Source organism: Gymnoscopelus braueri (assembly GCF_963280865.1).
Source record: "Gymnoscopelus braueri genome assembly, chromosome: 9".
In the NCBI taxonomy this organism is placed as follows: domain Eukaryota; kingdom Metazoa; phylum Chordata; class Actinopteri; order Myctophiformes; family Myctophidae; genus Gymnoscopelus; species Gymnoscopelus braueri.
Window position 1 is genome coordinate 23,936,060 of NC_137610.1, and position 144,179 is coordinate 24,080,238.

At 40.9% G+C, this 144,179-nt stretch overlaps 7 protein-coding genes and 1 pseudogene across 9 annotated transcripts; 2 read left to right on the forward strand and 6 right to left on the reverse strand.

Annotated features, from left to right (window-relative positions):
* Positions 1–1,394: 1,394 nt before the first annotated feature.
* On the reverse strand, positions 1,395–8,053 carry ribc2 (RIB43A domain with coiled-coils 2; the record flags this gene model as incomplete). The annotated part of the gene is made up of 7 exons (XM_080438084.1): positions 1,395–1,473; positions 2,107–2,273; positions 3,091–3,321; positions 4,572–4,690; positions 5,686–5,997; positions 7,285–7,366; positions 7,937–8,053. 7 exons carry the CDS (start codon positions 8,051–8,053, stop codon positions 1,395–1,397), a joined length of 1,107 nt encoding a protein of 368 aa, XP_080294210.1.
* Positions 8,054–33,169: 25,116 nt separating this feature from the next.
* LOC308092239 (uncharacterized protein) lies at positions 33,170–35,028 on the forward strand (the record flags this gene model as incomplete). The annotated part of the gene is made up of 4 exons (XM_080438085.1): positions 33,170–33,240; positions 34,045–34,107; positions 34,394–34,516; positions 34,921–35,028. The coding sequence occupies exons 1-4, from the start codon at positions 33,175–33,177 to the stop codon at positions 35,026–35,028; spliced, it is 360 nt and encodes a 119-aa protein (XP_080294211.1). The 5' UTR covers positions 33,170–33,174.
* A 4,279-nt stretch (positions 35,029–39,307) lies between these two features.
* On the reverse strand, positions 39,308–40,837 carry LOC308092240 (aarF domain-containing protein kinase 1-like; the record flags this gene model as incomplete). Its single annotated transcript, XM_080438086.1, has 1 exon — positions 39,308–40,837. The coding sequence occupies one exon, from the start codon at positions 40,835–40,837 to the stop codon at positions 39,308–39,310; it is 1,530 nt and encodes a 509-aa protein (XP_080294212.1).
* A 2,506-nt stretch (positions 40,838–43,343) lies between these two features.
* Positions 43,344–45,677, forward strand: LOC308092241 (importin subunit beta-1-like; the record flags this gene model as incomplete). The annotated part of the gene is made up of 1 exon (XM_080438087.1): positions 43,344–45,677. One exon carries the CDS (start codon positions 43,344–43,346, stop codon positions 45,675–45,677), a length of 2,334 nt encoding a protein of 777 aa, XP_080294213.1.
* Positions 45,678–48,560: 2,883 nt separating this feature from the next.
* LOC308092242 (dnaJ homolog subfamily B member 8-like) lies at positions 48,561–49,428 on the reverse strand (annotated as a pseudogene). The gene has a single exon. The product of its transcript is annotated as a dnaJ homolog subfamily B member 8-like (transcript).
* A 3,865-nt stretch (positions 49,429–53,293) lies between these two features.
* LOC308091494 (putative polypeptide N-acetylgalactosaminyltransferase 8) lies at positions 53,294–69,746 on the reverse strand. 2 transcript variants are annotated; one of them, XM_080437147.1, is made up of 11 exons: positions 69,279–69,746; positions 67,497–67,761; positions 66,618–66,784; positions 62,892–63,075; positions 62,444–62,641; positions 56,788–56,902; positions 55,961–56,116; positions 55,184–55,321; positions 54,617–54,712; positions 53,671–53,838; positions 53,294–53,507 (listed from the first exon to the last, which is right to left on the reverse strand). In XM_080437147.1, the coding sequence occupies exons 1-11, from the start codon at positions 69,457–69,459 to the stop codon at positions 53,373–53,375; spliced, it is 1,803 nt and encodes a 600-aa protein (XP_080293273.1). In that variant the 5' UTR covers positions 69,460–69,746; the 3' UTR covers positions 53,294–53,372. The 2 variants fall into 2 exon arrangements, with proteins under 2 accessions (XP_080293273.1, XP_080293272.1); XM_080437146.1 differs by having other exon boundaries at positions 55,931–56,116.
* A 408-nt stretch (positions 69,747–70,154) lies between these two features.
* ndufa9a (NADH:ubiquinone oxidoreductase subunit A9a) lies at positions 70,155–82,134 on the reverse strand. Its single transcript, XM_080437062.1, has 11 exons — positions 82,073–82,134; positions 79,743–79,916; positions 79,353–79,450; positions 78,724–78,815; positions 77,949–78,090; positions 77,059–77,161; positions 76,494–76,564; positions 75,698–75,774; positions 74,764–74,859; positions 73,826–73,892; positions 70,155–70,418 (listed from the first exon to the last, which is right to left on the reverse strand). Exons 1-11 carry the CDS (start codon positions 82,125–82,127, stop codon positions 70,248–70,250), a joined length of 1,146 nt encoding a protein of 381 aa, XP_080293188.1. The 5' UTR covers positions 82,128–82,134; the 3' UTR covers positions 70,155–70,247.
* Positions 82,135–86,602: 4,468 nt separating this feature from the next.
* dyrk4 (dual-specificity tyrosine-(Y)-phosphorylation regulated kinase 4) lies at positions 86,603–111,948 on the reverse strand. The gene is made up of 14 exons (XM_080437582.1): positions 111,582–111,948; positions 106,545–106,628; positions 100,520–100,681; positions 99,470–99,623; positions 98,198–98,361; positions 97,537–97,673; positions 94,463–94,603; positions 90,601–90,739; positions 89,185–89,269; positions 88,787–88,959; positions 88,600–88,660; positions 88,192–88,321; positions 87,787–87,968; positions 86,603–87,532 (listed from the first exon to the last, which is right to left on the reverse strand). The coding sequence occupies exons 1-14, from the start codon at positions 111,603–111,605 to the stop codon at positions 87,279–87,281; spliced, it is 1,890 nt and encodes a 629-aa protein (XP_080293708.1). The 5' UTR covers positions 111,606–111,948; the 3' UTR covers positions 86,603–87,278.
* Positions 111,949–144,179: the final 32,231 nt, after the last annotated feature.

Sequence of the window (144,179 nt, forward strand, 5' to 3'; positions counted from 1 at the left end):
TTTCACAATGACTCATGTGATATGTCATTGTCACTCTGTTAACACTACAGTTCATGTTGTTGTTAGATGTTTGATAATATATTACAGATTTTTTTTTATATTATAAAAAATGTCTGACTAGTAGCCTGCCAAAGTTTGTACTTTTTTCCCATTAAATGTCCATTGCCATTGACAATGCATTGGGCGCTTAAAGTTAAATATTTCAAAAACTACACATTATTTCAAAGAAAAAATCTCAAGCATTCATGTCCACAGTAAGGTGGAATTTTTAAATTGTGAATGGAATTTCTAGGTGAAAGTGTTCTTTTTTAGGTGCCAAAATCTGCCAAAATCTTCCATAGACCTCCATTATAAATTTCTGAACCTTTAAAGGAGTATATTTCTAAAACTATGAAACATTTCAAATATTCATTTTCAGGCAAACATGTTCACGATAAGATGAACATTTTAAAGTTTGAATGGGGTTTCTAGATGTAAGTATTTAGGACTAGTAGCCTGCCAAAGTTTGTACTTTTTCCCCATTAAATGTCCATTGCCATTGACAATGCATTGGGTGCTTAAAGTTAAATATTTCAAAAACTACACATATTATATTATTCCTCATTTTGCTGGTTTCCCCTGAAACCCCTTTACTGATACAGAGTAGAACTGCCTTAGAATCTCTGCTGATGATGTGGCCATAGCTGAATGGTCACCATCACCTGTAGCCTACTCACCTGGCATAAAAGGGGCTCTGAGATGCAGAGCCCCTTTAGCCACACAAAAAAAGGGTTAAAGTGCAGAAAATAGTACTGGTTTATTTACAAAATTATAAAGTAGTAATAACAAAATAGTTACATAAGCTGGGGTCATAAGGGTGTATAAATAACTGAGGAAACTAGAGTAACAAATCAAAATAACTAACTGGAAAGTAATATCTCTTACCTATCAAAAGAACCAATAATACAATAGCTTACCTTCCTATCATAAACAATAACAAAAAAGAAACAATCAGCTCAGGATCAACTTATATAAACTCAAAGTAACTTAGGTCAAATCAAATAACTCATAAGTAACAAAACAAACAGAAAGTGTGGTGGCCAGTTGAAATCTATTCTAATATACTTATACTTGTGCGGACATTACCTTACCTATCTACAGTATGAATGATCTGGAGATGTTTCATGTTATCAACTGAAGAACTGAGCTCTAGTACATTCAGGTTCCTGTGCTGCATCATATTTTACACAGGGTTATGTCACAGGGATGTCAGGCCCATTCCACCCAACATTTCAGGTCAACATACAGGTCAACAGGACAATAGGTGAATAAAGCAGCAGGGCACCGCAGGGACTTGATAAAGTGAGTCATAATGATGATCCAGTCATTGGCGCAAAAAGCTTCTCTGTGTTCCATCATCGACTGCTAGTGTTGAACTTGGAGAAGAAACTTTCTTCGTACCTGTTGATGTTCATCTCATTGAGGGCCTTATTCCTAGAGAGAGAGAGAGATCATGAGAAGGTGTTTCTCGAGGGCTTGGAGCACAAAGAGCGTATGTGACGTTTTTGACAAAACTGCCTTTTATATAATTTTAAATGCTCTATCAGATGGTAAAACATTATGGTCATTGTAATTGTAACTTCTTAAAATAAAGGCAAAGTCAGTATCATGTCAGTATCGTGGTCAGAACCATGGTCAGTATCATGTCAGTATGACCACATTTTGAAGTCTAATATGTATAAAAGTATAGATTTCTTACATAATTTATGATGTTTATGATTAAATAATTACAATCAATGAAAAGGTTTTTTTTTTGCTCCCCCACTTCCTAGATTAGGATTTGGGTTTTGGTCAAAACCACTTGAACCCCAGCATCCATATTCTGGAGGAAACCCAAAATAGCCGCTCTACAAGCTCACAACGTGCAGTGCTGCGATGCGTTGTGAGCTTGTAGATTGGCTATTTTTGGCAAAGAGATTTGGTATAGAGGGAAACAAGCGGTATAGATGCGCTCCCCCACTTCTAAAAGTAGCACTACACCCCTGCCTATATTGACCTACGTATGTATGTTGATCTGTTGCCTCTGACTTTCAGTTAAAGGTCAATTAAGTGTATTGAAAAACTGACTGTATTCTCTGGGTTTGGGCCAGTGTAGCGTTGATGTGGTCCAGCTCTTGTCTGCGCTGCTTGTCCAGTCTGGCCTGCTGTCTCTCCATCAGTAGAGCTGAACGGGCCGACGACACACGAAAACGGTCCTGCTGCTCCTCTAGCACCTGCTTCTCCATCTCCATCCTCTGTGCACGCACGCAAACACACACACACACACACACACACACACACACACACACACACACACACACACACACGTGACGTTGGTATTACTGTACTGACAACATCTGGATGACTGATGATTTTAGCCCTAACCCTGAAGCCGAGAATAGCAGACCTACAAGCTCACAACGCGTCACATTGCAGAGAGAGCTTGTAGATCTGCTATTTTCAAATAGCTTATGTATAGTATATAGGGTTAAAGAATCTACACCATGAGTTTAAAAAAAAATCTAATATTTAATATCATATTGTTTATGTCCCTCCCTGTTTTTCAAAAGGTTTGAGCCTAAATCAAGCCTCACATATACTTATTCCAACTAACTTCTCTCTGGCTTATAAAGCACTTTTACCTGCAATACCACATTGTCCTGATTTGGCACGTGGCACTATTGAGCCAGTTTGTATGCATGTTATCTCCTGGTTCTGTGTGGAAAAAGTTGGGGAAAAAAAAAAATATATTTTTTTTTATGTTGGAACTGAAAAACGGGAGGGATTGTACCGCTAGTGACGTCACTTTCGGGGGCAAATCAGTTTGGCCTGTTTTGAGACCAATTTACATAAAACCCCAGATATGCTGTGAAAGCCTGAGTGCTCAAACTGGGGTATTTTTTGGGATAGAAGAGAGGTAGGGCAGTCCAAAAACACAAAAAAGAAGAAAAGGTTAAAATTCATGGTGTAGTCCCTTTAAAGTGGTAAAACCAATTTTGATGCAATACAAACACATTTTGCTTTTTGGCAACCGGGCCCGCTTTGAGAACCACTGGTGTATACTTTGTTTACCTTCCTCTCTTCAGTTTGATACTTCTGGAACTGAACGGTCTCCAGCAGGCTCTGAGGAGAGACCCTCTTGGGTTGGCTGGGTTGCAGCCGGGGGGCTCCCAGTACGCCCAGGGTGGGCTGCGTGATGTCGTCTCCGATCAGCTCGCCCTGCAGCTGGTTCAGTTGGTCCGTGCGGCCGATGTCCTCGTTCCACTCCTGCTCCCTGCGACGCCTCTCCTGAGACTCTGCCGCCTGGAGAAGGATCAGTGTTGATTTTGACAGCACGTTTTGATTTAGTTTTAGTCATAGTTTTTTTTAATACAATTCCATTTAGTTTTAGTAATTTTTTTGTCATCTGATTTTTTTTAGTTTTTGTCTAGTTTTAGTTGACTAAATATCATAAGATTATAGTCGACTAAATCTACAGTTGATTTTGTCGACTATAATGTATTTTTGCGGTGCTTTGATGGCGTCGTAATGGCGGATTTTACACTTGGTTGCATGCTGAAAATAGCAGATCTACAAGCTCATTGTGAGCTTGTAGATCTGCTATTTTCAGAGCACAACACCCGAGGGCAACCAAACATGAAATGACTTTCTGTCTTTTAGCTCTACTGGATCTCTTCTCCACTAGTACCTCACTAACATTTTAGTCTAGTTTTTATTTGTTGACAAAATTGTCAATGTATTTAGTCTTAGTTTTAGTCATCGTAGCTTAGTTTCTATTTAGTTTTTGTCAGTGAAAAAAGGTAGTCGACGAACATCAACACTGTCAATCTCAAGTGAACACTTCTTTTTGGAAAGTAAATCAAAAATAAAAGAATGGAGCATTTTTGAAAATGTTCACCTATGATGATATGCAGTGGTGTGAGTAACTAAGTGCATTTGCTCAAGTACTGTACTTAAGTACAGTTTTGAGGTATTTTTACTTCTACTCCACTACATCTCAGAGGCAAATATTGTGCTTTTACTCCACTACAATTATATGAAAACTCGAGTTACTAGTTACTTTGTAGATTTTGATTATTATTACAAAACATACACTAACCACTACAGTCCTATATCTACCTAGAAAACTTGTGAAATGGGACGTTCTGCATAATGAGTACTTTTACTTTTGATACTTTAAGTACATTTTTATGCCAATACTTTTGGAATTTTACTTGTAATGGAGTATTTCTACATTTCTGCAGTATTGATACTTTTACTTAAGTATGAATTTCTTTTACTTTTTCCACCACTGATGATATGCCTAAAAAAGGGACAACAAGGTTGAAAGTGGTGCATGAATGTATGATTGCAGGCAAGAAAAGACATGTCTATGTAGATGGTTGGGTGTGGATTGAGATGCATTCAGCACAGACAATTTTCATAAAATAATTGAATGTGAGATTAAATGTCAACACAAGGGGGTGGCAATCGCCAAAATAATAACTACCTGGGCCCGGTTGTAGTCTTCGGTATTGTGTAGTTTGATGTGTGCGTGTGGACATGGGTCCTACCTGGGCCAGGTTGTAGTCTTTGGTAGCGAGAACTGCTGCTTTCTTCTTCTCCTCCTCAAGCTTCTGAAGCTGCAGAGCTTTGTTGTTCAGGCTCACTCTGCTCCAGTCATACTGCTGATCTGACGGACAGGAAGCACATGGTGTGTATGTATAGGCCTCTCAGTCACAGAGCATAGCTGTGAGTGAGTGTGAGCAAGTGCAATATAATAGCTTGGGCTATTATATATTGTATATAGATGTTTAAACTGCCTCATACCATTGCCATTTCTTCCTACAAAGCACTCCATGTATGCGTATCTCAAATAATGAATGTAATATGTAATAAAGCTCTATGTTAGAAAAACTTGGACCGCTAATGGCTTAGTGGTTAAGACACACACTGTGCCACATACGGTATAGGCTCTAATTGCAGGTTGCAGGTTCGATTCCCGAGCCCAACAACCTTTGCTGTGTGTCACTCCCTGTATCTCTCTCCCTGTTCCTGTCTATCTCAACTGTACTATCCAAATAAAGGCAGAAAAGCCCCAAAAATATCAACAACAAAAAATAAATAGGCCTACTCAAATGTTACAGTTTACCTCAACATCCGGATTGATCCAGAATTAGGCTGTATGCACAGCAGCCATATTGGAAAGAAATTGGGCCTCTTCTTACTTCCTTCACATCATGTGTTACCATTAAGGCTCTGTTCCATTCTGGTCAAACAGTGTCAGGGTGCTGATGTTGTGCATGTTGGATCACTGTCACTGGAAACACCAGTGGTGTCTCAAAGTGTGATCCAGTGACCCTCATGGTTCGTTCCTTGAGGGGGTTCCAAATGGCCCCTTATGGGTGTGTAACTCTGAGAGTGTACAAATGGAACCAAAGGGTCCATTGGGTTCCGTTTGCACACTCTCAGGGGGTCCTTGGAATTAAAAAGTTTGAGAACCACTGTGCTACACGAAATGGAACAGAGCCTTCATTAGTATTATTGGTAACACCTGTGAAGGAAGTAAGAAGAGGCCCAATTTCTCTCCAAAATGGCTGCTGTGCATAGAGCCTAATGTGGAGAGGGGATGTGCGTGCACATGAGGGCCTAGACATTTGAAGGAGACAGGATCAAAGTCAAACCTACCCTCCAACCTCTGCCGGTCCCGTGCTGCCAGCTGCTCACACTGCTGCTGGTGAAGCCACGCTCGGCGCTGCTCCTTCTGTCGCCTCAGCCTGGCCTCGCTGCTGAGGTCTTCGCCCACCAGACCGGGCAGCATCATCTGTGCATCTTCAGTTTTCCAGAGCTCTGGGTCGTTCATGTCATACTCCCGTCGACTCTGGGGATGCTGGAAGTGCTGGCGGTACCCGACCACGGCCGCCTCCATCGTGCGCTGCGCCTTGACCCGACGGCCGTCGAGGAGAAGCGCCACTCTGTCGCTGCGCACCATGTCTGCAGCTGTGATGGGAACACAACAACACACGCTAGGCTAGTGCCAGACCGATATATCGGCCATTATTTGACTTATTGGATGACATCAATATCTGCAAATTATGCAACTGATGTGTCCCGATTTCTAACCACTTTTAAGACACTAGACTAGAGGTTTGAGCCGCTATGCGGCCTTCACGCCTATGTTGCACCACCAACCCGACCGATATGCCCATATATAGAGATCTCTGTATCTATCAGTCCTTTCCTTTAATGCCCATAGATGGAGATCCCTGATGTCGGGCAGAAACAAGCTAACTCAATTTTTCCATAAATCAGTGCTATTGAACACCCTTTACGTCTGTGTGTTGGTAAAAAAAATATTGAACCAATGAAAAGTATTAAAAATCGCTTCTGACAAAACCAGCTAACTCCATTGGATCCTCAAACTTTCTGCTAAACCAGCTAACTCCACCAAAGAGGGGTGGAGTTAGCTGGTTTTACTGACTCCAGGCTCCACCCCCTTTTGACCTCCAACCTCATTGTGAGCTTGGAGGTCCATTTAGCAGTTCTTATCAATGATGGACAAAACCTCCTAACTTGTTTTTTTCATTTCCTGAAAAATGAACATTTTGGAGTTGCTGGTTTCTGCCCGACAGCAGAGATATGCTCATATCCGCCCACCTGCCTGCCGCCACCTCGGGGCTAGTCCTTTGTGCTATGGGGGTTGGTTTTGATTAGAACTACAAATGTAGTCACCTGCAGTCATGTAGTCCAGAAAGAAAGAGAGACCATGTTCTAAAACACACATCTGACACAAAAAAGATGCCAGGATCATGTTTCTTGTGTCCTCAAGTTGATAAAAATAGGGTTGTGGTGCAAAATCGGCGAAGTGGCCCTTTAAGCCAATTTTAATATAGGATTACAAACATTACTTTACATATTTTTGGGCAGTTTTGGTTATATTGAGCGGGACATAATGCTGAGAAAAGCTGTTTTCTAAAGAAACTTTGACAAATTATGTAAAAATGGTGAAAAAAACAACAACATTTTATTACACTGCAATAGAGAATTATGCGCTATTCATTCCACCTTTCATTATTCCACAGTTTTCCTGTATAATAGCCTATAGCCGAGTGAGTGCGTGAGTGAGTGAGTGAGTGAGTGTGCACGTGCGTGCGTGAAAGGGAGAGAGTAGGCTACTCTATCACTGTTTTGAATAGATAGCCTACCTACGTAAGCAAACTCGTCAGACTCGATCAAATACATCTATGATATAATGATGATATCTAATATAATGTGAACTTTTCTCACCATGTGCATCATGTGTCTGTTTTTCTGCCTCCTCTTTCGTCTTCTTTTCTCTCACTTGGATGTCAAGCGCTTCCGTGTCAATCTACAACACAAATTAAATGTCACCATGATGTATAAGGATGGACAGAAAATCAGCAGGCTTAATAAAACTTACCAGTGGTGGAAAGTAACTAAGTACATTTACTCAAGTAGCCTACTGTACTTAAGTACAATTTTTAGTATTTCTAATTTCAAATACTTTTACTTCTACTCCACTACATGTCAGAGCGGCAAATATTATACTTTTACTCCAGTGCAATTATTTGATAATTTTAGTTAGTTACTCTGTAGATTATTATTACAAAACAAACATTACTCACTTCAGCCCTATATACATTTTGGCCATTTGAAAATAGCCGATCTACAAGCTCACAATGCGTTGCAATGCGATGTATAGAGAGCTTGTAAAAGGGGACATTTTGCATAATGAGTACTTTCTACTTTTAGTACTTTAAGTACATTTTGATATACCAATACTTTTGTACTTTTACTCAAGTAAATATTTTATTCCGGACTTTTACTTGTAACAGAGTATTCCTACATTGCAGTATTGATATTTTTACTTAAGTACAAAATATGAGTACTTTTTCCACCACTGCTTAATAGAACTTACCCCTATCGTTCTAACTGTGTCGTTAAAGATCCTCTGTCCCCTTTGTGTCTCTATGTTGTGACGCCTGTCCAGACATTTGGCAGCAACGCGGTCGGACAGAAGTTCAACATTGAACATTTTAACTAAGTGGATCTTTCTTTTAATCTATTAACAGAGTGTCTTTACTTCTTCTGACTGAGGAAAATGTCCAAACACAGTGGTTGCTCAGATACCGTCCAAACACAGTGGTTGCTAGGATACCGTCCAAACACAGTGGTTGCTAGGATACCAAGGCAGGTCGCTTTTTTCCCCTCCATGATGAACGTGGACAATTAGTTTGAAATTGTTTAAAGCACAATGTGGTGTCCCCAGTGGTGTAAAGTAAGTACATTTACTCATGTGCTTTGCTTAAGTACAATTTTGAGGTATTTTTTATTGGAGTATTTCCAATTTTCAGTACTTTTACTTCTACTCCACTACATCTCAGAGGCAAATATTGTACTTTTACTGCACAACAATTATTTTAAAACTTTAGTTACTAGTTACTTTGTAGATTTTGATTATTATTAGAAAACATAGGCCTACATTACCCACATTAGCCCTACTGTATATACATTTCGGCCATTTGAAAATAGCTGATTTACAAGCTCACAATGCCTCACATCGCGATGCATTGTGAGCTTGTAGATCTGCTATTTTCAAATGATTTCTTTTTACATTTTATACATTTGAGAAATGGGACATTCTGCAGAATGAGTACTTTCTATTTTTGGTACATTAAGTACATTTTGATACCAATACATTTGTACTTTTATTCAAGTAAATTTTTGATTCCAGGCTTTTACTTGTAAGAGTATTTCTACATTGCAGTATTGATACTTTTACTTAAGTAAAAAATGTGATAACTTTTTCCACCACATCCATTAACTGTGGACAGTGTAAATGGAATGGAAATACTAGACATACCATCAAAACTATACTGACACTGACTAGCAGGTGTCGCACTGCACTGTCTTGAACTCTTAATTAGTAGATAGGCTGCATAGCAGGGCTGTTAGACTCTAGCTGCAAGTCCTCAAAAAAGGCCTTAGTTTTCGAGATATACCCAGTGGTGGAAAAAGTACTCACATGTTTTACTTTAGTAAAAGTATCAATACCGCAACGTAGAAATGCTCTGTTACAAGTGAAAGTCCGGAATTAAAAATGTACTTGAGTAAAAGTACAATAGTAGAAAGTACTCATTATGGAGAATGTCCCGTTTCACAAGTTTTCAAATGTATAAAACTAGAGGGTCGGGGCGCTGCGCGCCCCTCCCCCCTATCCGCTGCGCGGTGCTTTGTGTTTGTTGGTCTCTATAATATATAAAGCCATAATAGGAGATGTTCCCAATGGAGCTATGCCCAAATATGGAGTGTGTTGTCTGACCTCAGCACTTCCTGTCCAGGGGGGTTTGTATATATAGATAGGGGTGGCTTCAGCCGGGGACAGGAAGTGCTGACTTTTCTCAATTGTATATATAGATGTACCTATAAAAATCTTTTGAAAATAGCAGATCTACTAGCTCACAATGCGTTGCATCGCGACGCATTGTGAGCTTGTAGATCTGCTATTTCCAAATGGCCGGAATGTATACAGGGCTGAAGCGGTTAATGTATGTTTTGTAATAATAATCCAAATCTACTAAGTAACTAAAGTTTTCAAATAATTGTAGTGGAGTAAAAAGTACAATATTTGCCTCTGAGATGTAGTGGAGTAGAAGTAAAAGTACTGAAAATTGGAAATACCCCAGTAAAGTAAAAAATACAGTACTTGAGTAAATGTACTTAGTTTCTTTACACCACTGGATATACCCTGAGTTAGAACAATCCCATATGTCTCCCTTTAATGAAATGGAACGTTGCAAACTTTTACTTTGCGGCACAATTCTTTTTTTGGCTATCTTAATACCCAATCTCTGAAAAAGAGCCAAAGGTACAAAATACTCATAATTTGGGAACGCTCAATCTTATGTTAATCAGATATATTGAGGTGTGAGCCATGGTGTCTGACTTACAAGTCTCAGAATGTAATTTACCTAATAAAGAAATACCGAAATATAGTCCTTTAAACATACCTACCCCATAAACAAAATAACATAAATTCCTGCTAAATATGCTTACTGAATTGCCTTGATGCTATTATAGAATAACCTGGTTGCATGGAGATATCTCCTACAGTTTTATTGCAAATTAGATTACTTTAGTCATAAGACTTGCTTGCTACCATCCACAGTCATCAGTATCATAGTCAGTATCATATCAGTATCATGGTCAGTATCATGGTCAGTATCAGTATCATGTGTTTAATATATTTTAAAAGTACAAGACAAATAGAATTAGCTCTTCATTGCCTGTTCTGTTCTTTGTGTATTTGACAAATAAACTTGATCAGTGATGGAAGAATCCTTCCACAAGTCAAGTAGGGTACTTTTTGGCTTTTTTTCCTTTTCTTTCTCTCTATTTTTTTATTTGAAAATAGCTGTTGAAGATCGGCTATTTGCGAATAGCTGAACTATAGAATAGGGGATTGTATTCATAATAGAAATCTGCAAAGAAACTGGTAACTAAAGGTTTCAAATAATCTAATTGTAGTGGAGTAAAAAGTACAACATTTGCCTCTTAAATGTAATGGAGCAGAAGTATAAAGTGTAATATTCAAGAAAATACTAAATACTAATACTAAATACTAAACAAAAAGTTCCTCAAAGTTGTCTACTTAAAGTACATTACTTGAGTAAATGTACTTAGTCTGTAAATGTACTTTCCACCACTGTCCTTGATTTGACTTGACATGAGCTGCAACTGTGGCTGTCTCATATCAAACAGCAGTTATTTCTTATCTGTTAAGTCAAACAGGGACAGTTTGTAACAGAGAGTGACAGCCGGCCTTCATTTCCATTTCACAAGTCCATTGTGTCACAATGATCTGAATGAATGAAGCTAGATAATTCCTTGTTTTATAACTGTAGATCTATACTGTACGTGACCAGCAGCACAATGTTGGCTGTGAAGAGAACAACATTTAAGATTGTATGCTTTTAAAAGCCCCTTTTTAGTTTGACATTCATCATGATAAATTAGCCCTTTCACTTAAGTCTGTTAAACCAACTATTATATTTATTTATATAAGTACATTCTTGATATTGTTACTTTAACCGTATATAGGCTACTTACAGTAGTTGATTAGAGTCCCCCATGGCTCTATACTACTGCATGTCTGCTTCTTTTTTTCCTCTACACCAAATCTCTTTGCCAAAAATAGCCAAACTACAAGCTCCCAACATATCACTTTGCAACGCATTGGGAGCTTCTAGATAGGCTATTTTTCAAGTACCTTGGGGTGCACACCCCCTCATCAAGGACGGAGTATGTACACAGAGGCTGTAGCAAAGAAAGCAAGGCAAGGCCTGTACCACCTGGCACAGGCAGTTGGAAAAAAGAAGAAGAAAAAGAAGGTCTATATTATGGTATGGATGGATACAAGAAGAGTGGGCACTAAGGAAGAGTGGGCACCTTGATGTAAAATTGGCAGTTTTTTCGAAAAGTTAAAAAATAACACTTGAACACCAGCATCCCAATTCTTGGGGGAACATTTGCCAGAAATATCAGAGCTACAAGCTAACAACGTGTCAAGGTGGGTCACAAGTTCACAACGCCTCACAGCGAGTCACTGCGGGTCACAACACGGCACGTTGCGACGCAATGTGAGCTTGTAGATCGGAATTATTTAGCTGATTTGGTGTAGATGGAAAAAAGCAGTCCGTTTTACTTAGGGTTTAAGTGGTTAGGTTAAACAAAGCTAACCCAGTCCTGTTCAAGTGGACCAAGAAGTGGGCCAACAGAAAGTTATTTTTGCAATCACATTGTCAGTTCATTTGAAAAAAGGACAGAGAAGGCCTACAGAGGAAAGAGAACTCGGAAGAACCAAGTCCTCTTTCCTCTGTCCTTTTTTTGTTCTCACAACTGTATAGTTCATTTTAGGTTGGCACAGCAGGCGAGCCGACGGCAAGCCGAGAGGGCTACGCCAGCACTTTGTGTTCGCAGTGCACAGGTTAAGTGAACCATGGTCTGATGGTTCACTCTCAAAGGTTCTGAATTCTTTTGGAGAGTTCACATTATGCACGAAAAATAGCTGAGTCATGGTCTGAGTCCACTTCAGGGGCTGAAAGGGTCCATTTGTAGGATACAGGTCGAGTGGGAACCTAAACATTGTTGACCTAGCAGGCACCTCAATGTTAAATTGGCTATTTTTCCCAAAATATGAAAGAATACAGAATAAATGTATGCTGTGGAAAATGGTCGGAAGTAATGTAAAGTATACATGATTTGAACATGCATGGTACATCATTATCAGACATAAATGTATCCTTCAACTTCTTGTTTATGCCCATAATGATTGGATATAGCAATTTAGAATTTTGAAGCAATTTGTAGCAATTGTAGAAATATTAGACCTTAGTGGTCGAATGTCCAAGCATGTTCTAATAATTATTAAAACATCTAACCTAATGCGTTTTAAAAACATGAGCGGGACATGCAGTAGAAAGCAGACACCTGTAAGTCATTGAACAGCCAAGGTACCGTGCAATGCTACAATTTACATTGAGTGAATGTACAACACGGTCTCACTCCCAAGAAGGCTGTTAATTATAACTGCTCTGTGAAAATAAAAACATAGCATTTATGTACACAGGCAGCTTACCTAGAATAGTCTTATAAAACAGTTTGTGATAATGTGATATGGGAAGCGCCATAGATATCTCACAGCCCATACAGGGCTCAAGGCTTAGAACGTTTTTTTCCCCTCGGCTGTCAGATCCCCAAATGAGACAAAAAAAACCCCAAAAATAACGAAATATGATAGAACAACTGAAGCATCATGAGCACCTGCTCAATGTTATTGATCCACCTGCAAAAACAAAGCATACTTCTTTAGGACAAGACGCTAAGCTTAATTTCTAACGCATCCAGAATGACTACCTTTATTTTTATCTTACTTTTTACCACTATTTTCCTAGTCGTTGTTATATTATTATGTTAGCACAGTTCTGTGGAAGTCCCACCAACATTTTGCTGCTTGTAGGCTACTTGTCTATAAGTAAGTGAAAAATAAACCCCTAGTTGATTCTTTTCATTGCCTGTTCTGTTCTCGTGTATTTGACTAATAAACCTTGATTTGACTTGACCTAAGCAGCAACTGTACTCTTTCTTGTGCAGAAACCTCATATCAAACAGCAGTTATTCCTTATCTGTTAAGTCAAACAGGAACCGTTTGTGAAAGAGAGTGACAGCCGGCCTTCATTTCCATTTCAAATTAAGTCCATTGTGTAACAATGATCTGAATGAATGAAGCTAGATAATTGCAGGTCAGTAGTGTCCTTAATGCTGCATTTCATTACACCCTAATGGCCGCTGGGGGAATAGTTGGCGCTGTTGCGCACATTTCTATTTATATTAATCTATATATATATATCTATTAATATATACATAAAAATAGCCTTTCTATTAATAACATCATTATAAATAGATTTAATCCGAATAGGTATATTTAGAATTTAATATTAATAGGTCATGTGGTGTTAGTGTTTTTAAAATAACTTATGATAGCCAAGGTGTTTGGGGGTGTGTTCTATTATGTATATGCATTGTGGGTAGGGGGTTACTATAAGGTATATATAGGGAAGGGTATGGGTGTTCAGTATCTGCTCTTACTCTCTCATTTTGTATGACAATATGGCGTCTAAGAATGTTGAAGGTACGTCTGATACTGATCTTCATGCTAATGTTAATGATGTAATGCTCGATGGAAATATTTTTCATGCTCCTAAAAAGAAGAACGGTGGAATCCGTAGATGTACTAGGAGTAATGATCATGTATTACATATAGTGTACGACGGTGAAGATAGGTGCGTATAGGATTGCTATTATAGATATATGATTATAGACTGTATTCTAATGTCTGAGGGGGGGGTGGGCCAGAGAGGACTCTAGAGCATACGCATCCTGATATGTATAAAAAAATAGAATCCTATTTGCTATACAGCGGTATGATATGGACTACCTGTAAGGAGTGTTCGATCAGATTGATGAACCAATCCCCGGAGGATGTTTCAGTTACGAATACAAATACATCAGGAGAAAGATTCTTTACGACAATAATACGTATAGTTACTATGATACTCTGTATACCGATCCTTTGCTGTGTGAATCGAGGGTCAACAGAAGACTCGATTTCTGATGAATCTCAATAAAAATGGTAAATAGTGGGGGGGTATTTTTTTTTTTTTTTTTTTTTTTTTAAATTATTTTATATGTATATTTGATTATACATATCACCGGATATTAATTATAAATATAATGTACATGTTTTATCCAGAACAATGTACTCATAACATGTGTGTCTCTACAGATAATGAGACTGATTATACGGCGTCTCATTTAGAGGATGATACCGTCACCGCATGGATAAAGGAGTATGGACAGACCAATGGACAGCAAAATCGGTCATCACCGCTCACTCCAGAGCATTGTGACACATCGCTATATACAGATAAGGATCAGCGTTTGGGTCCTGAGGAAATTTCAGTGTTGAGAGGAGTGTTAGGATGGCTTACTGAGACGGTGATTCTGAAGAAACTACAAGCAGACTGTTATGGTTGTAAAGTCAACCATCCTAGTCAATTGCATCATCCATGTATGAACGAACAAGATTCTTTTTATTTCGAGAGACATTATGAGGACATATACGCTAAGGTGTTTAAACCTTCATTGAGTAATGCTTTAGAGTATGTATTGTATACATTATGTGGAAAAGAGGTGTCAGCGTATAGAATTCTAGGAGCAGCCGATGTTATTATGTGTGAGTGGATCTCTGAACCATATATTATAGAGAAGCTGCGAGATATTAGAGATACCCTCGTAACATATAAGATTCAACCGGTCGTGGTGGAATGTGAACATAGATGGGCCGAAGCTCCTCAGAAATCACCATACCAATGGTGAATATAATGGGGGGACAGGTTAGTGTTGCGGAATGTGTTTACGATAGACTTATAACCCTTATTAATACTGTAATTGAACAGTATATAAACCCTGGTGTAATTATATCGTTGCCACAGGGGTATGATATTTTTAAAAGTCATATTCATTATGTAAAAACTAATAATACTACATATAAAGAGTTAATAACACAATATGTTAATCGTAAGGTTTGTGTTATTAATGATATAACCGTAAGGGGTGTAGTTGATAGTTTTTATGATAAAAAACAAGGAGATTCAAAAGGATTGGGGTATGTTGTGATTATGTGTGCGTATATAGTTGATATGAGTGTCTTAAAGTATCAACAAGGTACACATGATTGGTCTATGCGTAATGTTGTATATGTTGTACAGAGGATGATTGATATAGATGAGGTATCGTGTACATTGTATATGAACATGATTGATAACGGTATATGTTTTTAATAATCATGTAAATAAAAAGTATGTGTATCTATATAATGTATTCATTGATGTTCATGGTGTCATGATGGAAGGAGTTTTACAGAAGATCTATTATGATGCGGGTAACCCTGGAGGGTTAGGCGGGGTATCCAGGTTGATCACAGCTGTGAAAACAGAGGAAGGGGTTACCCCTAAAATAACAGAGGTTAAACATTGGTTAGAGAAACAGGATGTTTACACCCTACACGCTCCAGCTGGGAGGTTTTTTCAGAGAAACAGGGTGTTTGTCAGCGGAATAGATAGACAATTTCAAGTCGATCTAGTGGAAATGGGGGAATATTCTAAAGAAAATGATGGAGTACGTTATCTTTTAACATGTATAGATGTATTTTCAAAATATGCATGGGTTAGACCCTTACATAATAAGACAGGGGCATGTGTCACAGAAGCCTTTAAAGACATTTTGAGCGAGGGGCGGGTCCCTCAAAAATTACAAACGGACGCTGGAAAGGAATTCTATAATAAGACATTCCACCAATTGACGAGTGACTATGAGATTAAGCATTTCTCAACGGGTAATGAGACAAAAGCTAGCATAGTGGAGCGTTTTAACCGTAGTTTTAAATCAAAGATGTGGCGATACTTGACATCGGTCAATTCACGACGATATATAGATGTTCTACAACAGTTAGTTGAAGCGTATAACGGTTCATACCATAGATCCATCAAAATGACCCCCGCTACAGTTAATAAGGATAATGAGCATGTAGTGTTCAATAACCTATACAGGTCTAAGAATAAGGATACGATTAAATTTAAATATAGCATAGGAGACACTGTACGTATGTCTAAACATAGGGGTGTATTTAGGAAAGGGTATGAGCAGACATTTACAGATGAATTCTTTAAAATAAAAGAATGTGTCCATAGGATCCCTCCCGTATACAAGCTGCAAGATACAGCGGATGAGGACATACAGGGTACATTTTATGAAAAGGAGCTCCAGAAAGTTATTATAGATGAAAATAAAGATTTTAAAATAGAAAAGATATTAAAAAAGAAGAAGAGGGGAGGGCAGAAAATAGTATTAGTGAAATGGCTAGGATGGGGTGATAAGTTCAACTCTTGGATACCTGAAGCTCAAATTATTGATCTAGCATAGAAGATTGTTATCATATGAATCCTTTTAAAAGCAGTGTCCCCAGAATATATATGTTCATAACGGATCAGTAGGTTGAGTAGCATACAAAGGTGTATATACACGATGGATGGTCAAGGGTTCTATATAACCCTCCCCAGTAATGCTTCTATTGATGTATATCCAAATAATAAGATATGGCATTATAGAACCAAACTATCAAAACCTATTACCCTCAAAGAACCTTACGAAGTGGGTTTAATCGAGTTACAATACCCACGCAATTGGAATAGTTTCCCTGCGGAGGATGGTTGGATAACCATTATTGACAGTAAATCCAATGGAGCAGGCCCGGTGTTAATATTACCCCCGGGGGTATATGATAGTGTACATAAGATTATTAAGGAGATAAATATTTTGTTACATGGGGATAGTAGTACAAAGAGGTTAACCATACTGTATAATGTTATAAAAAACAGGGTATTTTTTAGTTCAACTGAAGGAGGATTGTGTATAGTGTTTAGAGGTAGTCTGGCAATAATTCTAGGATTTAAACCGGGGGTTCCTTTTGAAATACCTACATCAAAAGAGGCAAAACGTGTTGCTCCGCATCCTGCTGATATATACGGTGGCTGTTATAATATATACGTCTACACAGACATTGCAGATTATCAGTTAGTGGGTGACAGTTATGTTCGTCTTTTGAGAAGTATAAATATCACAGACGAAACCAAAGACATGCCACATAGTGTGTACGACAAGCCGCATTACACCGCTTTATCCAGATCTACGATAGGCGATATCGAGATATCCTTAAAGACCGATCAAAATCTATACGTTCCATTTACATACGGAAAGGTGATTGTTAAATTACACTTTAGACCTATTAGACATAGATCATAATGAGAGGGTCTCCTCATATTAGTAATGATGGGCGTTATATGGCCTATTATACAAATCAAGCAGGATCGGGGTTACCAGGGTTTACGGGTTCAGCGACTCAATATGGATCAGGGTTAGGGGGTATGTTTAGAAGTCTTTTCCGGTTTGCAATGCCCCTTCTAAAGACTGGATTCAGTATAGCTAAGCCTCATCTGAAAACAGCTGCTAAGAGTTTCGTAGGCGATGTGGTTACCCATGTTATGAACAGACCTTCAAAGCAGAAGCAGGAGGGGTCAGGTTTAATGTATCATAATAGGAGAGGAATTAAACGACCCCCAAGACCCCATTCTCATGGGCGTGTCCTGAAGCGTAAGAAATATAAAAGACCCAGGATAACACATAAAAAGAAGACGAGGGCTAAACGTTGTGTCAGAAGGATCACTAAACCATCAAGCAGAGACATCTTTTAACCCTGACCCTACATCCATCATGTCGCTGGTCCATAATATGTCTGAAGAATGCGTTAAAAGCGAGCTGGACCTTTTCACAGTACCGATGACCCAGACTTCTATAGATAGAAACACTTACCTTCAGATAAATCCGGTGTCTGCCATCACCGATACATCTCCAATAGAATTTTATATCACCGGCTCCTCTGAGGACTATATTGACCTGAATAATACATATATACATATTCAAGCTAAAATCACCAATGCAGATAGAACGAACCTGGCTGCTGATGCCCAAGTAGGATTTGTTAATTACCCCGGATGTTCATTATTCTCGCAGGTTGATATCATGCTTGGGGATACACTCATTACACATTCATCTAACACATATCCATACAGGGGCGTGATAGAGTGTCTATTAAATTACGGTGAGGACACGCTGACCAGCCAGTTCGGAAGTGGACTTTTTATTAAGGACACCTCGGGGCATATGAACGCCACTAATCCTGCAGGGGATAACAAGGGTTTGACCAAGAGAGCCTCATATACTGCAGAGAGCAGAACAGTGGACATAATAGCCCCGATTCATTCGGACATGTTTTTTCAGGAAAAACTGCTGATATCCGGCGTTGACATTAAAGTTAAATTCATCCGTGCTAAAGATGAATTCTGTCTGATGGCTACAAGTACAGTTCAGGCCCCTGTAGCCCCTACTATTAAAATCTTTTCGGCCAGTCTTTATATAAAGAAAGTAACGGTGGCCCCTGGTGTACGGTTGGCACATGCCAGAGCAATCACTCAAACAAATGTAAAATACCCTATTGATAGAGTGTGTTTAAAAACTGTTTCTGTACCTAATGGGTCTAGGGTTTTTAATCAGGAGAACTTATTTTTAGGCGTAGAACCTAAATTCATAGTAATCGGTTTCGTAGACCATGAAGGTTTTACAGGTGCTTACGACAAGAATCCGTTCAATTTCGCGAATCACAATGTGGAGTTCTTAAATCTACTTGTAAATGGTCAATCATTCCCCGGGAGACCATTTCAACCAAATTATAACGAGGGGTTGTATGGTCGTGAATATTATCAGATGATACAAGCTACGGGACGTCAGTTGAAAGATAGAGGATTGATTATTAACCGTAAGGATTTTGGTAGTGGTTATGCATTATACTGTTTCAACCTAGCCCCAGACGAAAGCTGTGGTCAGCATGTATCGTTAATCAGATCGGGTAATGTTCGCATGGAAGTTAGATTCAGGGCCCCTTTAATGCGCACGCTCAATATGATATGCTATGCGATTTATGATTCAGTTATTGAAATCTCAAACCGTAGACAGGTCTTAACAGATTATTATTGAGTATTATCCTATACCATAATGAATACGATAGAATTAACAAGCGTTCTTAAAAAGAAGGTTAGGAAAAACATACATTTCATGGGAGTGTTAGCATCGGACCAACTCCCAGATAATATCATCCATATCCCCAGTATGGCTATTGTTAATACTCAACCATCATCGATGCCTGGATCGCATTGGTTAGCCATTTATATCACAGTTGATAGATGTGGTTATTTTTTTGATTCGTATGGACACTCACCTGTGTACCCTGAATTCTCAAAAGATATAAATATCTTTCTACAGAAGAATTGTGTGAATGTGTTCTATGCTACAAGACAGGTTCAGGATGATATGGCCACCACCTGTGGTGAACATTGTGTATTTTTTCTATGTCATATACAGAAGGGGTACTCTTTTAAAAAAGTAATGAGTATGTATGGACATAATTTACATTGTAATGATGCCATGGTGTGTACGTTTGTTAGTAGAATTCGCCCCCGGATATGTAAATACCATGATTTTAGCTGTGTTCAATGTGTACAATATGTGAACCGGTGAATATGATGTATGAAATTTATGTATATATATATATATATATATTTTAGTTTATTTTTTCTTTTAAATAAATGTTGTAAAAGTGATGTAAAATGATTTATACATATGATCTGCAACAATGAAATAAATACACTGATATTAATTATTTCTAATGTGTCAACTTTATTTTTGTTGTTACACAGGAAAATACATATACAGACAATCAATATAAATACATTGAAATGAAATCATATCTTGTATACATTCATGGTGATTGATGTGCAAATCATGTTGTCATACAGTGAAAAATATATAACAATAAAACAATAAAACAATAAAACAATAAAATGGAAAAAAGATAAACAAGAACAAATCAATCATAGGCTACCCATTTTGGTGAAGGGGTATATTGGGGTTGACGTCTACCCTTGACTCTTTTCATCGGGGTGTGATCCTCGTTAATATCCAAAGATCTTTTAGTATGAGAGATATCATCACTAATATCAGAAGACCTTTTAGTATGAGAGATATCGCCTCTTTTTATATCATTAATAGATTGTCTGATCATGTTGTTAGGGACTCCGGACAGAGGTATATTCAGGACAGCCATTTTTTTCAGAAACACTGACCACCCGGGGGGTCTTCTATCAACAGACACATTATGATGTGAGGTTATGTGCCTTAGTAGATCAAAAAGATGAGTACCTTTTAAAATAACTCCATCAATGATTATTTCCCCGTGAGGTGTCCATGATATATCGTTTTTAAAATGAGATAGAGTGTCAAATATATGCATAGCGTTCTTTTTATTCTTAACAGGCATATGATTTGAAATTTCCTTTAAAACAGTGTCTTCCTGGGGTGTAATGATATTAGGGCTAGCAACATCCCCCAAAGGAGATTTGTCACCCTCTGGTAACATCAATGTCAAAGACCCCGTTTCAGCCTCCCCACGTCTAACCATAGCCAAATACCTCTGTAAAACTGTAGTATACATTTTTGCTTTTGTATAAAGATCTGTGTCAGGGGTGTTAAGTACACTGGTTATAGCCTTATCTAATTCATTCTCAACGCTTTGTCTAATAGACACAGGGGGTAATGATGATGATGATGATGCATGTTTTAAACTATCAAGCTGGTTCTGTGGAACCATATACATTTTTTGTACATGATCCATATCGATGATAAATAAAATTAATTAAAAAAAAAATAAAGAAATAATGATTATCTCCGTGAAAAAAGGTCGGATATAAAAGGTAATGAAGCAGCTAGTAACAGTGGAAGAAAACCACCTCGTTGATTAATAATTCTCTTCTTTTTAGCAATATTAATACGTTTATCCGCTATTAATCTAACCAGTCCTTTTTTCTTCTGTAGCATGGTATATTGTCTGGCTGATAAAGGGATATGTCCCCGGAGGACATTGAGTGCAATCTCACACAGAGCGTTCAGAAAATCAGGACTTGCATTATTCAAAATAACACGTCTGGTACTGAGTGACGATTTATATAACCTCTCCAGTAAGGATAAATTTCTACGAATGAGGGATGACATAGTTATGTCAAGGGTTTTCTAGGTATATACACGACTGATGTGTCTGATAACACATTTGATCTGAGACGAAACTGGTCATGCGTGGTTGTTTTAAAGTCTACAAGTAAATACCCGTATGGTTGACTGGTTGCATCATGATAGGCTTGTAAAAAATACTTCGTATTTCCAGGGTACATTTGTCTGGCTAATAACATTATCTGATTTTTGTCACGGGCTGTTTTGAATAAAACTAAGTAATTAGCGTTCAAACTTATGGTTCTACTAGCCTTGCCCTGTATGAATAAATTCTGTAGCATGTATATACAACTCAGGTTCCTATGATGGACGTACTTTGTGAAAACATTCTGGATTTCCTGGCTCTGACATGCAGAGTCCATAACATCGTCTATAATTAATAAATTATGTACATTGGGAGGCAGAAGATTGTCATCACATAAGGAATCGGGTATACCCTGTACAAAGTTTATAGGTCTGATCAACAGCAACTGGTCATACAGAGGTTGCCAGCATGAGTAAATATATACAATATTATCAACTTTAACGGAGATAATCTTCTCAGCATGTTCAATTATATCTTTTACAAAGAAAGTTTTTCCGCTGTTTGACGGACCGGCTATCATCATGCTAAAAGGATGTTGTAACTTGGTTTGAAAACCATCAGCATCTCTAAAACCTCCTCTACTGATATCCATAAGGGAGAGTGGTGAAATCAGAGAATACTCGTCGTTTATCATATACAACCCGTACCTTCTTAATAACTGTGGCGTTCTTCAATTGCAAGGTGTTCTTATTCTTAGTTATGGTATGTGTTTCTGCAAAAATGCATTGCTGATCATCCTGATTGGTTACAAATGCAGTGACGAGTTTTTTCAACGCATCGTGAGTTACGATGTTAGAGTTCTTGGCATTCAATGTAATACCTTTCCATTTAACAACAGTCTTGTTGTTACGAGTGATATACGCATAAGCCTTTGGGCCTCCTGACACATATTCAATAATATGGTCTGTGGGTTCACCGTTTCCTTCACTTAACTCGTCTGTTAAATCACCTAGATAGGGGCCAAGTGGAGGCTCCCATTCACCTAGTTTTGATGTGAAAAGTACAGAGTCTGTGTCACAGTAGACTGCCCTGGGTCCTAAGGCATCTAAAAGATCATACAGTTTCAGTCTCGCGTATGCGGTAGTCATCGCTCCAATAAAAACATTTACATTGGACATCCGTGAAGCAGTAGGATTGCTATGACTATACTGGACCAGAGCTACCGCAGGATTCAAATAGCAAAAATGTTTTACCACATATGCGTCGTTAAACATAAATTTATTAAAATCTTGGGGGTCGGTTATTATCTCGGTGATAGGCTTATCAGGATTCATGCAAAAACGCCCCCAGAGAGAGTTCAGTAACAGCTTGTTACAACTACGCATGGCCTTATTGACACATATCTTTTCTTTGTCTAGTTGAATACCTTCACGGATTAAATAATCGTGAATGTATTTCTCTTTTTCATCATCGGTGGTCACATTGACAGGATACCCAGAGGCTTCCTGCTTGCATTTTAGAAATGTCTTTACATATCCTTTGAATAAATCAGTGGACTGTTGGGTAAAATGCCATACCTCATCGATTGAGTTCAGTATATAGCCTTTTTCAAGAGCTTTCGTGAGTTCAAAAGTGGCCCATGTACCTGTCAATTGTCGTTCCTCAACAGTATGAGAACAATTAGTGGTTTGGTTCAACTCTTCAGCGCAGGTCCTACACAACGGAAACATAAGCTTCCCGTGACATTTTACAGGCAATACAGGATGATACAGACCCCCTGGAGGTGAAACTGTACATTTCACAAAACCAAAATAATCCTGAATAGGCCCGAAATCGGATAGGATGACCATCGGGTGTCCTATAGGGTAAGGCATTGTAGCCTGAACAAAAGGATATAATGATGTGAAATCTACGTACCGCAGATATAGGATATCATGCTCTACTCGTTGGTATAGCTTCATAGCATTAGTCCTGCCCCCAAACAATGCATCCCTTGGATCAAGTCTCTCTGGGTGTTTGTAGATGGCCATAAATGCCATTACGTCAGGGTCTGTCTTTTTCATGCGATGCCAATCACACTCCCACATCACCCTGGTAGTCATCTTGTAATCATGTCTAAGGGCCATACATTTACCCTCGAACTGATAGTGTAAGAGTCCGTACGTTGTCTTGGTAACAGGGTTGATGAGGCTACGATTAGTATAACACAATTTATTTATCATCGATATGGATCATGTACAAAAAATGTATATGGTTCCACAGAACCAGCTTGATAGTTTAAAACATGCATCATCATCATCATCATTACCCCCTGTGTCTATTAGACAAAGCGTTGAGAATGAATTAGATAAGGCTATAACCAGTGTACTTAACACCCCTGACACAGATCTTTATACAAAAGCAAAAATGTATACTACAGTTTTACAGAGGTATTTGGCTATGGTTAGACGTGGGGAGGCTGAAACGGGGTCTTTGACATTGATGTTACCAGAGGGTGACAAATCTCCTTTGGGGGATGTTGCTAGCCCTAATATCATTACACCCCAGGAAGACACTGTTTTAAAGGAAATTTCAAATCATATGCCTGTTAAGAATAAAAAGAACGCTATGCATATATTTGACACTCTATCTCATTTTAAAAACGATATATCATGGACACCTCACGGGGAAATAATCATTGATGGAGTTATTTTAAAAGGTACTCATCTTTTTGATCTACTAAGGCACATAACCTCACATCATAATGTGTCTGTTGATAGAAGACCCCCCGGGTGGTCAGTGTTTCTGAAAAAAATGGCTGTCCTGAATATACCTCTGTCCGGAGTCCCTAACAACATGATCAGACAATCTATTAATGATATAAAAAGAGGCGATATCTCTCATACTAAAAGGTCTTCTGATATTAGTGATGATATCTCTCATACTAAAAGATCTTTGGATATTAACGAGGATCACACCCCGATGAAAAGAGTCAAGGGTAGACGTCAACCCCAATATACCCCTTCACCAAAATGGGTAGCCTATGATTGATTTGTTCTTGTTTATCTTTTTTCCATTTTATTGTTTTATTGTTTTATTGTTTTATTGTTATATATTTTTCACTGTATGACAACATGATTTGCACATCAATCACCATGAATGTATACAAGATATGATTTCATTTCAATGTATTTATATTGATTGTCTGTATATGTATTTTCCTGTGTAACAACAAAAATAAAGTTGACACATTAGAAATAATTAATATCAGTGTATTTATTTCATTGTTGCAGATCATATGTATAAATCATTTTACATCACTTTTACAACATTTATTTAAAAGAAAAAATAAACTAAAATATATATATATATATATATACATAAATTTCATACATCATATTCACCGGTTCACATATTGTACACATTGAACACAGCTAAAATCATGGTATTTACATATCCGGGGGCGAATTCTACTAACAAACGTACACACCATGGCATCATTACAATGTAAATTATGTCCATACATACTCATTACTTTTTTAAAAGAGTACCCCTTCTGTATATGACATAGAAAAAATACACAATGTTCACCACAGGTGGTGGCCATATCATCCTGAACCTGTCTTGTAGCATAGAACACATTCACACAATTCTTCTGTAGAAAGATATTTATATCTTTTGAGAATTCAGGGTACACAGGTGAGTGTCCATACGAATCAAAAAAATAACCACATCTATCAACTGTGATATAAATGGCTAACCAATGCGATCCAGGCATCGATGATGGTTGAGTATTAACAATAGCCATACTGGGGATATGGATGATATTATCTGGGAGTTGGTCCGATGCTAACACTCCCATGAAATGTATGTTTTTCCTAACCTTCTTTTTAAGAACGCTTGTTAATTCTATCGTATTCATTATGGTATAGGATAATACTCAATAATAATCTGTTAAGACCTGTCTACGGTTTGAGATTTCAATAACTGAATCATAAATCGCATAGCATATCATATTGAGCGTGCGCATTAAAGGGGCCCTGAATCTAACTTCCATGCGAACATTACCCGATCTGATTAACGATACATGCTGACCACAGCTTTCGTCTGGGGCTAGGTTGAAACAGTATAATGCATAACCACTACCAAAATCCTTACGGTTAATAATCAATCCTCTATCTTTCAACTGACGTCCCGTAGCTTGTATCATCTGATAATATTCACGACCATACAACCCCTCGTTATAATTTGGTTGAAATGGTCTCCCGGGGAATGATTGACCATTTACAAGTAGATTTAAGAACTCCACATTGTGATTCGCGAAATTGAACGGATTCTTGTCGTAAGCACCTGTAAAACCTTCATGGTCTACGAAACCGATTACTATGAATTTAGGTTCTACGCCTAAAAATAAGTTCTCCTGATTAAAAACCCTAGACCCATTAGGTACAGAAACAGTTTTTAAACACACTCTATCAATAGGGTATTTTACATTTGTTTGAGTGATTGCTCTGGCATGTGCCAACCGTACACCAGGGGCCACCGTTACTTTCTTTATATAAAGACTGGCCGAAAAGATTTTAATAGTAGGGGCTACAGGGGCCTGAACTGTACTTGTAGCCATCAGACAGAATTCATCTTTAGCACGGATGAATTTAACTTTAATGTCAACGCCGGATATCAGCAGTTTTTCCTGAAAAAACATGTCCGAATGAATCGGGGCTATTATGTCCACTGTTCTGCTCTCTGCAGTATATGAGGCTCTCTTGGTCAAACCCTTGTTATCCCCTGCAGGATTAGTGGCGTTCATATGCCCCGAGGTGTCCTTAATAAAAAGTCCACTTCCGAACTGGCTGGTCAGCGTGTCCTCACCGTAATTTAATAGACACTCTATCACGCCCCTGTATGGATATGTGTTAGATGAATGTGTAATGAGTGTATCCCCAAGCATGATATCAACCTGCGAGAATAATGAACATCCGGGGTAATTAACAAATCCTACTTGGGCATCAGCAGCCAGGTTCGTTCTATCTGCATTGGTGATTTTAGCTTGAATATGTATATATGTATTATTCAGGTCAATATAGTCCTCAGAGGAGCCGGTGATATAAAATTCTATTGGAGATGTATCGGTGATGGCAGACACCGGATTTATCTGAAGGTAAGTGTTTCTATCTATAGAAGTCTGGGTCATCGGTACTGTGAAAAGGTCCAGCTCGCTTTTAACGCATTCTTCAGACATATTATGGACCAGCGACATGATGGATGTAGGGTCAGGGTTAAAAGATGTCTCTGCTTGATGGTTTAGTGATCCTTCTGACACAACGTTTAGCCCTCGTCTTCTTTTTATGTGTTATCCTGGGTCTTTTATATTTCTTACGCTTCAGGACACGCCCATGAGAATGGGGTCTTGGGGGTCGTTTAATTCCTCTCCTATTATGATACATTAAACCTGACCCCTCCTGCTTCTGCTTTGAAGGTCTGTTCATAACATGGGTAACCACATCGCCTACGAAACTCTTAGCAGCTGTTTTCAGATGAGGCTTAGCTATACTGAATCCAGTCTTTAGAAGGGGCATTGCAAACCGGAAAAGACTTCTAAACATACCCCCTAACCCTGATCCATATTGAGTCGCTGAACCCGTAAACCCTGGTAACCCCGATCCTGCTTGATTTGTATAATAGGCCATATAACGCCCATCATTACTAATATGAGGAGACCCTCTCATTATGATCTATGTCTAATAGGTCTAAAGTGTAATTTAACAATCACCTTTCCGTATGTAAATGGAACGTATAGATTTTGATCGGTCTTTAAGGATATCTCGATATCGCCTATCGTAGATCTGGATAAAGCGGTGTAATGCGGCTTGTCGTACACACTATGTGGCATGTCTTTGGTTTCGTCTGTGATATTTATACTTCTCAAAAGACGAACATAACTGTCACCCACTAACTGATAATCTGCAATGTCTGTGTAGACGTATATATTATAACAGCCACCGTATATATCAGCAGGATGCGGAGCAACACGTTTTGCCTCTTTTGATGTAGGTATTTCAAAAGGAACCCCCGGTTTAAATCCTAGAATTATTGCCAGACTACCTCTAAACACTATACACAATCCTCCTTCAGTTGAACTAAAAAATACCCTGTTTTTTATAACATTATACAGTATGGTTAACCTCTTTGTACTACTATCCCCATGTAACAAAATATTTATCTCCTTAATAATCTTATGTACACTATCATATACCCCCGGGGGTAATATTAACACCGGGCCTGCTCCATTGGATTTACTGTCAATAATGGTTATCCAACCATCCTCCGCAGGGAAACTATTCCAATTGCGTGGGTATTGTAACTCGATTAAACCCACTTCGTAAGGTTCTTTGAGGGTAATAGGTTTTGATAGTTTGGTTCTATAATGCCATATCTTATTATTTGGATATACATCAATAGAAGCATTACTGGGGAGGGTTATATAGAACCCTTGACCATCCATCGTGTATATACACCTTTGTATGCTACTCAACCTACTGATCCGTTATGAACATATATATTCTGGGGACACTGCTTTTAAAAGGATTCATATGATAACAATCTTCTATGCTAGATCAATAATTTGAGCTTCAGGTATCCAAGAGTTGAACTTATCACCCCATCCTAGCCATTTCACTAATACTATTTTCTGCCCTCCCCTCTTCTTCTTTTTTAATATCTTTTCTATTTTAAAATCTTTATTTTCATCTATAATAACTTTCTGGAGCTCCTTTTCATAAAATGTACCCTGTATGTCCTCATCCGCTGTATCTTGCAGCTTGTATACGGGAGGGATCCTATGGACACATTCTTTTATTTTAAAGAATTCATCTGTAAATGTCTGCTCATACCCTTTCCTAAATACACCCCTATGTTTAGACATACGTACAGTGTCTCCTATGCTATATTTAAATTTAATCGTATCCTTATTCTTAGACCTGTATAGGTTATTGAACACTACATGCTCATTATCCTTATTAACTGTAGCGGGGGTCATTTTGATGGATCTATGGTATGAACCGTTATACGCTTCAACTAACTGTTGTAGAACATCTATATATCGTCGTGAATTGACCGATGTCAAGTATCGCCACATCTTTGATTTAAAACTACGGTTAAAACGCTCCACTATGCTAGCTTTTGTCTCATTACCCGTTGAGAAATGCTTAATCTCATAGTCACTCGTCAATTGGTGGAATGTCTTATTATAGAATTCCTTTCCAGCGTCCGTTTGTAATTTTTGAGGGACCCGCCCCTCGCTCAAAATGTCTTTAAAGGCTTCTGTGACACATGCCCCTGTCTTATTATGTAAGGGTCTAACCCATGCATATTTTGAAAATACATCTATACATGTTAAAAGATAACGTACTCCATCATTTTCTTTAGAATATTCCCCCATTTCCACTAGATCGACTTGAAATTGTCTATCTATTCCGCTGACAAACACCCTGTTTCTCTGAAAAAACCTCCCAGCTGGAGCGTGTAGGGTGTAAACATCCTGTTTCTCTAACCAATGTTTAACCTCTGTTATTTTAGGGGTAACCCCTTCCTCTGTTTTCACAGCTGTGATCAACCTGGATACCCCGCCTAACCCTCCAGGGTTACCCGCATCATAATAGATCTTCTGTAAAACTCCTTCCATCATGACACCATGAACATCAATGAATACATTATATAGATACACATACTTTTTATTTACATGATTATTAAAAACATATACCGTTATCAATCATGTTCATATACAATGTACACGATACCTCATCTATATCAATCATCCTCTGTACAACATATACAACATTACGCATAGACCAATCATGTGTACCTTGTTGATACTTTAAGACACTCATATCAACTATATACGCACACATAATCACAACATACCCCAATCCTTTTGAATCTCCTTGTTTTTTATCATAAAAACTATCAACTACACCCCTTACGGTTATATCATTAATAACACAAACCTTACGATTAACATATTGTGTTATTAACTCTTTATATGTAGTATTATTAGTTTTTACATAATGAATATGACTTTTAAAAATATCATACCCCTGTGGCAACGATATAATTACACCAGGGTTTATATACTGTTCAATTACAGTATTAATAAGGGTTATAAGTCTATCGTAAACACATTCCGCAACACTAACCTGTCCCCCCATTATATTCACCATTGGTATGGTGATTTCTGAGGAGCTTCGGCCCATCTATGTTCACATTCCACCACGACCGGTTGAATCTTATATGTTACGAGGGTATCTCTAATATCTCGCAGCTTCTCTATAATATATGGTTCAGAGATCCACTCACACATAATAACATCGGCTGCTCCTAGAATTCTATACGCTGACACCTCTTTTCCACATAATGTATACAATACATACTCTAAAGCATTACTCAATGAAGGTTTAAACACCTTAGCGTATATGTCCTCATAATGTCTCTCGAAATAAAAAGAATCTTGTTCGTTCATACATGGATGATGCAATTGACTAGGATGGTTGACTTTACAACCATAACAGTCTGCTTGTAGTTTCTTCAGAATCACCGTCTCAGTAAGCCATCCTAACACTCCTCTCAACACTGAAATTTCCTCAGGACCCAAACGCTGATCCTTATCTGTATATAGCGATGTGTCACAATGCTCTGGAGTGAGCGGTGATGACCGATTTTGCTGTCCATTGGTCTGTCCATACTCCTTTATCCATGCGGTGACGGTATCATCCTCTAAATGAGACGCCGTATAATCAGTCTCATTATCTGTAGAGACACACATGTTATGAGTACATTGTTCTGGATAAAACATGTACATTATATTTATAATTAATATCCGGTGATATGTATAATCAAATATACATATAAAATAATTTAAAAAAAAAAAAAAAAAAAAAAAAAATACCCCCCCACTATTTACCATTTTTATTGAGATTCATCAGAAATCGAGTCTTCTGTTGACCCTCGATTCACACAGCAAAGGATCGGTATACAGAGTATCATAGTAACTATACGTATTATTGTCGTAAAGAATCTTTCTCCTGATGTATTTGTATTCGTAACTGAAACATCCTCCGGGGATTGGTTCATCAATCTGATCGAACACTCCTTACAGGTAGTCCATATCATACCGCTGTATAGCAAATAGGATTCTATTTTTTTATACATATCAGGATGCGTATGCTCTAGAGTCCTCTCTGGCCCACCCCCCCCTCAGACATTAGAATACAGTCTATAATCATATATCTATAATAGCAATCCTATACGCACCTATCTTCACCGTCGTACACTATATGTAATACATGATCATTACTCCTAGTACATCTACGGATTCCACCGTTCTTCTTTTTAGGAGCATGAAAAATATTTCCATCGAGCATTACATCATTAACATTAGCATGAAGATCAGTATCAGACGTACCTTCAACATTCTTAGACGCCATATTGTCATACAAAATGAGAGAGTAAGAGCAGATACTGAACACCCATACCCTTCCCTATATATACCTTATAGTAACCCCCTACCCACAATGCATATACATAATAGAACACACCCCCAAACACCTTGGCTATCATAAGTTATTTTAAAAACACTAACACCACATGACCTATTAATATTAAATTCTAAATATACCTATTCGGATTAAATCTATTTATAATGATGTTATTAATAGAAAGGCTATTTTTATGTATATATTAATAGATATATATATATAGATTAATATAAATAGAAATGTGCGCAACAGCGCCAACTATTCCCCCAGCGGCCATTAGGGTGTAATGAAATGCAGCATTAAGGACACTACTCAGGTCTACTACTGTTGATCTAATATGTGTCCAGCAGCCCGTTGATGGAGACATTTCACCTCCATATTTTAACTTTTCTGTTTTTTTGTAATTTAATGCCCTACTTTATCATACTATAGCGTCTCACAAAAGCATCAATAGTAGCAGATCTGCAGTTTTGAGCTTGTCGATCTACTATTTAACAATTTTTGAATTTGGATCCTGAAAAGTAAGAGTTTTGGAGATATGAGGTTTCCACCGACAGAGACGCTATAATAATTTTAACAACATTTAATTCTTAATTCCTACAATTGCTACAACAAAATGCTATGGATAGCCAGTCATTTTGGGCATAAATAAGCAGTTGAAGGATAACTTTAGACCTGATAATGATGTGCCATTCATGATCAAATCATGTATACTTTACATTACTTCGGACCATTTTCCACAGCATACATTTATTCTTTATTCTTCCATATTTTGGGAAAAATAGCCAATTTAGCATTGAGGTGCCTGCTAACAATGTTTCGGTTCCCACTCGACCTGTATCCTACAAATTGACCCTTTCAGCCCCTGAAGTGGACTCAGACCATGACTCTGCTATTTTTCATGCATATGTGAACTCTCCAAAATAATTCAGAACCTTTGAATGTGAACCATACTCAGACCACCTCAGGAGGTGGTCTAAGTATGGTTCACTTAACCTGTGCACTGCGAACACAAAGCGCTGGCGTAGCCCTCTCGGCTTGCCGTCGGCTCGCCTGCTGTGCCAACCCTAAAATGAACTACAGTATAGTGAGAACAAAAAAAGGACAGAGGAAAGAGGACTTGGTTCTTCCGAGTCCTCTTTCCCCTGTACTCTGTCTTTTTTTCCAAATGAACTGACAATGTGATTGCAAAAATAACTCAGTCCCTCTCTGTTGGCCCACTTCTTGGTCCACTTGAACAGGACTGAGTTAGCTTTGTTTAACCTAACCACTTAAACCCTAAGTAAAACAGACTGATGTAGCTTTTTTCCAGCTACATCAGTAAGCCAAAAGTTTCCAATCTACAAGCTCACATTGCGTTGCAACGTGCCGTGTTGAGACCCGCAGTGACTCGCTGTGACGCGTTGTGACCCACCTTGACACGTTGTGAGCTTGTAGATCTGATATTTTTGGCAAATGTTCCCCCAAGAATTGGGACGCTGGGGTTCAAGTGTTTAAAAAGGACTATATGGGGGAACACATGAATGTGTGGGGCTTCTTGTCCAGTTTCCATGAAATACAGGGGAGGGAAGTGAACAATGGACTTGTCTATGTGCAGACAATAAAAGAGTTCAGACAGTCAGAGTCGGTGCAGTTTGTTTTAGATAAACGTTTCTAACAGCAGCGAGATATTCAAAGGTACTGTGAATACATTTATGTTAAACGATGCTTGTCTGATGAAAGACAGTATAAGAGAGAAGACATTGAGGTGGTTTTCCAGAAGCACTGAGGAGCTACTCATCATCCCTGACTAACTGAGCACATTGGAAGACTCGCCCAGCAGCTTTCTAACAAGGTAAGGGTTTCAATTTGTCATTAGTTTCTTTTTGTCTATCAGTTTAGTTTTTATTAGGTGACCTTTATAGGGTTTGCTAGTTTAGTTCAGTTCTTTTTTAAAGGCTTAGTTTAAGTTTTTATTAGGTTATGTTTAGTTTTTTATTGGAATATGGGGTATTAGTCTGTGGTGAGATTCAAAAAGTTGTGAACATTTTTGTAAATATGATCTGATCTACAAGCTCACAACGCATCGTAAGCTTTTAGATAAGCTATTTTCTTTCTATTTTGTACTAAATATTAACAAAGACTAAAACTAAGGACAATTTCTCAAGGATTTCAGGTTTAATTTAATTCGTTTTTTAACCACACAACACAGATTGAGTTAGTTATATATTTTTTGGTAAAGCCTCGTTTTTATTTCAGTTAACTAAAATGTAGTTGTTTCCCCCCCCCAATTTTAGTTTGAGTTATTTGATTATAACCTTGCTTTCCACTGTACAGTAAATCAGCATGGAGAAGACAAGAGCTGTCACCCTTCTGCTCCTATGTGTGGCCCTAGTCACTGTGGTCTGCAAGGTAAGCGCTGCTTCTTCACCTCACTACACGTTGTGAGCTTGTAGATCAGCTATTTTTGGTGAATATCCCCCTCCCAGAATAGGGATGCTGGGGTTCAAGTGTGCTGTAATTGATACTTTTGGTTAAAACAAAACTTTTTCAAAAGTGTTTGGTAAAAAAGTTAAAGCTCTATATTCTGATATTAATCATAACTATAGAAGTGTCTCTCTTTAGTTAACAGAAAATACATTTTCAGGTGGGACGCCTATTTTCATCCAATCAGGGGAGAGAACCCAGCTTCAATTTTATAGTCTTTCAGTTCCAATTTTTGTTTTGTTTCATCACTTCTAATTTCAATTGTTTATATTTTATCCTGTTGGAGTTCTCTCTCCTGATTGGATAAAATTGGTATCCTAACCTGAAAATGTATTTTACTAAATAGCTGGAGAGACGGGGAAACCCCTGGTACTGCACACTGCTTAGCAATGATTAATATCGGAATATAGAGCAATTTTATTTATATATTTTTTATTTAAGCAAAAAATAAATCACTTACTGTACCAGTAACCATTTAAACCGTATATACTTAAATGACCGGTGTTCCCCAGGGGTCTATACTTGGTCCCCATCTTTTTCCCCTCTACACCAAATGTCTTTCGCTGAAAATAGCTGATGTACAAGCTCACAACGTGTTGCAACTCGACACGTTGTGAGCTTGTAGATCTGCCATTTTCGCAGAGTGTTTGTCTATTATGACATGCCCAAAATAGGGATGCTAGGGTACATGTGGTTAACTGGCTGATAACGTGCTATTCCTTTTGTTAGGCTGAAGAAGAGGTGGAAGGACAAGGCGTCATGGCATCTATTGAGAAGAGAGCTCTTCCAATAGTAAGTCCTTTCAAACTATAGCAGGACAAAGGTGTGTGTGTGCGTGTGCGTGTGCGTGTGTGTGTGTGTGTGTGTGTGTGTACATATGTGCCTGTGGGTTTTATAAATATCGAACCAATGAAAAGAGCTTGTGCCTAAATAATAACTACATTGAATTGGAACACAGGTTATTTTTTCATTTCCTGAAAAGTAACAAGGTTCCCACCTGACAGCGATGATATTTATGTTGGCTATTCTAATCATTATATATCAGAGCAACATGTGTGTGTCTTTGTTTCATCCTCAGTGTGAAGCCGCCCAGAACTGCAAGAAGCGTAAATGTAAATGCGGAGAAGAACTTCCTGAGTGTGGCAGAGACCCCAACAACACCATTGCCAAGGCATACATCTGCGTTAAAGAGCTTCCAATAGTAAGTCCTTTCAATCTATAGCGGGACAAAAGTGTGTGTGTATAAAAAATAATATAATATATATATATATATATATATATATATATATATATATATATATATATATATATATATAAACTGTACACGGACACACACACGCACGCACGCACACACATGCAAACACACACGCACACACACACACACACACCATATTTCAGGTTTTTGTGTGCCTGTGGGTTTTATAAATATCGAACCAATGAAAAGAGTTTGTGCCTAGATAATAACTACATTGAATTAGAACACAGGTTATTTTTTCATTTCCTGAAAAGTAACAAGGTTTCCACCTGACAGCGATGATATTCATGTTGGATATTCTAATCATTATATATCAGAGCAACATGTGTGTGTCTTTGTCTCATCCTCAGTGTGGCATCACCCAGAACTGCAAGAATCGTAAATGTAAATGCGGAGAAGACCGCCCTGACTGTGGCAGAGACCCCAACCCCAAGCTCAAGATATACATCTGCCAGTAATTCTACACTCTAAGGACCACCATGGAAAGAAGCTCTCCGGCTTTATTGTGTCTTATCCTTTTGACAGAGATGTACAAATAATATATGTTTATGCATAGTCATTTCTTGTCAATAAAGATGTTAATCAATCAATAAATCAAAATTAGAATAGTTTCCACTCAATCAATAAAACACTATAATCGATATTTTTTGTGGTTCTGCATTTCCTTTTACTCCACTGTTACTATTTGAAAACTCGGAAATCTGGGACTTTTGACAGAGGATTCATAATGATCTGTAAATGTGGCAACAATATTGGGTAATATTCTTCACCACAAGTAATGTAGCAAAATATTGTGAAGCAAAATGTATGATGAGATGTTGTACTCGCATAAAGGAGCATTTCACCCATTTTAAATCTTCAAATAATTGGTCCACACTAATGCACATTATAAGATGGAACAAAGTACGTCTACTCACTCACTGTCTCATTGGTGGACTATGGACAGTTCAGACACCTACCAGAATGACATCATCGATGGGGATTCCAAGCTAATAGAAACAACAGCCTTTCTGTTCCTGGAAAGTTAGCACGCTGAAAAATAAGCCATTATTAGAAAGAAGAAAGAAAAAAAAAAGAAATCTGTTTAACTATTTTAGCATGACACCCGTTGTGCAGCAATGTATAAAGTAATGCTTAAGTGGTTAATCAAATTGTTGATATTATAAAAAAAACGAATTAAAAAAATAAATAGTTGCAGCCCTACTGCAATCCATGACTTACAGAGCCCTGGCTAATGGCTTGGCAACCCAGCCTGACACGCTCCACAGAGTTCCCCTTCCTACTTTGGTTTTTCAGTTTGGTGTTTGATTAGTTGCGAGTGTGTTTGGTCTAGTTTTAGTTTTAGGACTGGTTTTACTTTAGTTTGGATCTAGTTTTAGTCTTGCACATGTGCGAGCTAATGCCAGTGGTGTAGGCCTATAATTTTGATGTAGACAGGAGAATTGGCTAGACCTGCTGGTTCTTGGAGGATGATCTTCCATCACTGCCTGTAATGGCACTGCTATTACTATGCAACTTGTTTGAGAACGCAACTGGTCAAGGCCAGGAATAAATTGCTAATGATAATAGTCATTTATTTTTCTATGAAGTTTCTGTTTGTTAAAATCTACATTTTGGGGGGCACAGTGGTGCAGTCGGTAGCGCTGTCGCCTCACAGCTAGAAGGTCCTAGGTTCGAGAATGCTGTGGGCGCTGGGGGCGTGTCCTCTCCTCCACGTCAATTTGACCCTAGGTCGGGTTGGCGAAAGGGCCTTTCTGTGTGGAGTTTGCATGTTCTCCCCGTGTCTCCTAGGGTAGTTAATACCCTCACAAAAACATGTAGTAATCCTGGTCGCTATACTACCTCCCCCATGACAGCCGGGGCGCCTGATGGAGGGGAAGGGAACTGGTTGGAATAACGTGTTCCTTCCACGCGCTACGTCCAACCGGGGAAACTCCCCCCTGTCAGGTGACAAGAAGGTCAGTTGGCTCTCATGCATTGAAGGAGGCATGAGCTCGGCCATGGGCTCCCTAGGCTGGTGGGGGGAGTGTAGCGCCCAGGATCACTTAGAAAATTGGCACAGAGTGAAAAAAAAAGGGTTACAAAATCGCGGGATAAAAATTTAGAAAAAAATAAAATAATGTACATTTTGTAGTCATGTTGGTTTCATGCCATTTGAAAAGGTATTCACACCAATATTACAATAAAAGTGACAGAATACGCATCAAAATGTCAAATGGTGTACATATAAATGAGAAATATTGAATATGCTATCCACTTGAAGTGAATGAAAGTGTTCTCATAAAATATATATTAAACAAAAAGCTGAGAAAACCTCTGTTTTCTAATAGAAGATTATGCAATAGAAGATGATGTTTTATTCCGCATTATTCCGCAATTTTCCTGTATATTATCATATTCTTATGAAAAATACTGGTTACACCAATTAACACAACCCAGTTATATCACTTGACAATGTTGCTTCTATAATCAAATTCTACTCTACTACAGAGTAAATTCTATTCTACTACAGAAAATTAAGTATGAGTGTCAATAAGCTCAAATTGGTCAAAGCTATATAAGTTTTATTTAATTTCACCTGACATTAATCAGTATAGAGACGTAGGATATTTATATGTGTGTGTGTGTATGTGTGTGTGTGTGTGTGTGTGTGTGTGTGTGTGTGTGTGTGTGTGTGTGTGTGTGTGTGTGTGTGTGTGTGTGTGTAAGGCCCCCCTGGCATGTGGCTCGGATCCTAGCTTCCTAGGCTTCAGGAAGAAACCTAGTGGAAAGCTAGACAGTTGCTCTCCCGGCTTCGGTGTGTGGTCAGACTGTCCGGACTTAAACGATCTGTGCTGTTGGGCTGATGTTACCTTGAAGTGGGTAGGGTCTAACTCTGAGGCGATGGCTGTCTCGGAGGACTTTATATCTGACTCCAAGATCTCTGTCAGAGCATCTACGACTGTGTGTGGAGCAGAACACCAACTCCCACTGACTAATGCCCGAGGCCGCCTCTTATGGACACAACAGCAAAGGCAGCGGCAGCATTCGACCGAGCTGAGGCTGCAAGGGAAGACTACATGTCTCCATGCTGCGGACCATTCTGTCTCTCACTCTGTGTTAAAAAATGTTGCTTTAGACGAATACATTGTTGTCTTTACTCTGAAAGCGAGGTTGCAGGTTTTACCATCTAAACTTAACTTCTCCATCTGGTTTCCAGGCAACCATGCTCCTCACTGTATACATCATGGTCATGAACAAATAGCTGAAACCATGTCCCACATCTTAAATGGGTGCCATGTATACAGGGGACTCTACATAAGTAGGCATGACAGAATAGTGGATTTGATATCAAAAGATATCACTTCTTTTTTCAGGTCCTCCATCATGCTGTATAAGCATTCTACTGTGAAGCCGAGGATGTTTAACCTGTGTAACGATGATTCTATGTTCTCTAACATTTCAGCTAACACCCCTGATGTCATTTTTGTTAATGAAAACCATAGGGAGGTGTTCATTCTCGAGGTCGGCTGTACTTTTGATTACAGCTTAGAGGAAGCCTTCCTAACCAAAGTGCTATAATATCATCAGCTAGAGCAGACCATCTCTCAGCTAGGCTACAGATGCAAACTTTTGGTTTTTATCTTTGGTAGTCTAGGACACGTGCACAAGTTGGTTGTAAGGGGCCTGCAAATGGCCGGCCTCTCCAAAAGGAGGGCTAAACAATTAGCAAGGTACTGCTCAATATCAGCTATTATAGGAAGCCGCTCAATTTTGAGGAGGCGTTGTTTCCTTTACCGATGATTGTTGTCCGCTGTGTTCGACAAGTATGTTTTGTATGTAACAATGCTCTGCTTTACATGCACTTTGTAACTGGCTGTTTTCCCTTTATCTGACTGCACTGGCAGTGTTTACGTCCTTTGTACATCTTGTACTTCTGTTTATGTGGACATAAATAAATATTTCAAGTGTGTGTGTGTGCGTGTGTGTGTGTGTGCGTGCGTGCGTGCGTGTGCGTGCGTGCAATGATGTAATGGGCTGTTTTCCAAGACCTCAGACAACTGTTGCTAGCTCCAAGTACTCTGACAACAGGCGGCTGTTGTCACAGTACTGACGTCATATATATACGTCATATAGACTAGCCTAGTACTTATATTGTAGCATTGCCCGGGTAAAGGGCAATGCTACAATATAAGTACTAGGCTAGAGCAGGTGAACCTATTTCACCTGCTCAATGACCTTATAGACTGGCCTGTACCCGCTGTCACAGTACCGCTGTGACTGCTGTCATAGCCTTATCTGGCCCCCGTGTACCCAGCTAGTTTAGAATGAACAGTGTTTTTGCCACGATGATGCCATGCTGTTTCCAGCTACTTTGGACTAAAATATTGTTTACCATGTGCTGTTATTAGGCTATTACTATGATCTGGTTCATTTGCTTGCTATTTTGTAATACAGGCATGAAAACAGAGTAATTTGCCTGGGTGTGCGTGTGTTTGTATTGTGATTACTGTTGTTGTGAGAGCCAGGCCAAATGTCCCCACATTGGGAGGACAAGAATTGTCCTGGTGTCCTCACAAGAGAATTTGTTTCATCGTATTTTTAGAGCTAAGCTTACAATTTCGAAAAGATTCGGGTTTGGGTTATAGTTAGGTATTTAGAGGTTAGGTTTAAGGTTGAACGATGCTGAGGTCGTTGGGGTCCTGTGTTGTAAATGTAAAAGCCAGAGTCAAATACTGTTGACCAAAGAGGTCACTTTCAGCAGCCGGGAAGCCATGAGAGGATAGTTACCCACCAAAGGTAGAGTTCATAGGCACTGATCCGCCACAGGTTCAGCGTCTCCGCTGCCGCAATCTGAAACCGCTGCATCCTGGACCGCGCCTTACTCTTCTTGTGACTGGCGAGGGCACGGACGCAGCAGCGTGACATGTTGATGAAGCTGGATGAGCTGGCTCTGGTTTCCAGCGTGGTCTCAATGCTGCGCAACAGGTCGTTGGTCTTCAACAGCAGCAGCATCGGACGGGGCATGCGGTTGAGAAGCTCGCTAATCTGGGGCAGGTAGAGCGCGGCATGGGTCCGGATTTTCACATCCTCAGAGCGTGTTAAGGGTGTGGAGCTGATGCCCGTGTTAACGGAGGACCAGGCTCTAGCAGTGAGGATGCAGGCGAACAGTTGGTACAGATCTCCGGCACCAAGCCTGCGACTATAACACTCCACCTCTGACATGTCCGCTCTGATCAGAGCCTGCCATAGATGACAGTAGTCCAACCTGAATTCTGGCTGCAACACCTGATAGAGTCCGTGATCGAGTAGGACAATCTCCGTCTTCTTGCTGATGGGACACTTGTGTACTAGCACATTGCCGGGGTGGGGGTCACAGTGTACAAAACCATGCACGAATATCATCTCGCTGTACATCTTCCCCAAGTTCTCGGAGATATCATTGACGTTGATACCATGTCTCTTCATGTAGTCACGGTCGCTGACCTCTCCACCGTCTGCGAAGTCCATGGTCAGAATTCTTTTGGTGGACAAGTCCCAGTGGATCTGAGGGATCTTGAGGAAGGTCAAATGCGATAGCATGAGCGACACCTTCTCTGAATTGCGCCCCTCGTTGAGGAAGTCCAGTTCGAGGGGGATGTTCTTCTTGACCTCGTCCACTAGCCACATGAAGGCAAAATCTGGGAAGAGCCAGTGGACCGCCTTGAACAGCAACTCCATGACCACTATGTCCTTGGAGCTCTGTTTGTGGACTTTGGGGTGCTGGACCTTGACGGCCACTGTCCTGCCATCATGGAGCACAGCTTTATGGACTTGGGCTAAAGAAGCTGCTCCATGAGGCTTCTCTTCAAAGGAACCAAATAGCTCAGACAGGTCTTTGCCCAGGTCCTCTCTGATGACCTGCCGGATCTCTTCCATGGTGCTCTGAGGAGCACGGCTGTGCAGAACCTTCAGGGTGGAGGTGTACTCCTCAGGCAGCAGGTAGTTCAGGGCCCCCAGGTGTTGGCCAACCTTGATGAAGATTCCACGGTTGGCACAGCACAAGTCCCTCAGACGCTCTGCTGAACGCCTGTGTACCTTGGATCTAAGGCTCCAGTACGCCTCTGTTCCATATTGCTCGTGTCTGAATGCAGTGAGGTAGTCGTAGCTGATGACAGCTGTCGCGGCAGCGGCATGTCCAAAGCGAACAATGCTGAGGTCGTTGGGGTCCTTGTTGTAAAGGTAAAGGCCAGAGGAGGCAAATACTGCTGTGGCCAAAGAGGACACTTTCAGCAGCCGGGCAGTCATGTCATGTGAAGGCAGTTTCCCACCACCTGTGATCCGCCTTCTGGGTACAGTTTGTACTCTTGTGCCCCCTCCATACCGTTTAAGTACCCAGTCTGTCCAAGGCAGTCACATGTGACGTCAGAACGTAATAACCATATATGGCTTAGGAGTTTGAGATAGACATATGGCCAGAGACTCTCCGACTACATCAGACTCCAACATTTATAAATTACTTGCTTACCTTTATGGGTGTCTTTATTATCTCCGCCGGACCAAAAGCAGGGTGCCTCTGTCTGTCTGTCTGTCTGTCAGCGACAACTGTTATTTCTGTGAAATGCAGGCCGTCTGTCATGTACAGTAGACTGCCTGCTCAATGGCACACCTCCAATTCACTGTTTCTCGACCCTTAGGTCTATACCCTTACAGGTCTGTAACTCTGAGATTGTCCAAATCAACACATGGAAACATTTCCTTTGGGACCTCAATCTACATTGTAAACATTTCCGTTTTAATTTAACAGAGAATATTGGAACCGGGTCTATTTGGTTCCAATTGTACTCTTTTGAAGGATCCCTGGCTAATAAGCCTCATATGCCTTTATACATATAACTACCCTCTATAACTAAAATTATAATTAAATATTGTATCTATTTTAGAAATAGTTCATCTTTTACTCAAGTGGGACAACGGCCATTGCAAGGTGATGATGTCATTTGTCCATGTGGTCCAGCAATAAACAATCGTACTTAACCTAAACATAACAAAAGAAAACGACTTAATACTTCCCAAGGTTAATATGAGCATCAAAACTATATTTTAAATATATTTTTATTAGCACATGCATTCCATAGGGCAGGACCACACCTGGACAAATGACATCATCAGCTTGCGACGGGCGTTGTCCCACTTAAAAGATTAACTATTTCTAAAACAAATAAAATATTTAAGGTGTTTTTAACTGTAATTTTTGTTATAGAGGGCAATTATAATGTATTAAGGCAAATATGTCTTATTAGCCAGGGATATAATGTATTACAACTATGCTAATTATAATACACTATAATAGATTATAACTGTGATTGTAATACAATATAAATTATTATAATGTATTAGAACTATGATAATGATAATACACTATAATAGATTATAACTGTGATTATAACACTATAAAGTATTATAATGTATTACAACTAGGATAATTATAATAAACTATAATACATTATAACAGTGATTATAATACAATATAATATATTATCATGTATTACAACTATATCCTGGTCTGAATAAAAAGTCAGTGAGTGATCAGTCATTATGAAGTGTTTGGCCCCGTTTGGCCTAACGTAGACCTACTCTGGAGTGGTGCCAAAATAGGCACCCAATTGAGACCCCTTTGACACCACTAAGCATCACCTTCTCCGGACAGGACCTTCCCCTCTCACCGGTTGTCACAAACCTGGGAGTAAAAATGGACCCTCACCTCAACTTTGAGACCCACATCAAACATCTATGCAAAACATCCTTCTTTCACCTCAAAAACATCTCAAAACTCCGTCCCACACTCACGCTAGCATATTCAGAAAAACTCGTCCACGCCTTCGTCTCCTCCAGGTTGGACTATTGCAACACAATTCTCATCGGGATCCCTAGCAAGAGCCTTCAAAGGCTCCAGTATATTCAGAACAGCGCTGCTAGGGTCTTGATGAGAGTGCGCAAACATGAGCACTTCACACCCATCCTCCGCTCCACTGGCTTCCCGTTACTTACCGGACCCAATACAAGATATCCCTGTTGACACATCAGTGCATCCACGGCAACGCTCCCTCCTACCTCAAGGAACTAGTCTCCCTACAACCCTCGACCCACAACCTCCGCTCTTCAAACACCAACCTCCTCAACACCCACAAGGCTTTTTGCTTAGTCGCCCCCGAACTGTGGAAAGCCCTCCCTGTCCACCTGAGAGCACCACAGTCGGTTGACTGCCTTAAGAGAGGACTAAAGACCTACCTTTTTAACAAAGCATTTTTTAGCCACACTGGTTTTACCTCTAGGCTTTATGCCCCATCTTTTAATTGTTTTGTTTCCGTTTCTCAGATGTTTTTAATGGTGTGAGGTTTCTTTTTATGCAACTGCCTATTGTAGCACTTTGAGATTTTTCAAATGTAAAGTGCATTATAAACAAAATCCATTATTATTATTATTATTATTATTGTAATGGAAATGGCGGCACAAATAGGCGGTATATATATATATATATATATATACCTGGCCTCCACAGCTGTGAATGTAGGCTCTGTGCATAACAGTAGTCCTTGTGCATAAGTGAATCCAAATTCAGGATTGGTGCGAACTGTGCGAATCGGCGTAGTTATGCATCGGCGTAGTTACGCATGCATTGCAATGGTTTGCTCTGGTCACCCTATATTAGGTGGTTTTCCATTTTTTCCAGCAGCAGCACCATCATCTGAACCACTGAACATTTTGAATCCACTTTTAGTTGCTGTTAAGCGAAGAGAGCTGGGGGAACGTGATGAAGCTTGTAACAATTCTTGAAAATACCGTCTCTACAGATCAAAATGAACTGGAGGTGGCCCAGAAGTTTCTGGAGCAGGCGGCGATTGAGAGTCTGCCGTCCTTTTTGGTTGAGTTGTCCAAAATCCTAGCCAATCGAAGGAACACCCAGGTGGCTCGCATGGCCGCCGGCCTGCAGGTGAAGAACTATCTGACCTCCAAAGACCCAGACATCAAGAAGCAGTACCAGCAGAGATGGCTGACCATTGATGCCAATGTGCGATGCAAGGTTAAAGCCTTTGTTCTTCAGTCACTGGGTACAGAGACAAACCGTCCCAGCTCTGCATCCCAGTGTGTGGCAGGGATTGCCTGTGCTGAGATCCCAGTCAGCCAGGGGCCTGAACTCATTCCTCAGCTGGTGACCAATGTAATTGACCCCTCCAACACTGAACGCATGAAGGTGTCAACATTGGAGGCCATTGGATACATTTGCCAAGACATAGACCCAGAACATCTACAGGACAATTCCAACCAGATTCTGAAAGCCATCATCCAGGGAATGAGGAAGGAGGAACCCAGCAACAGTATCAAACTGGCAGCAACCAATGCCCTGATCAACTCATTGGAGTTCACCAAAGCCAACCTTGATAAAAAGACAGAGAGACACCTCATTATGCAGGTGGTATGTGAAGCAACACAGTGTCCTGACATCAGAGTGCAAGTGACGGCCTTACAGACCTTGGCGAAGATCATGTCTGTGTATTACGAGTACATGGAGACCTACATGGGCGAGGATCTCTTCCCGATCACCACAGAAGCCATGAAGAGTGACATAGACGAGGTGGCCTTACAGGGCATTGAGTTCTGGTCTACCGTCTGTGACAAGGAGATAGAGCTAGCTGTTCAAGTTTATGAGGCTACGGAGCAGGGCAGTTTTCCGAAGCATACCAGTCAATTCTATGCCCAAGGGGCCTTGCAAGACCTGGTCCCCATCCTCATACAGACCCTCACCAAACAGGATGAGAATGACGATGATGATTATTGGAACCCACGCCACGCTGCCGGTGTATGTCTGATGTTGCTGGCCACCTGCTGTGAGGATGATGTCATTTCTCATGTCCAGCTCTTTCTCAAAAAGTATATCAAACACCCTGACTGGCGTTACCGTGATGCCTGCGTCATGGCCTTTGGTATCATCCTGGAAGGACCTGAACCCAACCTGCTGAAACCCCAAGTAATACAAGCTATGCCCACCCTGATAGAGCTAATGAAAGACCCCAGTGTGGTGGTGAGGGACACCACAGCCTGGATAGTAGGCAGGATCTGTGCGCTGCTGCCCGAAGTAGCCATTAACGAGATCCACCTGCTCCCCTTGCTGCAGTGTCTGATAGAAGGACTCGGGGATGAGCCCCTTGTGGCCTCAAAAGTCTGCTGGGCATTTTTCAGTCTGGCGGTAGCCAATAAGGCTATGGATTCAGCGGACCAGGAGAAACCCAACACATACTGTCTGTCTTCCTCCTTTGAAATCATCATACAGAAACTGCTGGAGACCACAGACAGGCCCGACGGCCACCAGAAAAACCTGAGCTCAGAAGCCTATGATGCTCTGATGATGATTGTCATGAACAGCCCAGAGGACTGTTACCCTGCCATCCAGAAGATCTCAGATAAGGTGATGGACTCCCTGCCGAGAATGTTCTTCCAAAACAGCACAGGTTCTGGAGGGGTCCAAGAAGATACTCTCATGGTCGTATCCACCCTATCCAACCTTTGCTGGACTCTGAAGACGAACATCCTGCCTTACTGTGACGAAATCGTGCAGCTACTGCTGGACAACTTGGAGAATGAGAACGTCCTCTGGTCAGTAAAGCCCCAGATTCTGTCAGCGTTTGGTGACATTGCTCTGAACATCAGAGGAGAGTTCAAGAAATACCTGAAGATTGTCCTTGACACTGTGCAGCAGGTCTCCCAAGCCCAGGTGGACAAGACGGACTATGACACAGTTGATAACCGAAATAAATGGAGGGGGGGTTGTCTGATGGCCTTCACAGGAATCATTCATGGCCTGCACCCTGATGAGATGCTGGTGCAGCCGTGGGTGGAGTTCATCCTGGCCTTCACCAACCAGATTGCGGAGGATGAGAACCACTCAGATGACATTTTGGCCAGTGCTGTTGGCCTCATTGGTGACATGAGCAGGGCGTTTGGTAAGGAATTGCGGAAGTTTGTAGGGAAATGTCCTCTCATCAACAACTTGCTGATAGAGGGACGACGCTCCAAGACCTCTAGCACTAAGAAACTGGCAATGTGGGCGACTGAGGAGTTCCGCAAGCACAAGAACAATAAGGCCTGATGTGGCTCTATATACTCTCTATAACAAATAGGAGGGCCGCTGTAATTCCCAGACATTTCTTTCCAGTCACTCTTCATCAGGTCTGAGAACCGATGATGCCTAACCCAGTTGCGGCCGAAACGTTGTCATTAATAAACTATTCTCCTGGGAGCTGACACAAAATGCTGACTTTTTCTTCTCTCCAGCTCTACAGAGTGCACCTTTCTAGTGGTATTATGTTATCAACAAAATGTAGTATAGTACATAATAATTATAATATAGAGTTGATTGTTTGGTAATACTTTCTATGAATCCCATGTCTATAAATAATGCATTATTTTATATATTCATTATATACATATAATGTATTATACTCCGCTTATGGGTGTATACTTATAGTTGTAAGCACTGATAAATATGCATAATGCTTTAAAACAGTAATAAAAATTATGATTATAAAGCATTTTATAATGACTTATAAGGTCAAGTATCATAATTGCTCACATTTATCTTTTTTTGTAAGGATAATATAATTGTCATAGTTGTAAGCCCAATAACAAATTAAGACCATCACGATACTCGATACGTACCGTTTGGTACAGTGTACCAAAATCAAAAGCAATATCACGATTTTCATGCTATTTCATTATGTCACTTCCGCACATGTGCCTGCCGAATTGCGTCCAAGGGAAGCCACGTGCGGTTGTTGTTTTTCTGCACATTCCGTGCATTCCTGCTTCCGATTGATTGATTGAATACTTTATTAGCAGTTTGCAAAAAAAGAACAGGAAAGTACAGTTCAATACAAGGTCAACGGTCTGCTCTTCCTCAGAGCGCAGATCACCGCCAATCTAGCGCCAGGCCGGGTTGTCAATGTCAAAATCCAACTTTTCAAAGAATGTTATCTAATCTGAAAATGTTCAATGAGTTGATAAAACCCAAAGTTTATATTATTAATATGTTGAACATATAAATAACTTTCATTTGAATAAGAATTATAAATAACAAATGAGAATATAGAGAAACAAGTGTTTTTCTTTACAAATTTAAATTAAATAAAAATCGAATATGAATCGAATCATGAGCTTAGAATTGAAAGTCAAATGGAATCGTGGATTAGGCATATTCACTTCCGAAGTATTAATAAGTGTAAAATTATTACAATGTATTGCAATTATGATAATTACAAAAAACTTTGATCCTAGTGAGAAGAAAAAGTCTGAGTGACCAGCAATTATGAAGTATTATGCTACTTGACCTTAGTCATTATAAATTATTTTGTCTTATTGTTTTTAAATTGAAATCTTACAGTGCTGTAAGCATATTATAATACATTTATTATGAAAAGTGTACTGATTATTTATGCATGCTTATTATACCTATAATTATACAGTGTTATGATGCGTTATGTATTAATGTATGTGTGTTAATGTATTAGAATGTATCATGGAAAGTCTCACCTCAATGATGACTAAATAAATAGTTCCAGGTTGTGGATAAAATGTGTATATGTGCATTATCACCATTTCCGCATCTTTCAATCCTCAACCAATTATAAGACACCTGGTTTATAACTACTCACAAATGTTTGGTGTGAAGTTCTCAAAATGGGGTACAGGGAACCGTGGGGGGTCTAATCTATCCCAGCACAAAATATTTTCAAATGGGGGTCAACTGACCAATTTGTGGGTCTTTGACAAGAAAATGAACCACTGAGTTACTGTAGATGCCATGCAACAGATGTCATGGGTGGGATTTGAAAACAAAAAATTGCCATATTATAATGCTGGCTTTTGCGCAGCTCAAAGTGAATATATGATATATTCACATTAGGATATATTATATATCCCAATGTTTCATCCTCAAAAAGAGTGTGATGTGTGGGTTAATAAATTCACAGACGTCTACTATTTGAGAGTCCGCTGTACTGAACATGATTTTGAGAAATGTTGCCATCTAGTGGTTGTTTGAAGATCAAGTACATATAATTATCACTAGTTTTGAGTTAAAAAGGTTGAGAATCACTTACTTTACTAGACTGTAAAAGACTGTGAAAGAAAATGTCAGTTTCAGCCATAGACCCCAAAAAAGACACGGTCTATTAAGTGCATAAACTCCATCAGGTTCTATATTTGGGCTACGTTTCAGCCCAATCCGACCCTCTTTGACTTCTAGTGGAAAATCAAAGTTCTAAAAAGTAAAAAAAAAAATATATTCACAATTATTATGTGAAAAAAATATTCATGGATTTAATTCATTGGCCTACTGGCAGCCTACACAAAAAGTTGGCGCTGATCAGTCCAGCGGTTTGAGAGATTAGCATGGACACACAGACGAGAGAAAGCCTTCATTCTAAGTTCAATAAATTGGCAATAAAATGGAAGAAAAAAAAGGAAAGAAAGAAAAAGAAAACAGCTAGCCAAGTGGGAAGGAGCGTGTGAATCGAAGGTGCACAAGGGACTATACATCCTCTCCAGCCCAACAAGTGGGGGATTGGCAAAAATAAAAATCTAAATAAATTAAATGCAGAGGAATTTGAACTATTACTTTTTTAGGAGATTCAAAATGCAAAGTGTCCTGTCTTTCTTTCCAGTATTCATCTCACATCAAGTTGACATTCATTTTAAGTTTCAAATAAAGCTCAATAGTAAGTGTCTTTCAGCTGGTAGAGAAGCCCAATGGACAGAGATTAGTGCATCATGGGAGTGTGACCTTTACGCTCAGGGCCTGTGGGGTGTGGTTACTTGGGGGTGGGTTCTAAATGGACCCCTTACAGATCGTCTGTAACTCTGAGTATACAAATGGAAACAAATGGACGGGTCAAGTTGGTTCCGTTTGTATTATGGGGGTCCTTTTTGAGAACCACTTTGATTAGCCTTAAAGGCCTGGAGTGTGAGAGTGAGATTAGATCAGTAGTTTTTTCTGGTGGGCCTTCATTTCCAACAGGCTGCATGCCAGCACCACTTGTAAGAGTTCTTCATCGTCTTCGATCCTTTGTGTGCTGTTAGAATGCGGATTTATGCAGGACCGGTCAGACTCAGTGGGGGGGTCTGGGGGGTTTGTGGGACTTTTGGGGCAAGCCGAGGGAGAGCCGTTGTTGCTCCCGTCGGCTCAGCTCCAGTGCCAGGGCCATCTCATCCTCCACTCCGTTGATAAGGACCTTTTTCAGCTCCCCATCCTCCTCAATCTCTGTTCTCTGTTGCCCATTCTCATTGATGTTTGTGGTGGTGGTGCGCTTGCCGTTGATGATGCGATGTGACACGGTCATGGATTTAAAGGTGCCTGCCACCCCTAGTCTTCTTACTGAGGGGAATATAGAAGAGACTCGACTGTAGCCAAAATGAGAAGAGAAGCCTGTCTGGTCTGGGAAACCTGCAAAGCTAGGGATACTGCTCGGGTTCGAACGTGGAAAATTGTCAATGTTCGAACGGAGGATTTCGAATGGATCCTGCCCACTGAAAAACTCTCTGAACACCTCGAATGGATTGCGGAACGTGGAGGGGAAATCTGGGAACTGTGACGAGACATCTGTACAAGGGAAGCCTCTGGGTCTCGTTCGGTCACTGCCATGGTGGTCGTATGCCTCCCGTTTACTCCTATCGGACAGAACTTCATAGGCCTCGGCCACTTCTTTAAACCTCTTCTCTGCTTCATCCTTGCTGTCGGGGTTCTTGTCTGGATGCCATTTCAGTGCCAACTTCCTGTAGGCTTTCTTGATGTCTTCCTGAGAGGCTACGTTGGGAACACCCAGGATGTCATAGTAATTCACCATGTCGCCCCTCCTCACTCCTCAGTTTGTACCTTTGAAATGGATCAGTAAGTAGGTCGGATTTTAACCTATGGTTTAGATTTTTATTGTAGCAGTGCCCCGCGTTTGTCCTGTCTTCGTGACAGTCTCTCACACTGCACACAATTCACAACTTCTTTCAATTCTGTAGTTTGAACGGAAATGAGACCAGTATACAGTTTAAGTACCGTCTAGCCAGTGAGGCATGACATAGGTCATGCCTCTCAACCAATCACGTGAGGTCGGAACGTAATCCTATATTAAAATTGTCTTAAGGGAGGACCGGCCGGCCAGCCGGTGGACCTCTGGCTCATGTGCCCCAATGCAGCTACGCCCAAATGTGTGATGTCTAACCTCAATGTGTCGTCATGGCATCAGGAGCAAACAAATCATATCTCCATATATGGGCATAAAAGGAGGCATAAAAGGGACAAGGGCTGTATTCAAAGATCCGGTTGTCCAGAGCCACAGATCCGACCACTATGCCCATATATGGTCATGCGCATATATGGCACCGACCCACTCGGCGTGCACAGCGGCAAGGACTCGAGGGAGTGCCCGCTGTCCAGTAGTTCGAATATCCAGTTGTCCAGAACCGCAAATCCAACCAATTTGCCCATATATGGACATTCCCATATATGGGCATATATGGATGACATCAGAGATCCCCATATATGGGCATAAAAGGGACACAGGTAGAGAGACAGATACAGAGATTTTTATATATGGGCACAAAAGGGACAGACTGATTCAACCGGTACTCTGACAAAGCTCACGACACTATGACTCAGACATATTGGTCGGATCGGCGGTGCGACGTAGGTGTGAGGACCACTTAGCGGCACAAACCTCTAGTTTTTATATATTTGGTCGGTCTACGTCATGGACTCCATATTTGGACTACAAACCTGTGTGTGTGCGTGCGTGCTTGTGGGTGTGTGTGGTTACCATCGTGTATGAGTTTGATGAGCAGCAGCAGGACCCCAGACAGCAGCAGAGTGGAGGAGAAGGGCAGGCGGCGCGGGGCGCACCGGATCACCAGCCACGCACAGCCGTACCTGATGAACTCACTGGCCCCGGCCACCAGACAGTTGATGTAAGGGTCGCCAGCCATGTTTGGCGTGTTTAAAGACATCCCATAATAACACATGGAAATCACAATCCTACAAGAAAGATAGATACATAGATAGATAGATAGATAGATATAGATATAATTGCAGCATTTTACATTTTGAAGTACTTTTACTTTTGGTACTTTAAGTACATTTAGATGCCAATCCTTATACTTTTCTCAGGCATTTCTGCAGTACGCCATCATGGTATAGCTGGGCCCTCAGTCAGGAAGCACCAAGTTTCAAGGACATTGACGGTGTATGCTAGGATATCAGTCTGTTATTGTCTGTTTTGGTCAGCACCTGGGGGTACCAGAAGCTCAAAACAAAAACTGACTACGAGTCAGTAGCAACACCAGAATAAGCTATTTGGCATTGGCAGAGAAGATTTGGAAAATTCAATTCATTCATGTTATCTGTGAGTCTGTTATTACATAATTTGTTTCTGTCTGTCTGTCTTTTGTCTGTTAAGCTGTCCAAACCGTTTAAACTACGTCGATAAGACACAAAATCAATGTATTTTATAATAAATATTCCAATTAAAGGTTACCAATGTATGCTTTATGTTTTATTCCAACTACAAAATCTTGGTTCCAAATCCGCAAATCTCACTGAACCAGTTTGTCCCGTCTGCTAAATGCCTAATTTGTAGGTATGGTATAGGTTTTGGAAGGTCCGGTGCATCACAGGAGCAGGACACAGGACAATGGCAACAGTAAGGAGGACGAACTGGAGATACATTGATACATTTACTGCCTTTTTATTCAGGTGCAAAGTACAGATAAGGGATCTGTACTTTGCACCTGAAAAGAACAAAAGAATCTCTATGAATTCAAGGCTTCATGGGGTGTGTAATTGATAGAATTATTCGGGTGAACTACTCCTTTAATAAAAAAGGTAGTAAATGTATCCGAGTTGCTCCAGTTCAATTTACAATTTAGGCATTTAGCAGAGTGGTTTACAGTAAGCAAGGAAAACACTCGGTAATACATCAAATGCATAGACATAGTCATCTAAGATCATAGGTAAACTAAGAACCTACAATATCATCAGTCTAAACAGTATAATATAACAAAAAATCTATAATATGTACATTGAAACTATACACTCGTTACCTCTCCAAATCGTAATTAGTAAAACCACAAGTTGCAACATTCCTTTCTACCTCCTTCATTGTTTCCCTGTCAGAGTCATAGACAGACAGACAGACAGACAGACAGACACCTTTATTGATCCCGTGGGGGAATTTCAGTCACCTAGATGCAGCACAGCAGTTAAGAGTTGGACATGGTCAAAAAACTAAAGAACAAAAAAGAACCCTAATCCTGAGCAGCTTTTAAAAACAGGTGATTTTGACAGTGTTGATTCACCCAACAGCCAAGCAGCTGAATTTGTATCTTAACACATAGTGAGCGTAAGGATACGGTCACACATGCAAACTATAACATAATGACATGTCCAACTGCATATGCTTCCCTCCCATTGTCCATCACAATATGCATAATTATGACAATTGTGAATGCTATAGAATCTATAGCATTCACATATAGATAGACAGAGGGGAGGGGGGTGATTTACAGTAAGTCCATGAATAGAGAGTATGATGTGGCATTGCCTACATGGCTGTCAGCATTTACCTTCCGTGATGGGCAAGGCGAGGCAATTTTATTTGTATAGCTCATTTCAAAAACAAGGCAATTCAATGTGCTTTACACAAAACATCAAGCAAAGGAAACCCAATAATACAATTATAAAATGTCATTAGGATACATAAAACAAAACCAGTAAAAATGAATAGACACAGTTACAGTGCAGAGGAGAAAAGAAAAGAGGGAGAAAAAAAGAAAAATAACTCAATCAAAGGCAGTGGCAAACAGAAAGGTCTTTAGTTGTGTTTTAAAAGAAATAAGAGTGGCAGCAGACCTGCAGTTTTCTGGGAGTTTGTTCCAGATATGTGGTGCATTAAAACTAAATGCTGCTTCCCCACGTTTATTTGTGGTTGTAGGAACAGAAAGTAGTCCTTTCCCAGATGACCGGAGAGGTCTGGATGGTTCATGCTATCGTACAAGATCAGACCAAATTCAAACCAATTGAGACCGGATGAACACAGTAGACAGACAGTTGGCAGCCTCTGAGAACAGAATGTGCACATTCTGCTGTGACTGAAATCCTACTATGCTTTTGTTTATCTGCACAGATGCTGTTATGAGGAAGCTGCCTTGAAGCCTAACTGTGTAGTGGGGTGTGGTGCCTGAAGAGCTGATTAAAATGGGGAGCATCTTGGGTGGATTGCTACTGCACTGGGGTTGGTTGATTCGATAGCCTTCCTCTGCCTAGTGGGAATGTGCGTTCAAAGTTTCACGGCAATCGGACGCTGCGTTTATTTTGTTCAAAACAAGCCACTCCTGCAAACTTTAGATGCCAATCTTAGCCAATCAGGATGGATTATGAGAAATCGGACAGATCCGTGTTGATCACATGACTACAGAGATAATGTGTACCGATTTGCGTGATGTTTGGACAAAATCTGTAGGAGTAATATCAAGAAATGTGTTTTGCAAAGATCGGCCTCCTGGTGGCGCAATAAAAGGCCCATGTGAAAAATGCAGGGCAGAGGTTTTTCCCTTGGCCTCTAGGGAGTGTGCGTGCAAAGTTTCACGCTGATTGGTCCAGTAAGTTAAAGGTAAAAACATGAATCGGCCTGTTATAGCGCCACCGTATGGCCGATTTGAAAAATGTAGGGTGGCATTTCTTCCTTGGCCTTGTGAGTCACTGAGAGTGACAGAACACAGACCACCATACTGTCCATGCTGCACGCTAAAAGTCTGTGATGACATGCTGAATCTGCCAGTGTTGTCTGCTGCACGGTTGAATGATAAGCTCATAGTAGGAGCTTTGTCCCTGGGCAATCTCCAGACATCTTTTAGTGGCCCTGTTCCTTATTTGGTGACTCTGCAACATCATGAATCAGAATCAGTTTTATTGTCATGGTTATTGAATCAGAATTTGGGGGAAATTAGCTAAGTTAGCAACTGTCATGGTCACCTATAACATGGTCATATTTCGTTTCCAGAAGAAAAAAAAACACATTTTAAACGCCCTCTGGGGGTCTTACTTGTTTAAAGTCCCAGTGCATGTGCAGTTCATTCTGCCTGGCTAGATCACAGCTCTCCAGGGTGGGATTGGTCCCACTGCCTGGATCTACAAGACAGCGGTTGTTGTTGTACTTGTGAGATCGAAGTCCTCCCACGATGATTTCACCCTCTGTCTTGTAGAAACAATGCTGAGTGACAAGGATGAGAAATTAGGCTATACATGAGGCGTAATACTGCTTAAAGCTGTAATCTGTAAGGGCTAGTACACACTGTAGGATATTTGGTCCGATTATGCTGCCGTGGACCTTTTTTGGCGTTTGCCGACAAAACCCCGACCTGGCGCAGATCGGGCGTTGCTCGCCGAGGTTTGCTTGCTGTGTGTGAAAGGCTCTGCGAGACGAACCGGCCGCGATAATGGTGCTCGGCGATGCCTTCCCGAGCGTTTCTAGATATCTAGCAGGTTTGATATTTGGCTCTGTCGCCGACTGGACATCATATAGTATAAACGGGGTTACGATCACTCCCCGAGGAGATTCGTGCTACAGCCAATGAGAGCAGTTATTACAGTATGCTTGAATCAGCAGCATGGACCAGGAAAGTCCCGACGCTACGCAACTGGTATAAAACATGTCGAACACGTGCGCTCCTCTGTTGCAGCCAGGTTTTTATTTTATTTAATAGGTTGCAGGTATGAGGGGATATAATTATTTTTGTCCTATAACCTATTTTTGTCACCAAAAATAGGTGATCTACAAGCTCACAACGGGTCGCATCGGGACAAAGTGTCACTCAGCGAATGACACTAAGTAGATATACACACTTTGACGCTTTATAAATCAGTTATTTGCGGTGAGCGACACTTTTCTCCCAGCACCGCCCACCCACCCACCCACCCACACACACCACACACCACACACCACACACACACACACACACACACACACACACACACACAGTGTTGATTACCTGTGTTGTTTCTGTATGGCAGCTATAGAGGATGGGAATGTTTCCAGGTGTGACTCCCTGGTCCACACAGAATGTCCTGAGGAGGCTGTTGTGCAGCTGTTGCAGGTCAGCACAACGCCAGGGTAAGAACAGTTAGCATTAATCCATTAAGAGCTGAGGCCATTTCTACAAATGCCTTCTAAATCAGTAGTTCTCACTCTTTCAAGATTTTTCAAACATATAAAAACATTGCAGATGTACAAGCTCACGCTGTGAGCTAGTATATCTGCTATTTTTGAATGGCCAACGCTAAAATCGAAAATGACACAAATGCTTTCCCGGTTATGACTTTGAATCAATATTACCATTATTAAAATGTCTTGCCTCAATTACAATTGATGAACAAAAAAAAAAGCGCAAATAGCAGATCTACAAACTCACAACACGTTGCGACTCAACCCGTTGTGAGCTTGTAGATTGGCTATTTTTGTCCACGATATCTAAACAGGAGGGGGCCTAGTACAGAGACCTGGCAGACTCCCCCCAGTCACATAATGTTTACTGTGGTTAATGAAGAATGAACCTTACCGTTCCATAAGCCAGGAGATTGTCCCATGGGTCTAGACTAGTGTACACGTTCTCCAGGTACCACTTGAATGGTTTACATTTCAGCTTCTCTCTGAGCTTCTTCCTCTCCGACACGTCTCCAATATCTATCTTATTATCCTGTATGATAACGACAGGTCAGGTTTTGAATACACTTTAGAATACAACCCAGGACTTATTGTAATGAATAAAACATGATTTAACCAATCTGTATGGGAGAGTACCGGTGTGTTAATATAATATAAGATGGTCTCCCTATGCTCTTCCATTGAGAAATGTAGACCTTGGAGTTGGGTACGGCACAGCGTGGTTGACAATGTCAATGAAGTTATTTGAAGCACAGCGCACCGGATTGGACACAAGACCACCATCTTTATTGTAGCACGGACATCGTTTAAATTACCTCTGTCCGCCAAGAGAGGGCAAAAAACATGGATTGCTCCAATACAAGTTGTCAAAGACCCAACCAAATCTTAATCTTAATAACATTTTAGAAATGTAGGAGAATTTTTCCTTTCTAAGCGTAGAAGATTTGGCTTGAATGGAAGGAAGCCTTGTGTGTAAGTTGTGAGTAGTATTTACCCTACCGTGTGCCAACAGCTATTGTACAGTAGCTACCAGCCAGACGTGAAGATTTGGTGTTACAATAAAGAAATAGCAATACCAGTATGGGATATTGGATGCATCAGTTGTCTAAGTTGAATCAGGCAGATATGGATTCACACCCACCTTCAAAGGAAGGTTCCAGGCAATCTTCACATTGTTTTTATACTCATCCATCCAGATCTCTGCAACTCTCAGGGCATTCCTCTTCATTGTGGGCCCCAGGTCTGGCAAATAGGGCTTGTGGGCCCTCTCAATGTGGGCCACCTTGGAGCAAGGAACAACCTCTATGCTCCCTCCACACGTCCACACCTGACCGGGAACACACATATCACTTAGGCCACAATATAGTACATTCATTTGTCAGAAGGCAGTATAATTTCATTAGTACTAGTAGTTACAAAATCCCCAACCTTAACCACATGAACCCCAGTATCCCTATTCTGGGGCAAATATTCAATCATATAAATGTTATCCATATACCCTTTAAAATATATTAATTTGACATACCATTTTGCAAGCATTCAGAACTTTAAAGGACATCTTCACCCATTTCAACCAGATCTCTTCTTATAATTGGTCCTCACTAATGCTCAGCCCCATCTGTGTCTCAGAGGAGGGCTGTGGACAGTTCAGAAACCTGCCTACCAGTGACATCATCGATGGGGAATCCAAGCTTATAGAAAACTGCAGGCTTTCTATTCCTGGAAAGTTAGCATAATGGAAGTCATTGTTCTCACCTTAATACAAATCCAAACAAAAAAATGTATTGAAAAAAGAAAATGGTAGGCAGGTTTCTTAAATGCCCACAGCCTTCTTATGAGACACAGACCGAGTAGATTTTTTTTTTTACCATTTTATCATGAGCTTTAGTGAGGACCAACTATACGAAGATAGGTTGAAAATGGGTAATCTCAGTCCTTTAAATGATCTAAGAATACACCATTGTATCACTGTATTACTGAACGGCTGAGCTTACTCACACGGATCCCCAGTTCTACATTCTCTCCTCCATACACCATCATTCCACCGTCCAGACCACCAATCTCTCCCAGGAAGACCCGATCCGCTGCAAAGATGCCCATGACAGAGGGGCTCCTGAACACAATCAATATGTAGAGACCCAAGAATCATACTGTGCATTTGCAGAGGGCACAGGCATGAATGTCAACACGCCAAACTAACACAATAACACTGGAAATGTCATGCTGGAAGATTCTACCTTTGAAGCAATATTTTACTTGATTTTCTTTTTTGTTAAGGTATGGGGACCATCTGAATCAACAGAATTCATCATTCATAACAAGCAAAATGAATTATTGAAATGTGCAATAACTATTTAAAACAAGTTACAAAGTGCTTTACAAAACAGATAATAAGTCTGTCCAAGATTATGATAAACAAGATAAAATCAAAGTTATAACAAGCCATCAATTAATATAAAACTGCAAGATATTCGTGTTTTAAGAAGAGATTTAAACAAAGTTATTTAGTTAGCCTGCCTGAGAATGTATGCTTTTATAATCCAGAAAGAATTGGATGGATCAAGCGTCCATATGCATTGTCTGATGTACAATTATTCTTGATCTAGCACCTTCTCACTTAAACCACATGAGCCCTAGCACCCCTATTGTGTGGCAAACACTCTGAGAAAATAGCCAATCTACAAGCTCACAATGCGTTGTGTTGTAAGCTTATAGATTGGCTATCTTCAGTGAAGAGATTTAGTGTAGAGAGGAAACAAGAAATGACAAAGTCATAATATACCCGCTTGCGGCAGGCTGTTTTTGCCCCAATCTGCAGCACAAAATGTAAAAGTTGTCATCAAAATAAAATCTCAGCCATTCAAATGCAACAAAAATAACTCCACAGAGGTTCATTGGTTGGCTACCAATATAAAGTGTGTGTGTGTGTGTGTGTGTGTGTGTGTGTGTGTGTGTGTGTGTGTGTGTGTGTGTGTGTGTGTGTGTGTGTGTGTGGTGTGGTGTGGTGTGGTGTGGTGTGGTGTACAATATCAATGATAGTGAAAATAATTGATCTACAATCTGACAGATCTGCTATTTTCACCAGCTGATATAGTTACTTCATAATGTAGCCTACCCTTACCCAAGTCAAAACTACAGTGTTTCACTTAGAAATGTATGAACAACAAAAATGACGAGACACACACACACACACACACACCCAGGAGGACTGGTTGATAGTGTTGTATGCATTGTTCCTGGACAAAAGACCGGTGGTGACCAGTTAGTATGAATTTATGTATGAAAGAAATAAACTATTTTCACAATAAACTAAGTGAGTCCATAGAATACAGGTAGCGTAAGGGCAGTCATGTTAAAAACATCAACAGTGGTGGAAAAAGTACTGTAATGTTTTACTTAAGTAAAAGTATCAATACTGCAATGTAACCCTAACCCTTTATAAAAGTGAAGCTCACAACGTGTCTTTTGATTTCACTGTTTGAAACAGCTAGGCTTGAGTTGTAATGCATAACTGCAAGTTTGCCCTTTGCACTACTGGCGTAAATGAAAGAAAAACCCAAATGGGTCCATTTGGTTTCATTAATGTCTTTTGTAAATGAAGTATTCAATAAAACGTCATAATAAAAAATAGCAGATGTACAAGCTCACAAGGCGGCGATGCGTTGTGAGCTTGTAGATCTGTTTTTTTTCTGATAAAATGCAGCTGATTTTAGCGTCATACCTTACATGAAAAATGTTGCTACAGTAACCTTGGTTGTAGTGTGTAGTCATTCATTTGTAAACAGGGCAGTCATGTTAAAAACAGCAACAGTGGTGGGAAAAGTACTCGTACTAGTGTTGCCATGTATACTAATTACCGCCGTCCGAGCTATGTACCGATAGGCACAGAATAGTAAATGATGTTGTGGGGACTGCGTTTGCCCCAACTCGCCGGTCTCTCCCCGCACCCGCCCCCCGCTACTGAGACCGGGGGTAAAAAGGCAGGTCGCGTGAAAGACAGTATTATGTTGAGAAAATATGAAGTCATTACAGCACCATAACATGGTGAATAAATTTTGTTTTGGGATGTACAATACATGAAAATTACGAGAGTAATAATGCGACTTGCGTCGATAACTAATGGGGAGCGGACAGTAGCGCGCTTGGCTAAAAACAGTTAGTTAGTAACATCATACAAGCTAACTATTAGCCAAAATCGGCTAGCGCTCGGAGGACTGCATAGTCCCATAGCTTGGGAGGACGAGGCCGCCCGTTCAGAGTATGGGAAAGTATCCCATTGGCTTAAACGACAGCCAATGACGCAAATCTGTCGAAAAAATCTGTCGAATGCAAATGAATCTGTCGAATGATGAGTCGTAGGTCTGCCTCTGCATAGACCCGCCAGCTTTCAGCAAGCGGGTAAAAAGGAGCAGACCAAATACAGAGCCCTGGGGGCCCCGGGTCAACTGAGTAGTATAGGCAGTGGTGAGCTGTGGATTTTTCAACTATGGGGGCTATATTTTATGACGTCACGTGCACGCGCGCACGTGCACGCGCGCGGGCATGTGCACATAGCCACTCAGCTCAGTGCTAGTTGAAATACTGTATTCAACATGTGATTATTAATGTATTTATATTTCTTATTATTTTGTTGCATTGTTAATTTGTTTTTTTTATTTTTGTTTCAATTAATTAATAATTTTATTTTCCTTTTAGTTTTATATAAAAGCCCTTTACATAGATTCACCCACACATAAGTACTTAAAATAATCAGTCAACTTGTCTTTACTTTAATTACTTTTTTTTTAAGACTTACATTGCTTTAAAAACAGTGGTTTTTAAAACAAGTAAAAAATATAAAAAATACCCTTTTGCTACTCACCAAAACAAAGACGGTTTTATGGAGTTGAAAGCCTACTTTACTAAATGGGAACACTGTGAGCCCCCACCTCATGTCTAATACACTTTTTGGCCAGAAAATAAAATATTTCACCGGAATTAAAACCTGTTTTTGGTTACTCCACAGTGCCCTCTCAATGGAATTTCCCTATTGACCAGATTCTTCCTTCCGGTGCAATATTTTATTTTCTGGCCAAAAAGTGTATTTTAGACGTGAGGTGGGGGCTCAGAGTGTTCCCACTTAGTAGAATAGGCTTTCAACTCCATTAAACCGTCTTTGTTTTGGTGAGTACCAAAAGTGTATTTTTTATTTTTACTACAGACGTACCATAACGTTAAGGAGAACTCCTTCTAACGCTATGGACCAGAGCTAGACAGGGATTACTTTGTAGCTCTTGTGTCCTCTGATAAGCGATTAACCCTTTCACACTCCATGGCTTTTCTAGAGTAGCCTAATGTTATGCAAAGCAGCCAGGTTGAGGCCATTGTTTAAGGTGTTAAAGACGGCTCGCCCCTGACGGTGCGTTGCTGTGTTAATGATTGACGGCTCGAGGGCGGTGTGTGCTCGCGCGTGCATGTGGAGCTGCTCGTGCATGTGGAGCACGTGCGAGCCCCCAGCCCCATAGTCTCAGAACTAAGGGGTCGCCGACCCCCCCTAGCACCCCCTTCAGCTCACCCCTGAGTATAGGGTTTAAGAGGTTTAAGATGCCATGCCTGAGCCTTCATAAAAGCAGTTCTAATGAGAATTCAGAGAGAGGTGAGTTCAGGTGAGCTCTTTGATTCTATCCAAGTTGTCTGAAACAGTAACTCCATAACTCACAACATCAAAGAGTATGAAAACCATATGGCTTTTAAATGAACCCTAAAGCTTTGGCCAAAGTCAACACAATTATGTCACCTCAAGGTGACATAATTAGTGCCACTGTATGTTTGTCATAGGTTGTCGGACATACAATATTAGCTTGTTCGACTTGTTTTAATAGAGTTTTAACTGGTAACCTATTCACAATTCAATATCGTTGCATTTTGTATCTATTTTTGCACTAGATTCTGTACTCTTTACAATTACAATTTAGGCATTTAGCAGACGCTCTTATCCAGAGTGACTTGAACCTAGTCAACAAACAACAGCAGAAATGGTCACATGAGTAGAGTTCCAAGGAAAAAAGAACATTTAGTGCTTCAAAGAAACTACCATGTCGTTGCCGTCGGGCAGAAACCAACTAACTCCATTTTTCCCCTTTTGCTTTTTTCCCCATAAATCAGTGCTATTGAACACCCTTTACGTCTGTGTGTTGATTAAACAAATATTTAACCAATGAAAAGTATTAAAAAGCGCTTCTGACAAAACCAGCTAACTCCATTGGATTCTCAAACTTTCTGCTAAACCAGCTAACTCCACCAAAGGGAGGTGGAGTTACCTGGTTTTGCTGACTCCAGGCTCCACCCATGACTGGCTCCACCAATGACTGCTCATTCAGAATTAAAATGCTCATGTAAACACCTCAATTGGAATAGAATATTCCATTCCGGTCTGATCGGAATGAATTTTCATTCGGGTTTGGAGGGGTATATACTGTACCAATCGGAATTTACCATAAAACACTTTATTCCAAACGCTCCTCTCTGTTTGGAATACATGCGTTCTTTTGCACATGTCCGCGCTTAGTAGTGCTGTCAGAATTGGCCAAAAATTATCAAATTTGTATTATTTTTTATATAAAATATTGTATGAAGTAAAACTTTAATTCAAAGACATAAGTCTATTTATGTCTCTGTATGCGTCGGCCACGGTTGGTGCTGAGAAGCGCTCGCTCCTGCGGGATAAAAGTAATGATTCATATTCTATAGCGTCATTTAATCGTCATTTAAGGCTTGTCCCGGAGAACGGACGCTCCGAGGATCTGAGCCTGTGATGGAGGAACAATCTTTACCTGTCCTTGACATGAAAAGGGGACTTATAATCAAAAGAATCTATTCAGTCAGATGAAACGTTTTTTTGTTTAAATAAAATTAAGGTAGCCTACATGAGAAATGTGACAAGTAGTAGGCTAGCCTAAGTTTTACCGTGTCTGGTACCAATGCAAAAAAAGAAACTGGTCTGAACTTGTAGATCTACTACTTTCGCATTAAAATGGCAATAACAAAGGAACACCGGCTCGCACCGCATACAAAGCTGTAGCTCATTTACATGACCCAAAGCATTCAATTCCGAATGAATGCTTTGGGTCATGTAAATGAGGAATACTTTTATTCAGGTTCCATGTAAACAGTTGGGTATGAATCTCTGTTCGGAATGAGTTCATTCTGAATGAATAAATATTGTCCATGTACTGTAACTGCAGCCACAGTGAGCTTGGAGGTGCATTCAGCTGTTCACCTTCTAACTCCACTTGTTTTGTTTTTGTCATTTCCTGAAAAATTAACATTTTGGAGTTTCTGCCCGACAGCAGAGATATCATCTGTCTAAACAACACGCTATCTAATAATAATAATAATAATAATACCTAGCAAGCATTAGTGGTCAAGCAAACAGTATTAAAGTACAACTGCATAGTATAACTAGCATCTATCCAAAAAGATAAACTTAAAATAAATACAGTCCAAGTAAGTGCTAGGGGGTGAGATGGGGTCTGAAGAGCTGAGTTTTCAGGTTGCGGTGTAAAATAAATAAATACAAAACAGTAAAACTAATGTAAAAGTGAGCTGACAAAGGGTCATCAGAGCAGTCAGTAAAAAAAAACAGGGGGGGGGGTATCTTATTTATGCCACATACTTCCCTGGCTGTGATTGGTCGTTGAGCTCGGACCATTCTGATGGGAAGGACTCGTACAAGCACCACAAGGGCCAGTCGAACCCGTGAGCAAACGGTGGATAAGCTTCCACATGGAGGTCAGTGAAGTGGACCTTATCGAACACAGGAGAGACCACCACAGTCCTGTCAGCTTTGATCCTGGCCAGCAGAGGTTCTGCCCTGAACACCACCACCACAAAATACAACAATGAGTCAACTGTTTGGAACTTTCACAACAGTTTCAGAATCTGTGCAAAATGTTCGCATCTATTTCTCCAGCCCAGAGGCTCGGAGGCAAGCTTCCAGTTTCTATTAGGGGTGCGATACCTTCTTGATAATTTGACTAATCGAAAAAGTAATCAATCAAAAGAATAATCATTACGCAAATAATCGATAGTTGCAGCCCTACTTCAAACGTATTCCTACTCACCATCCCTCCATAACTTCAATGTGGGCATCCAAGATGACCACAACATCAGCCACGGCACGTTCCCAGCCCGACAAGCGGGCCTGAGCCAGGCCCCGTTGTCGCTCGTGTCTCACCCTCTGTACGAGTCCAGGCCTCTCTTTGTTAACGAGTTTGATGTAGTTTTCTAACTGTTCTCCAAGGTCATCTGAAAATGTAACATACAGTGAAATCTAAAGTAGGCCTACACTGGACGAGGGAAAATGAACAAACAATGAATCTATGGAGCTATGGTTTCTACAGGGGAGCAGATAAAATGTGAGCAGTTCCAAGCCCAGTTTCTTCCCAGCTGTCTTATAGGATCCCAGGGTAGAGCGCACCACCTAAAGTAGCAGATCTACAAGCTACTCTGCAGGATGTGATGTGAACTTGTAGATTGGCTATTTAAACCCATTTAAACTGGGAACGCATCTGTGTAACCACTTAAACCATTATTTTATACTTTGGCTATTAAAAAATAGCAGATATACAACCTTATAGCCGCGCTACAAGCTTGTAGTTCTGCTATTTTTGAAAAATCGTGAAAAGGTGTGCACATTTTTTAATATATATATATTTCAAAGCAAACTTTTTTAACTCAAATCTTTGCTTCTGGGGGTCCATGGAACTAAATATTTTGAGATGGGGTCAGCGGCCAAATACATATCATTTTGGGTGGTCTTTGACATGAAAAAGTTTGAGCACCACTGATATAGCAACATATAGTTGTTCAGATAAATGAATACATTTGTTGAGACATTTGACAGCTACAAATGTTCGCTTTAAAATATATATATTCAAACATTTGCACATATTTTGACGATTTTTCAAAAATAGCAGATCTACAAGCTCATAGCGCGGCAGTCGGATTGAATGGGTTATTCAACAACGGTGCGCAACTAACAGGAAGGATAATAGGCACAGTAATGGTAAACGGACTGCATTTATTTATATCATAGCGTATTTAGTCTTTCCTACCCTTCAAAGCGCTTTACATTGTAGCCTACTTCACTTTCACCCATTCACACACCGATCATCGGGAGCAGTTACGGCTGCTCAGTGTCTTGCTCAAGGACACTTCGACACGCAGCCAGGAGCTGCAGGGCATCGAACCTGGAAACTTTAGATTCTGGGACGGCCGCTCTACCTCTTGAGCCACTGTCTGCCGCAGTAGGCTAAGTAGTGGTTAAGTCTGGCTGTGGGCTTTATAAATATTTAACCAATGACAAGTACTAACAAGAGCTTGTGACTAATAACTACATTGGATTATCTGCATCACAGCTTCCTTTTTCCTCAACAGTAACGGTTTTGGAGATACATCGGATACAGATTACTACAATATTGATACTAAAAATCCTAAAATATAGCCTATATATATGTAGCAGAGTGGCTCACAACCTCAGCCTGGTGGCCTGAAAGTCTAATATCTCCCCGAGCTATAGGGAATTCCCTGTATATATCTTCAAATATACTATTTTACACGAAAAACACAACTCGTGGAACCTACAATAAATAATACAGTAGGCCTATCTACTCAGTTCCCTATTTAAAAGCAGCTTCTATTGCTGCTGAGACAACTAGGACTTAAAGGTGACATAATATGAGCGAACAGACTTTAGGTATGCACCACAAAGGCCTTAAAAACAAGGCTCCAGACATCCCAAAACAAACTGGTTAGGCTACTTCTTGGCCTTACGTCTATAACTCATCTAACCCCTGCTCACTTTGCTAGGGTCGGATGGCTCAGGGTAGAGGACAGCGTATAGTAACTTGCAATGGGCCTGGTCTACAAGATAGACTACACCACAAAGACACAGATGTACCTGTCGAAATACTTAACAAACGTCAATGAAGTCCACAATCACAACACCAGAGGGAGCTCCACTACCCAGATTTAGCTCAAACAAGGGGTTAAATTCAGCTCCACTACCCAGATTTAGCTCAAACAAGGGGTTAAATTCATTCTCCTGCTATGCCACAAAAATGTGGAACGCCCTACCAACAGTCATAAAGGAGTGTAAATCCATACTCTCCTTCAAAACCGCTCTAAAATAACACTTACAGGTGGCTGCAAAGCCTAGACCCCCCCCCCCAACTGTTTACTGTACATACTTTTATTTTCTAACTGTTTCATATGATGTTTTGCATACAGTAGTGTATATTTGTCTGTGACTAAGTACAAAGGAAACAAGCCATAGGCTTTCTTGGGTTTAAAATCCTCTTAGCAGACCTTGTATTTATCTGTACTTTCCTGTGTTTTTTTTATTGCAAACTGCTAATAAAGTATTCAATCAATCAATCAATCAATCAATGTATTTTTTCCCATGCATGTTTTGAACTTGCAAGGTACCAAGTCGGTGGAGCTCCCTCTAGTGGAGTGATTGTGAACATCACTGACCTTGGTGAAATAATTACAGAGATGGGAACTGAGTTGCTAACTATCTTCTGCACAGTGATACCCTCTCTTCTAGGTGAGTCCTGGGATGGAGATGTAAACTCAATGTATTTTGTGCGGTTTGGAGCAGTGGTGTAAAGTAACTAAGTACATGTACTCATACTGTACTTAAGTACAATTTTGTAGGTATTTTTTTACTTAACTGGAGTATTTCCAATTTTCTGTACCTTTTCTTTAAGTACATTTTGATACCAATACTTTTGGTATTTTACTCAAGTACAATCTTAGTTTTGTATTGAATGTTGTTGTTATGTGTATTTTTTACTATGATCTGGCTGCAAACCAATTTCCCGCAAGGGACAATAAAGCTAACCTTGAACCTTGAACCTTGAAGTACATTTTTAATTACGGACTTTTACTTGTAACAGAGTATTTCTACATTGCAGTATAAATACTTTTTACTTAAGGGTAAAAATGTTGTACTTTTTCCACTACTGGTTTGGAGTTTTTAAGGTCTTGGTAGTGGTAGTCAACTGTACGAGGATGTACAGGCTTAGTCAAAAAGAGATTGAACCACGCCTATGACTCCAAACCACACAAAAATAAATTAGTCAGTTTGATTTTTATATCTCCATCCCAAGGTATGGTGGTAATACAAGGTATCACCTGACATCAACAATATGACAATACCACAGACTATTACAGCTATAGCCCTGAAACATGACTGTCATTAGTGTCATATCATGACAGTCGTGCCACAACTTGTTCCTGGTTTTTGAAATCTCTCCATTTACAACCCGTACGTCTACATCAACGTTCAGATTTAAAATATAAAGTGCTGACCACACGGCCATGGATGTAACAAGTAGAAACGCCCGGTCTAAGTACCTGTATCTTCCGTATTGTTCAATAAAAAGGATTTTAATCCGATCTCCGGCCATTTTCTCATAGAATTATAACGTATCACAGTGCAACATACCTTCCAACCAATAGGGTCCCGTAGTTGAAAGCATATGAAGCAAATTTTGAGAAAATGGCCACCAATCGGATTAAAATGCTTTTTATTGAACAATACGGAAGATACGGGTACTTAGACCCAGGGGTTTAAACTTGATTTATCCGTGGTTGTGGGGTAAGCACTTTATATTTGAAATCTGAACGTTTATGTAGATGTACGGGTTGTAAATGGAGAAATTTCAAAAAACAGGAACAAGTTGCGCCATGACGCTTGTGACAAATGAGCGTCATGTGAACCATGGCTAATTGGCTCTACAGCCTACTAAGCAGTAAGTACAGATACGCAGGTCAGTTCTTACGATTAGTGCTGTGGTCATCCACGAGTATAATTTCCTTCAGCAGGTGTTTGGGGGTGCGGTTGATGACACTGCGGACAGCTCTTTTGATGATCGATAGGGCCTCGTTCAAGTAAATCAACACCACTCCGATGCTTGGCAGCTCTGTGGGGTAAACCTCCTGCAGACATCTGAACCATGAGAGAGATGGACATAGTGAGACATACCCACCTGACAGCTAAACACGGTATGCTAAAAGACAACAAACATTAGCCTACTATTTGTACTTGAGTTATAAGTACCGGAGTATTTGCTTTTAAAGTACTTGAACATTCAAAAGTACAAATGACAAACTACATTTTATTGTTTAATGTCAATGCATTTGCTGTATTGAAATTTAGCCATTTTCCAAAATGAAATCAAACATTTTCCAGAAAAAAATATTGAATTGTGAAAATAGCAGATCTACAAGCTCACAATAACTCGCTGTGGTGTGAACTTATAGATCGGGAATAGGACTTGGAATAGGACTTAAGTGATTAATTCATAATGTAGCCTACTTTCTTCCCTTCCAAGAAATGTCGTCAAAAGTAACAACAATATTTTGAATACATTTTGAAATGTAGTGGAGTGAAAGTCAAGTATCCAAAAATACCAACACTCAAGCAAAATACAGAATGCAAAAAAATACTCTTAAGTACTACTGTGTACTCAAATAATGTACTTTGTTACTGTCCACCAGGACATAAGGACCCCATTTGAAACAAGCCAATGCATTAGGCTTTCAGGCCTTTTTAATCCTATTTAGTTGACCTTGTATTTAAACTGTACTTTCATGTGCTTTTTCTCTGCAAACTTCTAAATAAAGTATTCAATCAATCAATCAAACTCAGGTTTGTTTACCTCTTGGGTCTTGTATCTGGCAGATGGCGGTCCAGAGGCAGCTGGTTACTGAGGAACACATTGTATCCATATTTATTAAACAGATCCTCAGCCTCTCTCTGGTCTGCTTCTGATAGCTCATCTCCCCACGAGGCAAACAGATTGGAGTTGGGAAATAATTTTGTTACGGCTGGTTTCTCCTTCTTTTGCTCCTGCTTTTCCTTAACAATTGGAGTCTTGTGGACATTTGAGGATGCCTTTTGACTGGACGATTCCATGAACCTTACTTTGAAGAAAGAAAGAAAATATAAAAATATTGATGACTGATTGAATACTTTATTAGACAGAAATGTAAACAGCATTTTTTAATATTTATATATATATATATATATATATATATATATATATATATATATATATATATATATATATATATATATATATGCTACACCACACACACACGCACACAGTCAGAATAATCTACAAGTTGATCAAATGTGTGATGCAATTAAGATGTCATTATTTTCAATGCAGGGGGTGCACTGCAGCAGTCATACATTGTTTTCTCATTCAGACCAATACATGCTTCAGGCCTTTATAGTACTTATTTGCATAGCTTAATACTTGTACACACATACTCAAATCCATCAAGTTCAAATAAAGGGTAAAGAATACATAAAATGGACTCTTTTCATCAAGCCAAGGACAGGGGTTAGGCCCAAGTAGCAGTTTTTTTAATTTTGATAAGTCGGTAGTTGCAAGTCTAGTATTGAATTTGAAGTCATATCCAAAGGTGAATTTAAGATGAGCATTAATGCTCATTTAATTTAGAAGGATACAAATTGATCAATACAATTATGCAAAACAAAACCCACATTGGTAGTGGTAGTTAACACTTGAGTTACAGTAACACTCGAATCCTAGCATCTCTATTCTGGGGCTATATAACCAATCTACATCTGTTATTTTGACCAAATGTATTTAGAGTAGAGCGAAAACAGTGGGTGGCCTAGAATAGATTGGGAATCCGGTCGACTGTATACCAAACTCTACCATAAAAGTAGAGTTTGATCATATGCAATGCCACCATTTTATAGTAGAGTTTATTAATTTGGCTAATGGATATTAAGGAAACATTAAAACCACACCAATGCATTGCACACGCTTGTACAGGCATTCCTCTTGATGGATTATAGGCCTACATGCCATTGTAGGTCTTCTTGTGGGTTTTATCAAGCTTTTATGTACTTAGAGATCAGGGCTAAAAGGATGTTTACAGTCTGGGCGGTACTCAAACTCTTGTGTTTGTTAATTGGCTGATGTTGTGTACCCTAAAATTGTTCTTGAAATTCAGCCTTGGATTGTATGTTTCAAATCAGACATTTGCAGTACAATGGCGCCCCCGTGTGTCCATTGTGCTGGGAAATGATCTAGTTTCTCTCTCCCCAAGCATGGCCGGTTTGAACACAGGTGCACAATGAGACACAAGAAATAAATATTTGGATGTTCAACAACTATACAATGTTGCTGGTGAAATTGTCGTACTATTTAATGACCCAGAATTACCATTGGTGGATAAAGTACTCAACCCTAGTACTTGAGTCAAAGCTTAGATACTCCTAACCTAATTGTATCCATTATATGGACTATCAGTTGAACTCAGATCATATTTGAAGGCTGACTTATTTTCTTTATTTTATTTTAACTCTTGGAAAGATTTTTTTGTTATTGAAAATCTTTTGGCGGGCAAAACAACACTGCAAGGTGGTCCATGTCATCAATGCTGCAGAGATATTCACTCACCCACTTTATTTAGGTTCTGTTCAATCTGCTCCAGTTTTCGCCTCAGAACCTCTTGATCTATGAGCCCCCCTCGAAGAGACTGGTCCATTCTCATGCTGCTTTGTATATAAATGATGATATACATTAACAGCAAAAAGGATCCAATGATAATTCCAATTGTTCGCAGGCAGTACGTCTTCATAGTTGCTCCTCAGGAAATATTAATTCCGTCCTGTGCACTGGGACCATGAGGGGGCTTTCAACAGACCTGTATAACTCTTTCAAGAGGAACAATAAAACAAGCCTTATCTAATCAAAGATATCATTGTCCATAGTACAGTAGGTACTAAAAGTGGAAAAGAAAACTGAAAACCACATATTAGTTCCAAAAGGAACTACATGGGCTACAGAACTTAAATAGCGTTATTGCCATACAAGAAAGTAGGACAGAGTCAGTGACTTATTGTTGCCACCAGCCGAGCAGCAAGGGCGTCTCTCTCTTTAAGTGCCCTAGGTACCTGGGAGATGGATTGCGGAGAAACGCCACACCCACCATCAGCTCCCAGTAGCCAACTTACCGCATGTCTATCCAAATCGATGCCCGGGATCAAACCCAGAACCTGGGTTCGATCCCGAGCGATTCAAAGGCAAGTGATCTACTGGCTGAGCTACTTATTGCCATGAGGGTGATTTCATCAAGTCTCAAAGGTAGAGTTCTAGATCAGATAGCTGATAATGTCAAAGGTTTCAAAGTACACACCGATGTAATCACGAAACCCACCATGACTGATAGTAGCTGCTTATAACAACCCCTCTGATCCACGTTTCTGTAATGTGTTTGTTCATGTTTTATGAAGCTTATACTGTATGCGTAACACCAACAAGAAAACTGAAGTATTTTCGGAGGCTCATAATATATTTATTTATGTACAACATAAAGAAAAACAGTATAAGGGGATCAACCTATGGCTACCAAGTTGACACCGGAACTTAATAGGAGACAGTCTTAGCCGGCTTCGTCTCGTCCAGCTCGGCTTCCAGGTAACGGAAACGACGGTGGCGACGCAGGATCTCGATGGCCTTCTGCTCTACAGTGGAAGGAACGATACCGAGGTCCTCCAGACCAGGCAGTCCCGGGTACTTCATGTCCGTTAGGTGGAACTGGAAACAAAACAAACAGGGTGGATGATGGGCTGGCCACACCTTGTTCATTTCTTGGAGCATTGTTTCTCAAAGTGGGGTTTGACTTTGATCACTTGTTAACATGCAATGACTAATGCAACTGAGAGGTTATTGAGGCTATGATTTCATTTGGTCCGGCAAAAGCATTTTGGCACACGTTATTTCTGTTTGCATTTGTAGAACAGAGTTTAATCACGCCCCAAAATTTCAAGCTATGCCAAGAGTCCTTGGCCCTCATTCATCAATGTTGTGGACAAACATGTGCATAAGCCCCAGCACAGAACGTGGTCACGCACAGCAGCTTGGGGTTGAACAGGGCCTCAAACTTCACTTGCAAGTCTGACTTGGTAAAAACAGAAGCGATATATCCACATTTCTCTGTTCCACAAAACGGTTTTCAATTTGGGTGATCATGATCAATCGGGGATAGGTCAAACACAAACCATGCATGTTCATAGTGAACTCTTACAGACATCTTCACTTGGAAAAGAAAAAAGATCATTCATAATGGCTTCTAAGTCAGTCAGAAATGTTTCAAACCTATTGAACAAGAAACAAACTGCATACGATGTTTATTTCCATATATTCAACAAGAAATAGGTGCTCTGCTGAGTGCATATTTCCCCCAGACTGGGTTGCCTAGACAGACAGTCTTTCTGTGACATTTTAACTTAACAAATCCAATTAACTTGCTAATCCTGCTTTGTGGAACAGACCCAAGTGAAAGGAAATGCCATTCATCAAAGGGAGAAGGGACTGCTCCATCAAAAGGACAAAATGTTAATAAAAAGGATGACCACCGGCGAGACAGAATTAGTCAAATCATTGTTTATTCTTGCCCTTTCAAGCCACTACTAAAGCCCCAGTCATACTTGGGTCTACATGCGCACAACATAGCTCAGCTACAGTATGTTCCATAAAATATATTTTGATTTACTTCCACCTAGTTACAGTGATGTTGCTAGGTTTTCAATGTAATGGGTCCCGGGACCCACAGGTGGTCATTCAAATGGGTCCCAGAAACATTTTATGGGTCCCCAATTACACGTCCCCCCCCCCCTTCTATCGTTTTCTTTGATCTCCAATCTCCATATCTTCTATGTGTGTGTGACTGTGTACATTATATCCTAATGCAGTGGATCTCAATCTTTTCAGGCAGCGACCCCCCAAAATAATCATATTTGAACTGGGGACCCCCCACCCTGAGAAGCGCTTGGAATTAGGAGTTGAGGCATTTAATTTAGTTTAACTCAGTTCCACAGATACATAGTCAAAATAGCTAATCTACAAGCTCACAACGCCTTGCTTGTAGATCGCCTCTTTCTTATATTATTTCACAATTTTGACCGTATTTATAGTATAGTTTGTTGATTAGTTTGGATGCAGTAATAGTCTTTTTTCTTTTCTTTCTTGAGGTATTAAAAATATCTTAAAAGTCCTTAAATTGTGACTTCACTGTCATCTGGGGACCCCCCCCCCCCAAAATCATGTGGGGAGCCCCCTGGGGGTCCTGACCCACAGGTTGAGAACCACTGTCCTAATGTACATTCTATTTTGCTACTTGTTGTAGTCACAAACTCAGAATACAGGGTACAAACTACAATATAAAGTTCATAATAATAATATGAAAAAGATAATGTACACTTCATAGGAGCAGAGATAGATAGGAACTAAAGAACAACAACACTTTGTGGAAGAGAATGTAAACGGAGCAGAGATATTTGTTTAAGAAAAGTAGATGTTTGCGGCAGTATTTATTGCTCTGGTGTTTTCTTCTTAAAAAGTGGGATTCCCTTCAAATGATTTATGCTTGTGTCGCACCGAAAATAACGATCTGAAAACGACGTGTCGCGCGTCGGTGTTTCGGCTCGCGGGTCGGTTTGGTGCGCGGCTCGCGGCTCACTTTGCTGCTCGCGGTTTGGTGTGCGCTCGTGGGTCGCTTTGGTGCGCGGCTCGCGGCTCACTTTGCCGCTCGGATCGCGGCTCGGTTTGGTGCACGGCTCGGTTTGGTGCGCGGCTTGCGGCTCGCTTTGGGCGCGGCTCGCGGCTCGGTGTGGTGCACGGCTGCGTGGCTCGGTTTGGAGCACGGCTGCGTGGCTAGCGGCTCGCTTTGGTTGTATGCGTCCCGTGGACGCTGTGATGGTTGGTTTAATGCGTCCTTTATTAAAAATGTGCGTCAGAGACGCAGGACGCAGGGCTAGCAGCATCTCTGAGTTAACTAAAATCTTGATTTGCTTTTGTCATTGCGCAGCTTGCTCAATTAGACGATTGATGAATGTCAGACATTATTACACAGTGGACCCTCATTTAGCCAAACAACGTGGACACGTCATTGAGGAACATGAAATATTTCTATGAATGAAATATATAAAACTATGTAACTTGTTAGTACTATTTTAGATTTTCAAATGAACTATAAGCAAGTGAGTAAGAATGTCAGTTGAAAATGCAGTCCTTTCAGCGCAACCCACTTCTAAAGTATTCCGCCTGCATTTCTTTCACTTTAACCTATTTTTAGCTGGGAGCGGTGGGAAGCTTCCAGCAATAAAGAAGCATCAGTGCCATTATTGAGGCGTTTCAAGTTAACACATTGGGTGCCAAAACCGTATATATACGGTTTTGCGCATACTAACGTTGAGTGCCAAAACCGTATATATACGGTTTTTGAAAAAAAAAAAAAAAAAAATTACTTTTTTTTTTTTTTTTTTTCCTTCACAGCAACAGGAAATATCACTCCTACAAGATTTAGACTCCAATCCACCTCCTGGTTAACTTATGACTTCAAAAACCTGTATCTCGGCTCCTTTTTTTTTACAATGTTAATTTTACTATTTTCAACTGGCTGCAACTATGGAATGGATTTCCGAATGTTTTAAAAAAATTTCCCCCCGATTGTACGAGACCTGTATGTGTGTAATGAGGGGATCACCGTGAGGACGGTGATCACTGAAAATATTTTGTGACTACTTGAAAAAGGTTCAAAATGTTTAAAAAGTCCTGGCACTCAAAGTATAATATTTTAATAAACCTCTGGCACCCAATGTGTTAAATACCAAGAAAATGTTTGGAAGAGTAAGGTTCAGACAAATTCTAACTTATCATGTCATGCAGAACTTAAAGGGAAGGTTTTCCACCATAAATGGTTATTTCAAGGTGTTTCTTCATGTAAATGAGACTGAAAATGCCCAAGCACAGTGGTTAGAATGTGTGAGCTTTACCAGTGCAGATTACTTACGAGCGACGTGCACATTTGATAAATACAAATGATCTTGTACGTTAGCAGCATTCTTAATGTTGTACGCAGGACTGAATTCATAACATTTCTTATGCACTGTTGATGAATGAGGAGCCTGGAGCTCTGTTTAGTATTTGTATTGTTTACTTACCCGGTCTACTTTGTCTGGGGTGGTCCACGGCTCAAATGGATTCATCGCAAAGATACTTGCAAGTAGGCTGAAATAAGATGAATGGTTGTTGTCAGACATGAGCAGGGTCACTTATGCAATGTGATCATGTCATATAATTAGGCTGGGCAATATGGACAAAAAAACACTTTTTACCAAATAACCTTGATATTGTAGGGGTTGATTATTAACTCATTCCCTGCCTAGAACGACTAAAGCAACTTTTAACAAAAATAAAAGAAAAAATAAAATCTCTTTTTTTTTTGACCCAAAGACCAAGGAGATATGATTTTTCGAAGATCTAGACTCCCATCCACTTCCTTGTTAACTTAAAACTTAAACATTTTGTATCTCGGCTCCTGAGTACTTTTTTTTTCAATGAAAAATCTCTGGCAGTGGGCAAACGCAAAAAAAATAAAGTTCTGGCAGTGAATGACTTAACATATTTAGCCACAGATGTATACAACTCACAGACAGACTTAACCACTTTAAACCTGGTATGCCTATTTTGTGCATGTCAAGTTTTCAAAATGTCTCAAAAATAGCAAAGTTAGCAGATATAGAAGCTCACAACACGTCGGTTCACAACATGCTGTGAGCTTGTAGATCAGCTATTTTCAATACTTTCGGATAAGAGTATAAAATTAGGATGTTAATTTATGAAAAAACATAAAAAGATGACTTATGGAGAAGATACAAGGTTTCTGCCTGCCAGTGATGATATTCTCCATTATGATTGTACCAGTTTGCATATAATACAGCTACAGCTATCTCAAGTGTTTAAGTGGGCGTCTCCATACGGTGTGCGTCCTTACATGACCAGTACTTTGGAAAGGTTAACAAAACAGAAATGAACACTGAGGATTTCATGCTTTGTGGATATGGATAAATAAACTATTAAAGCGATGGATTGCACTTACTGATAGAATGGGCGCGGCAGTGGGTAGGCCACAAAAGGTCTGTGTGCTATGGCATATATGTACTCCACCAGGTCATGCAGCAGATACCTGTTCGGACTAAACCACAAAAAGATAAACACGTCAAACCACAGTACCACACCCCTGTAGATTTATCACCATCCACTGTGGATTAACTGCTCTTGTTTACACACAGTACTGTGGACAGATCGTCTATGTACACTATATTTATAATGAATTAATAATAATTAAGCAGCTGCTGCGGCTGTATACTGCATTGCCAGGACTTGTTATAATATTGGCCTATAAATTAACTTTGTAAATATCTAGCGTTTAAAATATTTGCAATGCTCTGGAAGACTCTCTGCAGTAAAAGGTTAAATTAAAAGTATATTGATGACATAAGTATCCTTGTATTTGTTTATAGGGAGTTCAGGTGAGTTTACCGGGTTGGACTTCTTCCACCCCTGACATCACAAAACTGCTCAACTGACTGCTGGGAGCAGGGCAGATTTAGCTGTTCAAACACCTTTTTCCATTTATAAAACATGTTTACAGTTTATGAGAATGCCAAATCATAACATAAGTACAGTCTTTGTTCCACATTTTTGGAATAGTCAGCATTTGAAATAAAGGACTTTCACAGATCCATTAGGGTTTTGGTCAGTCATTTTGGACCTGTGAAGAGCTCTACTCTGTGGTACTGTTTGCATAGGTAAAAGTGATGTGCTGCTGTACACAACACACAAGTCTTGTACCGTCACATTCTAGCAATTACAAGTTCCACAACCTGGCAGAGATAATTGCGTTGATATTTAAATTAGGAAAGGGACTGTTCCCTTTCCTCTTTATTTCGTCATGGCAATTAAACTATCAAATGAGACTGTAAATTATATGAGGTTTCAAACAAACAGTAAACTAAGGGCTGGCTGCTTACCCAGCGAGGGCGTAAGTCTTCCCGTTGGCATCTGGGTCTTTGATGGCATTGATGATGGCCTTGGCTACATCCACCACCTGAGGGGTTGAGGAGACACATTAGTGGCCAGATTAGTGAGCCATCTGATCCTAAAGCAGGACGGAACTGCAAAAAGACACCAAATGTGCTCAGCAAAACCATTCCATGGATAGATGTTAGGAGCATAGTGTAGATTTAACCGTTTAAAGGGGATGTAAGTGATTTTATTTTATTTTGTTGTCGTTGTTTAAAATGTTAAATACTAATCATTGCTATAAAGTGTTCAGTAACAGGGGTCTACCCGTCTATCTAGCTCTTCAGTTAAGAGAAAATACATTTTAAGGTTGGGATATCAATTTGGTCCAATCAGGAGAGAGAATTCATACAGGAGTCAGGACGCAGGAAAGAAAAGTGAAATTGGAAGTGATGGGGGAAAAAAAGAAAAAGAGCAGACAAAATTGGAACTCAAACAGTAAACAATTTAAGCTGTTAAATGATCTTTGTGGGGTTCTCTCTACTCACTGGATAAAATTGAATATGTATTTTCTGTTTACGAAAGGGAGAGCGAATTAGACTATCTGAACTGTTTCTATCCTGTGTTTTTCTTCTACCTCTCCTGCTCTACCCTACCTCTATCCTCTCTTCTCACAAAAGAATACAAAATGGAGCGCTTTATCTTTTCAACACAATACTACAAGTCATTCTTGAAGGAGTATAGCTATCAGTAATAATCCAAATCAACTCCAGGGTGATGGTTGGGTTCAGAAGTGGACCTCACATGAACAGGCTGCTTCACGGTCTTCCTCCCCATAGAGATGAGAGGCACAGCCCTGCCAAACCAGCGCATGTCTGCAACGGAGAAGACAACTTACACTCAGGACCAACCAGAACAAACGCCCTTCTTACAGCATGCAGCTGAGACCCCCACCCAATAATAACTACATTGAATAGCAGGTTCTTTTTCCCCATTTCCTGAAAAGTAACAGTTTTAAATTTACCGGTAGACATACAAGGTTTCTACCCGACAGTACTGGGTAGTGTTGACTCGGGAAGTTTTGTTGCCAGTGCCTCAAGCACAAGCGGGAAAAGATGCAACCACAGCTCCCCCTGCAGTCCTGGCCGAGAACTGTCAGCTTGGCATGAATACGTTGACGCTCGGTTATATGAAATGTATTGAATGACCGTCCCATAATACCTGCACTTGATATTCCATAGTTATTATAGTGTAAACCCTAATTAAAATGTAAACATTCTAGTCTCATTGCTTTAAGAAAAACATATAACATTTATAGCCACTCTCTCACACACACACACACACACACACACACACAGAGCTGACTTACTAGCAAAATGATTGAAAAATCTGTCCTCCCTCCCGAACATCTCAGACGGCTTCATTATGATGGCATCAGGAAACTCATCTCGAACAGCGGTCTCCCCCACAGCCTACAGTTAACGAACACACACACAGAATTTATGGGGGTGCTCCAAACAGTTCTTGATCAGGATCACCCATTCCTTTCCTCAGGATGGGCCAATACCGATACGATAAAAAAAAAGAAGTTTATGTTTAATCTTTGCAACTGCAGTATTTGTACTGGTCTCTTCTTAGAAAGATCTTACCCATACTGTTGTGCCCATATCAGGACACCGTCTTGCATATACGGTACATGTGGTTTGAGTAAGATTATTAAACAATCATTATGTTCTTGAATAGGCCCACCATATATTATTCAGTATACATCAGCTACAAGCTTCAATATATTTAGTATATCAGTCACATGCTAAGTGATACATTTTGAATTTGGTAACCTCTATTAACTAAACCCGGCCTACATGCTTTGACCAGGGTTCTATACTACGGCTCTATACTAGGCCCCCTACTGTTTTCACTCACACACAAGACACAAATATCTTACTTATCTCACTTAAAATAGCTGCTCTACAAGCTGATCTGCTATTTTCTGCAAATGTTTGCCACAGAATAAGGACACTACGGTTCAAGTGGTTAAACAACAAATCACACTGTACATGGGCTGATTTTATTTTATTAATCTAACCCAGTTATTTAGAGTGAAAAATCATGCGATTCATATAGAGATAAAGATTTAAAAAAAGATAAGACGAAGCACCCCACCAAGTAAACTGTACTGACGCAACCTTTAATTCAACTCTCCGATGCTGGCCAGAATGAATGCACAATAGAAGAGAAAACTGCTCCAGCGTGCGTTACCTTGTTCCTGAGGTATTTAGAAGGGCTGCGTATGTCCGCGTTCAGGTGGGACACGTGGATGAGCTTGGTGATGCCAGCCTCCCTGGTGGCCTTGGCTATCTGCTGAGGAATGTTCACAAACACGTCCTCAAACCGGTAGTTACTGTAAGCAACGAAGAAGGGAAAAAAGAATGCACTGAATTGATAAACGGGATGTAATCATTTCCTCCTGGTCCATTATAACATCATGATACCTGATAAAAGGTCCTTGACCAAAACATTGCAAATGACCAAACGTTTTTCTTGGTTAAGTACGTGAAGACAGTAGTGTTTTTATTATTCGATCTGTATGCATTATACAGATCATAGATTATACATCAGGATGTGTGAGATGGAGCACAGCTGTAACACTGTACACCTGGATATGGTAAATGGCTTGTTCTGCACAGAGTAGTTTGTATGTCTGTCTGTCTGTCTGTTAAATGTTAGTCTGTTAAATAGTGGATCAACAAGATCTTGTAGATTCGCTATGTTTGAGACTTTTTTAATATTACGTGGATCGGACCAAAAATGGTGACATCAGTCTGGCTCTGGTTACAATTTGTCAGCATTGGAATTATAGTGGAAATGGAACGTGTGTGTGTCTGTGAGAGTGAGTGAGTGAGTGAGTGAGTGAGTGAGTGTGTGTTTCCAGTGTACCCTGATGAGACAGCTTGACAAAATCGTGATAATTTAAAGAATCTAAATGGAGCTACATTGTGTGTGTGGTATTCTTCTCTATTGAATGTTCCAGTACCTTGTCTCCCACTCTCTGCCCACCAGGTTGATGACAACATTTGAATGCTCCAAAGCCCGCTTTATGGAGTCTTTGTCCCTGGCGTCCCACTCCTGGAGAGGGGGGAGAGAGACAGACAGACAGAGAGAGTGTTACAGATGTGTAAATGCATGAAGTAGGGCTGGGCAGTATACTGTATATATTATATCTGTATCGTGATATGAGACGAGATATTGTCTGGGATTCATTTGGATAGGTTTTCCAAATCATTTAAACCCTATTTTCTACTTCAATAATTGTTTTCTAAAATAGTGAAAATAGCCTGTCTACAAGCTCACAACGATGTGACATTGTAGATCTACCATTTATAAACACACACATACACATGTATACATTGTCTTGTCGGGTGGAAACCTCATATGTCCACATTTTTTACTTTTCAGGGCTCAAATCAAACAAGAATATAGCAGATTTACAAGCTCAAAACACATTGCTTCGCGCTACGTTTCGAGCTAGTGCATCTGCTACTTTTGATGTTTTCGTGTGACGCTGTAGTATGAGCAAGTATTTGATTTTGTACATGGCGCCCAGGCCTAGCATTCAGGTCAAAGACTCCACACAGGTAGCTGTCTGTTGACAACAGATCTTACCATGAAGATCATCTGTCCCAGGTCCCCCATGGGCCTCATGTACATGAGGTCGTACTGGTCGCACCGATGAGGGACTATAATCTGAGAGCCCATGCGGCCTGCAAAACACAAAGCACATCTCTGTTTTGAAAACACTTCTTTTTCAAATTAGAATACAAATAGTAGCGTCTCTCTCTCAAGTTTATGAGAGGGTGTGTGTGTGAGTGAGAGAGACTGTGCAACAGCCCTTATTTGCACTTGAAATGCAATATGGAATAAAAAGCCTAAATACAGTTGCCACCAGATTATTGTGAAGTGCATGTTCATGGTCTTGTACAGTTTGTCTGCATAACTGCTTTCGTGATCGTTTTAAATCAAAGCATTCGTTATTGACAGCGTTTCAGAACTCACCCAGTCTGCCGAGCACATATCGACCCAGGAAACCAGTGGCTCCAAACACCGTGGCAGCCACTCCACTGGAGGAGGAGCGGCCTCCTTTCCCTCTGGGGACGACCCCATGGTGGAGCTTCCTCCGCTGCTGGACTGTTGCTGGGATGGCTGACAGAACCACAGGGGAGCAGGAGCCTGCAGGGATCGCAATTATAATCGTCATAATTGTTTCCATGTTGAAATGTTCATACATTTTCAAACATTTTCAACAATTGTGGAAATAGCAGAGCTACAAGCTTGCGACACGTTGGGAGCTTGTAGATCGACTCTTTCCACAATTGTTTTATACAAACTTTGTCTTTGACTGTACACAAATTAAATATGGCCTATTTTGGCCATAGTACTTTATTTGTTTTGATTATTGGTACCAGTCATTGTCGGCCATTTCTTTGTATACGCTATTTAAGTCATTTGGCATAATATGTACACTTTATAATTTTTTGTTTAAAAGCCTAAAAAGGCAAACAGAAATGTATTGTTATGCTCCAATGTTCAATGTCAATAACACAATTAAATCCTTAATCACTATTATTTGAATAAAATTAATCGTCAAGTAAAAATATAATGTCGTGTTAGTGAGCAGACTGCAGCAGGGACGCATTTCAGCGAGGCTGAACCAAGTTAAACATCACAGAAGTTGAACTCTGTGTTTATTTAACTCTGAGTGTGTCGTCTCAGAGTTAAGAATTGCACTGAAGTTGTAACAAATAAATTATTCGAAAATCGCCAAGTATTTCACATCAAAACTGTTCATGTACTGTATTTGCTGCCTCATTTATAAAGGCACGTGAAAATAAAAACCAGTTCTGAAAAAAATAAGTGAAAAAAAGCCCCCAAAATTCTAATCTACCCATAGCCGCAAGAAACTTAGAATAGATGATATCTGCATCTAAGTTGTATTAAATGATAAACTCAACCAATATTGCACCTGTACGGACAGCTAAGGTCATCTGATTTGCTTCCGTCAAGAAGTCTTTGTATTTATTTTGTATCCTTCATTGTCATGTTATGAGCAATTTTCAGTCAATAATCTCCGTTCAGCTATGATTTTTCTGTGTTTAAGTTTGGAAGCGCTCCTTTTCAATCACCCAATCCCTCAACTCAAGGATGAAGCAGGTGGTACACAGGACATTGTGTGATTTACAATGAGCGCTTCGCAACTCAAAACAAACTCAAAATCATGGCTGCACAGAGTTCATTGACAGAATGTTTCTCATAACATGACAACGGTGGATTTTGGTGAAACAAAGTTTTAACAGAGACAAAGAGGATGACCCAAGCTATCCGTACAGGTACAATATTGGAGTTTATCATCGATTAATACCATCAGACAGTGGTGGAAAGTAGCTAAGTACATGTACTCAAGTACTGTACTTGAGTACAATTTTGAGGTACTTTTACTTTACTGGAGTACATCTCATGCAAATATTGCACTTTTACTCGACTAATTATTTGAAAATTTTAGTTACTAGTTACTTTGTAGATTTTGATTATTATGACAAAACATAAATTAACCATTATAGCCCTACATACATATTTTCAAAAGATTTGTATACATTTTATAAATTTGAAAAGTTGTGAAATGGTACATTCTGCGTAATGAGTACTTTCTACTTTTGGTACTTTAAGTACAGTTTTATACCAATACTTTTGTACTTTTACTAAAGTTAATTTTGAATTCCGGACTTTTACCTGTAACAAGAGTATTTCTAAATATTGCAGTATTGATACATTTACTCAAGTAAAACATTTGAGTACTTTTTCCACCACTGCAATCAGAAAGGACTTTCCTGTTTCATGAATGAGCTGTCAATGTGGCAACTTATAAGTTATGCCACACTTATAAGTTGCCACACTGACATACAGATTGATTGCGGCTATATCAACACACGAATGTGTTGATTCATAACAACACTGAAATGTTAATCTGCTAGCATGCTGCTAACGTCATTTACTTCACAACACACACACACTATAGGTACTGTTCAACACCCAAAACGCTCAATAAGGTCACGTGGCGTCCACAGCTGACCCATTAGTCAAAACTAAATATTAAATATAATATTCAACAGGTAGGTTTGTTTACCAAAGGTTGTCTAAACAGATGCTAATGGAGCTTACGTTGCTAGCAGCTGCAGCTAGCTTAGCCTGTTAGCAAGGTCACTCAAGGCATCAATGTCGCCGACAGCTCCACACGTTGTGTGACTGCGTGCACAAGCAACCAATTAAAAAACACTTTGCTTAAACGTGTGGATAAACTGAATACTTGTATTGATTTAGTTGCGACTTACTTGTGATCCTAGGAAGGACACTGGCAGGACGGCCAACTAGCACAGCGGCCGCCATCTTTACGACTACACTACGGTAAGTGGGGTGGTCCAAATTGTACGCCCGCCTGCGCGCCTGTCGCTGAACTAGCCTTGATTCACAAGACGGTGGTCTGTCAGATGATCTTCAAAATAGTGTTTGTACTTTCTCTCTTTTTGGCCCGTACATCTAAACGTTCAGATTTTAAATATGCTTTCCTCATGGCCACGGATGTTAATTATGTACGGGCCCTCAGAAGTACCTGTAGTTTCCATATTGTTCAATAAAAACATATTTTAATCCAATTGGTGGCCGTTTTCTCATAGTTATAATGTGTGCAATACACCTCCCAACCGACAGGGTCACGTAGTTGAAAGGGTTCATAATGGTGAGAATGGCCACCAATCGGATTAAAATACTTTCTATTGCACTGCACGATACGGAAGATACGGGTACGTCTGTGGGCCCGTATATAATTGTAACATCCGTGACCAAGGGGTAAGCACTTTATATTTGAAATTTGAACGTTTATGTAGATGTACAGACTAAAAATGGAGAAAGTGCAAACACTATTTTGAAGATCATCCATGACTGTCATATAATATATGGCAGTCGTGCATCAGGGCTATCGCTGGACGTGTTCTGTCTGTCTCTGACTGGCACTGTTGTGTAGTAGTTAAAGGGATATTTCACTTTAAAAAAAACTTTTGGTCATTTTATCATCTACTCAGGCCTTTGTGAATTTGTACTTCCATGTACTGTTATGTACTGTCATGTACTATTCTCATGTCTTTCTAAATAAACTACATCAATCAATCAATGTGAGCCCCCCAGACAGTTTTTGCTCGATTCAGTATTTATATATTTGATATTCATTTTATCAGACACGCCCCCTTCCTATACAAACCCATTGTAACTTCAAACTCCATTTTAACCATGTTAGATTCGTCGAAAACACCCGTCCTTGGTTCTGGTGACTCACCCTGCCCTCCTAAAACGTGAGGGGGCCGTGTTTTTCCGATCATTTTTTTCATTTATTTTATTTTATTTTATTTTTTTATTGTATTTTATTTTTTCAATTTTCAAAAGAATATATTTAAAATAAATGAAAAAAGTTATTGAAAAAACACGGCCCCCTCGCGTATTAGGGGGGCAGGGTGAGTCACCAGAACCAAGGACGGTGTTTTTGATGAATCTATGGTTAAAATGGAGTTTGAAGTTACAATGGGTTTGTATAGGAAGGGGGCGTGTCTGATAAAATGAATATCAAATGTCTAAATACTGAATCGAGCAACTTAAAAACTGTCTGGGGGGCTCACAAAGGCCTGAGTAGACGATAAAATGACCAAAAGTTTTTTTGAAAGTGAAATATCCCTTTAACCAACCAGCTGAACTGAGCTCTTATGATGCTCATCAGATTACTCATCTTTCATTTTGAGCTATTTTCCCATTCGTCGTACAACAAAATATAGGGCTTAAGTGTTTGGCATTTCCAAAGTATTTTACACTGCACCATCTTCCACTTTCATCTCTTGTTTGGTGTGTGTGTGTGTGTGTGTGTGTGTGTGTGTGTGTGTGTGTGTGTGTGTGTGTGTGTGTGTGTGTGTGTGTGTGTGTGTGTGTGTGTGTGTGTGTGTGTGTGAGAGGCCTTTGCATGATTCAGGTCTGTGTTCATGCAGAAAGGAGGTGAAGTCCAATCAGTCGTGGTCCTGATGCTGACTTTGACTGGATGCAGAGGTAGTAGGGACTGGGAGCTAGGCTGTGGTTTTCCTTTAGCCCTGCAGGGGGCGATCTATGGTGATGCAGAGACTCCATTCTGCACCTGCGCCAAAGTGTTTCAGTGTTGACTCAAGGCAAGTTGGCAACAAGTTCCTTGCCATGGACTGTGACAGTTTATGACCCACAGAAATATTGATCCAATAGCTCTGCCATACCCACTTAAAATATTTTGGAACCAGAGAGCATTGACAATTGGTTAAAAAAGAAGAACGTGATGGGCTTCTGTCTCACTGTGACTGGGCACTAGCACAGGAAGCTGATAAACATCCTGTCACATTTCACTCATTTTATTTCAGAAAGGACTGAAAGATCAGAGCATATATGAGTTAGAGAGAGATCTCAGCAAGATACAAGAGAACACAATGATGAATATCCTCCTTATACAGAGTGACAAGTATAGCCCAGCTGTAGTTTGATACTTGACAACAATTGCAAGTGAAGCTAATATACAGCATTAAAAAGAAAATTGGGTGTGTTAATGAGGACTGATGCATCATATTGACAGATAAACTGAAACTTAAAGACTACTATAATTAAAAAGTCAAGAAGTCAAGAGTCGAGAGACATTCCATTCGAAACATTTTTTTAATTTGATTTAATCATAAAATACATAAAAATTACTTTCTTGACTTTTCGTGTTTACAAACTATACCCCACATATCTCAAATCGCATGCTCCATTGAAGTTGTGCTGCATGGATCTTAATGTCCAGGTGTGTTGTATCTCTGTGGTTTAGTGAGTTATCATTTAAATTCAGACAAGAGGATGAAGTGAAAAGATAAAATATATAAATAAACATTGCTATGAGACAGTTGTTAATATGACTTGGAACCTTGAATGAAATGCCTTTTATCATGACAGCTGATATTGTAGCAGTGTTTTGAAACCTTGGATGAAATGCCTTTTTTCATACTTTGTAAATAAATGGTATCCAGACAGAGTCGTCCTAAACATATTGCACAGCTCTGGTTTTGACAGTTCCTAATTCCAGGTACACACACACAAACGTAAAGTGCAAGAATTCTAATACTGCAAGGCACAAACTATCAATAAAAGGATTGTCTCTATGTCTAACGGTAAAAAATATCAGGAATAGCACAGACATATCAAATATATCCCATACAGTTACAACACAACAAGTAGAACCTTGTCTAATATTTAACAATAACCTGCAATTATCTTATGCTCTGCATGAAAGTAAATATATAGAAAATCATACAAGACAATATGTACAGTAAATACATGCTAATACAAATACACCATCATTTGATTGTTACAATGGTTGAAATATACTCAAATTGTGAAATAACATGAAACAAATGACCAAATATGCCATAATAAATGTGATAAATGCGATCAACCTCATTCTAGACTTAGCAGTTAGAACAAGTAGATGTTTTTGACAGGGCACATTTTTGATATAGTTTTAAAAAACAGCTATTTTTGGCTCAGCCTTTATTGCACACAAATCTTTAAAAATTTAATAAGTCATTTCATTGACAGTAAAATAATGTTTAAAGGAAAAGAGAAAGAAAACCTTACGCATGATAATTTTGTTCTTATTTTTTTAAAGTCATGCAATTAACAAAGCTGCTAGTAGGGACAGTATATACAAAGTGATGTCTACTATACAGTCTGAAATCCAAGCTTCATGTAAAAAACTAAACAAAACAAAAAACTACTCAATGTACTGCAAAAGGTAGGGTTCAAGACATGAGGCATGGAACCCATAAAGCAAAAGACTAATGCTGTGTTATGGTTCCTGTTTTTAACTATTTAGAGCATTTCAGCATGTTCATATCTTTCAACCATGACAGCTGAATAGTGACACATAACTGGCCGGTCAGACACCAATATCCTGATACCTTTACGACAAGTTTGAAAGGTTTCATTGATTACACTGTCATACACGCCGGACTCCACAGAAGTGGAGTCGGCACAGCTGAGGTTAAAGAAAAACCAGGGGGTCCCCAGATAAATAATTGATACTGTAGTTAGAAACCAGATGGACCCTTACAGGTCTGTTACTCCGAGTGTACAAATGGAACCAAATGGATTTGGTTAAATTAACACTGAGGCTTTTACAGTGTAGATTGGGGTCCCAGAGATGAAAATCATATCAAATGGGGGTCCTGTGGCCTAATGCATATCAAGGTTTGAGAATCCCTGACCTAAATAAAAGGGAAGAGAGCAATAATTTGTTTGCCAGTTAGATATGGCTGTTTTAGTCAAACATGCACATTGTCAGACATTGTTGCACATTGTCAGCAGAATGACACATCGTTGACACACCGGCATCAGCAACGACACATTCACAATGACCACTTTGGTGCACAATGCTTCCATCAGCGCCTGCGTGGAGCTGGGAGGAAATACTGTACAGTGCTGGGTTTGCCAGCGTTAAACCAGAGGTCTCCATGTGTCTTAATTGTAATTCAGGCAGCTAGACAGGAGGCAGATATAGAGTGCCAAAGTTTGTAGTCCTATAACCTGTAAATTAGTTGTAAATACATTTTTTAATGGGTTTTTGCCAGATCCCTGAAATAGGGTTTGTGGTTAACACAAGTGAGAGTTTCATGCTTTGTTTGCCCTCATAAAATGAATCAGTCAATACCCCACTCGTGAATATTGAAGGTTTTATATCTCTTAAAAAAGGCTTTCAAGTGGCTAAAAGAGACTACGGAGGTCGTTGGGGACATGAAATATCCTCACACAGAACACAGGTGATCATGGTCATTCAAACGTGGTGCAGTTTGTCTATAGCGTAACTTTAGCTTTGTACTTCTGCCAATTGCATGAACTCTTTGAAAATCATTCAAGTGGTGTTCACTTGTGAAGATTATCTTGCTGTACAAAACGTGTAACTATCATAAATCTTTTATTTGCCACAGAGCTTATTTTCAGCAACAATAAAAAAAATGTTATGCAAAAATCCCATAGGCCTTTTGTCGAAGGAACCAGGAAGATGCTAACTTCCTCCTCCCTCCTGCAAATGGCTCTTTTCCACTATGAGGGGAACCCAGAACCTTCCATAACCTGAAACTTTCCAGAACCTGTGAAGTTCTGTGATGCTTTTTCTATGTTTCCAACAACCAGAACCACCCCTGAAGGGGGAGGTATGTCATAAAAAGTCTACAATCTCACAACGCAACACATTGTGAGCTTGTTAGATTGCCTATTTTCACATATGTTTAAACATTTTGAAAGTACAGAATAAGTTCTGGGTTCTCAGAACTCAGGGTTCACCTCCTGAGCAGGGCCAAAATTAGTCTCTGAGAACCATATCTGAAACCGAGCCGTAGCGTTATGGAAACAAGAACCTCTGGAACACTTACACAGCATTACACTGTTCACTTCAGTATAGTTGTTGTAGTGGAAATTAGCCACGGGTTACGATCTTCCTGTACCACTCTATGGAGACAGCTGCTCACTCTGTTCTCGGTCCGAGCCCACTTCCTGTTGAGACTTGATGGTGATGTGAACGGACCTCTCTCCGCCCGCCTCCTGTTGTTTGGTGTCTGTGGAGACCCTACTCCGGCCCTCACACACCTCCTCCTCCGCCGAGGCCCCAATGGGCCGCAGGCGCTCAGCGGGGGCCATCTTGGTTCGTGTGGTAGAGTTGTCTTTCTTCAGCTTGTCACTGCTGTTGCTTTCTGAGTTGACCCCTGTATGGTTGAAACATGCTGATAAGTTACAGTATTCAGAGAGAGAGAGAATATATATATATATATATATATATATATATATCGAGAGAGAGAGAGAGAGAGAGAGAGAGAGAGAGAGAGAGAGAGAGAGAGAGAGAGAGAGAGAGAGAGAGTGTACTTAGCATTGCTAGGTTCAAAATCTGAGTAGCCTACTTTTTCTTCCATTGTTTTTGTTAATGACTACAAACAAGAAATCATTAATCGTGTGGTCTTACCAGGTCTGTTGTTAGGTGGCTTGCGACAGCTGTGCTCAGAAGTGTTTTCTGTGTTGGTCGAGCTCTCCGAGGCTTTCCTCACTGGTGGTTTGGCTCTGGGCCGGACTCGGTTGAAATTTCCCTCCATGATCCACTGGTGCTGTAGGGCTTCATCTGGGGTCATACGTTTGGTCGGATCCCAACTAGAAAAGAACAGAAAAAAGTTAATAGTACGTTTGAGAACCAATGGTTCTCCCTCAAAGACCCCTGGGGGTCCCCTGAACCCACTTTGAGAACCTCTGGTCTATACAGCTTGTAAGATTATTTATTTTCCTGTTTGGATGCCAATGATCTGCTGATTAAGGTAAAGAGTCTAATTTAAAACAAAAGATTCTTGTCAACAAATATACCATGAAGGTAACATACGTGAGGCAGTGTTGAACGAAGTCCATAAAGGCAGCATCACTAGTCTTCAGTACTGTGGACAGCTCTCTGGAGTTGGGCTTGCGTTTCTTCCCTTTGCTGTTAGTGATGTTTCTGGGGTTTCCCTTGGAGTCTGCAGGCAGGTTATCAAACACAGGGTTCACTTATCACTATTGATGATCTTCTTAGCGATTATTCTATTGGTTACTTTTTTTGATTAATCGAATAATCAAGAAGCATATTTTTTACAGATACAAAATACATACAACATTTTAATTAAAACAAAACATTTTATTGATTAAATTGAGTAGTCTGATTAACCTTCTAAGCCCTATTTTATACTTTGTCCTACAACAGTGTTGTTGAAATTAGCCGATGTACATGCTCATAAAACGACACCAAAGTTCTCACCAAAGAACAACTTTCTTCTTGATGCTGTCTCAACGAAATCGTCTGGAGGCAATCCAAGAACCTGTGAATCGAAGTAACACAGACCCTTACTGTGAAGCAGGTCCTGGTCTGGGACAAGGTTTCAATTTGACTGCACGAGCGTGTTCATAGCTTTGAGAAAACAAATCAGGAAACTCTCATGCAGTACCTCCATGATGCAGGCGATCTGTTCCACCTCGCTCTCCCCAGGAAACAGGGGGTATCCTGTGAACAGCTCAGCCAGGATGCAGCCCAGGCTCCACATGTCGATGGCCATGCTGTAGGGCTGACCCAGGATCACCTCCGGGGAGCGGTAGAAACGACTCTGGATGTACGTGTAAACTGAGGGAATCAGAAAACAAGAAGGAGAGAGGGGAGAAAGGAAGGTAGGAAGGGAAACATTTTTATTCGCATATGACTTTTCCCATTTGCTTTTTACACTATTGTCACGATAAAATACTTATGTATACGATAAAAATAACATTATTATTATTATTATTATTATTATTATTATTATTATTATTATTACAATATCTTTTGTGTTATGGATTCCTTTTAAGCACTCACCCCTTTGCTGTTCATAACAGCTAGAACCAAAGTCCACCACTTTAATGTTGCCCCCCGGCCCTCTCTGCGACAACAGGATGTTCTCCTGTTCAGAAACAGAGGCAAACATCATTCCACACAGGATTTCTTTATAGGATCCAGGCGGTACTGTTGTACCGTACATTCACAGTATAGGGGTAAAGTTGCTATAATATGTAATACTGCTTGACTCCCCTAAAAGGCGCCCTAGCTCTAGCAGTAGCATCATCAGATTTGTTCTATTGTACATTCCATACTGTATGTCAACCACTTTCTACCTGCCGTCCCTATTTTGAGCATGTCATTATAGGCACACGTTAGAGTTCTCAAATTCTGCCCAAACCTGACCCTACCCGACCCGACGTTTTCTGGCTGGGCCGGGCCCAAAATGTATGCTAATTAGCTAATTAAAAAAGGAAAGAAAAAAAATCGATTACGCCCAAAAAAAGACCTTCCAGCCCGTGTTATTAAAGAAAAACGGGCGACAATGGAAATCGGTAGGGGTGTGCCGACATATCGTCCCGCGATACATCGCGATACGTTTTTGTGACGATATGTATCGTTTTTTTTTTATTTTTACAATAATAATAATAATCAGGCATGCAAACAGCCCCGAGGTGAAAAGGGTGACAACATGTTGTTTTTCTTTCGGGTCAGGTGTCACACTATTGCCCTATTTGGATTCAAAACGGCTATTGTAGCTGAAAAGCTATAAGTTTGCATGTCTGAATAATGCAAAACAGAAATATTTGTTTGCATTTGCTTCCCCCCCCCCCATATATTTTCATAATAAAAAAGTGCCATATATCGTATCGTATCGATATCGTATCGATGTCGTGAGCCCAATATCGTATCGTATCGTTTCATGAAATTAGTGTATCGGCACACCCCTAGAAATCGGCGATCTCTGGAACGGAAGGTCCAATCTGCTCAGTTCAAAGTTCAAATTGTTGGATGAGTGACTTTGAGGACATTAAGCACATAATGACACCTTTTCAGGTTTTTTAGGTTTTCGGGCCTAAAAGTATGTTAATTGTTCGGGCCGGGCTGAGCCTCGGGCCGGCCCATTAGGGCCGGGCCTTAACTTTCAGGTGTGTTGAGAACTCTAGCGCACATTGTCAAAAGTCTACAAAATATTTAAAAAAATGTGGAAATAACAGATCTACAAACTTACAATGCGTCACAACGCATTGTTTGTGAGCTTGTAGATAGCCTATTTTCCCTGTGTGATACCGTCATACGACAAAGCAGGGGCTTAAGTGGTTAAACATATATATTTAATTGGTAATTGGAGTCATGGGCCTTATTGATTCAACATACATGACGGTTCTGAGACGTGACCAGGTTGCATTGGCACATCTAAACCTGGGAGAAGGAGGGATCAGTAGAAGAGCATACCGGTTTCAGGTCACAATGAATGATCTTCTCCCTGTGCAGCATCTGAAGACACTTCAGAAGAGCGTGGGCGAAGCGTCGGATCAGAGGCAGACTGAAGCCCTGGAAGTTGTTCTTCTTGATCAACTCGTACAGGTTCACCCTGTCAACAACACATATGCGTTCAATCACATGGAGCACTTTTTGTCACACGAAAAAACAATAATCATGTTCACCCAGAGCTCTTTTTTTTTGGTCAAAGCTGATTGAGGTATCACCCCTCTCTCATGGGTGAGCCTGCTCTGGGCAATATCATTCAACCACGAGAACTACCCTCCACTAGCCTGGAATTGGAGTAAAGCATTTTGTGTGGGTATTCTATGATACTTGTACAAATGAGGAAATATTTCGGGAACACATAGGGTGCGTTCGGAAATACAGGACTGAGCACTGGCCAATACAAACTAATAGGCGAGTGCGCTCCGGTGCGCAATTTCCGAACGCACCCATACACTGTATATATCAGTACTAACATAAAGTTGACCATGTGACCATAGGCATTTTAGATACATCTGGCACAGTTCACCTGTTTCACCAAACTCACTTCTCACGTGTCATGTATTCCATTGCACCATACACACCGATTTGGCGTCGCGGCTGGTGTGATCTCATTGTAAGATGGTCTCTAGTTTATTGAATAATTAATCTATTCATTCATTCACTTGTTCAATCATTTGGGTTATTTATTATTAATTTCTTTAGTTGTTTTTTTTTACCCTGTGACTTCTTAGTCAACCTTTTGAAACTGTGTGTTGTAATTAAAATGTCTTTGGAAAAGTACTTTGGCCTGTCCTAAAGGTCTTTCAGTTATTCTTTTACATGTCTTTTAAATAATAATAATTATTAGCACAGATTTCTTTTCTTGTACTGTAGCTGTAGATCTTATGGGGGTTCAAATGGGGGTATTACATAATAACCAGTTTGATTGTGGTTCAATAACTTATATACGGTAACTATACATACGGTATACATACATATGATATACAGGTATATATATAGTCAGTGGTATAGAGCACCGAAGTCCTGACGTGACTCGTTCATCCCCAGGTTTGCGGAAGTAATTTCTCTATGGAGAATAACATTGGGTCATCTTAGAATCGTCTCATATAAGAATTGTGGTCCAAAAATAAACACCGCGTGTCGGCGTTATTGTCAGGGAGGGGGTTCTGTATCGTTTATGATAGTCAGTCACTTATATTTGATACAGTCTGTTTCTGGCGAAAATGTAACTAATTCGGCGGAAGTAACATTAGCGTTTTCTCACCGTCAGTTGATGCTTCATATCCATAAGAGTCAACCCGCCGTGGTCATTTGTTTATTTTTGGAACACAGTTCTTATTTGACGCGATATTAAATACGTCTATGGGATTCAGAACGGGGGTGGAAAACTGCGAACCAGGTAGACAAACAAAGGATGTGTAAATGACGTCAGACTTCGGCGGTCTATAGTCAGTGGTGACAGTAAATAAGTGATATTAAAAAGAAAATGTAGTTTGTGTAATCTGTACGCTTGAGTACGTAAGAATGCACTTTTGAATACTGTAAGTACTCCAGTACTTTAACTCGAGTCCAAATTTGACAGAGCAACTTTCACTTGTAGTTGAGTACTATTTGAGTTGGAGTATTTATACTTTGACTCAAGCACTGGGGTTGAGTAGTTTGTCCAACACTGTATATGTTTTTGATCATACTACAGCGTCACAAAAAAATGAAAATAGCAGATCTACAAGCTCAAAACACGGCAGGGAGCGACGCGTCTTGAGCTTGTATCTACTACTTTTGCTGTTTTAGAATCAGGAATCAGGAAAAGTATGTTTTGTACATATGAGGTTTCCACCCGACAGAGACGATATAGTACAGTGGAATCTAAAGCCTAATTAATGCTCCATCATAAGACGGTGTCCTGCGCTGAAAATAGCAGACCTACAAGCTCACAACGTACTGTATGTGACACGTTTTGAGCTTGAAGGTCTGCAATTTTCAGGCTTAACAGGACTCCCTATAAAAAGATGTAATTATGTATTTATTCCTCCTCCCTGAATAAACGGACTGAAAAAAGAACATGCTAAATGTGATGCTAGTCTACAGTTGCGACTGACACATACCTAAATTAAAATAGTTGGTCGCCGGAATCATAAACTCGGAACTGTTTAGCTCATACCCTGGAAACAATCCGAGTGGCTACGTGATTTCTCCGGGGACAGATAGAATGCGAGGGACGTGCCCTCCTGCTATTTCTTGCTACTTGGTAATAAGCATAATCTTCTTTGGGCGGTGTAACGGGAGCCTTCACACTATGAAGCAAGCAGGGTAAAGAGATAGGGCCATAATCAAGGCATTAACTAAGGGATTCAGTGACGGTAACACAAGACAAGGTGCTGGTCCCAAGTCGTCCTCTAAAAGGTCATTGAAGCTGTCTGCCACACAAAACTATCTTCTGTCCCCGCTAGATATGGAGGCATGAAAGCAATCCACGCTTATGCTGCTTTTCCACTATGTGGTACCAGCCTCAACTCCACTCTGTACTGGCTTCTGGTATACCAGCTACTGATAGTTGATAGTCTTCATCAGAGGTGGACAAAGCACTCAAACTCCGGTACTTGCGTCAGAGTATAGATAGATACTCCTGGTCTAATATTACTCAACTACAAGTGAAAGTTGCTCTGTCAAATGTGTACTTGAGTTAAAGTACAGGACTACTTGCTTTAAAAAAATTCTAGACATTTTCTAGAAAGTTAAAAAAAAAATATCAGTAGTTAAAATAGCCGATCCACAAGCTCACAACGTCGCATCGCTCATAACATCCTCTCTTAGAAATGTCAAAAGTACAATGTGTCTTTACAAATACTCAAGTAAAGTACAGATACAAAAAAATCTACTAAAGCACAGTCCTTAGGTACCGGTAAATGTACTTCATTAGTGTGTCCACCACTGTTGGTACCAGGTACGTACTTAGTTTTTGCAGTGCAGATAACTGGTTATCATAGTGAGGAGATTGCTAAAAGAAAAAAAAACTCAAACATTGTACCGCAAAGGACCCGCAAAAGAATATGTATCAGACCATGGACCCCCATTTGAAAAGATTTTGTGCCATGGAGCCCCATGACTCATTGGGCTAACTTCATCTGCTGAAATAACAGTGAAATTAACCACTTTCAACGTGGCGTCCATATTTTGTGCATGTCATTATAAGCAGAACTTTTCTAAAATGGGGGAAATTTGTGAGCTTGTAGATCTGCTTATTTGAAACGCCTCCTTCAGTTTTTTTTTTTATGGAATTTGCCTTTAGTACGCTGAAAGAATTGAACTTTTCTTTTATGGATTTCGAAGAGACTGCATTGCTTTGTGTACCAGGAAAGGAAACAATCAGAAGAAGCTATTTCATTCAATTCAGTTGCTTGACTGTGTTAATAATAACACAAGCTTTTCAGGCACTCAATTGCACTTTATATGAAATAAGAATTATCACTTCGATTCATCCGTAAAATGAATGCGTTTTCCTTCTGCTTTTCCCGGTGGAAAATCAAAAAGAGCTCGGTCAAGTGCAGTGGAGTTGAAGGCGGTGCCGTGAAGTGGAACAGCGTTGTAAACACACTGAATTACTTGTGGTTTGCAGCAATCACTTAAATTGAGTGTTCGGAGTCCTCTAGCACCAGGTTAGGTCACCGACCATCGGTGATGGAAAGGAACTAAGTACATTTACTCACATACAATACTTCTTCATTTTTCAATACTTTATACGTTTACTCCACTACACTCCACTACAATTACATGAAAAATGACTTTGTCAGACTTTTTTTTCATGACAGCGTGCGTGTGCTCTCACCCGAGGAGCTCGAAGGAAATGCAGAGGTGGTTGCGGAAGTAGAAGTACTCTTTCATGTGGATGACATTGTGCAGGTTGTCCTTGTCTTTCCTCTTCACTGCGTCCAGAATCTTCAGCTCCACAAGAGCTTGGTGATGAAACCTGCAGGCGCAATAATTGACCCATTAAGACCTGAGGCCGATTCTACAAATACCATCTGCACCAGTAGTTCTCAAACTTTTTCGTAATTCAAAATGATTAAACATTTTCCGAACTCTTTCAACATTTTTCAAAAATGTTCAAAAATAGCATTCACAAGCTTGCAGCGCGGCACAAAGTGACGCGCTGTGAGCTTGTATATCTGCTATTTGTGAATAGCCAATGCTAAAATCTAAAATGACACAGATGACATCATAGATACTGTATATGAAATACATAGAATGCAATACATAATAAAATCTTGAGGAATGGTCTAGGGATGTACAGTATATTCATTATCTTCTTAGCGATTATTCTAGTGGTTACTTTTTATATTAATCAAATAACAGAGAAGCTTTTTTGTGGGATTTCTTAAATATATCAATGATTAAAAGACTAAAGACAAAGACTAAATTGATTAATCTGAGTAACAACTGAAGCCCTATTTGATATTGTTAACGGTGTCGTGCGAAACAAAAAGTTAAATCTACAAGCTCTGTATTTTCGAAAAGTGATTGTTTATTAAAAATCATATTTCTTTTAATAATCAATTAAATTGATTAGTTCAAAGTGTTGAGAGGTATTTCCGGTTAGAATGTCAATGAGTATTTACAAAATATAAAATAAGTGTCCAGAACATATACTTTTGTCTCTAGTTTGTCAACCAGTGGATATTTAGAAAATTTCTAATACACAATAACGATATCATAAGTCTCCTATTCTTCCAGAAATAAGGTTAATGAATAATACTGCTCCAAAGCGATGCTTTGGTGATGTCATGATGATTTGGTCTATAGAATTGTCCCTTATTTCTGTTTATTTAAAACATTTTTATTGATAAACTTTGCAACTTTGTCATGAATCTATTGAATTGACATGTTCAACAACATGTGGTGTTTGCATCGGGACCACCGTGTTACGCTACAGTCTTGTGAAAATGTCCAAATAAAAATTCTTGATGGTGATGCGCTCTGACAGGAAAGATTACACTGACACGTTCATGCTAAAAATACGCTGTATGCCTGCTGGGAGTGACGAGACATATTTTCCTGTGAGAAACAGCATCTCAAGACAGTGGGCTCGACTAATATGAGATTAAGGGTGAAATAGTTGATCGAACTAATCGATTTAATCGATTATTTAAAAATATATATCCATAATCGATACTGTCATAAAACGTCAGAGGGAAGAGGACAGGTAAGGAAACACCCCGAGGTGCCGACTGTCTGTCTATCCATCTAAATCAGGATCTCACCGATCTGGCATAAACAATGAAAAACGATCACATGCGAGGCATGTGTGAAAACCCCGGGACGGGGTCACAGTTGCTCCACAAATGACTAGTGGCGGTCTTAAGTGACCATCGTCACATAGCAGTCACACTCGCGGTGGCTTTTTTCATTTCTAAGACCCCCAGTTCGATATGCATTAGGCCACAGACCCCCCATTTGATACATTATTTTACCCCAGTCTACGCTGTAAAAGCCTCAGAGTTAATCTAACTCTGAGAGTGTATACATGGAACCAAATGGACCCGTAAGGGTTCCATTTGTACTCTAATCAGAGTTACAGACCAATAAAGGTCCATTTGGTTGGTAAATATCAATTATTTAGCTGGGGATCCTCTGGAACACCGTGAAGCATCATCACCCTGGTGGGTCCTTGGACCCGTATTGTGAGCCTGTAGATATTTTTTTTTCTGTGAAAGTGAATGTGGGTTTTATAAATATTTAACCAATGAAAAGTATTTACAAGAGATTGTGACTTGACTAAATAATAACTATATTGGATCCATTGAAATACTGTACAGCTTTTTCCATTTTGGACATGGTTTCCACACAGTGACGTAAAGCAAATTCCTCTGCAGGCTTCCAACCACTAACCCCGCCAGGCCGCCAATAAACCCTTTTCATAGCAGCCATTTTGACGGATAAACACAGCTGGTAAAGGTAATAACATTGATTTCGGGTGCCACTGTGACAGCTACTGTAGGCTACAGCTGACTTCACCCGGGCACACAGAAAACATTCACAAACATACCCGTCACTAAACATTATTACCGTCAGCTGTGTCCGTCAAAATGCCTGCTGGGAAAAATGTCCGTTCGTGTTGGTTGGCGCGCCCACCCGGTGAAGCCGGAGGCACCCTTTGCCGGAAATCGAACCCGAGTCTCCACGGTGTTGGGTGACAGTTTTTCCTTTACTACACCGCCCCTTTTCAGCACAGACTAAATCATATTATGACAGAAGACAGACTAGTGCAGTACATGAATCATTAGCGGGTAAAGCCCACCATTGCATTAAGCACATATAGTATTCATGTTCATATTCTGGGGGGAACATTAGCCAAAAATAGCCGATCTACAAGCGAGCTTATAGATCAGCTATTTTCTGGCGAAAAGAGATTTGGTGTAGAGGGAAAAAAGCGGTCCAAGTGAGCCAACTCAGGTCTGTTTTACTAAATCTAGAGGGTTTAAGTGGGTAACTTTGCGTGTAATTGTGGCACACACCCTTTACGGAGACAACGCATTCTCCTCCCAAGGCGGCAAACGGGTGACGGCTGTGGACGGATTTGACCAAAGGTCAAACATTTGACGGGTTTACCCGCGGGGTCACATGTTGACTAGGGGGGACGTGAGTTACGATTCTGTCCCCATCTAGACACATCTCGAACGGCGCTGAGTCGGCTGAAGCGGACTTCGCAACGCTGGGCATGGCGACTCACTTGCTGTGTTGACGGAGAACCGTCAACACACCGACCAACCGACAGATTTCACACTGTGTTCCCTTAGGGCGTCAGAAATACACATGCCAAGTTTGAAGGCAATTGGTTGGATGGTTCCCAAGATACGCGAAGGACACCCTCACTCTCTCTTTAGGGAATTTATAGAGACATACCTCTTTTTATTACGTATCATCTTGATGGCAACCATCTCATTGGTCTTATGATCCCGACACTTCAGCACCTGACCAAAGGAACCTTTCCCAATGACCTCCAGAACCTCATACCTGAAGGCCACGTGATCATGCAGCACCTGCACACAACAACACACACAGCACACTGTTTATGGTTCATTCATCACAATGCATGTGTCTTATATACGGGTTAGGTTTGTTACCATTTTAACTGTAGTTTCAGACCTACAACTAGATAGACTGTAGTGTGTGTGTGTGTGTGTGTGTGTGTGTGTGTGTGTGTGTGTGTGTGTGTGTGTGTGTGTGTGCGTGTGCGTGTGCATGTGCGTGTGCATGTGCGTGTGCATGTGCGTGTGCGTGTATGAAAGAGAGAGAAGTCCCTTCATCTACAGTACATATAACTGTATAACATTTATGACTTTTTGTATAACTAGACGTTCAGGCCACTATTTACACCTAGATTTTCAAGTGGTTTCCATAAACCAGCTTGTTGTTTGTGACATTTTTGCACCCACTACTATTACCTTTGTGATGTCATACCACCCACCCACCCCGCCCATGCCAATTTTAATATAAGACACAATCATTAAACTGAAGTGTCTTGAGCATGAATGGAATCTTTCCTCCAGCACATCATCATTACCCTGACGTAGCTGCCTTGCTCATCATCGTATCCAGAGTTCTGAGGCGCGCTGAGGGAGGCCTCGATCTTCTGGGCCCCCAGGCCCATGAACCACACCTCTGAATAGTCCATAATCTCTTCATGCTCAAACTCTGACAGCTGATCCTGGAAGTTATTCAGGGCTTCTGCAAGAGTCGTCGGAAACAGGGGGGAGGAGAGGATCAATCACCAGCATATCGTTGGTGTCGGGCAGAAACCTTGTCCTATATCTCCATATTTCAACTTTTTATGTTGTGTAAAAATAGCCGATCTACAAGTTCACAGCGCGCCTCACGATGTGACGCGTTGTGAGCTTGTAGATCGGTTATTATTGCTATTTTTGTCTGTGGGTTTTATAAATATTTAAGAAATTAGAATAATTAACAAGAGCTTGTGACTAAATAATAACTACATTGGATTCATTTGAAGGTTATTTTTTCCATTTCCTGAAAAGTACCCACTTTCCACCCGACAGAAACAATATGTGAATAAATCCCTTTTGAGCACAGTTTTTTTTGTCAGTAATACAGAATGATGTATTTTAATTTTAAAGCAATTATTTACAGGTAAACATTATTGAAAATCTTTGAAAATGTTAGCACCCTATAATGACATTCCCAAAATAGGGACACCAGGTTTAAAGAGGTCAATGAGCATATGGCTGTGGAGAACACGTGTCTATAACATGTGTCACGTATCACATGTACTGTAAACAGATGGGCGTGGGTTGAGATGCACGCATCATCAACGCCCATTGTAGCACCGATCTAAAATTAGATTACTGCAAAAAAACTAAGGCGGATAATATAGAACTGAATTTGAGGTTACATGTGCATGCTAAGGCATTGGTTCTCAAAGTGGGGTCTGGGGACCCCAAGGGGTCCTTGGCTTGGGTGGGGTGGGGTGGGGGGGGGGGGGGGTACTAGGGGTCCCCACTCCAGCAACATTTGTTAATATAGCGTCATAGTCATTTTAACCACTTTAACCATATTTTATACTTTGGCAATTAAAAAATAGCAGATACACAAGCTCATAGCACGTCACTGTAGATCGGCTATTTTTGAAAAATCTTGAAAATGTTGCTTCTGGAGGTCCCTGGCACAAAATATCTTCGAGATATCTTTGAGATGGGGGTCCGCGGCCAAAAACATACATACATATGGGTCCTTGACATGAAAACCACTGTGCTAAGGGGTGGCAATTGTCATCCCCAAATGAGACCCCTTTGGGGTCTTTCTTTGTCCTGTTCTGTACCTGTCGGGGACATGGGCCCCCTTTGTCCTTCTATTGTCTTGTCTTTGTCCAGCTTGTTGCTCAGAGACTTGGTTTTGCTGAGGGAGTTGGAGACGTTCTCCATCGCCGTACCGAACCGCATGCTGAACGGCTGGGCGGGCTTCGGCTTCTCATCCTGTCCAGGTAACACACAGGAGGATCATTTACAATTACTCCCAATTTCCCATTTACTTAATAATTGTTGATTGTTGATGTAGCTTGAGTGTTGTTGTTAACTTATGTTGTATCGTTGTTATATTGCAATGTCTGTATTGTTTCTTGTTTTTTGGGGGACTACGGATGGAAAGTAGCTTTCGCAAAATCCGGCATATTTAAACCTACTGTACAAGCTCTCAGTGCGCTGCATCCGCGACGTGTTGTGAGCTTGTAGGTCGGCCATTTTTGCCAAGTGGCGTTGTGTGACAGAATATAAATTAGGCATTATACTTAAAGAGCGTTCCCACCAAAAGATAAAATATTTGTTCGAGCGGCGTGATAACATACAAAGTCTATGCAAAGTCTAAGCGGCGTGAACGAGGCAAACAGGGCGGTTCCCTTCCCCCCCACCAACGCTGACCAGCGCCACCAAAGTCGAGCAATTCAAGCAACTAGAAAGATATTTTATCTTTCAGTGGGAACGCACCTTTAGTTGTGTTTGGGTGTTTGGGTACACTGAAAATAGCCAATCTAAGCTCATAGCATCACAGAGCTGGTACAGTAGATCAGCTATTTTCACCGACCAAGTTGTACATTTTCTGAAATTCTTTTGAAATTTGTATTTATTATTTAAAAAAGGGGTATTTTCCTCATGACTCGTAAAAATGGGTCCACGACCCCCATTATTTGAGAACCACTGCTCCAAGCCAGTGGTTCTCAAAGTGAGTTTATTTTTATTTTTATATAAATCTTCTCTTCTGGGGGTCCCTGGCACAAAACCTTTTCAGATGGAGAACTGCGGCCAAATACATATCAATGTAATGTTGCTCTCCTTGACTTTAAAAAAGTTTGGGAACCATGCTCTCTAAGCCTTACCCCGTATGACTGGTAGTTGTTGTGAACCACTCCCTTGTTGGCGATGTGGGGAAGGATGGTGTCGGACGGCTGGTGTGGAGCTTTGGCATTGCTGACCACCAGCTGGACCCCCGGGGGCTCAATCTGAGGCAGGGTACCGCTCCCCAAACTAGAAGCAAACTTCTGCAACCCACACAGAGATGATTTGTTAGTTGTTGCAAAATAACAAAACAACCCTGATAAATTAACCAGTTGAACCCTAGTGTCCTATTAATCTGGGATTGAACATTTGCAGAAAACAGACAGATCAGACAGACAGACAGACAGACAGACAGACAGACAGACAGACAGACAGACAGACAGACAGACAGACAGACAGACAGACAGACAGACAGACAGACAGACAGACAGACAGACAGACAGACAGACAGACAGACAGACAGACAGACATGCGTATAGACGGAGACAGAGAGAGACAGAGACAGAGACAGAGACAGAGACAGAGACAGAGACAGAGACAGAGACAGAGACAGAACAGAGACAGAGACAGAGACAGAGACAGAGACAGAGAGAGCAGCTGTATACACTCCAGGCAGAAGCGCAACACTGCTGCCGGTGAATAAAGCAGGTGAGTGGATTTCACGGGCAGATCCTGTGTGATAATGGACAGAACCAGAGTGCGTTAGAACACTGGCAAGTTGTAGCAACTCCCACTAGCTGGCAACGTTCCAAATCCAGAGGTTGTATGTCTCCCCTGTTTCTAAGCAAGATCAAGTGGCAGTAAATTGCTTTGAATACGATACAACAGCACACACCCAATAACACACTGGTAGCTTAACCAGTTAGTTTACACGTGTCTACTTCAGTGGTGGAAAGTCACATTTACTCAAGTACTGTACTTAAGTAAATATTTTGGTACTTTATACTTCTACTACTTCTACTTCTATCTCAAAGGCAAATATTGTACTTTCTACTTCACTACAATTATTTGAAAACTTTAGAAGTTACTTTGTAGTTTAGATTATTATTATTACTAAACGTACATTAACACCAATTAACACCTATTTTACACTGATCTGTAAGCTCACAACGTGTCACAATGTGACACATTGTGAGATTTTGGAAAAATTCGAGATATCTTTGAGATGGGGGTCCGCGGCCAAAAACATACATACATATGGGTCCTTGACATGAAAACCACTGTGCTAAGGGGTGGCAATTGTCATCCCCAAATGGAAAAATTCCGAAAACTTTTACTTGTACGAGTATTTTTTACATTGTGGTATTGCTACTTTTACTTTGGTAATAAAACAAATCTGTGTACTTCTTCCACCACTGCTGCGTATATCTAATGCATGACCTGAAGTGGAATTCAGATCACGATCCCCACTACACCTCCCCATACTCCACACACGCACACACACGCGCACACGCACACACACACACACACACACACACACACACACACACACACACACACACACACACACACACACACACAGTATTATATAATGGAGCAGAAATGCTCTATTATTGGCTACGCCAAAATGTGAGCACAATCGTGGCTTTATTTAAACCCCGCCAGTAAACCCCTGCCAGTATATACTTCCATTGGCCTGCCTCTCATCATTACCAACTGTCCGCTAGCGCACTCACTGTTTCTCAACGTCGGGTTTGGGGACCCACGAGCGGTCCGGGTCTTACGGGTCTGTAAGGCTACCCCTGAGCATTTTGCAGTGTATATATATTTTTTTTTAATCAAATGTGGGGTCCGGGCCAAACGAGTATCAAGGTGGGAGATCCTTCAAATTCAAAAGGTTGAGGGAATCACTGGACTAAACTACACTGGAACCACAATCTGCACTGTAAAATCCTCAGTACTCATGTAACTCCTACAGACCTGTCAGTGTCCATTTGGACCGGCTGGTGGTCCCCGGACCAGACATGGAGCACCAGAGTAGGCCGGTCCACTACGTCAGTGGTTCGCAAACCTTTTCATGTGGTTAAGGACCCCCGAATTGATATTTATTTGGTCGCGGACCTCCATCTGAAACGTTTTGTGCCAGGGACCCCCAGAAGAGAAGATTTGCGTTAAAAATAATCAGAATTATTAAAAATAAAATACAAATCTAAAATTGCAGATGTACAACCTCGCAGCTATTTTTGAATAGCCAACGTATTATGACTAAAATGATTGTGATGCTGTAATAATAACCCACTTCGAGAACCACAGTACTACATCGCTAGTTTAGACTGGCAGACAGGAGGCTCAGGTGACCATAGGACCCCCCACCACGGCCAGAGACTGGAATTACTGATCAGGGTGACAGTGAAATGAGAACAAAAGCCCTAAACTGAAGACCTGACAGAGGCTGTCACTGCAGCTTCTGTGTGGGGGGGAGATGAATGAACAGCGATGAACAGCCTGCCTTTCTCCGCCTGCCATTCTGCTTGTTTCTGGGAGCACGATTACATATGTACCACCGGCTTGCAAGCTAGCGTTGGTAACGACGGGCGAAATTAGACCTCTGTCCCAAGCCAAGTTCACTGGTCAACTGGAAATCCTGAAGGCGTATACTGTACTGTATGTGTGTCAAGATGATTACTGTACTGAATACCGAATAGGCTACTGTTTTCGTTGTCCTTATTTTGCATCTGTATTTTCTTTTCTAGAATAGGAAAAGTAGCAGATCTACAAGCTCCCAATGTGTCAAAAAAAAACATTGCGAGATTGTAGATCTGAAATGTTTTCAGTTTTTACCATAGGGATTAAGTGGTTGAATAATGAATTTCTATTGCATTCCAATACCTGAACCAAATTAATTCAGAGCGACATAAACAATTCATAGGATCTTTTCCTCAAAGACAATCTATGCTATATCAGGCATACTGAACATTGTACTGTATGCCTGGTATGGAATGACAGAATTAGCCTTTCAGGCTTTTTGTCTTTTCTTTTTTTTTGCATTCAGGAAAAAAAAGACACATGCACCCGAGTGAGTCTACAGTTCGCTCTGATATTTCATCTCACGTGTAAAGGCCACATGCATGATCTGCCAGCATGCTCCATGATGCATAGAGATAGGGCTAAATATAGTCTGTAGCACCTGCCACAACAGGCACAAATATTGTGGTGTGTACAGTAGACACCTGGGGGGGTACAGTGCTTAGGTAAGATGTTCCAGTGAGATTCATCTTTTGATCTGGATGTAAGACAACACAACACTACACTTCTGACCTACATGTGTGTTCATTAAAATGGTTCAGGTAAGATCCAGGTTGTTGTTATTTAAGGCAAGGTATTATTGCTCCAAAGGAGATGCCCGTAATGACTAGACAATCTATTAAAAAAATATATTAAAACAATATCAAGTTTATTTATTTCCTTTTCAAATAATTTGGCTATTGCGTTATGCCAAATCCTGAATTCTCCACACATTTCTGTGTAGTCTTCTTGTCACTGCTGTGCTGCCGCCACTGGCTCACTTGCTGCCAGTGAGGAGCCCCCACCAGGAGGACGTAGCGCCTCCATCCTACTCCTCCCATTATTTTTTTCAATCACATTTAAAATCAAGGATATTCAACTTTGGAGACAAACAACCATCCTTAATGAATGAGGAAATCACACCCAAAGAGGCAAATCCAGTGGTCGCTGGAGAAATAGGTATACTCAAATGATACCCAAGGTGGCTTCACAGGGTGCTGTAAATTAACAGCACCCTGTGATAAAAAAGAATCTCCGAAACAGTGACATGAACCACAAAAAATAAACTCAACTCACTCAACTTAAAGTGACAGTAAAAAAAAATAGAAAAAAAGTCACTGTGAATTCTTAAGGAGAAGTACAGTATGGGCCAGTACTTTTTGCAAAGTCACTTGACTCCTGCTGCAGCTAATGTTGGCTTCATTATGGTTACACACTGGGACAGTGGGAATGTTTTTGACAGAAGGAATGTTTTGTTCTGAATGACCAACCAAGCAGAAGCTGTTCTCTGGCCAAATCACGCTAGGGGAGAGAGACTGAAAGAGGAAGCGCAATATTAGGCTAATTGACTTTTGTCCAGAACAGCATCTCATATATCTCAATCAAAACCTGTTGTCGAGGCTCTTTGCACTTATGTGCAGCAAGTTGACACCGTGACAAGAGCCGCAGACTATTTTCAAGTGGGGCAAATAACGAGACGAGTCAAGTGACGCGAGCCGAGAGCAGCAGCGTGGTGAGAGGCGGGGCTGCTCCTTGTGTGTGTGTGTGTGTGTGTGTGTGTGTGTGTGCACGGTGGTGTCAAACCGCAAAAACAAACAGTAACACAACCAATCGTACAGCGTGAGAGAAATGCAACGAGACAAATTCCTGAATATACTTGGCCAATAAAAAGATTCTGACTAACTTTTAACAAGACATCTGTTGAGCCGCTGAAACATCATAACAGTACATCAGGGATTTTCAGAATGTGAGTAGGAGAGGACTTGTTGCACACATATGGAGAAAAATTGCAGATCTATACTGATTCATCGTCAATCATGGTAAATGGTCTGCATTTCGACAGTGCCTTCCAAAGCACTTACATTTACAATGTGTGTTACATTCACCCATTCACACACACATTCACACACCAACAGTGAAGGCAACCATGCATGGTTAAGCAGCATCGGGAGCAGTTGGGGGTTCAGTGCCGTGCTCAACGACAGCCACTCTACCTCCTGAGCCAATATATGGCACCGTATTCTCTGTGTTTGTCCCGGGCTTGTCTATACGGAAAGGCTGCAGCCAGAGTCCAGTCAGCTACTAGGGAAAACACTCCCACTTATTGCTTGAGTTGGGTGTAGCAGGGCCACTTGCTATGCAGTAAAATGCTCAGTGTTAATGTATCCATTTGTAACTCTGTTAAGGTAGGGTGAGGGATTTTCTTTGGTTAAAATAAGTGATGAATAGCTCTACATTCTGACAGTCTATATAGTGTTTGTTCAGTAACAGGAGTCTCCATGTCTCTCCTGCTCTTGATTAAACAGAGAATTAATTTTCAGGTTGGGATACCAATTTTATCCAATCATCAGCATCTAGAGAACTCAAGACAGGATACAGATTAAACTAGAAAATGTGCTCCTCGGAGCACAAGTCTCCGCCAGCAGACTATAGCAATTATATTATCATAGCAATAACTAATGATTGATCCTGTCTTACCTCGCTTCAAAAACGTAAACGGCTTTTTGAAGTGACACACCTTTTTATTATAGGATTGTATTTCGTCATGCGTCCCTCTAGCCAATCAGAGACATTGATGTCAACATATTGACACGTATTAAGAGTTCGGCTTTGTTGTGGGATCATTTCAACTCTAGTCCTCTTCTACGTTACAATTGTAGATGAGTATGCTTTCTTAGCTTTGGCCTTCTGCGCCTTTGCTTGACCAATGTTAGGTGTTCTCAGAGGGAAACACACACGCACAGACGGGTGACTTGGACTTACTGAAGGTACTGTTCCAATCAAGTCTGATTGATCCTGTTTTACCTCACTTCAAAAAGTAGGGGCTTTTTGAAGTGACACACCTATTTATAGAATTTTATTTCGTCACGCGTCCCTCTAGCCAATCAGAGGCATTGGTGTCAACAAATTGACACGTGTCACGTGGAGCTTGCCCAATGTTAGCTTGGCTAACAATGTTTGCTCACACAAAGCGAAAACATATTCTCCACCTTCGGCGGAGACAACAAGTGAAATTGGAAGTGATGACACCAATAAATTAACAGAAAAGAAATGGAACAGGAACAAGAATGAAGCTGATAAATGGGTACTCTCTCCTGATTGGCCGAAATGTTGCAACCAACTAAAATTAATTTTTCCTGTTTATTAAAGAGCTGGAGAGATGGGGAGACCCCTGTTACTGAGCAAACACTCTATAAGCAATGATTACTATCACAATATAGTGCTTTAACCTTTTAACAAAAAACGTTTTGTTTTAACCAAACAATATCACTTACCCTATACCTTTAAATGAACACTCAGGATTTTACTGTGTAGGGTATCTTGTAAAGGGTTCCAACTGACCTGTGAGTAGGTTCGGTTGGACCCTATACGGCTGCCGTCTGTTGGCAGTCTGTGGGGGTGAGGGAAGGCTTCTGGTCGCGTTGCCTGCAGAACCAATGACAGAAATGTATGAATAAAATGGTGCAAGATGTTTTTTTTCTATAAACATAGGGACGCATGATATATTGGTCAGCTTATCAGTATCGGCCAATAAAAGCTTGAAAATGTGTTATTGGTATTGGGGTCGATATCAAAATGATGATGATGATGATGATGACACATATCATAATGGAAAATATTGGTTTTGAATATCATGAATGAAATAGGTGACAATTAATGTTCAAATTGGCTATTTTCATAATATCATTACCAAAGCATCGGTATTTTAATCGGTTTCTTTCCGTTTGTTGCACAACCACGGTGCCATTAAAGCCTCAGGACACATCTCTTAATGCGATAACATGCAACACTGCAAGTTCAAAATGCCATTGCTCAGAAACGTTTTTTTTTTCCGCTGGCAGGATGGTGGAACCCCGCACAGCGGTGGGTGTTCTCAGATATGTACTGGCTGTGTGGGCAGTCAAGCATGGCTACAGCCAGACATAGGAGAAGTGATGAACCGTGATCTTTAAATAGAGCCGCTCGGAAAAGTCCCTGAGGGTCAATCATCACCGCAACGGCAGCTTGTGTGTGTGTGTGTGTGGGCAGGTGTTCACACATGTGCAGCCAGGCACATGTGTGAACATTTGTGTTGATGTGCGGACATGAGGCGACAGTAGGTGGACAAAGTCCCAGTGCTTGAGTCAAAGGTCAAATATGATGAAGTGAAAGTTTCTCTGTCAAATTTGTACTTAAAGTAGTGCCTTACTTCAATAGTACAATTCAAATTTAGACATTAAAGAATATATAAATAATAGTGAAACTAGCAGATCTACAAGCTTACAATACATTGCATCTTGTGAGCTTGTAGATCAGCAATTTTCGCCACAGGACATCGCTGTACGACGGAGTATAAATGAGCTGACATTGTCAGAGCTGGTGATATCTAAACAGAGGCTGAGTATTCTGACAAAGGCTCTTTTTGAGCTGAAATGCGTGGATCAGCAAGCGCTTTGCCGAGCCATGCATTAGTAAAGGCATATTATTTTTGTTGCCAGACCCAAGGGGTCGGCCTACATGAGGCTTTGTCGGCCGGTCGGTCTGTCCCTCTTTTCCTGTCCTGTCCCTCTTTTCCTCTGCACACACGTCATGCGAAGTCCGGCCATTCAGATTTCAACCACTAGGGGTCTGGCAGTACCAGGTCTCCTGGTTCCCTTGTTTCAACAGATCACTGTGTAAGTTCTCCTAAAGAACTCTACATGTTCCTATATTCTATAATGGAAAGGAACTAAACCACTTTTAACCTGGCGTCACTATTTTGGGCATACCTTTATAGGAAAAAAGTCTAAAGAAAATTCGAAGATAAAAAATAAAATCACCATTTCACATTCAACGAAATGTATAGGACTTAAGTCAGAACACTTTATTCTTGTGTTGCATGACTGTGAACCCACACAGCGCTCCTATTCTATAATGTATACCCTACAGATTAATGTTCCCTCAGAGAAAAATAATTTCCATTATTTTACATATGTTATAAAAAGCAACAGATCTGATTAATTTCTGCTAACTGCTAGAGAATATCACATGTTAGGTGTTTAGACATCAAGCCAGCTGACATGTGACTGATTAATCAATGAGTGGCGTGGACACTGGAATGAGTGGAATAGAGCTTACGCCTGATTCACAATGGAAGATAGCCAATCCACAAGCTCACAATGTGATACGTTGCGACGCGTCGTGAGCTTGTAGAGCGGCTATGTGCAACAAAAAGCTTTATAGGACCACCCTCTCAGTCTAGCTGAGTGTGCGTGCGTGCGTGCGTGTGAGAGGAAATAACTTCAATGCACCAATGATAATCTACACAGCATGCTCCAATGGCTTCTTCATCAGGTCAAAATGCATAATTCAACTAACCACTCGATTGTGGAGAGAGACTTCATTCCTATTCTTGGTTGACCGGAGCCCCCTGGGGCTCTATACTAGGCCCGCTCCTGTTTTAGCTGCACACTTAAATATCTTCACCAAAAATAGCAGGTCTTCAAGCTCACAAGATTCATTATTTTCACTGAATGCTCAACCCCAGAATAGGGACGCTATAGGGTTCAACTGGTTATTCAAAATAGAAATAAACCCACATACATACAGACTTTCTTTCTATAATCTTTTTTATCCCACGATGTTGTAACCCTTTTTCACCCGGTGCCACATACAGTATTATCATCATTATCTCACACTGAGGTTAAGCTGATTCCCAATTATTTTAAAGGTAGAATTAAATCATGGCTACTTGAGAGGGGAGCAGTGTGAGCACACTTGTGTTGGAGCTCCTAAATGATTTATTTTAGGTTATTGTTATGATAAAGATTGTGTTTTGTATTCTATTTTTTGTATTTGATGTAAATTATGTGTATTCTGTGTTATTTATGTTTGCCACCACAGTGGAAATAAGTCGATGGCTTTCCAGTGTATATGACCCTCGACTGTCTTTTTATTTTAACCTTCTGTATACAAATGGCCTGAATTTAAAAAAAGTTTGAGAAGCAATGCATTATTATAATAACATCCCATGGGATTCTCAGGAGACGGGTGAGCAGGAATGCTGTCCAGTTAATGTGGGTCACCTGTGAAGGTGATGTCATTGTCACTGCATGTGCCGGTAGACACGCACTGACTGCAGCATGTGTGTGTGTGTGTGTGTGTGAGAGAGAGACATAGAGAGAGAGAGAGAGAGAGAGAGAGAGAGAGAGAGAGAGAGAGAGAGACAGAGACAGAGACAGAGACAGAGACAGAGACAGAGACAGAGACAGAGACAGAGACAGAGACAGACTGCCATAAAAAATGGCCAAAGATAGACACACGCGTTGCTGGACTGAATGGAGACGAGGATGCATGAGCCTCGGATGCCTTGTCAATGTCATATCACTTTGAAGGCTCACAATGAGCCATCTCGTTGTGTCTTGTGTCATAAATGTCTATGAGTATGAGATGATCCACCTCTTTACACTTATAGGTTTGCAGCACCAGACACCAAAGGACATAGTCATGCTTTAACAACTTGAACCCTATAGCATCCATATTCCTCGGAAATAGCAGATCTACAACCTCGCACAACATGTTGAGGTGGCCTAGTATAGAGCCCTTGGGAATCCGGTCAACTAAGTATTATAGGGTTTAAGTGGTTTCACTTTCAACCAGACTTCCCTATTTTAGGCCTGTCATTATAGTAAAAAATGTTCAAACAATGTGAATTTCAATTCTCCAAAATATCACAAATTAGCATAATACAAGCTCACAAAGCTTGTGAGCTTGTAGATCAGCATTTTTTTTTAAATAGGACTCAAGTGGTTAAACTCAGGTTTAGAGGCAGGAGGTCTCAGCAGTAAAAGCAATGTGATGTGACTGTTTTTGCCAATGTATAACTACCCCCCACTGAGGTTGTGCAGTGCACACACATGTGCACGTGTGATGACGTGTGTTTAGACTGGGAATAGGGACTTTTCCTGAGAGGCCAGGAGGGGAGAGGGATCATCCCAACACGTGTGTGAGATCAGCTTTGGCTTTCATCAGGTTCTTTAAGCCTCAAAGTTTAAGTTTAAGGGCCAGTTGGTCATAAGGCAATACCAAGATTAAGTCCCGGTAAACAACAACAAACTGCTAAACTCAATTCACACCATTGTCAGATATAACAAACATATTGTTGCTGTCGGGCAGAAACCTCTTATCTCCATATTCTAACTTTTTGTGTTTTTAGTAAATTAATGCCCTATTGATCAAAAGCTTGGGAGAGAAGACAGAACACTGTATAATTCTGAGCTGTAAATGAATGTATTATGTGAATATCCTGTTAACATGTAAGCGTAAAATGGTGTCTTATAAGAGGGTTGTGTCTTATAAGAGGGTTGGGCACTTTGTGTGCAGGAATAAAATAATCAATCAATCAATCAATCAATCCTCATACTACAGTGTCACACAAAATAATCAAAAGTAGCAGATCTACAATCTTGTTGATCTGCTACTTTTGCTACTTTGCTACTGTCCTGAAAAGTAACAGTTTTGGACAACTCAATGATTAAATGATCATTGATAAGACCTTTGCTCAGATGAAAATGCCACCCTTAACTCTTTGCTTACAACCCTACAAGATGAAATGACACAATCATATGAAAATTGTATAAATTAAACCATTATTAGTATAGTCTGCAATCTAACCGTATCACACAGCATTATGTTTTCATTCCAATAAAGGCAGTACAGCAAGATCCATATACAGTAGGTCCAAAACAAGAGTTAAATTTGTTGGTTGCCATTTAAGGTGGGAAAAATACACCGGAACTCATACAGTATAGACTTACACAGGCTGTCAGCACAACAAATAAACAGGCTAAAGAACGACAGAAATAGAATTGGATCATATTATGATCACAATGAGAACAAGGGGTGGATTTTGTAGGCTATACACAGACAGTCACAGTACACTGTGTAACTTGGAGAGTTCCCCGTCTTTTCATCTTTAAACCAGTGGTTCTCAACCTTTTCAGGCCGTGTTCTGTGACCCCCCAAAATATTCATATTTGAACTGGGGATTTGAACTGGGGGTCCCGACCCACAGGTTGAGAACCACTGCTATGCACAACAGTTTATGGTAGCTATAGCCTTCTAGCCTAAATACAGAGCCTATACATATTCAGAGTTCACATAAGTAAATACACTATTTCCCAAAAGAGATGATCTGTAGGCCAACTAATTGCATGTCAAAGGCTGATTAATTAATTGGTTGATTAAAAATGTGTAAAAGTAATACTTTTACAATATAGCTAAAAATAATACAGCTGGATTACACATAAAGTATAATACAATTTTCCAACGTCGCATTAAATATTAAAAGCTTTAGTTTTTTTTTAATGATTCATTTCATTCATAAATAATTCATACATTCCAGCAAGCAAAATTCCTCACCTTGTTATTTATTTCTGGCAGCATACTGCTTTGACAATTGTCAGTGTTTAGAAGAAAAGGTTATTTCCAAATGTAATAGTCCAGTATATAGTCTCAAAAACGGGAAATTATAAAATCCAAGAAAAAACCCGGCGCAAAAAACATTGATATATCCACCAGTGTCAATCCCACGTGAAAGCCACGGACCTCACGAATCCAAGACAAACTTCCTACTGTAGCCTATACTTTACACCAGCACACAATACCTGTCTGCGAGCAGCTCAACGCAAACCTGTCACAAATACTCCAAATTTCACGAACCGATCTAGGGTCAATTAATGGGTGTCGCCAGCATGCAGGAGATTAAGAGGGAGACAACAGACAAGCTGTTTAGCGATCGGTCTGAAGAAGGAGCCACCTGTTCGGGTTTCTGCCGCTGACAGCTTGCACTCCCCCGTTATATATTTGTTTTGGTCGGTTTCGTGTCGTCACCCACACACACGCAGAGTGACTGATGCTGCGTGGATGAACACCGACGCTGCTATAGCGTGCATGGCTAGTGTGGAGGAGAGGAGAGGAGAGAGGAGAGAGGAGAGGAGAGGAGAGGAGAGGAGAGGAGAGGAGAGGAGAGGAGAGGAGAGGAGAGGAGAGGAGAGAGGAGGAGAGGAGAGGAGAGGAGAGGAGGAGAGGAGCGCACCGTGCCAACACGAAGCGCACAGGCGTGTTCCCACACATAGCCTACAGTAGCCTACAGTCCCACCAGGAGAAAACACAATGAAGAGCATTCCCAGGTTTTTGTTCCGTGTATTTTTATTTGCTTTGAGAAACTATCCAGCTCTAAAATCAATAATTAATGTATTGATTGATTGATTGATGTACTTTATTTAGTAAGACATGAGAACTTCAGTACATGGAAGTACAAATTCACAATACAAGGTCATATCTTTCAGAAAGCAAGATTCAAAGTGTGCCCTTGATAAAAAATGGATTAATAAACGAATGAATGAATAAATAATGCATTTAAAATAACCAAAAATTGCTGATAAACAGCAGATCTCCAAGCTAATAACCATTTTTCTTGTGAAAACACAATATCTATTTCTCAAATTCTACTTGTGGGGGGACATTTGGCCCAGGCCTCAGTAGACTAATACAAGCACACACACACACACACACACACACACACACACACACACACACACACACACACACACACACACACACACACACACACACACACACACACACACACACACACACACACACACACACACACACACACACACACATCAAATGTTAATGAAGTCCATGATCATAACACCAGAGGCAGCTCCACAAATCATGTTCAACCCAGATTTGGCTCAACTAAGGGAATGAACTCGTTCTCATGCTATTCATCAAAAATGTGGAATGCCCTACCAAAAGGAGTAAAGGAGTGTAAAACCCTACTCACTTTCAAAACTGTCCTAAAGATACACCTTCAGGAGGCTGCAATTCGAAAATGGCCCCTGTCTAAGTCTTAACCTACCCCCCCTCCTTCATTTTCCTCTTTTGTATATATATATATATTTTTCTCTCTTCATACCAGTAACCTGAAAGCTGATTGTATGACATTCTGTATAGTAGTGTGTACTGTCTGCCTCTTATATGACATCATGATTTGTGTGCATGGGGTTCTCATCTTAAACAAGCTTAGTGCTTAATGAGAGTTCCAGTTTAGTAGACCTTGTATTGTGAATTTGTACTTCCATGTACTGTTATGTGCTGTCATGTACTATTCTCATGTCTTACTAAATAAACTACATCAATCAAACACACACACACACACACACGCACGCACACACGTCACACACACACACGCACACACGCACACACACACACACACACACACACACACACACACACACACACACACACACACACACACACACACACACGCACACACGCACAGGCGCACGCTCGCTCGCGCACACGCACGCATGCACGCACGTACTCACACACACAAGTTTATTTATTGCAACGTGATTAATATATGAATGTGATCCCATTAGGTGAAATCACACCTTAGGCCCATGTCTGTAACAAGATACCTGACTCATACAGCCCTGAAGAAGAAGAACAACAACACTGAGATACAGACAGACCACTAAGGGTTCATTTAGACCCCTAGTGGGCCCTGGACCAGACATTGAGAAAGAGTGAACTAATCAGCACTGCAACCTCCTTGATTGAAGGAGTCCAGAGGGAAGGGACACAGGAGATGAATCTGATTGGAGGACATGTGGTGTGTTATTATCCATCAGTGCTGTGTGGTGCTTCAGCAATCAGCTGGGCCTCTCATCTATTCCCATCACTCCCAGTTCTCACGTAGGCATTTATTTATTTCCAGGTCTAACCTCCTCTTTTAACATTAATAACCCAAACACAGCCAGAACTCAATCTAATATATCGGTGTAACTAATAAGCGAGGCGATGCTAGATGCAGGATCTGGACTCTGGTGGAGAGCTTGGAGAGAGAGAGAGAGAGAGAGAGAGAGAGAGAGAGAGAGAGAGAGAGAGAGAGAGAGAGAGAGAGAGAGAGAGAGAGAGAGAGAGAGAGAGAGAGAGAGAGACAGACAGAGACAGAGACAGAGACAGAGAGACAGACAGAGACACAGAGAGACAGACAAAGAGAGAGAGAGAGAGAGAGAGAGAGAGAGAGAGAGAGAGGGGAAGAGAGAGAGAGAGAGAGAGAGATGGGGGGAGGGAGAGACAGACAGAGACAGTATACTGTACAGAGACAGAGACGGAGAAACAGAGACAGAGAGACAGACAAAGAGAGAGACACAGAGACACAGAGACACACACACACACACACACACACACACACACACACACACACACACACACACACACACACACACACACACACACACACACACACACACACACACACACACACACACACACACACACACACACACACACACACACACACACACACACAGAGAGAGAGAGAGAGAGAGAGAGAGAGAGAGAGACAGACAGCGACAGAGAGACAGAGAGAGAGAAACAGACAGGGAGATCAGGAGTGTTCATCCCCCTCAGGGCCTCTCAGAAGTGGGAGGCTCCTTTAGATCTCATGAGTCATAAAGACTGCAACATAACATAACATCGTACACCATTGATTCTCTCTACCGTTGTCATTTCAAGGACCCCCAATAGCCTATATGATATGCATTATGCCATTTGATCAGATTTGTATCCTTGGGACCACAATCTAAGAATTTACTGGTCAGGTACAGCTATATGGTCTGTCATTTGGTCAAGAATTTCTTTACTGTATGTACTGTCGGTATGAGCCCCTGGAACCCCCTCAGGGTCCCCTTAGGTGTGAGAACACTAGTGCTTTACATAATCCAGAATTACCGCTGAGATATAGAACCCTAGAACTGGGAGGTAACAAGGCTTCTGAGACATGCTAATGTTTAACTTAGTCCATGCCAGAACTAGGCTATTATGACCCTATAGGTATATTCATTTAGCTGGGGACCCCCTAGACCCCCCTCAATGACCCCTGTGGGTCCCCCGACCCCACTTTGAGAACCACTGTATTAAGAAGAACAGCCCATGCAGGCACTGTAATTGTTTCAAGTGAAACATTAGATTTAATTAGAAGAGTGCTAAAGAGAAGAAACCACATTGTCAGATGCAATGAATTAAAGCACAAATGACCTCCCCCACCACCACCACCACCTGCTGGAGCGCACATGGAAGACTCATTACGCCCGCATGGCTTCCATCACCCAGGTGACGGACAAACAGTAGTACACAGTTAAATCCCTAGTGTTAATTTGTGACAGTTAACAGGTCCATTTTTACACTTTCGTTCCCTTAAATGAGCAGCCTGTGATAGCTGAAGCATAACCTCACTGATACTCTATATGGAGCCAGGACTGCCAAAACCAAGGTAGCCAAAACGACTCTGAACGATTCTCCAGTTGGAGCCTTATCCACTTAAGTCCTACTTTGTACTTCGTCGTACGCTGGTGTCGTGTGGCAAATATAGACGATCTACAACAGTGGTGGTTCCCAAGCGTTTTAGCTCGAGACCCAAAAGAGAAATGTGATGTTTCTTTTGGACCCAAACAAGTGAATTACTACTTCTTAATTTTGTTTTGATTATATTTTTTTATTTATGGAATCTATTTGATAGTTTTTTTCTTGAAAGTCTCTTGAACATTTTTCTGAAATTATTTTTTCTTTTCTGAAATGTTATTTAAAAAATATATATATAATACCCCAAAAATGGGTCCCGACCCAGTGTTTGGGAAACACTGATCTACAAGCTCACTATGTTGCCAAAAAGAAAACGAGAAGAAAGATGATGGGGGTCAAGCCTATAAATAATGATGGGGGGGTTGGATTGGGGTCTCAGTACGTACCTCGGGCTGGACCCTCCTGTTGCGGCTCCAGCAGCAGCCCTGGAGGAGGTTAAAGCCACAGAAGGCAGATGAGGTACCGTCTCCTCCCATTGTCCGTCTCGTCCATGCTGTCACAACCACCACTCTAGAATCCCCAGCCCAGCCTCTAGTTGTCTCCACACCTCCTCAGCGATCAGAGATAACCAAACCACGCGGCGGCCACTTTGTAACTCGGAAGCTAGAATGACGCTGAGGCTATAGCCTCCACGGTTTGTTTAGCGTAGTGCAAGACGTTTGCTTACGTCGTTTGACGTCTTCTTTATGTTAATTCATCCCTGTTTTGAAAAACGCAACTAACAGGCATTCATTTCCGCAACTTTTCCCAGTCAGAATTCCAGAGTCTTCCTCCGGAGCCGCACAGATGCTGCACAGTTTGCCCGGCCGCTCTTTGTAAGTGGCTCTGGATGAGAGCATCTGCTAAATGCCTAAACTGTAAATTGTAAGGTGATGCAGCACTTCACTGTGGCGCTCCACATCTAAAGTCTCAGAGAACTTTGGACATGAGCAGGGAGATTTATTGCGTAATTTATTCATCTAAGGCCTCCTCCTCCAGCCTGTGACAGAACTCAGAGCCTTCTTTTTCCTCTTCCTCTTCCTCTTCTTCTTCTTCTTCTTCTTCTCCTTCTTGTGGTTGATCCTGGCTACTTCTCTCTGCTCCAGGATACAGACGTAGGAGTGTTGCGAGGAGGGGCAGCCTGCCGGCAGACAGCAGGAGGATGCTGTGCGTTTGTGCTGCTGTTACAGGGGAGGGAGAGCTCCGGCTCTCCGGCTGCCTCTGACGTGCGGGCGCTACGCGACGAGGGACCCATCTCGAGCCGGAGACAGAGCGGCGGCGGCGGAGCCCCCCCGGCGACTGACTTCCTGCGAGAAAGGCCTCTGGGGCGCTGCGGGACGGGAGAGGAGGAGGGGTGCAGGAGAGATAGAGGAGGATGAGGACAACAGCGCCTCTCTTCCCCCCAGGTGGGCTCTTCACACAGAGCTGAGGAAGTGAGTCGGGGCGGAGAGACACGCCTCGTAACGGGGGTCTCAGGTGGCACAACTGACGCCCATGCAGTTCCCCTTCTCTGGCTTCCCGCTATGACACTGTTTCCCGCTATATGACACCGTTTCCTAGAGACAAAGCCACTGGATCAGTCGTATTCTCTATCATCCTCCTCCTCCTCCTCCTCCTCTTCACCACCACCTCCTCCTCCTCCTCCCTCCATCCTCCACCTGCTGTACCGTTGCCGCAAACCCCCCATGGGACACCACCGCCTTGCTGACAAACAGTGCAGAGATGAAATCTTATCCAACCGCGCCCTGACTGAACCCCGGCCCACTGCAGCAGGCTGCCCGAGCCTGCACAGCAGTGCAGGGCACACAGGCTGAATAATGATGGGCTTTAAGGGTAGTTATGAGGAGGAGGGGGGTGTAATGTAATTAGCAATTAAGACCCCCAAATTGCTCCACTGGAACTAAACATCATTGTATTAGTGAAGAATGTATTTTCTTTTCTTTTTTGTATGAGCCAAATTTAGGTACATTAATTACAATTTACTTAACTTTAACCCTATAGCATCCCTATTACCCTATAGCATCCCTATTCTGGGGGGAACATTTTCCCCCAGAATAGGGGGAAAATGTTGATCTACGAGCTTGCAAAAATAGCTGATCTACGAGCTTGCAACGCATCATGCAAACAGGAGGCGGCCTAGTACAGAGCCATTGGGAATTTGGATGTAGGAGGATATAGGATATAGGGTTTAAGTGGTTAAAGAAACGCTTTGGTCTCCTTAGATAATACATGCGTCTTTACTGGTAATGTTCTGCCCAGCAACTGGAAACGAATACTATAATTTACCTTGTTTTGGTGACAGGAAGAAATGTTACTATTTCTGTACTGTGAAGCACCGGCATGGTGTACAGTATTTAATTACCGCTCTGTCAGCTGGTCTTAGGGCTCGGTCTAAAAGCTGAGTGCTGCTCTACATTCATCTGGCTTTGACTCTGACAATGTTTAATCTGTGACATTGCCCTCAGTTAGAGGAAAACTTCAAATAAGACAACTGGCTTCTCAGGGGGCATTGCGTGCCCACCTCTGGCTGGTAACAAGACTGAAGAGTCAGAACAACAGTGATATCCTTAGAGCCGTTTGCCCTTACTAGTGGGGCTAAAAATGAAAAAGAGAGTGTCAAATGTCAAATTATTATTAGTTCCAGATTTTTGTGGGGGGATGTACAGTACATCGCATATTAATAAATTGCCATTATTGAAAAGTTATAGGGCCTTTAAAACAGAAAACAAGTGGAAGGTTTTGCCTAAGGGTGGCGCAAGAGGAAGGGCCATAAAGGGTCACCAAAATCAGTATGGGTTCATCCTACAAATAGCAAATTCCATGGCAATCCAGTTAATTATTTTAATGTCTTGCAAACAAAGTCTTGGATGAACAGATAAACCAATATTGGCATAGAGACAAAAACACCTGCTTAACCTAGTGTTTGATCTCCCATTGCACCCTGGCATCATTAATCAGTCTAAGCCAGGTGTGAGGCGAGGCGAACTGCTGCCAGCCAAAACAGACGGTATCGGTGTCCCCTGACATTTGGCAGAGGGACCTGTGGGTAGTTTGACCCGACTGGCAGGCAAACAGCAGCATATGCACTTTGAGACTGGCAGCATGGCCTCTCAGTGACAGCGGGGCCGTGCGAGATATGGCTCAGGTTCACGAGTTGATGCACACATCTTGACATATACTGAGACACAAGAGCTCACACGTTCTCACAGGCAACACCCAGAAACATACTGTACATGCACACAAACACCATACACGGACGTGTACAGTGTCATCGCACACTAAATCTTTCATGAGATGTATTTTTGTGTGTTTCTTTCTCTCCCGATGGAGAGAGGTCAGCGCAACAGTGTCAGAGCTAAAGACGGCATATCATAAAGATGGCAGTGCATCTTGTGTCCAATCCAGGAATAACTTTATTGACATTGTCCACTAGTACTGTATGTGTCCTACCCGCTGACACCAGGGTCTACATTTCTCAATGGAAGAGGAGGGAGTCCACCGCCATTCCGCCAACCACTGCGTGTAGTTATAGAGCACCGAAGTCCTGACGTGACTCGTTCATACCCAGGTTTGCGGAAGTAATTTCTCTATGGAGAATAACATTGGGTCATCTTAGAATCGTCTCATATAAGAATTGTGGTCCAAAAATAAACACCGCGTGTCGGCGTTATTGTCAGGGAGGGGGTTCTGTATCGTTTATGATAGTCAGTCACTTATATTTGATACAGTCTGTTTCTGGCGAAAATTTAACTAATTCGGCGGAAGTAACATTAGCGTTTTCTCACCGTCAGTTGATGCTTCATATCCATAAGAGTCAACACGCCGGGGTCATTTGTTTATTTTTGGAACACAGTTCTTATTTGACGCGATATTAAATACGTCTATGGGATTCAGAACGGGGGTGGAAAACTGCGAACCAGGTAGACAAACAAAGGATGTGTAAATGACGTCAGACTTCGGCGGTCTATAGTATTAACATTATTACACAACTTGGTTGAATGCTTGATTCTGATTGGTCAATAACTGAATTGCAGTGGTCTGTTATTTTTCAATAATGACCGCTGACTTCAATAACAGACCGCTGTCTGGCTCATAGCAATCTGCTTTGCTTGATTGCATTGCTGTCAACATGGCAGCAATGTAAACAAACACATGTCATTTACAGCAATAGTACACTAAAGAACGTTTTTGAGATGACGTTTGAGATGAGAAATAGACAATGCAGTAACAGAATTGAATATATTTGATCAACACAAAATATACAATAAATGAATGGGATACTTTCATTACCACAAGCAATGAAATCCTTTTCAAATCAATCAAATCATTTTGTTGTAGCTTTTGGGTCAATTTAATAATGTATTTATTAAGCAGCCGTGTAATAAGTCAATGGGGAGCCATTCATTATTGAGAAATAAACCGCTTCAGGGTGATAAAAATCTATTGATTTGATTAAACTCCAACCTTGCCTTGGACACTACTTTAAAAAAGCAAAGACTACAGTAAGACTATATGACCTTGTTTATTTCTTGTCCTACACCATGCTTTATTTTGTTGCTGTCAAACCGTTTTAGTGCACACAACAAACGTCCTCTTCTGAAGGACAAGTGAATGTCAACTAGTCCTAGTGTGTTATTACAGTAACAATAGTTGCTGATGAGTGATGAGCCATCACAACATGAGATGCAGCCCCATTAAGCCATCATCACTAAAGCCATTACAATCAAATCAAATTCACATAAACTAGCCTGAGTGATTGGCCTTATAACCTCTGGCAAATGGACTGAGCAGTTTGCTGACGTGCACACACTCACACACTTGTATATGCACCTGTGTGTGTGTGTGTGTGTGTGTGTGTGTGTGTGTGTGTGTGTGTGTGTGTATGTGTGTGCGCGCACGCGTGTTTAGTTTAACCTTTTTAATCAGGGGGTCAAAATTTGTATTTACAAGGATTGTCTGGCACCAGTGTGTTTGTGTGTGCGTGCATGAAAGCGTGAGTACTTACATTCAGGAGTAAGCAGGCTCAAGACAAGCCAAATTCCATTAGCCATATGTAGAGCGCTAGCACAGTAGAGAGGTACTACCGTAGTGGTGTGTCTCGCTGCATGCTACAGACGGAAGGACCTTCTGTCATGCTATAAGCACCATGAATGAACCAAAAAACGGAACTGCTACGGATGTGAGATGTGATTGTCAAAATCCACTTGGGCTGCAACAGTTGATTGAACTATACAATTTAATAAATGGATTATTGGAGATCTGCAAACTCACAGCACGTTGCAATGCAGCGTGAGCTTATCCGATTAATCAAAAAAGTAATCGTAGTTGCAACCCCACACTCCACTATCTGTATGTGGGACACAATCTGTATGTGGGACACAATGGATATGTACTGTGAATCATTGTCAAACTGCACATTCGGTAACATTCACAAGAATCACAAGAATCATTATTATAATTATTTTTTTTACAAATCAAGTGATGATGTACAGACTGTATATCATTGCAACAACAGATCAAACTAGAAAATGTGCTCCTCGGAGCACAAGTCTCCGCCAGCAGACCCGTGCTATTTTAATCAAATGAAATCACCTACCCTATCTTTAACCATAGTTCTCTAGGAATGTTCTAATTTTTACGTAATTTGGACTGGAAGGTACTGTTCCAATCAAGACTGATTGATCCTGTCTTACCTCACAGTGTCTTACCTCACAGTGTTTGCATCTAAAGAATGTTCTTCTTGAAGCAATGTGTCATATGGGAGTCGTCGTAATTGACTGGTTTGTTCAAATACTTGTCTGTCTTCTTCATCTTCATTGTCTTGAACAGTTTCAGCAGTTGATTGGTGTGTTTGATCTATGTCAGTTTTCTCTAGTGCTACATAATGTATTTGATCAAGGTGGCCAATTGTTATAGTATTAAGACTTCGGCCTTGTTGTGGGATCAATTCAACTCTATAGTCCTCTTCTGTGTTACTGTTGTAGATGAGTATGCTTTCTTAGCTTTGGCCTTCTGCGCCTTTGCTTGACCAATGTTAGGTGTTCTCAGAGGGACACACACACGCACGGACGGACGGGTGATTTGGACTGGAAGGTACTGTTCCAATCAAGACTGATTTATCCTGTCTTACCTCACTTCAAAAGACGTAAACGGCTTTTTGAAGTGACACACCTATTTATAGGATTTTATTTCGTCATGCGTCCCTCTAGCCAATCAAAGGCATTGGTGTCAACATATTGACACGTGTCACGTGGAGCTTGACCAATGTTAGCTTGGCTAGGGGCCATGCTCACACACGGCGGGACGAAGCGAAAACATACTCTCCACCTACGGCGGAGACAATAATACGCTAACTACAAGTATTTCACGTGCAGAAAGTAAAACATGACACACTTTTATGTGTCAGTGACTGTGTGTGTTTTCAAAGTTCAAACTAGTAAGTTAGTATGTTGTGAGGAAAACCTATATTGTGTCTTTCATTCATGTGTACGTACGTGTGCATGTGTGTGTGCATGTGCTGCGCGTCTGTCTACGTACCTTCAGTCATACCACACACACACACACACACACACACACACACACACACACACACACACACACACACACACACACACACACACACACACACACACACACACACACACACACACACACACACACACACACACACACACACACACACACACACACACACAGATGGTCCTAAAAATATCCCAAAGTAGGACACACATCACCTTCCCTGGCATTGATTAACAGATGACTAGTTGTTGTATAAATGATTTGTCATTAGATGAAAACTACTGTACACCCCCATCAACCCCTGTCCCTGTTTCCATGTTATTGTATGGGGGGTGTGGGGCACCAGGCTCCGTGACACCAGAGCCCCAGGAAATATAGGCTAATCTTCTAAGATTAGCCTCAGACAAAAAAAAAAAAGCAATGTGTCATATGGGAGTCGTCGTAATTGACTGGTTTGTTCAAATACTTGTCTGTCTTCTTCATCTTCATTGTCTTGAACAGTTTCAGCAGTTGATTGGTGTGTTTGATCTATGTCAGTTTTCTCTAGTGCTACATAATGTATTTGATCAAGGTGGCCAATTGTTATAGTATTAAGACTTCGGCCTTGTTGTGGGATCAATTCAACTCTATAGTCCTCTTCTGTGTTACTGTTGTAGATGAGTATGCTTTCTTAGCTTTGGCCTTCTGCGCCTTTGCTTGACCAATGTTAGGTGTTCTCAGAGGGACACACACACGCACGGACGGACGGGTGATTTGGACTGGAAGGTACTGTTCCAATCAAGACTGATTTATCCTGTCTTACCTCACTTCAAAAGACGTAAACGGCTTTTTGAAGTGACACACCTATTTATAGGATTTTATTTCGTCATGCGTCCCTCTAGCCAATCAAAGGCATTGGTGTCAACATATTGACACGTGTCACGTGGAGCTTGACCAATGTTAGCTTGGCTAGGGGCCATGCTCACACACGGCGGGACGAAGCGAAAACATACTCTCCACCTACGGCGGAGACAATAATACGCTAACTACAAGTATTTCACGTGCAGAAAGTAAAACATGACACACTTTTATGTGTCAGTGACTGTGTGTGTTTTCAAAGTTCAAACTAGTAAGTTAGTATGTTGTGAGGAAAACCTATATTGTGTCTTTCATTCATGTGTACGTACGTGTGCATGTGTGTGTGCATGTGCTGCGCGTCTGTCTACGTACCTTCAGTCATACCACACACACACACACACACACACACACACACACACACACACACACACACACACACACACACACAGATGGTCCTAAAAATATCCCAAAGTAGGACACACGTCACCTTCCCTGGCATTGATTAACAGATGACTAGTTGTTGTATAAATGATTTGTCATTAGATGAAAACTACTGTACACCCCCATCAACCCCTGTCCCTGTTTCCATGTTATTGTATGGGGGGTGTGGGGCACCAGGCTCCGTGACACCAGAGCCCCAGGAAATATAGGCTAATCTTCTAAGATTAGCCTCAGACAAAAAAAAAAAAAAAAACGCTCCTTTCAAACTATTCACGTGCCTAACGCCACATAATACTAAAGGTCAGACTAAAGCCTGAGTAGAGGTTATTCTTTGTTGAAGATAACTGGGTCATTATCCTGCAGTGCAGCATTATCAACATCATATTTGTCACTGCGTAGTCCTACAGTACATGCTGGGGCGGCACCTGTCAGCGGGGAGTGTTGGGCGGGAGGAGTAGGACGGAGGTACGAAATGTGTGTGGAGAGGAATCAATTGGCATAATGACTAAAATTGGAGAGAAAGGGGGTAAAAAGCAATATCTTTCATAATTATATCTTTCTGTAGTTTCAAATTTAGCTCTACGTGTGTTTATTACCTAGCTGTCAGAACCTTCCCTAAACCATCCGGGACCACGCTCCACACGTCCCAGACTCCTCTCCCTTCTGGCTCCCAAACTCCCCATTGCAGTCAGAACTGCAGACTCAATCCCAATTTTCGGCCGTAATCTGAAGACTCACCGATCTTCAGACGCGCACTGTAGCCCGTAACACCAATTACACACCCCATGAAGCATTGAATTCATGGAGATCTTTTTTTTTTTGTCGTATTCCTAAGCCAATAATTTGATGACCGGCGGAAAGATGCTAACGTATGCGGAAGGAGACTCCTTTGACTCTCCTACCGGAGAGACCGCCGGTCATAAAATTATTGGCTTAGGAATGCGACAAAAACTAAAACATCTCCATTAATTCAACGCAATGAAAATACGTAATTTTTGGGGTGAACTACTCCTTTGAGCTTTCGTGTGTCAGAACCTCAGACACATTGGGGCTGATTAATTTGTTTTGTTCACCTGCTTTGTAAACAGCTGTGCCTCAACTTGCCCACTGTGAGCTTCTCACTTGCGGGTCGAAGTTGACAATACAGGGTTTTAGGTGTGTGACATCTTTTTATGGAACTTAGTATCTTACCAACAGCAAGATGCATCCACCACACACCTTTCCATCCACAAAATAGTAACAAGTTACTTTTGGAAAAAAGTAACTGTAATATTTATTACTCAAAACGTGAAAGTAATTATATTAGTTATATTACTAGTTACTGGAAAAAGGTAATAATATTTTTTTCCCCCGATAAGTTAATTTAGTTACTTTCTAACATAACACTGTTACTGAGGTATATGTCCTTGCTTACTGTATCGCTCTGGATTAAGAGCATCTGCTAAATGCCTACATTATAAATTGTAATTGTATAATTGGTCCTCTCCAATGCTCATTATAATCTTATATAGTCTCATTGGTGGGCTGTGGACAGTTCAGAATGACATCAATAGAAACATCCTTTCTCTTCCTGGAAAGTTTCATGCTCAAATAGAAGCTATTGTTCTTGCATGAAACAAAGAAGAAAAAAATAAAGAGTTAAGAAAAAGTTTGAAATCTTGTTTTGGAATGACCGAACCTGCTTACCGATGATGTCACTGGTAGGCAGGTTTTTGAACTGTCCACAGCCGTCCTCTGAGACAAGTAGACAGAAATGGTGCCATCATATAATGAGCATTAGTGGGGACAAATTATATGAAGATACGGTTGAAAATGGATGAATTGCATGGGCACAGACTGAACGGCATCAACTTGGAATGTTTGAATCGATTACAATTGATAAGATTCTCAAGCTATTTCCAAATCGTTGCTGTCGGGTGTAAACCTTGTATGTCCAAAACATAGACTGTATAAAAAGAATGGACAGCATCACGCTGCGTCATGAAGCCGATTGTTCAGGAATGTGCAATCCGCCATCTTTAATATATACCAAAGGGCACGTCGGAAATCAAACGCTATTGCTTGAGACCAGACATGTGACCAAAGCGAGGGGCGGGTCAACCAGACATGTGACCAGGGAACCGGAAAACAATCCCCAAAGAATGCTATTGGTTGGGTAGCTTGTCAATCAAGAGCGGGGGCAGGGAATGAATGCTATTGGTTGTGTAGGTTGTCAATCAAATCATCCCGCCCCTCCTGGAGCATAGCCTACTTTATCATCAATTTTAAAATAAATGGGACCATAATGTAGCAAAACGCATATCATGATGATTGAAAGGAGACTTTGAACTAGCGACTGGAAGCATATAGTATTTATGGCAATTCTTATTAAGGTAAGAAAATCTAGTCTAAAGTTCGTCAAAAACCCATCCGCTTACAATGAGAGAATATTCTTTCTGACACCTGCAGGGGTAAAACAGCACCATACAGGCCATTCATATGAACTGTCTCTCTTCCGTATCGGCGTCAATGTAAATATGGTCCAAAACCATTCCTTTTTTATTAAAACACTTAAAATAGTCAAAATAGCCGATCCATAAGCTCACAAGCTTATAGATCGTCTTTTTAACTACTTTTTGTGACGCTTTTGTATGATGAAGTATGGAGATACAAGGTTTCTGCCCGATAGCAACGAAATGTAACCTTGATAGTTGATACCCAATCTACGCACTTCCTGCTAATGTGACGTTGGAAGAATGGTGATGATGGTCAATCAGAGTCAGTGGTCAGATCACAGAGCTTTACTGTCTTTGTTTTATGGAAATATGGCTAAATGTGCCGAGAACTTGAAGCCTATAATAAAAAAATATAATAATGCTGAGTAAATTCTAGGCACATTTGTGAGTGCAATTTATTTATTTAATTCTCTATTATAGACACAACCAAATTGAATTGAGTCACTGAGATTTCATAATGCATTAAATCGATTACTAAAGATCAAATCGTCAAAGATGTATTGTTGTTTAAATGTACTATACAAATATTCTTGCCTTGCCTTCCCTTGCCTTAAACAGTAAAATCCACAGTGTTGACCAAATCAACCCTGTACAAATGTAACCAAAAGGACCCGGCTCATGGGTCCATTTTGTTACGTTTGTACAGGGATCAATTTGGTTAACAAATGTAACATTTGCACATTCTCAGAGTTAAATGAACGCTCAGGATTTTACTGTGTATGATGCATGCCTCCCCTTTTGTATTTCTGACATCACCTCTTCTCAAACAGACTGAGAGACAGTGGTCAGAAACCGTATCCTCCGCCCGTCTGCCCTGCATCTCCCATTCCTCCATCAGAGGTGATACATCATCATCATCACACACCTGATCAATACAACGGCTGCTCCGTTGTGGATGATACAGCAGAAAAATTCACACAAAAAAATATAATATATATAATACCTCTGCAAAAGCGCTCTCTAAAAATACCTTGCGCTCCTGCAGAACAATAAGAGTTTATTCCATGCAGGGAGCTCAGTACTGTACGTCCTCTACTCTGTCGTAGTAGATTAGTGGTGCTCAAACATTTTCATGTCATGGACAATTTCCAAGATTTACAAAGAAATTTCAACATTTCTGAATAGGGCTTAAGGGTACGGTCACACATAACTTTGATTCTGCCTATGTGGGCTGTCTTTTTGCAATGGTTTTCAGTGAGAACGGAGCGCTTTGTTGCCATTACGCAGCTTTCCGTGTGAAAACGCTCCGTTCCCATTGAAAACCATTGCAAAAAGACGGCAACATAGGCAGACACAAAGTTAGGTGTGACCGTAGCCTTATAGTTTTGAAACCTATACGGTATCTTAATCCGAATAGTCATTCTTATACCTTCTCTAAATTCTCATAGTGAAATTACACTGTTCCTCATTTTTGTTGGGGACCCCCTAGAACTCCCTGGAGGACCTCTGGGGTCCCCGGATCCCACTTTGAGAACCACTGCATTAGAGAAAGCGAAGAAGTTCACCCACTTCTTTACACCTGTAAACCTGTGATGTGACACTGAAGCAAACATGAAGAAACAGGCAGCAGCCCATAATCTGTTTCTGCAATCACTAAAATCTCAGACCTTGAAGAATAACATAACCTACTGTACTATCTGACCACAACCTTGGAGGTCTTACCTCATCAGCCATCCCTTCATTCACAGCCGGTCGCGTCCCATCTTGGGGATGTGACCCAGCCCCGAAGGCCCTGTGTGTCCGTCCCCTCGTACCGGAGAAGGAAGGTCACTGTCTATCACAGGAAACAGCCCAGATGGAGCCCTGGTGCCTGGCACTACCACGGTGTACAGGTGGCGATTGGACAGGGACAAAGGTGCGCTGTGCGTGTTTTCTTTTCTTTTTTTATCTGTGTGTGCGAGCTTGTGTGTGAGACCGCACAAGTCAGTGAGCGTGTCTCCATAATTCAAACGTGCGTGTAGATGTACGCGTGACAGAAGAGATTTGTCTAGAACATGCTGACGTACACTGCTGGCTCCCGGCCGCTGTCACGTGTGGCTCTCGTGCTCCGGTGTTGACCTGACGGTGCCCCAGACGCTGGGCTGCCAGGTCTGAGAACCCGAGGATTGAGGACAGACCCCGGTGAGGCCGCCAGCAGCAGCGTGAGTGCTGACGGCCCGGCATCTCTGGCAGCTCTGACTCAGCTGCAGCCTGCACAGAACCGAAGCCTCTGGTCAACTCAGCATTAAAGGATCATCATGCCCGACACATTCTCACTCCCACCTCACTCATCACATAGGGACCACACCAGGACCCCGAAGGTGTCACTGGGTCAACGGCACGCATTGGGAGCCCTACTTAGTGGCATTATTTCAACATGCATGGTAGTCTGATAGACTGTGTTGTCATGGGGTTGTCATGGGACTCGGAATGCAGACGCGATTGAGAACATGGCCTATTTCCAAAATAGCGAAAATAGCTGATCCACAACCTCAGTTTTTTTTCTTCATACAATGAAGTATAAAATGGCTTAAGTGGTTAACCACTCGAACACTAGTGTCCCTATAGGGGCGAACATTCAGCCCTGGGCGACTCCGGTCAACTAAATATAAGGCTTAAGTTGTTAAAATGCAATAAGTCTGACAGAAAAGTAACAACGCAATGGCATTCAGTTGGCAAAACTGAAGTTGGCAAGTCATTGGATTTTTTTCATCCAATGGCTTCCTCGAGAATCAAACAATCTATGGCATCATTGGCATGGTTAATGGTCGGCAGGGATGTCAAGTATTCCTGCCGCCCTTCACGCCGTCCTTTCTCCGGTGGTGACAGCACACACTGCCCCATCATGCACCTGGGCTCTGCCCTCTGAAACCTTGGTCCTGGAGGGGTGACAGGTGAAGGAGGGCTCTGTCAGGCTGGTAAGACGAGACCCGAGAAGGGCCAACACCCCTGTCACCTTACACAACAACATCGCAAGGTGATCCCCTTTTGTCATCGACCGCACACAAAGGGACACATGTCCGAGCCGGGGCCGACGCGGTACAATACCACCGCCGTTAAACTGCAGCGATTAGCGCAAATTACTGTACAGGGTTTGATGTGACAACATGTGTCGCTGACGTGGACAATGGAGGCTGGAACCCTTGTTGTTTTCGGGTGCCAAAGTACAAGGTGCTGTAACGTTCCGCACAGTGTGTAATCCAAACATTGTGGAAAGATAGATGAGGCTTTGAAGGAGGTCCTAGCACAGAAACAGCATAAATGAGGTTTAAGTGTAATCTGGTATGGTGGTATTCAAAGCCTCTGCCATTCAAAGGGGTGAATGTATCGCAGGTGTATACTGACCCACTCTGGTGTGTGTCTGACCCACATCTATTCAATCTGTTGTATACTTTGTCGCACAGCACTGTCACGCGAAAATAGCGATGCTTTGTGAGATTGTAGATCCGTGTTTAAAAAAGTTTTTTGGAAATGTTTTGAAAATTGTTAAAAATGTCTGAACATTAACTGAACGTTTTAGGAAAAATTGTGATTATTATTATTTTTTTTTCAGGCACAGATGCCTGAGAAGGTCTGTTGACCGAAACATGCGGGTGTCTCCTTCTCTCTATGTTGCTGCTCCACCTACGCACCTGTCGCTAAGCCTTTTAATTAGGTGTGCAAAAGACTTTGTGGTAAGACTGTATTATTAAGGTCAGGTTAACACATTCATAATGCATTGTAATGCGCTTATATTGCATTATAACACTTGTTATACATGTTTATGATCATGTATGACAACTTATAAAAACGTTTAGGATGTATAATAAGTGCTGGTCATCATCCTCCTATAATTTGACAAACCTCTGTGGCCATCGTGTCAGCAAAACTGTGTGCCCATTTCTCCTCACTGGCTGGAGCAATTGATCTGAATTTGCACACAGCCATTCACCATTACGATCTGAACGCAACTGCGAAGCCCGTTTTTCTATTTCATCAAATCTCAGCTTATTATTAGCATTTATCTCTCAAACAATGGCAGATCAAACTGCGTGCAGGGTCAACGAAGCGAGCCCTACAAGCAACAAGGTCTATGAAAAGAAGGCCAAACGAAGCGCCTTCACACATATACATTGCCTCTTGGAAAACAGCCGATCTACAAGCTCACAACGCGTCCCCACACCCACCTGCACTTTCACAACCAACGCCAAAAACGCACTACCACCAATATTGCCCCTAAACCGCTTACAATAGGCGAACATGGCAAGACCAACTTCTGCACTCTGCCAGGGGTCACATTCCATTCACTACGTTCCGTTCGCCGCAGCACAACAACAGCACAACACCTTCAGAGACACGACGACATCGTTTACGCACGTGTACACACAAAACATTCTTACGGATCTCTGTGTGTGTGTGTGTGTGTGTGTGTGTGTGTGTGTGTGTGTGTGCGTGTGTGTGTGTGTGTGTGTGTGTGTGTGTGTGTGTGTGTGTGTGTGTGTGTGTGTGTGTGTGTGTGTGTGTGTGTGTGTGTGTGTGTGTGTGTGCACGTGCGTGTGTGAGGGGGGGGGGTCGCCACGCGACCGAACGGTTGTGCGTGTCTGTGTTAGCGCCGGGACCCAGGGGGGGAGGGGGAGGGGGGCGGCGCGGCGGGACGCGCGCGGGGGGGGGGGGTTCGGGGGGGGGCGCGCGACAGGACGCGCAATAACCCCACGTTTGCAACTACAGTACTTTCGCCTGCGCACTTCACCAGGTATGATCTAGTGTATATAAGTTCAGCGGAGTTGTTATGCATACTTATATTTAACATTTATAATGAGTGTTATGAAGCCTTAAGTGCATTATAATGCATTATTAATGTGATTATAATGCATTATAGATATACAACCTTTAAGTAAAGTGTTACCTGGTAGGTATAATGTGCTGTTCTGCTGAGCTTATAATGCATTGACCAGTAGGCTATTTATAATACTTCATACATTTTGTTATAAGTTGTTATGAAGCCTTATAAGTGCATCATAATGCATTATAAATGCACTTAAAATTCATTAGACCTGACCTTTAAGTAAAGTGTTACCGACTGTATTTATAATTTAAATTTACAACTGAAAATGTTTAAAAAAAATTGGGGGGGGAAATGTTAACGTACTGTATACATGTGGTGACAAAGTGGTACAAAAAAATATATAATAATCTTCTTCGAGCTGCAGCGTGCTTTCAGGACAACATTCTCCAGTCCAAAATACCATATCTTGTTTTTATGCAGACCCCCCCCCCCCCCCCAAAAGCATGAAATCATCAGTGAGGGCGCACTCCCACCAAAACATGGTCGGCTAGCGTTAAACGCAGGTTGTGCGCGGCCACAGTTTTTTGCAGCTCGCGGATTCTAAAAAACGGGAGTGACCCACCTGTCACTCACTTTCAAGACCCTCCCCGTAGCCCGCACCGCCTTCTGCCTTGAGCACCATGGTGCTTCCTGAGTCTTGGGACGGTCCGCCTTCGACTCACCCGATTGGACAGAGGGGGAAAATCAGCTCCTGCCTCCAGCAGTTTTATGCTTCAAATGGACAAGTCGTGTAGAGCGGATAAACGCAAGGTCTGCGCGACAGGCGGAAAGATCCGCTCTTGCGTGAATCCACACATTTACATTGACAAAGCATTTGCAGATTCTGCCCCAGAGGTAAAATAAAAGTGCGGTGGGAGCGCGCCCTGAACCATGAAAAGGGACAAGATTGCAAATCCACTTATATAACTTTTATTTCATTATTTTTTCTTTCTGTACAGGCCAGACTTCACACATTATTACACAACAATGCTCCTGTGCAGAGAGAGCGGGGGAGATGAGCCATGGAAACATGCATGCCTGGCATTTCTACACAGCAAAACCCTCAGTGTTCATTTAATGGTGCTGCAAGTGGCATTTTATGGTTCAAACTAAAGTTTTTCTTGCAAAGCTCTATTCTGATAGTAATCATTGCAGTAGAGTGTTTGTTCAGTAACAGGGTTCTCAATCTCCCTGTCTCTCCAGTCTCCAGCTCTTTAGTAAACACACAATAAATACATTTTCAGGTGGGTCACCAATTTCATCCAATCAGGATAGAGTATCCATTTATCAGCTTCAGTTTTTCAGCATTCCAGTTCCAATATTGTCTGCTCATTTCCATGCTTCTTTTTTTTTAAATCACTTCACTCTTTTATCCTGTATCCGACTCTCTGGAGAGATGGGGAGACCGCTATGAACAAACACTCTGTACCAACGATTACTATCAGGATATAGAGCCTATGTGACACTTATTTTATATTTTTACTTCCTTTTACTCTGAGAGTATATGTACACTCTCAGAGTTATGTTACATTGACACTGTAACACAGAGGATAGGTTCATGACTCATTGTCAGAGGAAAAAAGACGTAGTCAGTCGCTCATTAATGAAGCCCTCCAGGTTGGTGGTTGATTTACCCAGAGTCCTTTGCAAACGCAATGAATTTTGTCAGACTGGAGGAGTGTCCCAAGCAGCCCAATCCATGCTCTCTGGACATGAACCAAACCCCCCCCCCCCCTCGATGTTTCCATGGAAACCTACCTCAAGAGAATAAGGTGAACCATTAGCCTGAGTTGCCACAGGTCCATTACAAGCAATGATAACAGTTGTCAGGGGTGGGGGGTCTTGTTGTGAGGGGCGCCACAACTTGGTCATATAACTAATGATTATTTAAAAAAAGGATAGTGAAAATAGTTGATCTACAAGCTAGTGTGCTAGTAGCTCTGCTATTTTGTGACAGCTTCTAGATCAGTTTTTTTGTGATCGGCTATTTTTTCACTATTGTTTTCTATTTGAGCTTGTATCGGCAATTTTCACTATGGTTTTTTTGTTTGTTTCTTTGTTAAGTGTGTCAGGATTTTTCTTAGCTCGAGCCAAATGCAGGACAACTCCAACTCAATTAAGTGCAAAGTTATTTTTGCACACAGGGCGGCAAAAAGGATAGCAAACACAAGTAACAGAAACAGAAACAACGGATCTGACAAATAAAAAAACACTCATTGAAACAAACAGGCATAATGTTACAGTTCATGTGGGAAACCAGTACATGGGAAAAGCGGAACGAGGAGCGTTAATTTTTCTGGCACGGGAAGCCGGGGCAGGGTCGGGTCTCTTTAAGACAAGGCCACTAGAGGGAGACAAAACACCCCCGGCCGCCGGGGTAAAACAGGAGGCCGAGGCGGCGATTAGCGATTAGCCGGTTGTTGTTTTTTGCCGGGCCCACCTGCCCCGGTCTTGTCTCTTCCCGTTTGGCATGGTTGAAAAATGGAGTTAGCTGGTTTCTGCCTGACAGCGACAATATGAAATAGGATATGCAAGGGATAATTGACGGCGAGCCGGTCATTGTTGAGAAATAAACCCCCGACAGGGTGATTGCGTTGGGGTTTAATCGCCCTGAAGGGGTTTATTTCGAAACAATGACCGGCTCACCATCAATTATCCCGCTTATAACACGGCTACTTAATAAAAAATAACAAAACAAAGTATTTCCTTGCTTACGGTAATGAAAGTATTCCATTAATTTATGCCAGGTGCGGCCCTCCGTCCAGTGCAACACGGTCGCCTCGGAAAACAAAAGGAAGTGTTGATCAAATAGAATACATTTTCAGTTACTGCATTGTTTTCTCGCTTCAAATGTTTTCAAAAAGATTCTTGAGAGCAATGTTTAGCTGTAAATGACATAGTGTGTTAGTTTACATGGCTGTCATGTTGGATACAGCACAAAATCAAGCAGCAGCAGCCAGGTGCTCTGAGCCTTTGATTAGACAGAGGTCTGTTATTGAGCTCATCGGTCATTATCCAGAAATAACACACCGCTGAATTCAGTGATTGACCAATCAGAATCAAGCATTCAACCAAGCCGTGTAATAAATGTCTGTAATGTACACACATGAATGCTTGCAAACACACTCAAACATAATGGGAAGCACTGTGCATGAGGGTACACACACAACACACACACACACACACACACACACACACACGCATCTTTTCGTGTCTATGATCCGGTCGGGAGCGGAAGTAACTCTACGTCACCAGGCGCGTCATCCGCGTCATCAGGTGGCCGGATGGGCAGATCCGGAAAGACGTCACCCCAAAATAGGTTCGTCCTAATAAAATCCTTGATGCGGCGTAGTTTAGCTTATTTTTTAAATATAAATGTGCGTGCACTATCCGGAGACTATTTAGCGTCTGTATTATCCCACGGGGAAATTCTATTCCATTTAAATAGGGATTGGGGAACCAAAACAAAGCGGCACCGCAAAACCGGATGGGCAGAATCCGGAAAGAGATTTTTTTTTCAGTAGGCGTGGCCTAGAACAGATCATATGGGTCTTTAATAACGCATACCAGGCTTTCCTCCGAGGTGGAAAGACTGGTGACGCGAGGTTAACTAATACCATATCGGACAAATGCAATGAATAAGGTGCTTGATTGACAGAGGCAGCTGGTGTTTAATGTACATTCTAATCCAGTGGTACTCAAAGTTGGGTCCCAGGACCCTCAGGGGTTCTTGAGGGGGTTCCATGAGTTCCACAGCAAAATTGATCTACAAGCTCAAAACATGTTGTGATGTGATGCGTTGTGAACTTGTAGATCTGCTATTTTTGAAACACTCAAATATTCTCTTCTGGGGGTCCCTGGCACCAAAAGAATTCAGATGGGGTTCTACGAATGAATCCATATCAATTTTGGGGTCCTTGATAAGAAGAAGTTTGAGAACCACCAGTCATTGCACACACACACACACATACGTTAAGACAGTAGTTCTGGATATGGTTATGTTGTAAACCTAACAAGATATTGACATGATTAAGTGCATGAGTGGTTGGTACAACGCACGCCACGCCACGCACGCACGCACGCACACAGCCATGTAAAATAAAGTGGCAGTGTGAACCCTGTGCTACTGTGTGACACTGATACAGGGTGTAATTCAGTGGAGGTGAGCTCTCTCTAAATGGCCAGCTTTAATTCAGGGGGTTCCGGTGTCACCCAGCCAGGGACAAAGCTGTGACCAGAAACCCTATCAGGGTCCAGGGTTCATCACAATAATGGGGACGGGAGGCACGCTCACTCACTCTGCCACCGTCCTGGGGGGTAGAGGCCAGGTCAGGTGGACTGGGCTGAGTCTGGCAGAAACCTTGTATCTCCGTATTTCAGCTTTTCCTGCTTTGTTCTCCATAAATGAATGCCCTACTTTGTCATACAACTGCGTCATACAATTTAGGCAAAAACAGGATTGGCTGTTTTCGCTATCTTGGAAAAGCTTTGAAAGTGAAAGTGGTTGAGTGTGTCTGTGGGTTTTATACATATTGAGCCGATGAAAAGTATGAACATAAATTGGATCCATGGGAACGATACATGGTTCACCCATTTCCTGCAAAGTAACGGTTCTGGACATACAAGGTTTCGACCCCGCAGCCACGATACCCGAGTGATTGGGTGAGAGCAAAAAATGGGTCACACATGATGTGATTGTGTTCACGAGGTGTTTGAATCCTAAAACCATTTAACCACATGAACCCTAGCGTCCCTATTCTGGGGGCGAACATTTTGGCGAAAATAGCACATGTACAGTAGAAGCTCACAACAAGTTGCAACCTCAGAGATCAGCTACTTTCGGCAAAGAGTGCCGGTGTAGAACTGTCACGGGTTCCCAAACTTCTCTGGATCAGGGCCCATTTGAAAAACCCATCTGACCACTTACCCTGCCCAATACTACCTGTTAAACAGCGGTTCTCAAAGTGGTGTACGGGGACCCCCAGAAGTTCTTGAGGGGGGTCCCCAGCAAAATTCAGCAAATGCTAATATAGCATCATAATCAGTTTACGGCGAATGTGCGTGTGATGCGCGTGAGCCCCGCATACGCACACACGCACTTACGCCCAGACTACACCAAGCTTTTCAAAGTGAGCGTATGTGTGGAATTTACTGCACACGTACAGCGCGTTTGGAAAGATCCAATTGATATCAATGATACCGACTACACCAGGCGAGCAGATATGCGAGCTCCGCATACGCAAGCTTTAAAATAGGATTGGATCTACAGTATAAGTGCGTGTGTGCGTATGCGGGGCTCGCGTGCGTCACGCGCACATTCTCTGGTGTGTGTCGGCCGTTATAGATCCAATCCTATTTTAAAGCTTGCGTATCCACGCGCCTGGTGTAGCCGGTATCATTGATATCAATTGGAACTTTCCAAACGCGCTGTTCGTGTGCAGTAAATTCCACGCATACGCGCACTTTGAAAAGCCTGGTGTAGACTGGGCGTTAACCAGCTATAAAGAAAATAGCCCATTCATAAACTATATAAGTTCATAAACTATATAAGTTTTGCAAGCTCACAGCGTGAGCTTGCAAAACTGTGAGCTTGCAAAACTGTGAGCTTGTAAAATTGTGAGCTTGTAAAACTGTGATCAGATTAGATTAATCTTGAAAAAGTTTAACAACACAAATGTTATGGGGGTCCGGGCACATACTATTTTCAAATCGGGGGCCACAGTCAAATAAATATATATCGTTGCTGTCGGGCAGAAACCAGCTAACTCCATTTTGACGCTTTTGCATTTTTTTTCATAAATCAGTGCTTTTGAACACTCTTTACATCTTTGTGTTGGTAAAAAAAATATTGAACCAATGAAAAGTATTAAAAAGCGCTTCTGAAAAAAGCAGCTAACTCCATTGGATTCTCAAACTTTCTGCTAAACCAGCTAACTCCACCAAAGGGGGGTGGTGTTAGCTGGTTTTGCTGACTCCAGGCTCCACCCCCTTTTGACCTCCAATCTCATTGTGAGCTTGGAGGTCCATTCAGCAGTTCTTATCAATGATGAACAAAACCTCCTAACTCTAGTTAGCTGGTTTCTGCCCGACAGTCACAGCAGAGATATATATATAAATATTTGAGGGTCCTTGATATGACAATATTTGTGAACCACTGACTGCTACAGTCAGTAACGTCTAATAATTCCAAAAAATATTTACAATACCCTTTGAAATACTGCCTGCTTCATCCCTTCCTTGTGCATTTCATAATGTTTTGACACTACTCTTAGCAGCTGCTTGTAAAAGCTCTTTATTGAGAAGGAGGAGAAGTTAGCCACTAAAACACTATACTTAGTTGATCGGATTCCTAAGGGCTATACTTTATTAGGTTTTTGCTCTGCACTAAATATGTTCCCTGGAAATAGCCGATCTGCTATTTTTGCCAAATGTTAGCCCCCAGAATAGTATAGAATAATATGCTAGGGTTGGTTAAAATAAGCCTTCTGATCCAAGGTTGACGGGAGGAGAGTCTACTTACAGTACAGAACAAAACCCCTCCGGTTGAGACCGTGGCAACTGCTTTTGTCAAACTAGATTTCCTCAGTGTTTTGAAAGATAGGCTATTTACCAACTTTGAAGTTTTAAATTTTATTTTAAATTTTATATTTTCTGTCAGTGCCTAATGCAGCTAATGAGAACATCTACACCACTGGTTCTCAACATTGGGTTCAAGGGCCACCAGGGGTCCAAATGGACTGTCACGGGTCTATAACTCAGACCGTGTACAAATGGAACCAAATGAGTAAAATTTACATTTTACAGTGTAGTTTGGAGTTCCAGCATAGTTTAGATCAGTGCTTCTCAACCTTTTTAATTCCAAGGACCCCCAGTTTGATATGTATTATGACCTTAATTAGACCTTATGGGTCCATTTGGTTACCAACTCTCCATCATTTAGCTGGGGACCACCTGGAACCCACTCAAGGACCACTGGTGGTCCCCGGACCACTGATTGAGAACCACTGACATAGTACACAAAGGACTAACTTTCACAGGTATTCCAGCCTAGACAGCCTGAGTGGTAACTAAATCCACACGGTAGATCCACAAGGATCTAGTCCATGGTCAAGGATTCCATGTGTAGGCTACTGCATACCCTCTCAGAGTTACGGATCTGTACAAGGGTGCATTTGGACACCTGGTGGTCCCCGGACCTGACGTTGAGAACCTAGTGTACTACACCCTCCATGGCCAGGGCTGTTTTTCAAGCACGGCAGAGGGTCATGACAGGACACACCTGCAGCGTTTGGCTAACGTGTGCACAGTGCTGCGTAGTGCTAAGCATGCAGGAACAGCACCCGTTGTGCCATTCAGCAGAAAAACAAGCCTCTCGCTGAACTTCAGGGTCTCTCTGCTTTCATGCACAATGAGCATAATCCATATCGTCGCTGCCGGCGCAGAAACCTTGTATATCCATGTTTCAACTTTTTTACGGGGGAGATGAATGCAATAATTATAGTCCCAGGCACAGAATCTTTTCTAATGCGGAGTCCTGAGGCCTAAAACTGTTTAGGGGTCCTTGAATGTTTGAGAACCACTGGACCTCCTCAGGATCAGCCACAGATGAAAGGAATTTCAGTCATTATTTGTGCACCGCCGGCTGGGCCAGGGGGCAGCGCCCCGGTGGACAACACGGCCCGGATTAAAGGTTTAACCCATTAAGACCGGGAACACATCTGTATAACTACTTAAACCATTATCTTATACATTGGCTATTAAAAAATAGCAGATATATAAGCTCATGGTGCCATGCTAGATCTGATTTTTTTTTTTTTATCTTGAACATTTTTGCTAATCTTTGAATATTTTAAAGCGAACATTTTGTATCTCAAATCTTTGCTTCTGGGGGTCCCTGGAACAAAATATTTTGAGATGGGGGTCCGCGGCCATATGCATATAATTTTGGGGGTCCTTGACATGAAAGTTTGAGAACCACTGATTATAGCAACATAAGTTTTTTCAAAAAACTGTTAGGATTTAGAAGACATTTGTAGAATCCTCAGAAGCAAAGATTTGAGTTACAAATGTTCGCTTTTAAAATATAGATTTTCAAAGATTTGCAACAATTTAAGATTTTTTTATAGCCAAAGAAATCTTAAAATGACACAAATGCGTTCCCGGTCTTAATGCATTAATCAGTGGGAAGTGGAAAGGTGTGAGTGATGGGCTCAGGGAACTCTAATCCATAGTGAGAGCCACAGTGAGAGAGAGGAGAGCATTCAGAGCATAAGGACAGCATTTTAGCCTCGGCAACAAGAGAGCGGAAGTATACTGTAATACTGAGAGCTGTGTTATTCAGGCTTATAATATCACACTGCTTTACTCTCCTTGCCTTGGCAGCGAGGGAAAGGGCATCTGTCTCAGATGGCACAGACTGAGTGAGCACATCAGAGCACAAGCTCTTTCCCTTCAGTATCCAACCAGGGCATCAAGACCTCAGTGGTGGACAGTGACAAATTACATTTACTGAAGTACCGTAACTTAATACATTTTTGAGTATCTGTGCTTTATTAGAATATTTGTATTTCTGGATACATACAACTTTTAGTTCACTACATTTCAAAGACAAATGTTGTACTTTTGACTCCACTACATATTTTCTAGTAAGGGAAATAGTACATTATGAATTAACCACTTAAGCCTTATTTCAAGCTCACAATGTGCCACGATGTGCCGCGGTGTGACGCATGGTGAGCTTGTAGATCGGTTATTTCCCCCATTATTGATATTTGTTGAACGTTTCTGCTTTGATTTCAATTCAGAAATGCATTGATACTGTATGAAAAAATGTAATTTGTGCTTTTGAATTGTTACGTATTTTTAAAAGCATCATAAGTGTAAATTTGACTGAGCAACTTTCACTTGTAATATTTGACCAGGAGAATCTATATTTTGACTACTTTGTCCACACTGGTGAGCACATACTGTATAGCACAACCTCTTCAGTACCCTTCTAGTGCATCATCTAGACCAACACAAGGCTTAATGTGTTCCTAAATAAATCCTGCTATGTTGACTGCACAGAATGACAATAATAACAATGTTTAATGACCCCTAGAACAACACAGACAGCGGATGCCCCCCATCCCTCCTAAATGGACAGCACTAGAAAGAGTCACTCCTACGGGTCCATTAAATGGGTCCATTCGTACGCTCTCAGAGTTAAAGGTGCTGTAAGTGATATTGTCCGATAGTAATAATGGCTATAGAGTGTTTGTTCAGTACTCCCCGTCTCCCCTCTAGTTCTATAGTAAACAGTATATATATATTTTCATGTGGGATACTACATTTCATCCAATCAGGAGAGAGAACATTATCAACTTCAATGTTTATACTGTTCCAGTTCCAATTGTGTCTGTTTGTGTTTTTCACTTCCAGTTTTACTTCTTTATCCTGTTACTTCTTTATCCTGTATGAGTTCTCTCTCCTGATCGGATGAAATTGGTATCCTGATCTGAAACTTTATCTTCTGTTTACGAAAGGGCTGGAGAGACAGAGAGACCCCCTGTTACTGAACAAACACTTTATAGAAATGATCACTAACAGAATTGCTGAGCTGCTTAACAGTTATTTTAACAAAAAAAAACACTTTAAATGAACACTGAGGACTTTAGAGAGTAGAAGATAAATATGCGGGTGTATCATCCTACCTTTATCATCAGTGGAAAGGGACATTTCTTCTGCTTCAGTATATTATCCAGCTTTTTCTTTGGGGCATTTCTGTTAAAGGAATAATCAGAATTTAGGGTATCTTACTACTGTAGTTTTCTTTTCTTCATTTCATCATTTTTTATTTTTTTTTAAATCATATTGTTAAAACAGTTGGTTTGTTTCTCCCAGCAGTGGTCATGGGTAAACATACTCCATCCGCACACTATTTGAACACGCCATCATGAATCATTTTGAACTTAACCTGATGAGGACGTGGCGAAATTTATGTCCAACTATGTTCCAGTGACAGGAAGTCGTAAAGTTTATTTTTTCCCCAGTCTGAGCATGAGTTACAGCTGGTTTCCCAGAGTAAGATGTTTGTTTCTGTGAAGCAGAAACCAGTTGAGCTACACTGACACCTTCTGGGCACCCAGGTGCAAAACCTTATTACATCCGTGGAAACATATGGTCTACCCATTAAACAGTATGTCACATCTAAGCAGTAGTGTAAAGTAACTAAGTACATTTACTCAAGCACTGTACTTTTAAGTACAGTTGAGGTATTTTTACTTTATTGGAGTATTTCCAATAGTCAGTAGGCTACTATTACTTCTACTCCACTACATCTCAGAGACAATTATTTGAAAACTTGAAAACATTACTAGTTACTTTGTAGATTTTGATTATTATTACAAAGCATAAATTAACCACTTCAGCCCTATATATATATTTTGGCCATTTGAAAATAGCCGAGCTACAAGCTCACAATGCATCACGATGCAACGCATTGTGAGCTTGTACATCTGCTTTGAATGAAAATTGGATGAAATTGGTATCCTGATCTGAAACTTTATCTTCTGTTTACGAAAAAGAGTTTTCTTTAAACGCTTGTGAAATGGGATATTCTGCATAATGAATACTTTTACTTTTGGTACATTTTTTATGCCAATACTTTTGTACTTTTACTCAAGTAATTTTTTAATTCCGGACTTTTACTTTTAACAGAGCATTTCTACATTGCATATTGATACTTCTATTAAGTAAAACATTTGAGTACTTTTTCCACCACTGCATCTAAGGCAGCCTTTTCTGGACCAGGAACCAGGTGGCAGGCCCACTTGAAAATCTTTGTAGTGTTTGCGGCCGGCGCACCCATCTGACCACTTAACAAGTGAGTTAAGTGGTAAGTGGGTGGGCCACAGGCATGTGGGTGGGCCAAGAGCACGTTTATTTTAATGATCAATCAATTGATTGTGTTCTGGCATGGATCAATGGAACTAAGTTCCTATTTATCTGTATGACAATGAAAAGTAATTTTTCAAGGTTTTAAAGGGGGGGGGGGGGGTGGCATGATTTATTTTAGTTTTTTTAGATAATGTTTTAAGTATTAATGTTATAATTACAATCTTTTGCCAATTAGCCTACTTGGGGGCTCACTTGCAATATTCTCATAGATCACCAGTGGGTTCTAGCCCACAGGATTGGGTCCGCTGATCTAAGGAAACATGGTCTACCATGGTCATCGAGCAATAAAAATGATCCTACATCTCAGGAAACATGTGTCACATTCAGGAGTGGTGAGAAGAACTCAAAAGGAGGACAGCCAGGGGCAGGTACAGTAATGATCAAAAACCCAAGGTTGGGTGTTTTAATACAGGCGAACAGAACACACATCAAACACAAACTAATATTATATTATGTGACACCAAACAATGACCCAGCTATAAACTTTATCTGAAACAAGATAAAGTGTCAAAGACCTCCAAATAAATATGTATTTAGTCCCCCTCCTGAAAAGATTTGTGCCTGGGACCCTCATACAAGATTTGTGTTGTTAAAATTATCTTATTTACACTTTTTAAGATTCTTTGAAAATAGCAGATCTACAAGCTTCCAACTGTGTTCAGGCTTGGATCAATCGAACTAACGTTTTATTGTGAGCTTGTAGATTGGCTATTTACAAATAGCCAATATAGGGTTAAAGTTGTTCGGCTTATTTTTATGCAATATTTAACTCTTTTTGCTGAAGACCCCCCGGAACCCTGTCAACCCTCCCAGGACCCCACTTTGAGAACCACTGGCATGCCATGAGCTACAATAAAATGTCATCAAATACATTTTAATATGGATTGAAAGAATCTAACTTCTGGCATTGAGGGCATCATTTAAAAATCACGTAAGATTATTTCACAACCACATGCATGTAAATGTAAAATATGCTACTAACCTCCTCTCCGCTGCTGTCTTTGATGCACTCATGATGAAGTCAGTATAACAGTGCTGGAACTGTGACGAGTGACAATGACATGTAGATGTCCACTGCTTAATTTAAAGCAGCGTCTGGCATGCGTGTGTCCACGACACGATACTAATGGAACCCAAAAAATCGAGCCAGCATGCATAAAACAATGGCACCAGCCACCGGATCATCACAGTAAGTGCTCATTCATGAACTATCTCTCCCTCTCTCTCTCTGTCTCTCTCTCTCTCTCACACACACACACACACACACACACACACTCATCCCCACATTACTTCAGAGCTCTTATCTCACTGAACATAACAATAACAATGCAGTAAGTACAACAATAAGTACCAAAAGCAAAACATCAAAATCCATATACTAGTGTACATACATAAAGTACATTTATGTATAATAAAAAAGGAGAAGACAATGTATGAATACATGTATCTTTTTTTTTTGTCTGTGATTTGTGGCTAAAAGGCTCCCCTCTCAGCTTCCACTAAGTACTAAATACCTGTAATGGATACATCATGAATGTTTGATGGGGGGCTTGTGAAATCAAGCCCTGGCTTTAGACCCCCAAAGCCTCAACACTGCTCTTCTTCCACAGACTCAAAAGGCTGTTTTGTACCTGGCTCTGCTGTGTACGCATCCTATTGTACGTTCTCGCACGAAAGCATAACGTACAAAGTAAAATCCTTGGTGTTAATGTAACTCTGAGTGTACAAAATGCAACCAAATGGACCCTTACAGGTCCATTTTGTACACTCTCAGAGTTATAAATAATTAATTATCACTGAGGATTTTACTTTGTGTACAGTACACACGAGCAGAGAGAGCCCATAATGCGCACAATTAATTGGAGATTAAGATACTTTTGTTCACCTCATTATAGCTTATTGTGTCAATATATTGGTCTAAACCGGTTTTTAACTGATATTGTTCAAAGGGAATGTTTTTCCTATAAAGGACTGAACAAAACTTTCTGTGCAGCAGCTCAAAATGAATGTTTCATTGCATTTCTCCATTGCATGCAAAACGGTCAGTAGTTTTTAGTAAACACATGACCTGTATACTGTACTGTAGGTCATATAAACCATTTCTGTGGATTATAGTGTTATTGTATATCGTTGCTGACCGGCAGAAACCTTGTAGGCTATCTAAATTTTTCAAATCTTTGTTTTGTTTTTCATTATGTAGTGCCCTACTTCATCATACAACACTGTCATGCAAAAGTAGCAAAAATAGCGTTGCTTTGTGACGCCTTGTGAGCTTGTAGATCAGATATTTTAGCAATTTTTTTAAAGTGAAATTGGTTAAGTGTGTCTGCGGGTTTAATAAATATTGAACCAACGAAAAGTATTAATACGAGCTTGTGAATAAAACAACATTGGATCCATTGGAACACAGGTTCTTTTTTTTCTTAATTTCCTGAAAAGCAAGCGACGATATTCTCTATAATAATATTTTCCACTCTCATCAGTGATGTACTGTCCTAAATTAAAATGGAATCCCCAGCTTTTGTCCAGCAGAGGGATCATATGCATGAGAAAACTAAATACTGCATTACCCCTCTATAGTATTAAAAC

Excerpts from the sequence above, each read along its gene's own strand:
- dyrk4 (XM_080437582.1), bottom strand. The coding sequence starts at position 111,605 with ATGCTGCCAGAAATAAATAACAAG. Across the intron at positions 89,270-90,600 it reads TTCATTGTGACCTGAAACCG|GAGAACATCCTGTTGTCGCA; the intron begins GTATGCTCTTCT and ends GTTTCTGAACAG. Across the intron at positions 88,960-89,184 it reads CTGTTATGAACAGCAAAGGG|TTTACACGTACATCCAGAGT; the intron begins GTGAGTGCTTAA and ends TGATTCCCTCAG.
- ndufa9a (XM_080437062.1), bottom strand. The coding sequence starts at position 82,127 with ATGGCGGCCGCTGTGCTAGTTGGCCGTCCTGCCAGTGTCCTTCCTAGG. Across the intron at positions 79,451-79,742 it reads ATATGTGCTCGGCAGACTGG|GCCGCATGGGCTCTCAGATT; the intron begins GTGAGTTCTGAA and ends TGTGTTTTGCAG. Across the intron at positions 74,860-75,697 it reads AAGACTTACGCCCTCGCTGG|TCCGAACAGGTATCTGCTGC; the intron begins GTAAGCAGCCAG and ends TTTGTGGTTTAG.
- LOC308091494 (XM_080437146.1), bottom strand. The coding sequence starts at position 69,459 with ATGAAGACGTACTGCCTGCGAACAATTGGAATTATCATTGGATCCTTT. Across the intron at positions 67,762-69,278 it reads ACAGAACCTAAATAAAGTGG|TAAGGTTCATGGAATCGTCC; the intron begins GTGAGTGAATAT and ends CTTTCTTCAAAG. Across the intron at positions 56,117-56,787 it reads ATGTAGAACTGGGGATCCGT|GTGTGGACGTGTGGAGGGAG; the intron begins GTGAGTAAGCTC and ends GTTCCCGGTCAG.